The following is a 128,005-nucleotide window of genomic DNA, read 5'->3' as shown; positions in this document are numbered from 1 at the left end:
CACGCGGCTTTAAATCACAGATGCCTTGGAAGAGATAGTTACTGGCAACATGGACATTGATCGTGAAGCCTGACAGGGCAGCACCATATCCTCCGCAAACACCCTCCATCCGTTAAACCTTGGCTACACATTTACGCTGAAATCAGCCTCTGCAGAATTTTGTATCAAGCTTTGTTTTACAGTGGGAGCCACGCGTCTGCAAAGAAGTCTGAGGGAAACTTCCACAAGAGCTGAATCAATGCAAGTGAGAGAATCCTTTAGGGTTTTGTTTTCTACTGCAGCATCTGAGATTGACCCAGCTACTTTCAATCTGCATCATTTAACATAATGTGCCTGCGGGATGAAACCATCCATATTTTGCCTCCTTCTCCATCTCCCTCCACTCCCTCATATTTCACTACAAACAAACATTAACTAGCTTTTCATTTATTCTGTTTTACAAATACGTAAGTCTACATTCTGCATTCAAAGTATAATTAATACATTGAAAGCTTTTATCATTTGTTTTCCTTGCAGATGGCTATAAACTTGAAAAAGAACAGAGAGAAAGAGTTGGACGGTGCCTTCAAGTCAACGTTTTAAAACCAGCAAAGCAGTTCTCAGCTGAGTAAAAAGGCCAGTTCCTCTCTCGTGACGAATGGATTTTCATTCTTCAACACTGCTCTTATCTCCATCTCGAGGAATCGGAAACTACTCTTTGTAGCCCCTTATTGTGGCGCAATTTAAAACCTCCCCTCGCTACAGCCCTGTCGAAATCAGCTACATCACGGCCACACTTAGAAACTCCTCTTTCCACACTTGCCCCCAGAAATGACATTAATCACCTGAGGGAAAAACTTGACCCATGTCAAGAAGGAATGGGATTTGCAGAATCGATAGAAGGTCTATACATGGTGCAAAGAAATGCATGAGAAGTATAATGCATAGATCAGTATGTGCTATATCATTCAGTGATTACGCTTGTCATGTTTCTATCAGCATTCAATATGTACATTCAAATAAACTGGCAAAACCCCCCAAACAGTAAAGGTTGCACTGTATGCTTCCCTTGGCTCTTTTACAGTACAACATTTCAGTCCGATATATTGAGCGTGTATAACAGACTATTTCCTCTGCAGACTAACACTGATATTTAAGAGATATTCAGTGGTTTTGTTCTGGGTTGGGTTTGAGGTTAATGAAATGGGCGATGGGTGGTCCCCACACTTCCACATCAACTTAATTTTTTTTTTTTTTTTTTTTTTTTTTTTTTTTTTTGTCGACTCTGAGGTTCTCTCTTCATGCCATCATCATCACCAAAACCATCACCATCACCATCATTTACCTGTATTATCACCACAGGCTTGTAATTCCACAAGTATCCAAAAAAAATCATGCATAACAAGGTACACTGGCAATCCAATATTTTTTCTATGGCGATAAACCTCTGGGTTTGTTACACAGTATGAGAATAAAGAGCTCCCATGATTTGTTTCCTATCTCACAAGGTCCTCTACCCTCTACCTGGAGTTACTTGTCTCTGCCAGCCTGTTGTTCATGATACCGAGGGCACCAACCCCCCCAGAGAAACCATTATGGCGTGAGCTGCCACAGACTGTCCTGGGATATCCGTTGGCCGACTCAGACAGCTGCTTCTGCATGAGGGCCAGCGACACCTTGTTGGAGGCTGCCAGGTCTTTCATAGAGATCATCTCCCCCGATAGTCTGCGCCCCTCAGTGTCACTGTCACAAGGTCCATCAGAGTCGGGCGGCTTGCCAAGCCGACCCTTGCGACGCTTGGAGCCCGGGCGGATGGCATTGCGTCTGCCCAGGAAGGCGTTGGCCTTATTGCAGCGCTGGCAAAACAAGCAGCTCATTTTCTCCAGCATCCAGTTGAGCACCTGCTTGATGACAATAGAGATGACGTTAAAGAGCGAGTAGATGCAGCACACACCCATTAGCATGAAGAGGAAGTTGGCGACCCTGTAGAGGCTTTGGTATTCGTAAGCCGCGGTCTGGCTGCTGACGAAGTCCCCAAAGCCGATGGTGCTGAAGGTGACAAAGCAGAAGTAGAGCGAGTCCAAGTACGCCCAACCCTCCACGGGGGTGTACATGGCTGATGCACAGCAGGAGATAGTGATGGCTGACAGGCCGAGAATCAGCATCACATGGTACACAGACGGCTTCCAGCCTGGGAGGGAGTAGGCTGAGAAATCATGGCGGATGCCTGGTGGAAGGATACCACTGTTCCTGATTCGCCGCTCCCTCACAGCTTTCATCACCACGGCCAGCAGTGTGATGATGCGCTCCAGGAAAAGGTTAAAGAAGAGGATGGTGGCAGCACAGCCCAGAAGCCCATAAAAGATCAGGAACACCTTGCCTGCAACTGTCACAGGTGTTGTCATCCCAAAACCTGCAGAGACAGAGGAGGGATATCAGACAGTTAGTCCCTTAAGTGAGGCCAAAAACAGATTTTCACCTACAAGATGTCTTCAGTTTCCTTACAAGGAATTATCTCTGGTTTGAGACGAGGGAAGTGGTGCATGAAAGACAAAACAGCCTCAAATCCAAATGAGGGTTTTAAATGAGGCTTAAACCTTACTTGTAAACATTTGTGCCAGTAATGAAAAAATACATAAAAGCTGGGATTGAGTGGAGTGCATACAAGTCATATGCTGGATAATCATTTGTGTTGATGCTGATACAAGACTGTAAGCTTTCTCTGGAATATGAGTTAATGTAAAGTCATAGTAATGAGAGGATGATAAAAAGTGACTAAGGGATAATTAAAAAAAACAAATGTTTTGCATTGCAAATGAAGATGTGTGTGGTGAAGTGAAAGAGAATGAGGGGAGAATAGCAAAATGGGCCCAAAAGTGAAGCTGGTATTACAGTTATTAGAAGTATATTAGAAGTAGAACAAAATAAAAAACAATGTTTACCACCTGGAAGGACCTCTGTGTGGACCTTACATGATTCAAGAGAAGAGTAATATCAACAAGCTAACACTTCATATTTTACCGAATGTTATGAACATTCATTCAGGAACTTTAAATACTACTCTGACAAACAGTGAGTTAGATGATATTTGGATTGTGGAAAATCACATGATATTGCAAGTACAGCCTATGTCTATATACAGTATTTGCTGTCCTCCTATCTTCTGATTTCTTAGTCAATTACAATGAGTGTTCAAGCTGAGGAAGGGGATATGAGAGAGAGGAGAGGAGAGGAGAGGAGAGGATGTTTATGGATTCTGCTTCGTGTTGAAGGAGCACTTCTCAAGCTCGAGGAGTGTCACAGATGCGGCTCTGGCTTTACAGCTGCAGCCCATAATGTTACATTTGCCGTTGAGTGTCTCAGTCTGAGTGCATTATTCTTTCCTGTGAGGTCAAGTAATAATATAAATTCTTCCAGCACTCCACTACCATCAAAGAGGAGGTGTAGCTATAAATGAAAGTCTGTACCAAATTTCATGCCAATCCATCCAATAGTTGTTGAAGTATTTCAGACCAACCGACTGTCAGTGGTGGACTGTCAGATTGTGTAATATAAAGATTGTTGTTCTTTGTTGTCCCTTTCATAGTCTCTTCCATTTGCTGGGTCCACTTCCAGGTTGGGAAACTCTGGTTTGAATAATTGCTTGTATCAGCACAAAACGTCAATGTTTAATGTCATATGTAGAAAATACTTCATAGAGGCACCAAGTGCACACATAAGCATCTGCTAGTACGAGACTAGTCACACATCTCCACTACATTTACCGGTGTCTGATTTTTCATGTGCAAATTCTCTGCTCTTATTTGTATGCACACATTCAGCACTCATTCTTCTATCCCAGAGCCAATGTGAGCACACACACACACACTTAAACACACACACGGTGTCGTGCCCCTTATCCACAGAACAGCAGATGGTATATTTGTCAACAAATAAAATCGTGCTGAAAGATCAAGCAGTTCACTTCCAGGCCAAGGTTAATTGATTCTTCCATCATGGCTATCCTCCATTTCAGTCTGCTCGGAGCATTAGGGCAGCGCTTTTCCCCCCTTTTCCACCAGCCCGACTGTAACCATCCTTGTCAGGTAATAAATGACATCAATATCTAGCCAATATGTCCTTTATGATACCCAAAATGGCTTTTTTGACCTTATCTCTCGCACTGAAAACCACTCTCATGAAGGTTTGCTGTTGACACGCCGGGTCATTTAGATCAACACTGATTGATACAGATTGTTTTTTAGAGACAAGTGGAAATATAACCCCACATGTCCACACATGAACACACACCTTCTAGTCTCACACACACACACACACACACACACACACACACACACACACACACACACACACACACACACACACACACACACACACACACAAACACAGAGATAGACTCCTGCAGGTTTTATACATTACATCAGACAGCAGATTATCTGGTTTTGTCAAAGATGGTGACATACAGTAGTTCACGTGAGGCACCGTCGACCGTCGGCTTACTGGAAGGTGAGGGGCAGCGACTACCCAAATTAAGCCCTTCGGTGAAATCCTATTTTCCTGTTTCATAGTTAATTAATTAGCAACCCAAGCCTGTGTAACCCAACTGGATCATAGGGAAAACAGATTACATCTTCTCAGCATGCGCAGAGACAGTCTTCTGCACCGTCTCTCATTACCAAGTAAATTACCTAAGAGAGGGAAAGACACCAGGCATCGATTCAGTGTAGCATTTCAGAGCCATTACTCCAGACTACTGTGTCAAGACGCATTAGGGAAAACAGAAAAATAATATAAAGGACAGGAGAGCTGAAACCAAAGATGTAAACACTGTGTGACATCATTCACAAAGGCTTCTTCATTTATACGTTAAAACTCTTATTTAAAGGCTATGACTGAAGTCACCAGTCCAGACCAGTGATCCTGCTGCTGACCTCAGTGAACACCTCAGTCTTTCCACTGTGCCTGAGCCAGGACGACTCATTTAATTCAGCAGAACTTGATAAAGCAGGAAATCATATGTGTACTAATCCAATTCAATCAGAGCCCTGGGAGAGTATTTACCCATTAACATTAAATAAAGTATGCTCAACTCAAAATAGAAATTGATGTTATGCTCTAATAGCTAATGATGCTTACACAGGTAATTACACACTAGAGATCTAACCAGAAGGAGAGTGATGGAAATGGTGCCATTAGAATCCATTAATTACCATTTGACAGTTTTAAGGGAAGAAGATGCTCTAATGGTTATCAGACTGCGGGGAAATGAAATGCGGGAAAGACCTAAATAGTCTGTTAGATGACTGTGGTGATTTCACTGTTTAGGTCCGTTTTTATCACCAGTGGTCGAGTTTAAATCACAAGTGCTCAGGAGCAATCGGAGAGCTGACACAATTTAGACTGAGCAGCTCCCATTAAAGACCAATGGTAAGTTACAATGGCTCATTAAGTCGTGTACTAAAGTCGGGACTTAAATAGCACAAATTACCCAGAGCGTTGCTAATAGAATTATTGATGGACTTCATGAATGCTCTGCATTTCATTTGCTACACTTAGTAGACCTCTCGCCTCCAAACAGTAATCAATCATTACAGTTTTGCACCAAAGAGCCTCTCTGAGTGAAGGAGAACTGTACAAAATCTATAAAACTCAACAAGTATTTCATTATCTGGAGAGCCCATGGCACAAAGGAGCTCACAGTGGTCTATTAAATAATCTAAAGTGCACTGTTCAAACGCCCCTCAGCTCAGGGAGTGAAATTTGCCCTGGTAAGATGTTGAACTGTGTTATTCTACAGCAGGTCTTACTGTTCAAAAACATGACAAAGACTCCTCTTCAACGACCACATGTGTGTCTAAGTCACTGAATTGCAAGAGCTGAGTTTGAACTGTGAGAACTGAATGTGGATATACAGAGTTGAATTCTCAGTGAGGGTCACATACTGTTTCAGAACAAATTAATTCAATTTCAAATGGTTCATTTTTTTAAAAAATGCAATTATTTAAGTTCAGCAGTTCAAATGCAGGACAGTTATCCTCATGTTTCGGTCTGGAAAGTTAACAGAGAGACAACACATAGGGTCCATCCTCCAGTAAACAAGTAATCACAGTAATTCACTCATTATATTTTGAATTATCTTACAAATATAGTCAGTCTTTGAGTCTCGCCACATTAAAGGACAAGTTGTCAACTGAATTACAATAAGTTATCTGCGGAGCACCATTTTGCTCAGCGGATGTTATGATGATCCTTTGTGTATATTTTGGGATATTTTGTGTACAAAGTTAACGATCTGATTTTGGAGTGGTTTGATTAGTGCTTGATAGAAGGCAGGTGCAGCGAGTAGACGTTTTGCAGGTGCAGATCATTATGGGAAGGTATTATGCTGTACTGCTTTTTTTTCCAGTCCTATCCAGTTCTTCTACAACAATCTAGGAAAAACAACCTCTTGAGCATTGATCCACGTTGAAACGGGACATGCTGTCTCCATTGGCACAAAGTTGGAAGCACACTATTGTCTAAAATATAAAAAGCCATAAAAAAAGCCCCAAACCAGAAGAAGACATGTGGGAGATTGGAAGACCAAAGGTGGAAGTTTTTTTCTAGAATAGTGAAGGCAGATGATTCAGGTGTTACCATTAGTGATAGGGCTGTTTTAATCATCCAAATCGTCCATATTATATTCTATTTTTGACCCTCTCTGTTGTCTGAGTAAACCGTGCCAAACCAGCTCTCTTTTAGGGCATTAAGACTAATTTGATCATCAAAATGAGTCACAAACAGATTCCACAATGCAGTATGTTAACTCCTTTTTTTCTACTCGAGGTCTACAAACCTTAACACTGCAGGACATGATAAGAGCCATGGTTCCTGTATCTGAATTCAGAGAGGCAAACACAGACAGACTCACTTAAAGGGTGGGAGAGAAGGGGGCATTGGTGGATAAAGGGTAGGAATGGGGAAGGGGGGAAATGTGCAGTGGGTAAAGTATCTACTTAGTTGTAATTAACCCCTGTCGTCTTTTTCTTCCTCCTCTTCTTTGGTTTCTTCTTTTTTTTCCCTCTCATTCATTTACCTTCACTTCTCTGTGTCTCCTCCTCCACCTCCTGTTCTCCATCTTTTTCCTGCTTTTGAATCTTGTTCTCCTCCTGCTTGTTTTGAATCTTGTTTTTCTCCGGCTCCATTTGATTTCAGTTTTTCTTCATCTGCTTTTTTTAAATCTTGCTCTCCTCCAGCTCCTCCTCCTGTACTTTCCTCCTCCAGCTTTCCTGTCTCAGAGTCAGCTCCTGTTGCCTCCAGTGTGTCACATCTGTTCTTCCACCGCTCTTCACTGCTCTTTAGCTCCGTGTCTTTCTGAACAAGCAAAGCCAGACAATCTATGTAGGCTTTGAAGCGACCCTGCCTTTTCCTGGTGATCCCTCTGAGGATCTTTTTGTCTGAGCTCCTCTTGGAACTGGCCTTTCCATGTGCCTCCGTCCAATTTTCACCAGGTGGACTTGCTCCTTTAGAGTCTTATTTTCTTCTTTGAGAGACTTTATCTCTGTGACTGCAGAGTAGAGGGCATCTGAGGCCCTGAACAGTGGGCCTGCTGTTCTTCTGCTGCAATGCACAGATGTACTACTGTGGCCTGGAAAGGGCAGAACTAAACTGCTGTGGCATTACTGGATATGAGACAATTGTGATGCATTATACATATGCATTATATATATATATATATATATATATATATATTAGCACACAAACACACACACATTGTACAACACACATATATGACAATGTATTGAAGCTTTAGACATAAATAACAGGCAAAAGTAGGCTGGCCTAAAGAGGCACAGGGCTGAAAAAGAAAGTTTCTCCAGGTCAAGAAAAAATCTTCCCTGGGTTCTTTGTCTGAGACACTGAGAGAGAAGTTGTACTTTGCAGTTGAAGCTCAACTTTCAACTGTAGTGTAGTTTCAGAGTTGTAGAATTTTCTGATACAGTTAATGCTAAAGTTACTGCAGGTAAAATTGTAGATGTGGATATAGATTGTTGTGGTTTGTGCAACAGATGACAATTTATTTTCTCCTGGTCCGCATCACCCCCAGTCGGTATCTTGTATTACTACTTACACATCCTGGGCCCTAACTGTCAAAGACATTCAACAAATCTCCAAACAAAACCTCCAAAAGGTGTTAAGACTACCCAGGGGCCCTTGCTGTTGCCCATTTAACAACGCTGTAAAACTGGCCCATGATTGAACTGAAATGCTGACTCCTGGGAAGTGAAGGAAGAAATGTAAAAAATAAATCTGAGATCACCGATTTATAGTATCTCAGTCTCACTCAAATGACACACTCAGTACATATCGTATGTCACAATTCTTTATGAATCATATTTATTGGAAGATAAGATTTATGTTGAATTGAATTTATGTTGAATATGTGTGTTTAAAAAACAAGTACATATATCAAACATCAGAGAATCAGATTCTCAAGTATCAATATCGGTTGATATTGGTTGGGCTTTAATTGCATACATAACCTATACATAAGGTTGACTCAGTGTTTACTGTTACTGAATAGATATTCAAGCCAGTTTCAATCACTTTAAATTGATTTTCATAACAGCAATTTATACACATTTGCACACATAATGTTCGTTAATGGCCTGTAACCCTTCAACTACAAGATATGTTTTTATTGTTAGTTCTCGAATGTTCAATTGTCACTGTGCAGATGCAAAGAGTTTGATACTAAGGGACTATTTTCTGATTCAGGGGGAAACCTCCAATCTCAGTTTCATTTGAGCCATTTCTCAATGTGCACTCATGCACCTATTCGTAAGAGGATTTTTGTTGCTTTTTCAATCCCCAGAAGCTTTTGATAGTGTAAAGTATGATCTCCTTAGCTTCAAATTACTGAAATCTGGCATTGGTGGGGAATGTAATAAAGCTGTGAAAGCTCTCTATCGAGTCTCAGTCGCATGTACAAATTAATGACTAAAACAGGTTGGCTGAAATTAAGCAGCAGGTGTTGGGGTGAGAGTTTGTGAAAGTTGGAACTTTTCTTTATGCAGATGTAGAAATAAAGATAAAACTCAGATCATGTATTACAAAGAAAAGCGGATACCTAAGTCTGCATTTCATATTGATTCAGTTCTTTTGTCATGTGGTTTTCATGGTTTTAGATGTTCATCTTACTTACTTTCTGCTTTACTATCTGCTATTTGAAAAAAATGTAATAAAAAATGTTCAGAAGAAGAAATGCTTTTATGCCATCTTTGAGGAAGAGTTTGAAGTCTATTCTATTTGTGCTCAGTTCTGACATTCAGACTTTTGACTGTGGAAAACAGACAATTTCATTCAGTCCCAGAGAAGGACAAAAGGTGTATGGGCAGAAGTACTGTATGTGTCACTAGAAGCTGAATTTGAATCATTTGTGATTTTGAATTGCTCAACTTGAATAATTGCATTAAAGGAGCTAGCTGGTTATAAGACCGGAGCTAGCTGGTTAGCATGCTAACTTCAGTATAGGAAAGTGGTGATAGAAGTGATAGAAATAGAAGCAAAACAAGAGTTGTTTTCCACCGCTGGAGACAGCTCTTGGCAAGTAAATGAATGAAATTTGATGCTTCAATTCAGACTGGTAAAAATACAGATTATCAGACACCACATCACCAGAGGACACATCCGACAGACGACATGGCAGATAGGATACCTTGTTGAGTTGTCCGTTTAAAAGAAAGTAGTCTTTTTAATACTTGGTATGTGTAGTAGAGTTATTCTTGTTCACCCTGGAGTTTATGGTTTATTTGCTTGGGTCCTGCTTGACACATTTTACAAAACAAAATATCCTGAGAAAGGCATATTGATTCAGTTTACTGGAAAATAGCCTCACAAGGCCAACCATCAGAGAGCTGAGCACATTTCAGTCTCATGTGAGAGAAGTCTGCATTAAGTGTGAGCTGATAATTGAGAGAATACAAGGACAGTCAGAAATAATCTGCAAAAGCTAAAGAAGTACACAGTGCAGCAGAAATATACAATAGAGCCAGCCAGAGTGGGCAAATGCTCCTAATGGACATGAGAATAAAGACTAACGAAAAGCACTCACAGCCATGTTTATGTGTTTGGTGCAAGGACATGTACTGTACTGTATTCACTTGTCTCTCTAAGTAGCAATGAGTCTGAAGGTCACTGTGTATCCTCGAGGACAACATCCCCCCACACAGCTCCCTGCAGGCCTGAAAACGGACCCAAAGACTCATTATGTGACTGTTTTGAAAACCGAAAATCAAATCTCTGCCTCCTATTGCCTCCCCATGTCCCCAATTAATGAGCTTAAAAACAAGCTCCCAGTCAAACCAACTGAGTCCCACTGGTGGGAATAGTCGTAAATTGGCCTGATAAGAGCAGCAGCAGAAAACGCCACGCACGCCCGTCCCTCTGATGACTGTATTTCGGTGACGAACAGGAAATCATTAGTCACGGGGCGGCGTGGCGGGGGGCTGCAGAGAGGACAGAGGGCCGAGGAAGCAGCAACATGGCCAGACCCGAGACATCATCACCACGCCATCTGCTGAGGAGCTGCCAGGATAACTGGCAGACTGGGTAATAATAGGAACATTCACACAATGCTGAGAGGTCTACAAAAAGCAGATGAAAGAATAGATCACCTACTGTACATGCCAAGTCTAGTTAGAGATCTGTGCGCTGCATGCCCAAATTAAATAAAGGCTACAAAAATACTAATAAAACACACAAAGCCCACACATACTACAATATATTCTAAGGGGCCCTGAAGCAAAACAATGTGGCTTTGAATTTCAAACCCAGCTCACCCACACACACAGTAAAGGCGATACATTAATGTTCTGCATGTCAAAGCATTGATAATGAGTGTTTTGTGCTATACATGGCTGTGCAATAATTAGAAATAATGGACTGAGGGGATCATAATGAAATATTGTATATAGCTAAGAGTCATTAAAGCTGGTCGATACGGATATAAATTACAAGAGCAGCAGCTCAGATGGATACACACTGTTAGAAGTAACAAGGTAAAGCAAACCTGGTCAATCAGACACTTTCTGATTTTGTGATTCGTTTTGCACCTTCTTCACTGAATCGGGTGATTCGTGTTTTAAATTGTATCTCACTGGCAAAGAGAGCGAGGAGGATTGATGAGTCCACCGTTGCCCGTATTGATTTATTGTCAAAAAAATATGCTGCACAGACTTTGGATCTGCACCAACATTTATTCTTTCGTTTCTTCATTTTTTGATCTATTTTACATCTTCACAGAAAAAAATTTGATGTGAGTTATTATGTAGTCTGCATAGAAAGGAAGACAGGGCCTAAATAAGTAAAATTAAGATTAAAAGTCATGAGGCTTCAGCGGAACAGAGACTCTTTCATTCGACTGAGGAGTCATTCTCTCGACAGATTAACAGCTTCTCCCTGATGGATCTAAGAGCTATGTCCTTGTGTTTCCTATTATCTTTTACTGTATGCACAGTCAATGTTTGAATAAAGGCGTAGCTACATAAGGCCCTCTTGTATTATTCCCCAAAGTCAACACACCTGTTCAGGTGAAGCTGTTGAAACACTATCTCCCCCTCAGATCAGTGTGATAAGCCTCCATGTTCACCATAATAGATCATACAGATCATACAGGATCATGGTAAGGCTACATTACATGTACTATATGTCTGTGGCTTCTTCAGTTTTGGAGGCATCTAACATGAAAACAGTCAGATCAGATACTGGCCGGGAATGAATGCTTGAGGTTTGGCAGATTTTCGATTTAATAGTTTTTCATTACCACTAATGTGAAATCACAAGTCCTTGAAATTTAAGGCAGGGCTAAAGCCTGATTCCTGTCAGGGACTGCTAAGTTACTGACAACTGCAATAATGATCTTGGATCATAGACAGAGAAACCACAGCAAGGTGCCTCCGAGAAATGATGAGACAATGCTCTATTGCTCATAATTAAATGACGTTTTACTTTCTATTAACAGAGAGGGCCCGCTACGAGTCTGAGACTGTCTGACTCGAAGGCAAAGGCTGTCGGCCTGGAAGTAACGGAATAATATGTGAATGCTGGCATAAGGATGAAATATATGCCACGCATCCGGCTCTGTATGATCCTGGTGTTTTCCACGGATACCAGTGGATTCAGTGAGAAGCTCACATGGTTTTACTGAAAGAACATTATTCTCTAAGGATCAGGAGCGCTGTTTCCTCTAATTCAAACACATTACATGGAAATATTACAGGAGCGGCTCACACTACACGTATACAGTTACCTATTTTTAACCAGCTCTATTGTTTGGATTGCATGTAATTTCTCTCCCTAGTAGATGTACTGTAACTGTGTAACATGCAATATCCATGACTTCCAACAATATGCAGCCCATGATCTCAAGCTCCAGGGATGACACAGTGCTCTGTCAATTCTTTTATCTAGTAATCTAATCATCGTGATGAACCATCTCACTGATTCAAGGTCACACTCAAAATTCATGTGTGCCTCTTCTTTCATCAGTTCCACTGTTTTTGTGTTTGGGAGATTTTTTGAGTAATCTCAAATCTGACAACCAATCCATCTATTTTACATTTCATACTATTCCAGTGTGTTTGCATTTAGCCATTTGGAAGATGCACTATCGCAGCATGTCCTCCTGTCTCTCTCTCTCTCTCTCTCTCTCTGCTCTCATACAAGCAGCCCCTCCTTCACACAAAGAGACAGATGGACGGCTGACAAATCACGCTGTTTGCCAACTTGCTGTTATCTTATTAACATTGATAACTATTTATATACATGACCCCAAGATGCAGATAAATGTTCCGCCGGTGAAGAAGTGGATTGCAACGCAGGCTTTCTGTAACATGGCGACATTTTACCACCGCAAGTGTGTGTCTGCTTTTACTGCCCTGAAAGGGTGCCAACCGTCCAAAAGTTTCTACAGACGGACTTATGTGGAAAGTTTAAAATCTCACAGCTGCAAGTCAGCATTGATATCAGCACAAGTGCAAATTGGGTTGTCAGTGGAACTGATGATGGTCAAACTATTAACATCAGGACAAAATTTAAAAATGTTGATGGAAAGCAGGTCAGAGTACTGCGCAGTGCAAAGAGCACAAAGAGTTTATCCTGTCTTTGTCTTGCCAGTGCAAAGAGCAGAATCAGTGAAATGCTAATCAGTTTGAGGAGGAGGAGGAAGCCCAGCAAATCTGCTGTGTCCTCTAAAATGATCTTGGAATCACTCGGCCATGATGATTTGAGTCTGTGAGTTACTGTATGTGGGCGAGTGCACGCCTTAGCAAGTCAGGGTAGATTTATGACCCACTGTGACACTTGGAGCGCAGAGGTGTATATAGCTATCCTGTAGAGCAGCAGTGAACTAAGATGAAGCCTCTGCTTCTCTGTAAGTTTGCCTCACACACACAGGATGAATCATGATCACTTTGACGGCCCCTTCAGTTTTTTATCTAGTTTTATAATCAGGTTGAAATTTCATTTGTCTACTAATACTTTGGTTTATGGTCAAATACCTGCAAAACGAAATTCCCATCAGCCTCAGCTATTCTTTGCGTTTGTCAGTAATTAGCACATGTTCGCATAACATACTAAACTAAGATGGTGAACATGGACATTATTCCTGCTTAACATCGGCATGATAGCATTTTCACTGTTGGCACATTAGCATGATGACATTAGCATCTAGCTCAAAGCATCGCTGTTCCTATAGCCTCACAGAACTATAGTGTATATAATGTGGTTGTAGAGTTGACTGGAGAAAAAAGAGAAGTGTACTACAGTTATTATTGGTTATTTCCAATATTTGGAAATTTACTTCAATTGTAAATCACATTTTCGCATCACAAGCCGTTTCCAGGCGTTGTGGAGTCCCACTGCATGTGTGAAAAAAAGTTGTATGAAGCTGTTTGCGAGCGACACCTTTCACATAATGCATTGTAATTTTTTCCAATGTTATCATGAAAATATTGATTAGTGCAGCTTTAAGGCAGAAATTGCATTACACAACCAACTAGACACAAAGACACAGTCTTATGGATCTCCTGTGCAGCAGTGGAGCAGTTCAGCTCCATTAACTCATTGAGGATTGGGGACAGACTTGTTGTGGACTGCACACAATCTAAAGAGACCCCCACCACAACCACCATGCAGTTCATACCGTACATTTCCTCTGAGACTGGGACCAGACCAGCAGGAGATCTAAAGAGAAGAGAGGAGGAAAAGACAGCAGCAGACACTAGGTAGAGAATAGAGAGTCACACTGACCCGCCTCAGATGGTTTTGTAAAGTGATCTTCATCTCATTATAAAAATGTACCCCTTGTGCAATATGAGCAGCTTCTATTGTGTAACACAATTACACTGTTGTCCCACAGATACACACAGTATAAGGTGAACGGTAGATTACAAACGACTTAATGAATGAATCCAAATAAATTAGTGTGCTGTGGTAGTTATGAGCATAGGAGTAAAGTCGTTAGATTTGAGATTGATGCGAGACAGGAGTCAACAATGTGTGGGACAGTCTAGCAACAGTGCTGACGTGAGAGACAGAAGGCAAGAAGAAGTCTGAAACATCGCTGTGCACCAGTGAATCCGCTCTCACAGATTGCGAGACTTTCCCACCCACCTCCTGAAAGCACATTCATAACATACACAGTAGCAACAACACAGATGGTTTTGTCCCAGCGAGGCAGCAACGAGCAGTTAATCTAAATAAGAACACCACATCAAAACAAAAACACAGACTGCCTTCAGGAATCCACTTCAGTCTATTATGTGACATTTCACAATGCCTAAATGCCAAATGCACGCTCCGCCAGTCTGAGGTGACATTGTCTTGTAACCTCAGAGACACGTAAATTACAAGGCGCAGCACCATACAGTACAAAGAACAAATTTGGTTTGCGGTTCTCCGTCAGACACGGTGGCCCTGGTCAGACAGGCGTGTAATAGTCGCACAAACCTCACAAGTGGACATCAATGAGGCCCTGCAGCCAAATCAGCACCTTTTAAATTGGCACAAGAATACGAGGAGGATAACACTCACTAACCCACCGGGTAGAACTGTTTACCCACACTGCTGAGTACTAATCGTGGGAGTGGACATGGGTAATCTCAATTTTTCTAAATCTTTCCATCATGAAATAAACAAGCTTGTAGTCATCTTGAGTCAACACCATTATGGTTTCTTTATCACAACATACTTGTTTTAGGAACTGAATGTAATGTCACAATGCGTTTGTGTCCAGTTATTACTTTTTGATCACAGCAAAATCAACGCTTTTTATATATGATTACAAGATAATTCATTTGAAATACCTAAAATACAAAACCTGATAAATAATTACATGCATGTCACAGGAACAGGAATCTGTAGTCTCCCTGCTGAACACGTAACATCTGTTTCTCAGACACTATATGGTGTTCAGTCTCACTACATTGGGCAGGGTGCATCTTCACATAATGTTCCACAGGGTGATTTGCCTGATGTAGAGCTATAAGATTAAACCAAACTTTGCACATAAACCTGACATCCCAAACACAGCCAGACAAAAACAAATAGTCCAAGTCTGCAAAGTTGGATGAATTATGCATTTAGGCACCGGCTGGGCATTGAATTTAAAACCTTAATACGCAATATTTCAAAGTGACTCGCCCTCATTGTAAAAAAAAAAAACAAAAAAAAAACATGCAAATAGACAAAACACAAACAAATTCGGGAAAAATCTTCATCTATTTGACAACACGTGCTGTATAGACTTACAACCCAAACAAATACACAAACGCGCTTACAAATACTCACAGCAGAAGAGTTTCACGCCATGGTGCCTCACCTGGTAAAGCATGTGCCATGATGGCGTAGTCCTAACCACAGGGGCCTGGGTCCGAGTACAATCCATGGCCCTTTGATGCATATCATCCCCCCTCTCTCTCTCTCTCTCTCTCTCTCTCTTTCACTATCTGAATTAAGGCAAAAAATAACTAGTGATGAACTCGGCTTGTACGCACTTGCATACTTATTGCTCAGTGCTCTTAACATCAAAAGTCACAAGATACTGAACAACAAGTGCGTCCCAGCCAGGTTCATTGCTTTCTAATGTCCCCTGGAAACACTTCCATTGTGTTGTCAGCATTTGCAGCACGTGTTGACAAACTGATGAAGATGTTTTCTGAATTTGTTAAGTGTTTTGTCAATTTGCATATTTATTCTTAGGTTGCAGTGCAGTGAGCTCTCAGGGCCACCGTAGATGAAGGATCTGGTATTGTCTGCTCGCATTGATCTTGTAATTTACTGCCATCTTGGGGCCACAGTAGGCTATTGTCTCTGGAAGCTAGTTTGACTACTAGGTGCTGCGTCTATTGTTTTTTGTCATTTTCATGGGCGTGGTTGCGTTCCGTTGACAAAGGCTGGGGCTTCTCAAGCAGAGAGGGGAGAAGCATTTTGTTGGACGTTTGCACATGTGCATTGAAGATAAACCTGGGATCTTTGACAGGTGACTAGCTACAACTAGCCTCAGACAAGTGTGCTTGTCAAGCTGTGCATTATAAAATGACTACGTCTTTTCTTCCTTTGCATTAAGAGGTAGCAGTAGCAAGTAAACAAGCAACTTTTGGTCTCCACTAAATCCTGAGAAAAAAAAGTCAGGCTCTCTAGCTGCTAAATGCTCTGTGTTTGCCAGCTAGTCACTAACTTTGTTTGACTGTTGTTTGGTGCTGGGCAGGTAGTAGACAGGCTGAGAGTGAACAAAAACAGCAAAGTTGTGGGCTGTAAAACCACTCTGATGCAACGATACAAACACGCAACACCTCTTTTACAGTGTCAGCCTAAACTATATATAATTGCATAAGCTGATGTCATAAGACTAATGAGGCTACTTTGGTTTAAGGATCACATTTCAGTCAGTGGTCTGTGATGCCTGTCCTGGTGAGGGAAGAGCGCTCTGTCATGTTGCTGCAGCACAGTACAAGGGTTTAGCAGGATTTCATCTTCTCTTAACTCCACCCACCTCTGGCATTTCTCCTCATTTTGTACATTGTGGACTGCATTGAGGTTAAATCAGGCCTCATTAAAGAGAAGAACTGCATGCGTGTCTGTTTTCTGCTGTTTGTTAAACTGTCCTATTTGGCTGGTTTGCCTTTGTGACTTCTCTGAGTGGGTGGATATGAGTGTGATGGAGCTAGAAGCTGCAGTGGCTGCCAGGGGCAAGAAGAGACAGGACAGAGTCTATATCCCCAGCAATAAATAGCCCAGAACACAATCCAAACCTGCGGCAGATTATCATGTGGAAAACTGCCAAACAACTAACTGTCAACTTAGTACACTTGATTTTCAGACAAGTATCACCCTATTAGCACTTCAAAACTGACAAACTATTTCTCCAAATTGTCATTGTAGCAACTTACGAGATGTATAGGCCCACAAACAGTTACAGAGTGCTGTCCTAATTGGCAGTCATTAGCTATCAATCAGCCTTGAGGGTTATGAATAACTTTTGTTATTAATAGAAGTTCTGTTTACAGAGCAGACTCCATTCCCTCTTTAATGAGACTGCAGACAGTAAAGCTGTGTCTGAGTATGTAGGGCAGGACAACACAACCAAGTTGGATGCCGACAAAAACAAACTCTTCAAACCAGTGTGTCAACAAGATGAAACAAAGGGGAAAAAAAACAAGAGTCTACAGCCGTGCTAGCGGCTCTGAGAGGCTGTACTTCAGCACAGAAGTGTTTTGAAGTATATGCTAGCATCAACATGCTAACGTGCACAAAATAAAAAATATTATAGGAACTGGGAACTGGACTGAAAGAAGGCGCCCATTAACTTGCATGAAAACTGTTTGCAGAGCACAAAAGCCTCTGGGTTTGTTTCCATGCTACGCAGCCCACTGCTCCTGTGCATTAGTGTTTTCACATGTTCCCACACACCCACTACACTACACAAGAGGATAAGGTCACGCAAAGAAAGATAGCTTTTCTAGAACTATGAAACCAGACTGAAAACTAATAACTGACCTTGTCTGCAGCTCCAGGTGCTCTGTGAAAAGTTTCGCATAGGTCTCTTTTATAATGGTGGTCTATGGGGAAAATACTTTTTGAGCTGCAGGGTATTTTTTCATTGCAATACCATGAGTGGCCACTGGGGAAAACCGACATCAATTTATTGCTCTATTTGCTAATATATATATATATACATATATAAGCCCTCTAAGTACTCAGAAAAACTGGAAATTTCAAAATCTACAGTTTTATGACAACATCTGCCGAGTGACACCACGATGTGATACGGTCAGAAGTTCCTCAGAGCTGCGAGTGATCTTAATTTAATATTTTTTTCAGGAAAAAACTGTAATCAACTTGAGAACAAACATTACATAGCTGTATTGTTTGTATACGTGTTCATATTTAAGAAAAAGTTGCTATCCTATTCATTATGTTTCCCGCAATATTTCCTGAAATTGAGCATTGACACACCAAGCACAGCAGTAATGGCCAGTGAACCTGGCTGAAACACTGTGCCTCAAGTGGCCACAGCTTCACTTTCATTCTTCAAAGCGATATTGTGGAGGCACATCAAGGGGACCAAAGTGTCACTGCTGATTTGAAGCTTTTGCCACAGCAGAGTCAGAGGTGGGAAGTGTTTGGGAGGAGTGTGCTGAACGCGCAGGGGGATGCCGCTCTGATAAAGAGTTGTGTGGGGAGGCCCCCAAATCCCTTTTATATCACCAGCTCACAAGCATGCAGAAAAAGTAGCACAGAAGCCCAAGGGGTGGGGGGAGTGGAGATCAAAGCCAGATGGAAATCCAGACAGAAATACATGTGTGCAAATGAAAAAGACAAATACTGTAGAGAAAATCTCAACATCACCCTTTTTTCCCCGAAGCAGCTGAGTCAGTTTATATGATCTGCTTGCTGGGAGAAGACTGTGCTGCTGCATGACAAGCGAAGCACAAAGGATTTCAACCTACCACAGACATGTACACAAACACAGCTGCTGTTGCCCCCCCCCCCCCCTGTGTGAGCTGAGTGCATGGACTCTGTGAGAGCTCTGCGTTTGTGCACCTATATATGTGAGATCAGTAGAGCCAGTGAAGCTTTCCTGCAGGTCTGAAGTAAATAAAGTTCTGACAGGTTCTCTGCTCATGTGGATCCAATTCTCGCTGTGCAACCACACACACAGTCATTAGTTTTCCTTATCACTCCCCTTCCTACAGTTTTCAATTAATAGGAGGCGCCGGGGGTATCACAGTGTATATATGTGTCTTTGTGTGTTGAGGGCAAGGTCAGAGATAGACAGCTGCTGTCAGATCAAATTATTACCTGGAGTGTGTTCATTTGCTCGTTCATCCATTCACACTCACTCCCTCACTGTATACTGTGGGACCTCTCTAGCAATCGGGGAGGGGGGGGGGGGCATAGAGTGAGTTTCAGAGCCATCAGGCATGCAGTGCACCACACCACTGGCCCCCGGGATACCCTGCGAGGGACACTTGCTCTTTTCTGACCTATTGCATGGCAAATGTTAAACGAGGGGGAGCAGACGGGGCTTCTCATTGACATTCCTGTTGGTTTGAATGGAAATGTAGCAAAAAAGACTGCACCCATGGGTGCTGTCCTATAGCCAGGGATGAGTGTGCCATTCCAAATGGCAGGCCAGTCAGATGTCACCCCCATTGCCAAAGTCCCTCACAGCCAAAATGTAACACATGACTAGGAAAAAAACAAAAAAACAAAAATGTTAATCTGTTATTCTGTACATAAGCCAGAGGAAAGAAAGCAGCCTGAAGGGAAGGCAGCTCCAGTGCTTTAGACACCCAGACTGTCTGTAATGATATGATTATTTACCAAACAGAAGCCACATTAAAGTTAACCGTTCTCCAACATATTTGTCTTGAATGTGGCTTCATCAGGTCATGAGGTCCCACATTTAACCATTATTTAGACCCATTCCTCCTAAAATAAAAGACCTGTCTTAATGGTGTGAACTGGGCATTCTTGGAGTTTATTTTAATAAGGCTGTTTGTGGGCTTGGCTACATGGACTAATGCATGTTTTTCAAGTATATAGAGGACACCATGGCTGATACCAAATGGACGCAAAGGTCAGGAAAATCAGTGAATGCTGCATAGATCACCCACCTATAGTCGACACCACAGTTCCAACAAAATAAAAAGCCCCTGTAAAATCCCATCGTGGCCTCAGAGCATCAGCCCGGATCCCGGCGGCGATGGCAGCCTCGTACTCCCGCAGGAAGGAGTTGAGGTCTTGCAGGCTGATGTTGAAGGTCTCGCTGAAGTTGAGGAGCGTCCCGTTCCAGCGGCCGTGAGCCCGCAGCTCCGAGGGCCTCTCTATGGCCGAGAAGACCGCAGCGCCGCACAGCAGGTACAGTATGATGAGGACGGCGAGCAGCACGAAGCGGCCGTTGTCCTCGTTGAAGTGCAGGGAGCGGCAGCCTTGCAGTCGCTGGCCAGGCATCATCCAAATTTCAGCACCACTCGCGCGTCGGACAGCGACAAGCTCCACATCAGAGACGGCATTCACTCGTTTGCAGGTGTCCTCTGGAAGTCACTGTCCTGCTCTCTCACTGCACTTCTACAGGCAACATTTGCTCCAGTTAGCCCAACACGTTGTCTCATTGTAGTTGTGAAGTGATATTATCTGTGGCTGAAAGACAGGGGTAGGGGGGTTAAAAAAAGGCTCCACTTGTGGATGTAAGTCTGCAGGTCCGCAACAGAGTTCATGAGAAAAGCAGCCGGCGCATAGTTTCATGATGGATACATTTTCTCTTACAGTTGTGCCAATGCAGTTAGTGTGAAGTAGACTGCAGCTTAAATCCAAGCAGACGCGCTTCTTTGTGCAAATGCAAGCAGTGGTAGTAGGCTGGTAGTAGTATCCTCTGGGTGCCCTGCAGCAAAATGTTTCTGCACAAAAGACTACAGTTACAGATGCATGTGTCGCAGAAAAAGCCCGTTCCCGTGCTCACATAAAGTCATTTCTCCTCAGCCTTGCTTGTTCTAGGGAAGTGCGGAGCTGCAGCCTTCATGTAGATGTTGCATCCTCTCAGCGCATATGGTGAGAGGAGTCTGCGCTGTGAATCAGGACAGCAGAGCAAACAAGACGTTTAGGTTGTGCAGTTGGGTAAAAAAAAAGAAAAGAGAATCCCCGTGCGTCCTTACTTGAGGTAGTCCTCAGAAAACAGAGGGATTTACATTTTCACTTGAGTGCAGCCGTGTTACCTTGTGTCATGCGCACTGAGGGCACTCTACTCACTGGAAACCCCGTTACTCACTTTCTGCACCGTGGGCACTAATGTACAATCCAAAGGTACACTCCCGAGCTCAGCTGTTGGAAAGTTTCTGAAAGCTTCAACACGGGGTCAAGAACACAATAAATAAAAAATAATGCTGATCGAACATGAATAAATAGTCAGTGGCGGTGGAAGAAGTCTATTTAGATTAGATCCTGTTATAAAACAAAAAGCAACAGTGTAAAATATAGGAAGGAGTATATATCATTAGACGTAAAAGCCATTCACTTAAGTATTATCAGCAAATTCATAAATGTGCAGAATTGCTCCTGTTGGAATTATATTCTATTATTTTTATAATGGATTATCGTTACAGATATAAACGTGTAATAGCCTATGTAACATTGTGGCTCACAGGTGGAGCTAATTTCAATTATCTGATACTTATGAGCAATTTGAATAATCTAACCGATGCATCCTATTTCAGGCGATGATTATTTTAATTTCCATTGATTTTCGCGATGATTTTTCAGTTTAATCAATGAACCGGTTGATCTATTAGATGTAAAAAAAAAATCTAACTTAATGGAAAAGACCCATTGCAGCGACCTACAGTGTAAAACCTAAGGATATTCAGTTTGCAGTGATAAAAAACAAGGGGGGAGACACTGAACAGTGTACAATGTTTCTCTCTGAAATGTAGAGAAATAGAAGAATACAGTAGCAGAAAATTAAAAATATAACTCTCACGTTACTTTCCACCACTGGAAATTAGCAAGTAAACCAGAACACAATCTACTGAGCTGTCCTAAGCATTTTGTGTGTTTGCCTGTCGCACATGTGCTTTCCCCAGTAACATTAAGAAAATGGTTGAAGACAGTGAGACATGATCTCACCCTGCTGTCACTGTCTCACTTGATTTAAATTGATAACGACCCACTCTGCTCCTGCTTTTAAGACCCAGGAGAAGACTAATCGGTGAGATGGAGACTTTTGCAAAGCACTGATACTTTTTGGGGAATTCTGTGCCAACATTTAAATTAACAAAAAGATAACAGAGGCATTGTCACTTTATCCGGCAGATGAGGACTTCCTATTCACAATCTTCTGAATAATAGGACACAGATGACTGGACTTTTACAAGGCACACAACAAGGCTCAAATGACCGCTCAGGGAGGAAAAAGAGGAGCAATATCCTTTTGAGTTGGTGGATACACAGTGGGGATTCTAACAAAATCAATGAGAACCTGGAGCTGCTGATCCATAAAAATACCCATGAAACTATCGACTGATGCCTTAAAAAGACACGTTATCCAACTGAAGTGGAAGCTGTAATTCTGTGTCACAAAAACTGTCACTTTAGCGTCCAGACATGGTGTTTAGTTGATGTAAAATAAAGAATAGTTAGTTTAATAGTATTCCACAAATGCCCAAACAAGAGTGAGACTTTAGAAGAGAAGACACCAAAGCCCAAAACTGTGTCCACATTGCAGAGACAGGCAGTAGCCGTTTTTCTGAGGACAAGACAGTGGGCTTGCTTAAGGCTGCTGTATTGATTATGCTTTTTAATCTAGCTAATTGGCTTACAAATATCAAGGCAGACTGCAGAACAAGGGCAAACTCAGCACAGTTATCTCTGCTACACACTGACTGTCCTTGTCAATTTTAATGCTTCTTTAGCATCCATAAGCAGACTACACACTTAATAATAACACAATAACAAATGGTATGTAGTTGTGAACAAATATTAAGACATTTATCGGTGTATTTTTTAAAAGATTCATTCTAAAATAGCTGTAATCATATGCAGTAATGTGTTATTAGTTATTACACATCATGATTCACGATAGCCGAAAACTGCAGAGAAGTGTCCTGTGATGTTTTTGAGGCTAAAGTTTATTAAAGTGACCTTATGCTGTGTGCAGCCACTGTGGTCACAGGATAATGCAAAAGCATGGTGTAACAGTATAGCACAAGTAGAGGAGTCATAAACATGGTAAACTGACTCAATTTACAATAAAACTTATCTAAAATGTGTTAATATCTACTAGCATTAGCCCTCATAAGCCGATGGTCATACCAGACTAAATGAGTCTTTAGCTGTAAAACTCCTGAGTGTAAAGCAAGGTTGTGCTTTATTGAAACTGAAACATGACATTGAAATTTTATTAGTGAGATGAAGAATGGGTCATTGCTTATTTCAAAAGCCGCACAGTCTATCTTTAAAGGTGTTTAGAGCATTAAAAGAAAAATAAATTATACTTGCATGCCATAATTCCCTTTAGATGATAAGCTCAGATGCATCCGCCATTTTACAGTAGTGCGGGTTAAGTGTTAAAAGGCAAACACTCTCCAGCCATTGCTAAGCAGACACCTTAACTGGCCTATTACGGGAGATACAGAGGGCATGTGGGAGAGACAGAGGAGAGACAATCCTTCACAGTGCAGCTACGAGAGCTCCTGCAGTGAATAAAGATGAGGAGACAAGGGAGGACACACATCCTCTTACAGTGAGAAATGAAACGGGGAGGGAAGCAAGTGAGGGATTTCCTCTCACCCCGCTGTGGAAGAGCTTCTCCCAATGATTGAGAACATATGGTCAAATCAATCATTTTGTCATTCTCAAAGCACAACACACAGGGCCGTTTAATGGGTAAATGTCATCTGATGCATCCCGTACGTTCTAGCATGTAAGGTTGACGTGAGTGGTAAAGAGCACATACGACAGTTTTGAAAAGAGTGAGCACATATTGATTTAAATCTGGGATGACACGACCAATTTGCCTAACAGTCCTCCTGAGATTTGAGAAGAACCCTTCAGAAACCTAATTTGTCATGGGGCCCTGAGAGCAAATGACGTAGTGGAGCAGCACCTGCACACTGTGTCAAGGTTCAGTACATTTGTGTCCATAATTGTTTTATTTCGCACAAACAATTCAAATATAGAAAAAAATCCAAATGAAGTAAATAAAACAAGCCAAAAAGTGGAAATCCCATCGTCACCTAGTAGCTCAGCCCATAGTGCTGATCTCATTGCACAAGCTGAAATGCTGTTTACTGTATCTCTGCAGCTTTAAAATGACATCTTTGTCTGTCAATAGGAAATTTATTTTTATGCCAAAAAAATAATGTGTATAAGTAAAAGCAATATGCAGAATTTAAGCTGCATATAGCTGTTTGCCAGTCTCCCATTATGAATCAGAGGTTTTCTTTTTAAAGAAACCCCTGTTGTAATCTCTGACACAAGCACTGACACAAGCGCAAGTCAATCAGTACGTCTGTCGCACAACTTTAATCCAGTTCTTTTGTGCTTGTGTGATTTTGTGTGCGTGTGTCTGCATGCATTTGCTTAAAATGAAAACCATTTCCCCACACTTCCCGCCCAGAAGGATTTGCCATCAAGAATCCAATTAGATTTACAGTCCAACGACAATAGTTCTCCTAGAAAATCCTGCAAAGGTAAATTATTTGGGGGGGTGGAGGTAGGTTTAAGGTGGTTCATCATTCAGTTGTGGAACCTGCATTTCATTTTGCTAAAGAAACAAGTACATCCACCCTGCTACTTAGCTTCTCAGCTGTGGATTGAGCTGAACCCTTTCCAACAATATACTATTTTCCACTCCATAGGTTCCTTGTCGTCTTTTTGAAACTGTAAAGCTGTTTGGTTGTGATACCTCAGTGCAAGGATCTACAAGGCTGCTAGAAATGCTAGAAAAAACAGAATTGTGCTTACATTCTCCTTGAACATTTATCCTGTGGTAATGATTGTCTCACCTTTTCCAACCTTGTGTGCACATCCATCTACTGGCCCTTTCATCAATACCTGCATTATTCTTCAACCTACTTAAAGCCTTTATGCAACAGATACATTTTAGTCATTCTGAGAGTGAGATCGGCTTTTTGTAGGCTGTGTCCTCTAAATCGTAGCCTTTTGAGAGGATCCTCTCATGTAGAGCATATTTCTCTCGGCGAGACACTTGTGAGTCCAGCCCAGTCAAAACCTGGAGGTGGTCCACAGTAAGAGCTCTAGATGGGTTTAGTTAACTGCAGTTGTCGTGCATTATTATACCTTTCAGATCCACTCACCTTGCAGCCTGCAGCTGTCAAGGGCAGCCAGAGGAATGGAATTACAAACTAACATATCATAACTTTCCGACAAGCTAAATGGCACGAGGAGGAGGGAAGCAGACTTTTAAGCATCTCGGGGGTTTTTGAGCTAACATACTGCCAGTTCTTTTACAGTCATAATCTTTTTTATCAAACGGCACTTCAGACTGGAAAGATAATATGCACAAGGCATGCCTGACGGTGGATAAGCCTGCTTTGGATGCTTATCTTCCTAAAACATGCTCATGTTAGTGTCAGCTGCACTCTAGTGCTGCACTGTTGACTTTTTATATTCAACACATGTATCGTCATGTTTAACTTTGTGGTATGTGTTTATGAATTAAGTCAAACTAATTATAGCAAGTGAGTGACAGCCCCTTGTGACACTGTTTCCCTTTTCAGATTGTCTGTATTCCTTAAAGACCACGAAACACAATCGCAAAACTTACAACAACAGATAAAATGTAGCGAGGCTCTGTTAATTACTGGGAAAAAGCTGATTGGACAGCTTTACATCCCACAGGCTGCATCCCTGGTTGCTGTGAATCCCTTAAAGCAGCAAAAGTCATGGTCTAATAGTTTTGCTGTAAACCTAGAGCTCTGGGATAAATCCAGGAGTCACACTCCACATCTTTACTCTATGTTTATTTACCAACAAATGCCAATTCTCAACATGCCAGAAAGAAAAGAACTTAGTTTTGAATACAGCAGTAACACTTAAGACTGCTCTCATTTATCGCAAGATGCTTAAGCATGACCAACAGAAAAAAGTTATCAGTTGATCTCATAATATAGATTCCTGTTTAGGTTGTGCAGGTAGAGTTCCTCCTTACCAGAATCTTTTTTGGCCCACTGAGGCTTTGAACTGAACCGTTAAGGAAACCTGACTGGCTCCAAGATTCATTAATCATGGTGACAGCCGCCTAGGTTTTCCCTTCCTCCATAGGGTCTGTCTTTGTATTTAACCACATTCCCACAACTTTTTCAATTTAGATGTGCAGGGATGATAAGATTGGAGCAGCATACACACCAGATACATTGTGTCACATGCCTGCATGAAAAAATGAAATGAAAAAACACACATATACGAACACATACAGCCATGTTAGAGGTATATTATTGGTATTTAAGCAAAGGCTATCTGTGGATATACACTCATAGAATACCATGGGCATAATTTCCACTGGAGATGGGGGGATATTTCCACCTTGCTTTTCAAAAATCTATTATTGTTACCATCATTTTTATAATTTCAAGTTGATTTCTTACCAAAGTCACTCTAAACATTGTCCTCCTACTTTCCTCTCATAATCCAGACAAGAGAAGATCTGAGTTGATCAAAGACGCTAAAACTGATCAGTCAGAGAAAAGATAGTAGTGCTCTTTGTATTAAAGATGAAATTACAACACCAGTACCAGGTATCTCCAAAGGAAAGAAGAATGTCTTTAAGTGGGGTTAGTGCAATAACAATATAGATATTCTCAGCAGGAAGTCAAATACATTTCTAATGATGCTCCGTTAGGGTCGCCCCCTGTGACTTATTCTATTTGTGATTTTCATAGATGGAGTATGGGGTATGGGGACCTCAGTATTGCTTCTGTCTCAATGTGAAGGAGTTTCTAGGTGTTATTTATGAGCATAGACTGTATATAAAGATGGTCATAGCCTCCATAGTTTTCTGAAGAGCAGTTTGGGAGCTCAGAATGGGCTGCTCTGCCAGTGCCACCTTGGCAGTGCCTGACTCCGCCTAACTCCTGGCAAAACCAAAAATGGGCAAAGATGTGGGGCATGTGTGGAGCCAAGACTTTGATGCATGCTGCTGGTTTACAAACTGGCAAACATATGCTTCCATTAGATTCAGTAACACAGCTGAGGATCTGGGCAACTTGTACAAAGGCTAACCCAAGGCTAATTAATTTGCTGACTAATTATCTAGTTAACAAGCTAACTAGCCAGGTATGATGAGTGCAGACACAGAAAGCTGTGAATTTGTGCATATAAAATAACATATAAAATTAATAAATACTAGAATTTAACTCATCTCAAAAAACAGGGACACAGACTTCCAAATGTTCTGTTGACCACAAGGCAATCCATAATATTTGTCCAATATTTGAATGACAATCCTCCAAAAGGCACCAACATCACAAACATGGCCGAGAGGTCACTTTAGTGAGGCCAAGTAGACAGCTAGCGGCTAAACTGCGAGTGGCTAGCCAACTGGCACCCACCTGTCACTCACAGGGATAAGAATCGAGAAAATTATTCCATTGAGGTTCCAAACTGTCCGAATCATTGGAATAGTTTGCCCCCGAGCTTATCAATTACCTTTATCGATGCCTGCGTGTTTTTCAGACAGGCCTACACACTTACTAAGCCAGTTGCATAGGCCTTCACAAATTATGCAAGGTCCCTATATCCACTTTCTGTGAAAGAGGCTGTCAGTGTTCATAGAATAGAACTGATAAGCAGAATCGATGATGGCATTGGTATAAATAAAATCTTATTGAATATTACACTCAGAGCATCATGCCTTCAATTATGTATAAGTTTAGGCCTAGTAACATTTTAAAAAATGTCTTGAAGGGGGAAATTAGCTATAGGGACCAAAACTGGTTTTTGATCCAGGCTGTAAACATGTTTATTTCTGCTGTAAAGTTGGGTATCTTCACATAGTAGTCTATGGGGATTGACTCCCTTTTGGAGCCAGCCTCACCTATAATGGTCATGGATATTGGGTATTAAAAGAATAAGTAAATACACCAGAATTTCTTCACAGGGTGGCTGAGCTCACTTTTAGAGACAGACTTGAGGAGCTCAAACATCCAGACTGAGACCACTGCTCCTTCACATCTAAAGGAGCCAGTTAAGGTGCTTCGGGTATCTGATCAGGAAGCCTCCTAGGAGCCTTCGTCTGGAGGTTTTCCGAGCAGGGCTAACTGATAGGAGACCTCAGGGGAGACCCAGAATATGCTGGGAGATTATATATCTCATTTGGCTTGCAAACGTCTGTGCATCCCCCAGGAGGAGGGGGAAAATGTGACTGGGGAGATGGATGTCTGGCCTACCTTGCTTAGTCTACTGCCACCATGACCTGGCCCAAGATAAATGGCAGAAGATGGATGGATGGATGGATGGATGGATGGATTTACATAACATACTTCTTTGTGTTCCCCCTACCTCTGAAACAAAACGTAATTGGGATTTACTCCTCCAGCAGGGTTTTAAATCTTTAGAATAAAGGCAGAGGAGGTAAAAGAGGTAAACAGGCAATCTATATGCCTTAGTTGCAGTCACTGTCCTGACAACCTAATAATAATAATAAAGACAATTAAAGCTGCCTTAATCCCTAAAAATTGTTGAATTAAAAAACCATGCTTACATGCCAAATAAAAGCAGCTAGGAAGAGTAAATTAATTCCTCCCCTTTGTCCTAATCTGTGTGTTTTAAAAAAAATAAATAAACATGTTATCACATACTGGAAGCTCAGCAGGTGTTGAGAGGTGTTAATGGATTTATACAGCATGTTCTGTTGTTGCAGAGCAGAGACTAAGAGGAGGAAAACCCCTGTTGCAGTATATTAAAAGTGATTTGATAAGGTGTGTTGCCTTCTTAGCAAGCATCTTAGTCAGCAGATTGTGAAAGCTTGGTACAGCCCCACAATGCTGTTTATATATTTTAAAAAATGGTTGCGAAACCTCTCTTTCAGACAGTGGGATGATTTTATTAAAGTGTGTGTTGATGTATTTCTTATACAGATGCTATGGATTCAGCCTCCTACAGGTCATGGCCTAGTGATGTGTGAATACCTCACACCCACATATATCAAAATAAATGTTTCTTCCTCAGTTATATACCAGTGAGACATGAAATAAACTCCAGGATTATATTGCTATAGTATAAAGTAATGGCATGCACCTATTCACTGAACATACAAATCCAACTCTGCAATGCAGCATTGAGATAATGTTGTGTTCATAGTAATGAGATGTTTAGGAAACTTTAGTTATATGATTATTTATGAAGTGGTCCCATATGATTGGAAGAAATTGCCTGCACTCTTCAGATGGAAAGTAATTAATTCATTACATGTGCAAAAAGTGACAATGTGAGTAAATGTGACAAAAAATGAGCATTTTCAGTTAAGACATGGTTGTCAGCATAACTTCTAAATTAGAAGAGCCTTTTCTAGGGCTAGATGTGATACTTCTATTAGAAAGGCTTGGATTCAAGAGCACAAACCCTTTCACAATTGTTTTTTTTTTTACCCTTATTTATAAAGCCTTGCTTTATAATGCCCTTGATTGAAGTGTTTATCCCACTGTTCGTTTATAGAACATAACACATTTATTTATTTTAAATCAAACAGACTTTCCGCCAGTCTTTTTTCATTTCAGATGTACTGTATCATGAAAATTGACCTGACAGAGGTGAGGAGATGTGAAGATGGTTTTCCACCATTACTGTACATTTTTCCTTCCAAAATCTATATGTATGTACATATAAATGATATTGTCAGACATGGGCTAGGGCTTCAAAACAGTATTGGCACCACTTTAGATAACCTAAAAACATAAATGGACTATAGCCTGTTTTCAATCATTATTAGTGACTGTGTCTTCCTTGGCACTCATCCAGCGTGTAATTCACTTTATGAGCCTGTACTCGTAGAGCTAAACCATTTGCTTTTCTACAGCCAGGTGAGCGAAAAGGTTATCATGATGACACAGACACTAGAATACGACCTGAAATGCACAGATGTCATCTGATGTAACACAGAACAAATGGGAAATTTATGTTTGCTCCGAGGCAGAAGGTTGAGATTATGGCACAGCTGACTGATGCCGCATTCGCCCCTTTAGGACATGATCAGATTACTGCTCTTTTCTTCTGTAATGGCTTCTCTGTCTCAGCCCCACCTCCTGGAGCTCCACGGGGGAGGAACCACAGTTATCAGCAGGGCTGCTTTTATCCACTGCCACAAAGCAACGTTTTATTACCACTGGCATGGTGATGAGGGGGCAAGTAGATAACCCAAAAGAAACTTCCCCTGTCTGTGTCTTGTGAGGCCAGACTTGCAACTGCCCACTCAGCTTGGCTTTATCAGTCCCTATTCAAGGCTGCACTATGACAATAATGGCCACAATAAGGATGCTGGAGATTTTTATTTTAATAGGCAAGAGTGATGTTTGTCAAATCACACTGTCATCAATAGATGAGCCTCTATCTGTGGTGGCAGATGCTTTGTAGTGTTCCAGAAACATGGAAGTGTGTCTAATTAGACACATATTCATGTCAGTGTAGAGGCTAATTGGAATTCACTTGATGGGATTCATGGAGATAAGTGACACGTTTCAGCTCGCCAGTTAGTACACAACACTGCTTCTTCCTGTTTGATATTCATGCACAACTTATTATGTCTGCATAATAAAGTTGTAAAATAATGATCTCTCTCTCCACAATGCCCAGTCCCCGATCAGATCATTCTGACCAGATACCGAAATTAAAGTCTCTAAAATATTTTAATTGTTTGGATTTTTTTTTTCTTTCAGATTTTTTAATTCACTGAATATTGCAATTATGTTTTGCATGGTGCAGTATAATACTAGGCCCACAGCAAACAGCATTAAGCAGCTACAGAAATACAACAGAGTAGCAACTGGTTTATCTGTTTATAGTGCAGCCAAACAATCTGTGTTGTTTTAATGGAAGTTAAAGAAGTTATAAACATTTTTCTGTTTTTGCAGACATATTTTTGATGAACGATTGTAATCCGTGCTAACCAGCATGACAAAGATAGATACAATGCGTTTCCTGTGTTTGTTTCACTGTAAAAGCCTTCACCATTTGAATATTTTTAATGTGAAACAGCAGCAGCGGGAAATGGTTTGTGAATGGGACTGATGCCGTAGATAGTTGAATAGTACCACTTGATTACACACAGGCATTGTTAAACCATGAACCATGTTGAATACTTGGCCAAAAAGTATTTTTTTCACTCAGGAGATACTGTTAGGCTGCTTAAAATGTGGGCTATGCAATATTGTTTAGTCGCATACTTTTCAGTACTTTCAGCCTTTCATGGCAAATAAGAAGATGTAAGCACTAATGAGCTTTGTAGAAGAGATAGGACTGTAGAGAATATGCTGGTTCATGCAACATCTGAATGTGCCAGTGGCTCTGAAAACAGAGGAGGATGGGAATCCAACTGCTAATAATAATACTGGGACCAACCCTCTGTAAAGGTTATCCTTGTTATATAAAACATGTTCATTCAGGTGTACCCTCCTCCCCTAAAGATGCTGAGTCTTAACAGCTGCAGGCTTTGTAATGAACGCTATCATTCTCACCAGACAAACGCAAATACACCCAGTCCCCTGCTGGGATCACACAGAAACCTAAACAATTACCAGTACACGTGTTCAGTTTTCCTTTTTGTTATTTGTAGAAGTGTCATATTGATATGGAAGCAAAACAAACTTCTGACAATGGAGTCAATACCTCCAAAGAGCAAGATTGATCTTCATCTTCTTCCCACAGCAATTATATGAAAAAAAAAAAGTTATGATATACTGACTGATGATACAAAAGGAAGAAACTGAAAAAAGCAATTTTCCCCTCAGGAGGAACGTGTAGTTCTGTTAACTTCCCCGGCTGTGGAGAAAGCCTTGTAATGACTTCAGGCTGCAATTTAACTGCTTAACATTTGATGTTTGGGACCAGTATTCATGACGACGAGAGACTCTGGCTAGTTATACAGTTGCCTGTTTTCTATGCTGTATTGTTTCTTTGACATCATGAGAAAATGTGAGAAAAACAGATGGAGACATACAGAGATCCCCTCTAAGCATGTTTATCACATCATTGCATTTCTTCAAGATTTAGTAACTTGCGCCGGCAGAAAATCAGATGGCGGAGTCAAGACATAGGTAAAGACATAAATAGATCTGTATACGCAAATTAATTAAAGCACCGATCTTTCATCTTCTCTCATTCAAAGTAGTGATCCTGAGAAGTAACTTGCAGCTCATAAAACGCCAATACCCATCACAATTAAAGCAGACATTCATTTAACTTAATTAAATTTGTTCCCACAGATGGCATTTTAGTCTTTCTGTGATGACTTTTTCACAGGCTTTCATATTTGAACAACATAATCTGTCATTTGTCAGTGGATTCCTAACTCATATGGTCAATGGCTTGTATGGCCATTTTTGGATTTGCTGTCCTTATGGTTAATGTTTGCTTCAGTTTAGGCAACTAAATACTTGGGTATGTTTGGGGAAAAATCCTACTCATGGTTTATGTGTCATGACGTCAGCCAGTCCTCCAGAACATCTATTTTACCATCCTGACTCCCTGCCTCTTTAGACACAGCCGCCTGTTCTGACTATATGCCTCGTCCACGCTTTGTTTTACTGAGCCATCACAGCTAGTTCAGGTTTACTACAACTTGAATCTTATTTTTTTAGATTTACCCACCATTCCCATTTATCACAGGCCTACTTTATTCACCAATGTGATTGCTGAGATCTGGAATTACATTGCCATCCAAGGAAATCCAGCAGTTCAGAATGGTTGTGAACAAGCCATCAGGTTTCATCAGTCCACCGTGATCTGCAAAAATCAGGCAGCATTAGTGTGTTGATCATCTAACATTGTCAACAGTGCAACAGAGAGAGGAGAAAAAGAAGTTTTAATTTCAATGAGATTTCTAGCTGACTGAACAGACTGAAGAGTGCAGTTTTGACCCTGCATGCGATCCACTTCCAGCACTCTGGTATAGGCCTTTTTCACTGAAGACATCTTGACATGTCACAATAGTATAAATAACTAATTAACGCCATCTGAATTTCATTTAGTTGCTTCTGTTTCAGGGTCCTGCGTTGCTCATTCTGGCTCTCACTGTGATGACACTTAAATAGAACAGAGACAACAGTCTTATGCTACGTTTTACATTTAACTTTAAGAGGCTGCAAGGTAGTTTGTGAATACAGTAAAAAATGTAGACAGACTTACAGAATGTAGTTTAAACATGTTACCAAGATATGCATGTATGCAAGATGTCTACCTTGACTATTCCAGATATGAATACTTACAAGGTGTAGTTTCTTTACATCTGAAAAATATCTGCAAAGAATTAAGTACAGGGCTCCAAAACTGAGCAGCTACTCAGACAGGTGGGTGGCAGTTCAAAGAAGCTGGCAAGTTAGCCATCTCTCTTTTAAGTCTTTGTATTGCCGCTGCATCTGTCTGTTTAGCTCCCTCATATACAACAAATGTTACTGCAGTTTATTTAGGCTACAATTAATTATCATGCACTTTCCCAGATATGACCCGTCCAACAAGACAGGCAAAGATGCACATGCTTTCTTTCTGTTTCTCATGTGACAGAAAACCTTGTGGCGCACGTGTTGCAATGCAGGGGTAGCTCCATCTGGTGGATTCATCCTACATTAAATCAAATCAAAATACACCCCAGAGATCACAGTTCCACAGAATTCGCAAATGACAACCCCCGAGTCCACTGTCTGGTCGCAGATGAAGGACCTTTGGCTGATGGCCTGCTTTGAGTTTTGTCCAATATGCCATCTCTAACACTTAAACCTAACTATATGCATGTCTATATGTGCGCGTAAATATATTTGTGGATAATGAATGTAAACGTGCACACGTATATGTGTATTTTTGGTTAATCACATTCAGGTGCAGGTCATGAAAGAAACAAGTTTCCTCCTGAGAAAACAGAAAAGAAACACTATTTAAATGCAGAACAGTTTACAGTACACAAAAAACACACAAAAGGTGCATTTCAGCCACTCTTCAAAATCTATGAATGACCTTTTGATTTTTTTTTTTGGGGGTGGGGCTTTTTATTGCTGACGTTGGCATTTGACCTCAGCACACCTTCATCACTGCAAAGCTACGTGAAAAGGTTTTCAAATCATCGTGTATCTGTGTTTTGCACATGAGGTGAGGGGTGATGGCTGTGCTCTTAGCTGTGCAATGCTTATTCCCCTGCCAGTGACTACGACGTGCCCAGGAACTGCATTTTTAACAGGCTCTTCAAGCTGGCACAGCCTCACCATGACAGGAGGCATGGCCACAAAACAACCAGATGATGACACCGTGGGAGATGGGAAAGGGGCAAGACTTGGTCAGTATACCAGGCCTTAGTCATCAATCAGTGTCCAAAACAGTGACCTCAGCACAAGACTGCCACATTTCTGAGGGGAATATGAAGTAATATTAAAGCAACTTTAATGTAAAATCAAATAAATAAGAATGAGAGGCTACCTCAGAAGACCGTTACTCAAGCAGAAAGAGAAGGTTTAGCAGGAATCTGGTCCAAACTGTGGGGAGGTTTTTGGAGAGGAAGGAGGTGAGAAAGAACCTTGACAAGCAACATCAATATTTAATCAGTTTTACCCTTTCTCTCAGATAGCAGCAGTCATTGCTGGAGGACAAGACCAAGCTGTGTAACATTAGCTTGGTCTTCCTTCTGTCCACCTGCAGACATGCTTTTAATTGGGCGTCAGTGAACTCCACAAGGGATTTGTAGCTTTCTTCCTATTGATCTGGCCTCTGAGGCCCACTGTGTTGTTAGCAGTGAATTTGAAGTGTGCATCGTTCTCCTGGAGCTCACAGGTACTGGGGTTCAGCCTTACTCCCCATGAACACGTAAGTTCATGAGTGGAAACAGAAATGTAGATTTCAGTTTAGAATTGACAGATGTATCGCCACAGGAGAATTTAAAAAATAATAATTTAATTACATGAATTACAATCCCAAAAAACGAGTCATAAATTTAAAAAAGGAGGGAAAAGAATTCCATGTTATACAGTATCCAGTCAATAGCACACCACAGTTAGCACAGTATCTCCTCTCCTAGGCCTTTTTCACAGCTGACATTTTCACTTTTCATAGTAGGAAAAACACAGATGCTACTGAAGACATTAACAATGGCTCTGTTTCGCTACAGGGTCCCAGTAAGTTATGACAGTGTGACAGTGAGCCAGCACGCTCAATACCAGCCCCCTGAAACTGAAGCAGCTGAATGGAGCTCCGTCATCACTAATTTGATCAATTAGCCTACACCTGTGCTTTTCCCCACAGCGGCAAGTGAAAACGTCTTCAGTGAAAAAGGCCTAAAACACCTGTCAATCAACTGATAAATGCCCCTTAAGAAACTTGATGATAGAGATGCTGTTTCCACATAAATGTTTTTATCCTCTCATGAAAGAATAACAAATATATGCAATGCTAGTATTACAATAGTTTACACTTAGTTGCCAGTTTTTAGGTACACCTATCTGAAACTAATGTTTGTTTAAACTGTTCAGCATCATGGTCACTTTGACGGCTGCTGTTTGTGGTACTGGTGGGGTCTCTGTACACAGCATGGACTGAAATGATGAACATCATATGATACGATCCAAAGCTCCAGAACAGCTTGTAAATGGAGCTTGTGGTGGGAATGTATTCCCAGTTGCTGTTTCAAAAGGCCAAGAATGACAACTGGGCAAACTCAGTCTGTTGATGAAGATCATGCCATATAACTGAACAATTGAAAACGCGTTTCCAACACTTACTTAGGGATATTTGCATAGATCACTTTATTTACCACTTGCTTATATCCACTGTTTTAATGCATTGCCATTTCAGCAGTGCAGTTGTATTTGGGGTGTCCCATATTTAAACAATGTATGAAACAGTTTTCCATGAGTTACTTTAGAACTACATGTTCTGTAATGAAACTAAGTTGCTGTTTAGTAGTAATCCAAAACAAAACTGCTATACCAAACATGCAGCGGTTTACTTTTTCAATTCCCCTGTTTACTACATATCCTCTCTGCTGTATGCCTCAGGGTGAGGCATAAACCGCAGCATTGTATAGGGTAGCGCCATCCCTCTGCCGTTAACCACCCACCATTCCTCCTCACTGTTCCAGGCACCCATTCCAAGTTTCCTGCTGAGTTGTAAGCACTAGAGCCAAGATGGAGAAAAAATGCAAATCACATATTCATTCCAGTCTTTGTTTTATTGGCTTTGGGGCCCAAAATGGCATGTCTTATGTTCTGTCTCTACCAGACAGCAAAGTCTGACTCAGAAATGTTTATTTCAGATATTTGCACATGGCCAGATCCCAGAGGAGGGAAAATACCACGCATTTAAACCATGACTCACACCCACAGTGTGATCCTTTCTATCAACTTCTCTGTTTTATAGTTTTCATTACATTACCCAAGGACCTCATGACTCATATGAGGAGCAAAAATACAGACTTTATATTTTTAGATATGCATCGATAAAAGAATAATATTAAACATCAGGGTGCAGGGGATCACCAGATTAACAATAAATAAGAACACTTTGATCTTTTTGTGATGTGTTAAACTGACCTTGTTTCTAGTGTGAACACAAATTCTCACCCACAACATTTTTAAGTTACTGTGTCCTCAGTATGAGTTCATGAACAAATGTTCCAAGCTTCACAAAGATGATATGTGTTTAGCTCATATGATGGGTTGTTCATCCTCTCTGCATAAAAATATGTTCCTATATGTTTCACTCACACACTAAAGAGATGGGTGAACCCTGCTACTTTGTATTTATATGTTTCATATCCTGAAATCAAAGGGCGCTTATGGGAGATCTAGCACATTTCAAATAATCCTACTAGATTCACTATTTTTAAGGATACTAAATAAAGAGAGAGTAATTGATCCTCTTTTAGCAGGGAAAGAAAAGTTGATAATACATACAGTTTGAAACATTTTTAAGTCTTCTTGTGCTTTGAGCTGGGCTGCAGCAAAATCACAGTAAAACCGTGCTCAGGCAGTGCCCTCTTCTGTCCAAGCAATGCCATTGTATTATTCTGTAGTGCCCTTTTCTTTTTTATGCGTGCAAACAATTTTTTTCTTACATAGTTAAGTCAAAAAATAGGCAAACTGGGCAGGTGAAATAAACAAGTTTGTTTAGTTTCTATGTTCATATTTGGTGCATGTGTTTTTTAAAGTTTTCTATGCATGATGAATAATGTAAATCTTCACTAGAACAGTGTTCCCCAAACTGGGGGTCAATACAAAGACAAATCTGAAGAAGATGATGAAAGAGAGAGAAAACAAATATATGAAACTTATAAAATTCTTTAAATGAAAGGTGAGAGGGAAACTCTCACTCTTTGGTTGAAATTTTAGCACTTGATATCCACGGTAAGGCCATAACACCACTATATAGTGAAAACAAATAAGTGTTACAATCAAGAAACAAAAACATTATTTTCAGTAATATTTAGCGTCTGAGAAATGTGAATGTGAAATAGAATTTGTTGTAGTACCCCATCTTATTAAAGTTTGCATAAAAAGTAATGCACAAATAAAACTAGAGCACCATCATGTAAACTTCATAAACCTTGCTGTGAACTACCAATAGACCACAGTTATAAAACATATGTAACTACAGTAATACCAGCAGGACCTGTAGTAGCAGTTTGGGAGCGCTTTACTTCATCCACGGGCGGCGCTCTAGCTAATTTAGTCCGGACTGTGTCCTTTAACTCTGACGTTTCAGTTTTCCTCCACGTTGGCCGCACATGCGCAGAAAGCCCGGTCACCTGCTGGAGATCAGAAGCGAACAAGGAAGTCTCCCACTGAGGACTGGATGACAGGCTGAACTAAAACAAAATACATCTCCGCCGGATTGTAGTCATCTGCTCGTCAGCCCCTAACTACGTCGGCGTGACAAGATGTTTAAAAAACTGAAACAGAAGATAAACGAGGAGCAGTCACCGCAGAGGAATGCGCAGTCACCACAGCAGGCCCAGGTTGGTTGTTGTGTTGCTGGGAGCTAACAGGCTAAGCTAACATCTGTTTACACTGCTCAGGCAGCTAGCTGGGAAAGAGAGCTGTCGTTTTGCTGTCGTTACAGTTCATGCTTCCAAAAACATTGTCTAGTAATATCTCATTGACATAAGTTAATAAGATGTCAACTTTTCTTAACTCGTTTCGTCAGTTGGCCTTTGTACTCTCTTGTAAACGTTAGCACAACGCTAAGTCAATTAGCTGCCTAACTCAGCTGTCAGCAGCTAGTAAGGTGCGTTCAGGAACACTTGTAACTGGTAAATCTCGTTGTCCCGGGTACAAAAAACAACAACAGTCAGCCAACCGTGGCTTCATAGCAGCCAAAACACTCAGAAAGCTTATACTTAATTGACCTTAGACGATATGGGCGTGTCTGTTTTATGTTTCTTACATGGGCTGCATGTGGATGTCAGCTGTCAGCTTTATTTGACACATACAAGTACTGCCAGTGCCAAACACCTGCCATCGTAGTATGCGATAGAAAAAGGGTAGAGAAACCATTGCACAGATTTCAATTCGAAATGAAAGTAAATATCCAAAGGAAACACTGCCATAAAACTGTTTCATCTCGGGCTTAACGACAGTTTGCAGTGTACTGCTTGTGTTTATCGTATGCCTGCTGGTCAGGTTCAATCGGCCCTTACTTGTCGTGGAAGTTAATTAGTCTTTCATATGGTTTCTTAATTATTTAACTGTTGTCCTTTTAACCGAGCACAGATAATTTGGACCCTTCAAATCCAAAATTCACATCTCAGCGCTGTTTGCCAAACCTCCTTTGAAGCAAACAGCAGTGTTATATTGATCCAAGACTTGAATTCTCAAAGTCTTGTTTGAATAAGAAAGAAGAGAATAGTTATGATTGTGTTTAATCTTGGGGGAGGAATTATGTATTTTTAAAACAAATATATGTTGCTTTATTTACTTTTAACAGATGGGCCTTGGTGACCGGCGCAGCAGCCAAACCCAGTTTCATCACGATGGCTCACCCTCTCCCAGTGACAGAGAGGTGAGCATGGTGTCAGCCTGTGTTAATATATTTATATAATATATGTGTAATATCTTTAAACTCAAGCTGCAGCCTGCACAGATGTCATGTCCTCTCCCCTGCTTCTGTTCTAATTTTCAGCACAGAGTAATGTCTCTGTCAGTCCTCAAAAATCTGTCATGTGTTTTGTTACGCTTCAAGTTCTCTCAATAACAAACCAGTGCATTTTGGTTGCTGTGCCAAGTGAAAGTAAATCCATGACCAAGTAGCACACTCAGTTTTCAAAAAGTGTAGGCTATTGATAATTTTCACTACTAAGCCTCTACTCTCTGCCCCCTATTGGTCACAGTTTGTTAATGAAAGGCATGCACATTATTCCCTGCACTCATTACCCAGGCATATTTATTGCATCGTAGCTGTTCCATTACTTCAGGTGACAAATCTCTCACCACAGGGTCCTTATAATTTCATGAGAACACATGGACTGGAATAACTGTGTAATAATTGATGTTGTAGATCAATCAGCACTGTGATCTCATAATATACAGATATGGTGTCTCAAGTTTTCCCTTCATTTAACTGCATGTATTTTCACATGGGACAATGAAGTCTAAATTTAGATTAAATTCAGGGCCTTTTTTTTTTATCTTCAAGATCATTTGGGCACTTATTTTTATTTAATCTTATACAAACATAAACAAAGTATCAGTACATTAAATCCAAATATCATAATTTAATGACAGCAAGTTACATTTCACAGTTGTGCTGAATCTGCTCACCTAAAGGAGATTCTCATTTGGAGGCACTGGGAAGGACATTTTAATGGTGGCGCACAGACTATATTTCAGCATGTGTATGAATAATTTATGTATCCTCCTCTCAGTGTTTTCTTTCTCGGGTGAGTTGTTGCAATATTTTCCCCCAGTGGATATGGGCAAGTCTATGCAAGACTTCTTTGATTCATTAGACAGAGGTAGGTTGGCCGTGAGGTTTGACCATGACCAATATGGATGATGCAACGTATGGTTAATACATCTATTTTAGAGCTTAAATATAGATGTTTACAGTCTTGGCTGTTTGATCTTTAGATCACAAAATGGGCTTAATTACTTATTCATGACGTTTTCTACACTGCAGCACTGGAATAGTGACAGTGCCTCTACTTATTCAGGTTGCTCTACTTTCTCCTTTTGTCCTTTGGAAGCAAAGATGGGTTGTAACTTGGGCTCATGTGCCCTCATTTAGAAGCTTCTTACCATCGCAGCATCTTTTTTCACTTCACGAATCTTTAACACTTTGACACACTCTGAAAGTGTTTAATTGATCATTAAGGCAGATTTAGCCTGTTTTTGATAGCATCATAACTTAAGACGACATACAGAGATGTCAAACTGTTATTCATGACATTAATGTTGATTGAGTGTTTCACTTTCCCGCTTTTCTTATTTTTCTTCCTATTTCATGTAGTCTCTCTCCCTCTGTCTCTCTCTCTACTCTCTCTCTTTTTCTCCATCCATATCAGTCTCTCTCGTCTGGCTAGACACTCCCTTCAGCGCTATTTCACTCTCATGGTGTTGTTTTTCTCATTGCTCTCTGTGTTCCTCTCCTTTCCCCACCTCTCGTCCCGTTACTGCACTGACGGGGTCAGATGCTGGCTGGGATGATAGCAGAGCCCGCTTTTCTCTCTGAGTATACTATCTTTGCTCTGGACCATTCAAAACGACCCAAAACGGCCCAGGTAGCCAGTGTGGTGAGTTTGTCCTCACGTCCTGTCTCCTCCTCCTCTTCCTCCTCCTCCTCCTCCTCTTGCCCTGTTCCTTCCTCCCATCTCCGCGCCTTTGGGGAATCGGTAGAGGACTGTGGCCCAAGTAGGGACAGCTTGTTCCCTGCTCTCTGTCTCCTGTTTCCTTTGGATTTAGCAACAAGAAGGCATCTCATATCTAGGCTAACACTGCATCTCATGGGGTTCACACTGTGGGATAGAAGCTTGTGTGCTTTCTGCCATATGTTGGTTTATTGCCCTACTTTTCAGTTATTATGATCTGTCACAGAATTGAATATTGCCTCCTTGTCTTTAGGTGTCCTTAGTTGCTTGCCTTATAGACCCCCAACACCTTGTTATGTTGCCCGATGGCCTTTATCCCTTCTCCCCTCAAGTCTGTTTATTTGGAGAGTTAATGTTTTCATTATACAAGTTATGGGCAGGCTGTTTAAGCAGTTGAAAAGTTAAATTGCCTGTAACTCTTCCAAGTAAACAAACAGACCATCGCACCTTTGTAGATCTCCTTGTGGAGCTTAAAAACTGGACGATGTGTGTTCACATGTGGAGGCAGCAAGAAGACTGGAGGAAAATAACATTTGATACAACTTAATATTCATCATTTTTGATATAAACAACAGAGTTTTTGCAGAAATTAAGCATTTGGTACACACCATTGCAGGGATATCAAACAGCCATATACCAATAATTTATTAATGCATACATTCATTTTGCCAACATTTTTTATGTCTGTTTAACGTCTAAGATATATTTAATGTATCATGCAGGTTGGCCTAAATTTTTTTCTTAGTTTGTATAACCTTTGTTGGGCTTATTACATTATTGCTTCACAGTTTGGAGGGTTTGAATGTGTTGTAGCTACAGATTGTGATCAACCATAAACATCTTAAATCTATCACAGTGTCTTCAACATGTTCCATCTACAGCTCGTCAAAATGTTATCAGCATGTCGTTACATAATGTTCATTGCTGAATCCCATGATAGTAATTGATTGTTGATTGTTGATTTTATTTGTTATTTTTTATTTTATTTTATTTTTTATTTTTTTTCAATGTTTTATTTTGGAGGTCCCACCTTGAGAATCTTTTGAGAGTCATTGTCATTCGACCCAAAACTTCATTCTCTCTAAATTCTATGCAACTGGTACTTTATCCAGGTAGTAGAATTGGCTAGCATTGTGAGTCACAGTATTTTGGTTTGAAAACTTCTCTATATTTCGTTTATCATTTGTCCCTGTGAAAATGTGGATGGGGAGTGTTTAAGAATGCAGTACAGAAATAGAGGTACTCAATTCCTGGTTTCCTTGAGGCCTTCCTGAACTAGATCCCCATGAGTCATTGTCCAACCTTAAACAGTGACAAGCATCTAAGTGGGGTAACATACTGGATAAAGTAGTGAAAGAAGTCCATGAAATAAATGCTTAAGCGAGTATATGAGTCCTCATACAGGTGTGAGAGAACAAAACAGAACCCATTCCTAAAAACATTGATTCATAGTGTTTCTGGTGGTGAAAAGCACATATGGTGCCTTTGGTATAAAGTTTGAATGAAGATTTTTCTTAATAACTCATCAATATTTGTACTTCTAGACATTAACACTGAACAGTACAATTAGTGTTTACTTAATGACCAGTTAGCTCTGTGGTCCCCAACACACACACACACACACACACACACACACACACACACACACACACACACACACACACATTTACACATTCATGGAATCAAACAACTGCCCTGTCTACTGAGTATAATGACATAAATTTACTTATTTGGTGTTAAACCTCCACAGGCCTGGAAAAGTAACTAGAATACATTGCAAGCCGTACTTCAGTCTGAGGCCTTTTCACAGAGGCCTGGGTTCAAATCTGACCTGGGCCCTTAAAAAAAAAAAAAAAGAAAAAAAAAGGCAGAAATGCCTAAAAAAGAGCCAGCAGTGACTACGGGTCCAAGAAACAGGAAATAAATGTTGAATGTTTTGCACAGTAACTCAGAGGAAGGAGTAGCTCGGAGCTGGACAAGGGAGGAGAAAATTTGCTTACTCGGATTCTGCTTCTAACAAGTCAACTAAACCAACTAAGCTGCTAAATGTTCACTCACTTCAGTTATGTCTTTGTGCTCTTGTAATACAGCTGCACACGGCCCTGCCAAGCATCTTTAATTCAAATGCCGGCTCTCCGACTTGACTTTAACTGTCTGTCTGATCTATCCTCATGGCTGTTCTGTAGATTCTAGTTTTAACCCTTTTTTTGTTTAATGTACAGTAGAGATGCCTTCTTTTTATGTATATAACCCCTCTGTTTTTTCCAAGTTGCATGAGGGTACCCATTGCCCCTGCATTGCTCCCAGCAATACTAATATTGCTCCCTCCAGAGTAATCAGGGAGAGCCACGCTGGGTGTGGATGACTAACTGGCCCAGGACAGAATCACAGGCGCAGCTTTCCTTTCTCTCATAATGTCCTTTTATCTGCAGAGTTCCTCTAAAGGACCAGGCAGGTCTCCTAGAGGTAGCATCAATGGCGATGGAAGTGCTTCTCCCCATGTATGTTATTATTATCCTTTTTTTTTTTTTCCTACGTCAATGTTAAAATGCTCTTGACCATTCTTTGATTAGTTTATTTTTTTGTCTTGAACATCCTAACAGAGGGAAGAGCCACAGTCATTTGCCCAGAAACTGCAGCTAAAAGTTCCCTCAATGGAGTCTTTGATTCGTGGCGGTGCCAGTCGGGCAGAAAGCCTGTTCCGCTCTCCCTCTAAAGAGAACCTGGTCCGAAGCTCGTCGCGTGACTCCCTGACACCTTTGGGAGAAAACGATTCCCCGGGCGCCCCCACATATGATCCCCCTTCAGATATTGAGAGTGAGGCCGAGGAGCCACCAGGAAGCTCAGAGTCCCTTTCCAAAGAGCAGCTGTTGCACCGACTGTTTCGAGTAGAGAGGAGTCTGGGGAAATACAGAGGGAAGTACTCAGAGGTGAGAAACACACAGGTCCCAAAGAGATTACAATGTTTAGTTTATTAACATGTTAATAGCACACAGCCATGCATATAACTACAGTTGCTTTGATGTCTTCTCACTCATGATTTTTTCTTTTTCTCTCTCCCTCTCTGTTTCTTCTTCTTTTACGTACCTCCACTTCCTCATCATGCAGCTGGTTACTGCGTACCGAACAGTACAACGAGATAAAGACAAAACACAGGTAATTTTGCTTGTATTTCATATTTATATTTATCTCATTAATCTTTTTCTGAACAAATGTAGAATTCTGAACTGATTACGTGTTTGTTTCTGCTCTCCCCTTAGGTCATCCTCAGTCAGAGTCAAGACAAAGCTCTCCGCAGGATAGGGGAGCTCCGGGAGGTACAGCTACATGTTATGAATGTTGTTGTCTCTCTAGGTCAGTATCGATCAAAGCTTTATGTCTGAGTGAACATTTTGAATGGTCTCTAGGAGCTTCAAATGGACCAGCAGGCCAAGAAACACCTACAGGATGAGTTTGATGCTGCGCTGGAGGAGAAAGACCAGATGATCACTGTCCTCCAAACACAGGTATGTGCATCAGTATGTGAATGATAGACTGTCACTGTAGCCTTTTAGGGTTTACAAGTTACCTAAGTATCACTTCATGTTGCACAGAAATTCTGTCTTTTGCTATATGCTCCTTGAAAAATGTTAAAAGTTTGACTTTAAAACTATACAATGATCACAAATTTTAATTTTATCAATTTAAGTATAAAACCAACACGATGATACCTCTGCTCTGCCTCAAAACATAGTCAGGAAAAAAGGTGGTACTGTTGAGGTTAAAAAGAGCAAAAAATAATCACTCATGTTAATCTTTTGAGTAAATTTGTCTCTGACCTTGCAATACTGTACAAATAAAAAAACATTAACGATGAAAAAAAGCCGTGCAATAAATACTAAAAGTTAAATATACAAAGTTAAGCTGGTTTTTCCTGGCAGGTTGCTCTGTTGAAGAAACGAGTCAAGGGGGTCTCTGATGGTGCTCCGCCACCTGAAGGTGAGGTCCCTAAGTCTGAAGATGCTGAGGAGTCTTCTTCTGCCACACAAAGTCCTTCTAAAGAGGGAGGAGTAGAGCCTGAGGTCACTGAGGGTAAGAACACTTTTTATATATCTTTAGTTAGGAGGAAACTCAACGTGAAGCTAACTGTGTGTGAAATGAATATGACATTTCTAGGGAACTAATGTCACTTTTTAACTAGTGTAATTTATTTTCTGGGCAGGAGAGGGCAACAGTGACCCAACCAAACTTATGGAGGCTCTGCAGAAGCGAGTGAAGAGGCAGGAAAACCTTCTGCAGAAGTGCAAGGAAGTAATGCGCACACACAAGGAGCGGAGCGCCCAGTTGGGAAGTGAGAACGAAACTCTGCAGGAGCAGCTGCAGGAGAGACTGCAGGAGCTGGAGAAGATGAAGGTAGCCAACCTGTATTAACGACAATGATGGTGAAGTGTTGACCACATTCATACTGTAATATTAGGCCATTTTCAGTCAAATTGACCCATAAATTTTAGAAATTATCTGATTATACACTGTGTCACTTTGTCAATAAAGTATCTTTAAAAAGACAAAGTGGCTAGATATTTCAAAGCAATTTCCTGGCCACAGTGTCTCACTAAAAATTGATGTTGCGGTTAACTGTAATTACGAAGAGGTTTCAAGTGAAGCTGCGCTGAGATGCTGCGAATGAATGAAGCAGTTTGTTTATGTGGTGCTGCAAAATGTCTGCCAGAGTCTTTATGGTCCACTGATAATGTGACTCCATTATCTCAGTGTCACAGTAGATTGCTGTGGTTCTCAGTGTCCTAACATCCAAATTCTCTGGCTACATCCCAGGAGAAGGGTTCATGTCATGTCAGTGTGACATGACTGAACCATTGTTTTCATTGATTTCAAAACATTTTGCTTCAGCGGTATGATCGGCTTGTTTAGCTTGTCCATAGCTGCTCTGATGTTCTGCAGCGTCTGATAACAAATGTTTGTTGTCACAAAGACACTGTGATAACAGCCAGCTTGTCTGTGGCTGTATGTTGATTGACTTGCTTTCATTTGATGCCATCATTTTATGTTGAATCTGCACTTTGTTTGGGAGGGGGCCTTTTCCTGTGTCGGGAAAAGCAGAGGTTAACGGGCGTTTAGCCCTCTTAAGCAGCGTGAAGGCATCCTGGAACTGCTGGGCTTTGCTCATCCCCTGCCTCAGACAAATATCCTATAAAACAGACCATGTGTCTGTGATTCCTGACCTTCAGCTCAAGGATTTTTGAATTTTTTTATTTACTTCCTGGTTGAAAGACTATTGTGTCCTGTCTTGGATTTTTGTATATTCACAGTAAAATTTTACATTTCTCTGATTAATTCTATGTTTAACGCATAACTTAAACAACTGAGACAGCATTTCCTGTTTAGTAACCACTGGTTAAACTGTGGTGGCACAGAGACATAGCAACTACATGCCACTGCTGCGAAACTGGGCTGTAATTTGGGTCAACTTGTTGGTTTAGCAGGGCTTGTGTACACGTTTGGTCGTTGGCTTGTGGGTGAGGCATCCTGGGTGGTGCAGAAAACATCTAATTTTGAAGTTATCTGACCAAAGCATATACAGAATATGAGTCTGAAAATCAGAGATGGCCCAGTGTAAAATTGCGTATTTGTCAGATGGAAATATGTGACAGTCTCATCTTTAATTCTGTCAAATGTTTTGTTTACAGGAACTGCACACAACAGAAAAGACAAAGTTGATCACTCAGCTGCGTGATGCCAAGAACCACATTGAACAGGTGGAGCAGGACAAGGTGGGTGGGGAGGTTTTTAGCCTTTGGTCCCGTCTTGATTGAAGGTCTTGCAGATTCAGTTTTATTAGAAAACTAGAAAAATGTTTTTTTCTCTCTGCCACTGAGTAAAGAAAGGAGAGCAGCTCATGATATCTCTGTGAGGAACATTAAAACATTTTAAATCAAAGACAATTACAGACACAGGGCTTGAATTAGGGTGTAAAATACAGAGATGGTACTTATCAAATCAACATTAATTTCAGTGTGCAGGTATTTGCACAGATTGTAAAGTTTAATGGTTGATTTTCTTTTACGGCTGTTTATGACTGGTTGCTGGCTTGCAGGGAATGGTCATTGCTGAGACAAAGCGCCAGATGCATGAGACACTGGAAATGAAAGAAGAGGAGATTGCACAGCTACGCTCCAGGCTCCAGCAGGCTACTGCCCAGAAAGAAGAGTTACAGGAACAGAAAGAAAAGGCTGAGAAATCAGGTGAGTGGGATCCACTTCTGTTAGTGTCCAGGAAAAATGTCCCTTCAGGATGTACTAATAATATTTTTGTTTATTTTTTTTGTTTCTCCCCTAAAGCATTTGAAGAACTTGAACGGGCACTGGGTGTAGCTCAGAGGGCGGAGGAGGCCAGAAAGCAGCTGCAGGTTCAGCTGGAGGAGCATGTGAAAGAAGTTGAAAGGGCCAGTGAGGAGGAGAGGAAGAGTCTGCAGCAGGAACTGACACGAGTCAAACAGGAGGTGGTCACTATAATGAAGGTCATTCTGCAGAATACTCATGTGTTTTCATTTTGTGTTTGATTTTTATTGACTTTTGATGCACTTTATTGACATTTACAATGTATGTGATGTTGTAAATTGTCTTTGAGTACACAAAAAAGCACTTTATAAATCAGATTTTTTTTAATTATTATTATTAATTATATTAGAGATCATCGGAGGAAACGGTGGCTGGTTTGGAAAAACTCCACAGTGAAGCTCTGGCTGCTAAAGAAGCAGAGATAAGTGCCAGAATCAACAAAGCTGTGGTAGGTGCCAAATGTTTCCATTCATTTAATTTTGCAGCATAAACAAGTAAATCAGATGAAAAACAATCAATTTAAAGCTTTGATTTGACATGCTTGTGTTGCTTAGGAGGAGTGCAAGGAGGAGTTTGCCCAGTTAGCCAAAGACCGAGAACAGCAGGCCTCTCTGGCTCTGGAGGATGCAGAGTTACAGAAGACAGCTCTGAGGACAGAAGCTGAAAACAAGGTTAAAGAGATACAGCTGGAGTTGGAATCTGCAAGGACTGTAAGTTTTTTTTTTAATTTTTTTTTTTAGTATTGCCTTTTTTTTTTTTTTTTTTTTTCTTTTTTTTTTCTTAGTTACTTGGACGATATTGGACTAGGGCTGACTGAAAGCCTTGTGGTTCAAATCTTTGTTCACTTCCATATTATTTAATGATCAAAAATAACATTTATATTATCTCATTTTGTGTGTTTATTTGGCAACCTTTAAGCCTCTACAGAAAAGTGTATACACAAATACACACACACATGTCCACAGATGGGAAGGTGACAGTGGATTTATTCATTGTCAAAGCACACTCACTGTACACACTCGGGCATATTTGACTGCAAAACACAAAAAAATTGGTTAAATTGCAAAGTAAAATTTTAGAAAATCAATAGATTGGAAAATTGTATTATACTATAGTGTGTTGTGTTTTTTGTTTGTCTGTCCACACACATTCATGCCTTTGAATCTTTGAATATTTGGTGATAAATCTACTGTTTCTGCATAGTCCCATTGTTTTTAAAATATCTTAATTATCAAACAACTGTTTTTAGCTGAATTCTGACTAATGAATTGCACTGTAGTGACTTTATAATATTATATAAAAAACCTATATGTATGTGATTGCAGAGAATATTAGAACTGGAGAGCTCTCAGGAGAAGATCTCACAAGATGGATCAAGTCAGTCCCATGAACTTTCCAGTCAGTTGGATGAGCTGAAGGATAAACACAAAGAGCAAATCTCTGCATTAGAAGAAAAGCACCAGGAGCAGCTGGAAAAGCACAAGGACACTCTTACCCAGCAGCATAATGCTGCTGTTGAGGAGCTCAAGGAAAAACACAGAGCTGAAATGGAGACCCTTCTAAAGGACAAAGAGCTGCAGTTCCAAGTACATGTTGAAGACATGAACCGGAAAACATTAGAGAAACTGGACACAAAGCAGGCAGAACTAGAGGGTCTGTCCTCTGAGCTCTCTGAGGCTTTGACAAGTAAACAGCTTCTACAGGAGAAGTTGGTGGCAGCTGAAGATGCTCAAAGTTTAGCTCAAAAGGATCATGAGAAGAGGTTTCAGGATCAGGTGGTAAAGCACAATGAAGAGCTCGCAAACATCAAACAGGAGCATGAGCAGTCACTTGGAGGGATAGAGAAAACTCTGAAGGAGGAACTTAATGCATCAAAGATTGTTCTGAGGGAAAAGGAAAAGGAAATTAAAGAACATATTCTTAGAGAAAAAGCACTACAAGAGGAATCGCACTCCACCACACAAGAGCTAAATGTCAAGGTTAAGGAAGTGGAGGAGCTGCAGCAGAGTTTATCACAGTCCCAGTTGGAAAGTGGGAGCCTAAAGGATTCTAATGCACAGTTAAGTAAGATCTCAGAGGATCTTGATCAATGTAGGACGGATTTGGCAGACTTGGAGCGTCAGCTGGAAGTTGCAAAGAATGACTGTCAACAAAAAGAGGAGTCGCTTAAAGAACTACAGCAGCAGTTACAACAGACCAAAAAGGAGCTCTCGGAGCAGGAGAAGTCATTTACTGCAGAACTGAACACTAAGCATGAAGAACAGACACGTCTCAAGAAACAGCTTGATGATGAAAAAGCTGCCCATGAGAAGAAGATGAAAAACACTACAACTGAGTTGGAAAATAGGCTGAAATCACAGGAGACGAAAATGGAAAAGTTCAAGCAGAAGGCCAAAGAAATGCAGGAGAATTTTAAGAAAAAGCTTCAGCAGAATGAAGAGACCATGAAGAAGGAACTTGCAAAGAAGGAGACACAGCTTCAGCAGAAGGAGCAACAGGTTCAAGAGAAAATTCTTGAGATGGCCCAAAAAAGCTCCCAAGGCCTCAGCAGTGCAATGTCAGAGCTGCAGGCCAACCATAAGGAAGAAGTGAAGAAGCTTCATGACACCCATAGGCATGAGATCGAGGAGCTGGAGCGTCGTTGGCAGGAGAAGTGTGGACAGCAGGAAGAGGAAACAATGGAAAAACACTCAGTCATACTACAGGAGAAGGCACAGGAACTGGAGGAATTATCACAACAACTCGGCAGAAGCAGAGAGGAGAACGAACAAGTAATGTGTGAAATAAAGAATTTAAAGGAGGACCTGGCAATTCGAGAAACCACTGTGCAGAAGCTGCAGGAAGAGCTTAACGAAGCAGCGGTCAAGCTGGAAAGTTTGTCTCAGGGTGAAGCACTGCTGAAAGATCAAATGGAGTCAGTGGAGAGGAACCTTAACCAGGCTATGAATGAGAGAAACGCCCTCCAAGACAAGCTGAGCACAACAGAGGAGGAGAGCAGAGAGAGGTTAAAGACTTTGTCAGATAAGTTGGAGGAAAGAGAGAAGCAGCTTGAAACACTGGAGGGTTCCAGATGTAAGGAAAGCGAGGACTTGCAGAGTAAATTTGAGGAAACTGCCATTCAGCTACAAGCCAAGGAAGCGGAGTTACAGCAGCAATTAATTATGATCAGCAACCAAATGGAGCATTACTGTAAGGAGGTTCAGTCTAAAGTGGAGCGTGGATCTAATGAACTCCATCAGAGAGTTGAATGTAGGGTGACAGAGCTGAACGATAGACTGCTCTGTAGTCAGAGAAAGGTAGGGCATCTCAAAAACGTTATCCTTACTAAAGTAGATAGAATTTGCACTTTAGAGGAGACTCTCCGCCAGCAGACTGAGGAGAATAAGAATCTATGCATTTCATTAGAACAGGCGACTGCTCAGGTAAATGCTCACATGGAGCATATCAAAGCCTTAACACATGAGAAGGAGAATCATTCTCAGTCTATCAGTGAAAAAGTTCAAAAAATCGAGGAGCTGAGTGAAGCAAACCTAATCATATCAGATAGTGTGAAAACAAACGAGATGCATATCAGTGACTTGAAAAATCAGCTAGCAAGTAGCATAAAAGAGAAGGAGGAAGCCATAAATCAGCTGAACCAGCAGTATAAGGAGGAGAGACAACAGGCCGCTCTTCAAACAAACGAGACCATTGAGAGATTAGAGCAGGGGAGGACGTCTGCATTAGAGCAGGCAGATGCGCTCAGGCACAGTCTGTCTGAGTTTGAGAACAAGTTCACCCAGAGTGACAACACTATTACATCTCTGCAGTCCAGGCTCGAAGAGCTGGAGCGCGAGATCTCTGAAAAGAACGAAGCTCTGCAGAGGCTGACAGCGAGTATTGACAATCAGTCCATCAGCAAGTCTGAGATGGACCAGGTGTTGAGTGAGAAGGACCAGAAAGTCAGCAGACTTACCTCGGAGCTGGAGGGCTGCATCAGCCGACTCAGTGAGCTCCAGGAGCAGTTAGCCTTAAAGACGAAAGAGTGCGAGCAACTCACAGCCGACCTCAAACAGCAGCACAGCATCAGGGAGAGTGAAAAGAGAGAGTTGGTAGAGCAGCTGCAGCAGAGCCAGATGCAGTGCACTCAGAGCGGTAACTTAGAGCAGGAGATGGTAGGAAAACTACGCTCCCTCCAGGAAGACAACCAGAAGTGTAAACTGGAGCTTGAAAGTCAAAGGGAAGAATTTGAGAGGATGAAAGATGAGATTATCAAGAGCAAGGAGGAGAGTCTGAAGGAAACTGAAGAGAGGTTATCTGCTGAGAGCGGGCGGAGAGTATCAGAGCTGAAGAAGAAAGCTGAGCAGAAAATCGGTCAGATTAAAAAACAGCTGACCACACAGCTTGAGGAAAAAGAGCAGGTCATCAAGGGTCTTCAGACTAGCTTGGAGGAACTCAAGACTAGTGAAACATCTGGCAAACATCACACAGAAACTTTAGAAGAGAGAACGAAAACACTGGAGGAAGCTCTTGTCAAGCTTAAAGAGGAGCAGGAGAGACAACTCGAACAAATTCTGAGTAATGAGAAGCTTGAGAAAGAAAAGTCTTTAGAAGAATTGAAGAACATGTATGAAGAGAAGCTGTCCTTACTTCAGACAGATACAGCACAACAAGGAGAGCTCAAAGAAACCGAATCGGCACTACATGAATTCGAGGCGAAGCTAAAAGAAGCAGAAGAGCAGAATGGAAACCTTCTTGCTGAAATAAGTCGTCTGAAAGAAGAGATATCTGAGAAGGAAGCCCAGCTTGAGCAACACCAGGCAACTATCAAGCAGGTCCAAAACCAATCGGAACTTGAGGCTGAGGTGAAGGTGGAATGTAGCAGTGTGCAGCAAACCAGGAGTGTGATGGAAAATGAAATGGAAAACCACTCTCCGATGCAGGAAGTAGACGGCGATTCTCCGGACTCTCTCAAGAACAAACTGAGTCAGGTGATGAATGAGAAAGAGAAAATCCACAAGGACTTCACCAGGTTACAGAAAGACATCCGATTACTGAGGAAGGAGCACGAACAAGACCTAGAATACATGAAGAAAGAGTTGTTAGAGGAGAATGAGAAAAAGCTGAAGTGAGTTCCTGACGTCAAGTTAATAATAATTTATAATAACACATTTAAATGAATACTAACCTACATTTGTAGACAACAGGTTGCAATGAATTTGTTCTCTTTAAATGTTCGAACATGTGCTTTTCCTAATTTAATACATTTCCTTCACTTTCTGTTGTAACAGAGCCGAGTTGGAAGATGTGGAAATGAAGCACAATTCTACCATGAAGCAGCTCATGAGGGAGTTCAACACACAAATGGCCTTGAAAGAGAGGGAGCTCGACACAGCAGTGAAGGAAACCATTGGTGAGGCTGAAGAAGGTCATTCTCCATTAATCAAATTAAAATCACAAGATTTACTGCTGTGCTGTAAAGCACGAGAGTTGAGTGATTAAAATCATTCTCTTTTGTTGTGGTCAAGTTATTTTAGTACATTACAGTCTACTTATATTTGCATCCTAATAACTGCCTTAAATGGAAAATCAATGTGAATATGATTTTACTTTCATGTACAAAAATATGGTGGAATAACTACATGGAAACATTTTGCATTTAATCTTGACACTGGGTGGAACCAAATTAAAGAATCATTGCACTTGGAAACAGTGCATCTGAACTGCCATGTTTCCTTGTTTCCTCCATGGTTAAATCATGATACATTCCAGACGGGATGTGAGTGAACGGTTTGGAATATGAACTTAGTTTTATGTGCTAACTCTGGCTTCTTTCCCTTTCCTCGACGCAGCGAAGGCCCAGAGTGTTGAAGCGGAGCTCATCAGTAGCCATCGTGAAGAGGCCAGTGAGCTGAAGAAGGCGATTGCCCTGAAGGAGGATGATTTGCACAAAACTGTTCAGAAATATGAACAAGTAATACAGGTATTGTAAAGAAAAAAGAAACTGAAATAAAAAAAGACATTTTATAGGTTTACTCTGGAAAGGAGATTAACCCCACCCACCATTTGGAAGCTATCACTGCACTAGTTGGCAGCTTAGTTAGTCTTAGTTTAAAGTAGCGGTTCCCAGCAGTCTTTGTCAGACATGCCTCACAGACCTGTCGGATGAACTCAAGTACCCTTCCTGGACACCACATGTCCACAGAGCAAGTCATGCTCCAGATGTTTTTATATTAACTGATTTAAAACTGATCAGACATAAAGTATTTAAATATTATAAAAGTGGACATAATAGTGGACGTTATGATACATCTTCTCATACAATTGAACTGTTACTGTTTGCATTTTTACCACCTCGAGTGACAGAAGGTGGATGTTTCAATCATGTATCCATCACTGATAGCAATTGCAACTGTTTATGTATTACTCTTGGCGATCTCTTCTATTTCAACTGTTTATTTTTTTCAGTCATTCGTCCTTTACTAACCAACATTACTTTTACATTACAATTGTTTATCTTTCTTTTACTCCTTCAATATCTCTGCTCGCTTGCTAACTAGTTTTCACACACTGTTAATCACAACATTATTCAGGTGTTATAGCTTACATAACACGTGGATGTATTTTTTTCATGAAATCATAAATTCATAAGTACTACCTCACGGTCTTTACACATATCCTCCGGCGAGCCTCCACCCTTTGGGAATCACTGGTCTAAAAAAAAAAAACTTGACTTAATCATCAATGGATGCCTGTTTGAAATTCAAATTGCCTCATTTACTGTCTCCAAACATAATTAAGAATGGGAGGTCTGAAATAAGGCAGTGACTTGACCAACATAGTTGAGTTGTGATGCTGAGATGACACATAGGAAATGACTCAATCATTGTTATTACTGTATTCTTTTTTTTTTTCAGAGTCGAGAGGAGGAGATGGGAGACAGAGTGTGGCAGGTTCAGAAGGAACTGGAGGAGTTGCAAGCAAGGAGCCATGGCACTTCTGAGGTACAAACCTGTCTGACCTACTGTACATATTCACCAGGTCATCACACATCTGTGATTGGTGTTTCAACTGGTCGATGTACTGGGGACATTTTACCGTTTACGCAGGTGTAGAAATTCATACCTGCGGCTATTAAAGCCCATTATATACGAGACTGGAGATTTAGATTAAATTTATATAGTGATTCTGTTGAAGTCATAAGTCACTTCACAGAGGCTGCATGAAATAACAATGCCTGTATGAACTCACCTTTTTTCAGTTCCCTTCTGGGACAGGCTGGAGTCTGATGGAAGCATTACTAGTTTTGAATGACGGCTTAATCCGGATACATTATTGTGTCAGTGCCACAAGGCCCTTTCAGTTACCTTATTATTTGAAAGTTCACATCCAGGTTAACAGACTTAGCAGTTCTCAGTTGTCTTTTCCTTTGTCTTGTTTCGTAATTGAAGGATTTTGTCTAAGAGCTTGGGGACAATTTGCTTACATACTTTGCTCTGATCAGTGTCTCGCTCCAGTCGTGTGGCTTCCCTCCAAAGCTCACCGGATGCTGTGAAGCTCGTTTGATTCACTCAGGAATGTTCTGCTCGGAAAACAGAGATTGTGAGGCAGCAGCCAGCCTCAATCCCTGTTCTCAATTATCATCATACGAGGTGATTCTAGGCCTTAGATTTATGCTACACCAATACTCACATGCAAGATGTGCTTACTGGAAGGGGGCCATATAGAACAAATGTACTCCTGAGAGATGTTTTACCCAGGTGTTGAGGTGCCATGAGACCCCTGCGCTGATTCTTCTACCTTTACACGCATGTCCAGATGCACACAAACACAAAGAATTATGCTGCGCTCTGCTGCATTTTTCCCTGGTGAGGTAATAACTTTATGGGTGGATTGTATGGGTTTATGCTCTGGGAGGCCTTTCCTTACTACGGGCCTCACAAGCAATTCTTCATTTAGACAGTGGGTCAGTGTGTCTCACAATAGAGACTGCACTCTTTTCACAAGTTCAAATACAGACTGTCTGTGCAGAACAAACGGGTTATGAAGTGTCATTTACCATAAACCGGCTTCCTCCACCTGTATGTGGCTCCCAAACAGCTCACAGGTACATACGTAATATAGTGGGCACTGTAGCTTTTCGAAAATTACTGAAACAGGACAAAATTGCCTGCTTGGTGGGAGCTATTTTCAGCAGTGGATTAATGCACAACACTGGTTAGAGCACCAAATGAGTAAGTGAAACTGATCCAAAATAAACTACAGTGCCCACGTTTAAGGTAATGAGGGAGTGTGTCAGTGTGTGTCTCACTGATGTGTTGTAATAGTGGCGCAGAGGAATAAGATACATCAGGCTTTTGTAGGTATGATTAATTTATTGTTGGTTTTTCATGGTATTTGTTGACTAAAAGAAAAACAGTACACTTGTCCTTTTAAATGTAAACTGAAGTTTATTCAATTGTAATTATGCAATAACTGACTGAATGGTTATATGATTATGTACACTGTTACCACACATATCTTATTCATTCTATTCTAACATACATTATCTTCCCTTTTATCTTATTCATTCTGGCACAGATGAGCACAGAAGAACTACAGGTATGTTTCCTGGCTCCACTTTCACTGTTTCATGAGTCATATCATTGTAGCCTACTGTAAAACAGCTGTTTGATCAAGAAAACATGCATCGTTGATCGCACATAATATCTGTGTATTACATGTTCCTCCTCCCAGTTCTCATTCACATTAATGCTCTGTCCTCCACCCTCAGGCTCAGCTCGCTGAGAAGACAACATTGCTGAGCGAGGCTCGCCTGAAGGAGCAGGGCTTTGTTGAGAGAGTGAGTGTCGGGACCACGTGTGTGTGTTCTTTGCTGGGGACAAGTGAACAGCAAATCCCATGCAGTGTATTCCCAGGATTCTGTGGCCCCCAGCAAGAGCAGCCATTGCTCTCCTGCTGCATCAACTTAATTACACAGCACATCTGTTTACATTTGGTTTAACCCTATAAACAATCAGAGCAACGCCTCCCACAGTTTTTCTCACACACATCGTCACTCTCACAAACATGCCCAAAAGATGACCAACAAACTGCTTATGTCCAACCCAACAATTAAGCTAATACATAGAATTAACCCACTGGGGTCAGATAAGAGTTTTTATTATTAATTGGTGCATGCTTGTGTGTGTTTCTCCACGGTAGATTCACTCGCTTGAGGACAAGATGAAATGCTTCCACCGAAACACTGTTGTAACTCATCTCGGGAGCACATTCAAAGGTAACTTTAACACCATGAATCACTTAGTTCTGCTTTTCGAACCAATTTTCTTTGAGATCAGCACAACAAAGATGCCATACATAATGCTTGAACTGAGCACAGTGTCATGGGAAGGTGTAACATAAACTACATATACCTACAGTAAAACATAGGTTACCTGGCTTTTTTTTTTTTATTGTAACATGGATTTTATACACATAACATGTAATTACATATATTGCGTTAATATATGACTTTTATAGTTATTGCTCTTTAAAATAATCTGCCAGCACACACATCACTTTGTGGATCAAGGCTGGGACGAGAGATGCAGACCTGAATAGTATGTGATGACATGTGAGTGTGTGTGGTCTGGTTTAACTATGCTATTGAGGACATTTTGGCCAACTAAGTGTGATTTTAGGCTTACTGGTTAAGATTAAAGCCGGGGTTATAATTAGGGTTTGGTTAACGTTAGAGTAAGGGTTAGGGTTAGACATATAACCACTGTGGTTAAAGTCAGGGGAGGCCTCTCAATGCAGTATACCATAAGTATATCATAAACCTGTGTGTGTGTGTGTGTGTGTGTGTGTGTGTGTGTGTGTGTGTGTGTGTCCTCTTAGACCTTCCTGGTGTAATAAAGAGAATCTGCTGTCAGAAGGGGGTGGGGGGGTGGAGGGTGGAGGAGGGCGGTGAAGAAGCCATCCTTGGATTTAATGGGTTTTGCAGATCGTGGTCTTAATGTTTCCCACACAAGACCCTGCAGCACACAGACTTCTCAAATCCTCCATATCCAGAACACATACTATATCCCAGCTAATGCCTGCTCTATACTGAATTTCCTTTGGACTGCTGTACCTATCAGTGAAAGTGTCTTCCACTCATCTGTTGAGCCTACTTAACCCACCCAGAGCTGCAGGTTTCAGGTAGAGGGCTGATCACAAGGCCGTTGATAACTGGTTTTAGGTCTGTTGCGCTGTGATTTCTGGTATGGTAGCCTCAGCCGGGGCAACATGAGGTCAGGAGGACAAAGGCTAGGGGATTTATTGGTGACACATTACTTCATGGCAGAGATCAAAGAGTTGTTTGCACTTCTCTATCACCTTTTCCTCTCCTCCAATCACGTGGTCGCATACAGGCACATTTGATGTTGTCTGAATGATTATTCCAGATAAGCAGAGAGCGAGTGGGTGTTGTTCCATATTGAAGACCTACTGGGGATCTTTCAGTTGTAGACACAGAAGCCTAAGTGTTACCAGCCTGTCAAAGTTGTAACACAGATTTTCCCATTCATAGTTTTCAGAGGGATAATGGTATTATAGCTTCGGGCGGAGAATTAAAACCTTTTTTCCTAGACACTTGTGGTATTAAAGTGCTCATGCTGAGCCTCGCTGTTCTTTCCTGTGCTTGTAGTTGTTGCTTAATTTGAACCTATACCTGTGCAGAAAGATGTGCTGTATTTGGTTGCTAACACAAACATGATGCTCTGAGTTGCACAGCTGGAGAATTTTACAGTGAACTATATGCTAGTCTCACTTTATTTTTTTTATCTTGTAGCAAGTTTTTTTAATTTGTTTATGTATATGTGTATATATAATATCTCAATCCGTCATGATACATTAACATTTTTACAAGCGAGACATGGTCGGAATAGTAGCTTGGAGTATTTCACACATGCTCCCTAGTCCCCCTAATTTATTGACTACTTAAAACGGTTACATTCGTAATGAAATATTATTTGAATATGACAGTTGATTATTATAATTAAATGGTTATTGTTGCTTGTTTTTTTTTTTGTTTGTTTTTTTTTATTTTTACAGATCCTGGATTCAACAGCACTGATGCACTGTCAGAACCCACTGAGATGGAGTACCTGAGGAAGGTGTTGTTTGAATACATGATGGGACGGGAAACAAAAGTATGCTTTTCTTTTTTTCTTTTTTTTATGTTGTTATACATAAAAAATGATTATTTGATTTTTCAGTTATTTTCTAATATTTCAGAATGCCAGACATTGGATCTGTCTCCATCTTGATTAATGTTTGATGGCCACTAAAGCCACAAGGAACAACCACTGAAAATACTATAATAAGTTTGGGACTTCATCATTTAATTCCTGACAAAATGTGATTATGTTGTATTTTATAAACATATAATGTTGTCAGGAAATGAAACTCACATTGAAATGATAACTGACGATATCAGAGATTCAGTCCATCCCATTGTTTTAGAGGTGAGCATGAGACCGTTTGGGGAGTCATGTAAAAGTCATGTTGTGTCCAGTCTTCTTGGGTAAAATTAACAGTGCTCTCCCTAATTAACAGTGCTGATGACATGGTCCTAAAGTCAGCGGGATTTTCCCAGCTCCTCAGCAAACAGTTAGTCTTTATGACAACATGGCAGACCTCCCCAGTTTGGAGGATGTCCCCCAGGCTGCCTGCTAGTACATGCATCTTGCATGACGCAGATTTGCCATTCAAAGACATGCTGGCCTTGTTTAGTGTTAGTTGAGCGGTTAGGTTTCCTACACAGCAGCTCTGTTTCTGATTATCCTCTGTGTTTATGGGGAAATGCATGCACCCTGGCAGATAGGCCTGGAGTTGATTATGCAGATAATGTTTTTTTTCCCCTCTCTCTCTTTTTTTTTTGGTCTTGTAGGGCTTTAATTGTCTCAGAACAAGTTTGATATGATTGGATCATAGTGTCAAAGGGTAAAGGTGATTTTGAAATGATAAATGAAGATGAAGAAATATTTGACACTGAACACCAAAATAAGAAAAATAAAACAAATGTTAAGAATGAAGTTCAGATTGCTGATTGTTATTCTGTTACTTTTTTATTTATTTTTTGCTCCTCATCTGCAGACAATGGCAAAAGTGATTACCTCCATGCTCAAGTTTCCTCCAGACCAAGCGCAAAAGGTCTTGGACAAAGAGGATTCAAAACCGATTGTAAGCATCTGTTTACCTGCTGAGGAAACTTTGATGAGCTCATTCACTGAACTCACCTCTGCCCTCTGCCAGTTAAAAACATATGAGTACAATTCTTCAGTGACAAGCGCCTGACTAATTGAATTAATGTCATATCTGTCCCTGCACAGCCTTGGTTACGATGAGTGTCTGAATGACTCGGGTACTTTTGGATGAAAATGTGCTGCTGCTGCTGCTGAAGGGGAAGACTGCCATGGATTTGAACGAGCCCTTCTCTCTGCATTTCTTGTCTTTGTTCTTGTGTGCGTGTGTGTGTAAGAGTGAGGGGGTGTTTGTATGTGTGTATGAGCACGCACTGGGGCGTGAGTTTGTGGTGTGTGTGTGTGTGTGTGTGTGTGTCGTGCAGTATGTGTGAATATATGTAAAGGTATGAGGGAATTCTGAGAGAATATGCCAGAAACACAAATCTTCCATAAATCCAGTTTTACTTTGAAATTAAGTTTATTAATTTATATATTTTAGATGAAGATAAATGGTTTTCATTTTATGTTAGAATGTGTTCATACAGATTGGCTTGTGCAATAAATGATATCACTATCATGTGTTGATGCTGACGGTCAGTTGATTTATAGGTTTCTGTGTTGTGCTGTTGTCTGAATCACTTCCTCTGTAAAACTGTAAACGACCCTTTAACTGTGCACTTGCACCACATTAAGATACTGGCCTCTGGACCTTGTTTGTTTAACACAGCTTTTCTATGCTTTATATTTTATCACTGACACTGGCATAGAAACCCCAAAACACAAAACTGTAAATTGTACGATGATAATTCAAACTGTACTATAGGGCACTATATGAATTGCTATACATTTTCAGACTAACAAATTAAATCTTATTTACAGAACACCTTTTGTCACTCCTTTATCCTTATTATCTTACAGTGTCTTAAATGTTAAATCCAATCACTTATCTCCTTACCTGTTTTCACATTGTTTAGTCTGTCCAACAGAGGGTAAAGTTTGATAACATCCTGTTGAAATAGAGACATGTGGAATGCAGACATCACAACAAATATAGGTTTTTAAGATCCTCTTGGTCGTGGGTTACCCTAACCTTAAGCAAGGGGAAGCCACCACCAGCAGGTAACCTTTCTTTGACCTTTACTCCTTTTCTCCACCACAAAAATGCAATTTTCTATGTAATGAATTGAACCACAGGTGCCCACATTTCATGAGAATTACAACAAACTATTGGTCAAATATGTTTGCACACACGGGGAATTTGGCTTGTGATGTCTCATAGAAAACTGGAATATTGTACATTATACATTTCTCTATACAGAGGCAGTTTATGTGCATATTGAAGGAATATGTACAGTGTATATATAGCATAGTGTGCTTGGATTCGTATAGCAATGAAAAATTATGCACATGCTATTGAATAATGAACAATGTGTGGTACCACGCTGAGGGGTCATGACCCCCACAAGATAAAACTGAGCAATTGTCAGATGTTTAAGAAAAGAGAAAAGCAGAAAAAACATGTTTCTGCTTATTTCTTCAGACTCCCCTTTAATCTTTGCCTTTTTTTTTTTTTTTTTTAAATCTTGATGATTTAAGACTCTAAAAAGTTTTCAGATTAAACTGATTAAAATCAGTCTCTAGTGAACAAGATTGTTGCAAGCAGACATTGTTTTGTTTTACAGAGAGACACAAACATGTTGGGAACCACTGCTGTGATATGTAATATAGTGGGATGATTTGTCCCGAGACAACGTATCAGAAAGGTCTCTTGAGTTTTCGTTTTAAAACTTTTACAGCGAAAGCTGTCTCGCTATAAAAACTGTTCTCATATCACTGTCTCGAGCTGCTGTGTGAAACGGAACTATCCCTGGGGCCTGTTAACGCTAAGAATAGTATTTAGTATAAATCAACACTGCTCAATAAACTAACGCTTTTTTTTAATGAAGATGTTAAACTGCTCATTGTGACTGTAAAACGTTAGGTGGCAGCAGCGCGCCCTCATTTTTTCAGTTTTGGTGAGATGAGCCCCTAAAGCCCTCGGCTGAAATGTGATGCTTTTGCGCCTCAAAACCATTCGCTTCTCTCCGTGACCGCGTTACCAGTGTCAGCGTCCCACAGTGAAAACACACGATTCCGGTTTCACCTTTCACATTAAAACCCTCACTGCGCCTTCACGCGTTGTAACAGCGGCTCAACCCAACAACGGTGCTCTTATTTTGAGGGAGGCCTCTCTTTACTTCCGGTTCTTTTGTGCCTGACTCGGGTTCGCTTGACACAGCTGACAGCATTTATCTCCAGGACAGGGAGCCTGCGAACTGCAACTTTCTCAGATTGACAGAGAATGGAGAGAAGCTGACGCACCGTTATTTACCGGACCGTTAACTTTCCACCTCCAGCCTTTCCTCATGCCATCACAGCCTACATGTGGTGCTAGTCCAGGAGAAAATACCTGCTAGATAGTTTTGTAACACTTTGGCCACTGACTGTGCTGACAAATCCTCCTTATTGTTTTTTTTTCCCCCTTCTTCTTCTTTTTGGACACTTTAACGCGTTATTACGCATGATGCGCAAAGGGATGGCTCCTCTTCGGAGACAAAAAACGGGAGTACAAAACGTTTTTTATGTTTTTCTCTCCATTTCAGTGGCTTATTCTTACAATATAGACTTAGAACATCCTTTGGTGTTCCGCGGACCAAATTCTAGTTTTTTTGGCTATTCTGTGCTGGAGCATTATCATGACAACACACGCTGGTGAGTCCCATCTTGTACTCTTCCTGGAAATGATGTTGGTTTCTATAAGTGATGCAGTGAATTTGTACTTTTAAACAAATGTGTAAGTGTCTCCTGAGCTTGGGCTGTTTCCACACCCAATAAATCTAAAACAAAAATGGGTGATATTCCATGAAAAGCCATTTCTGTTTGTACTGTAACTTTGCCTGCAGGCAGGAGATTTTCCGTTTTTTATTCAGTGGCTACAGTGACACAGATGAAAGATACAATTAAGTGTTTGGCGGGTGAACCCCCACCCCCCACCCCACTACTGTGTCCCATCCTCTCTCCTCTTCTCATTCCTGCAGGGTAATAGTAGGGGCACCGAGGGCAAACTCTACCTACAGTAGCTCTGTGCACTCTCCCGGAGCTGTATATAAGTGTCGAGTTCACAGCAACCCAGAGCGCCGCTGCACAGAGATGGACCTGGGCAGAGGTCAGTCCCCACAGCTTGCAGCATCACTGCACCAGCATTTAATGACATATACACCAACTGTACATCTGTCAGGGCCACACATGCACACACTCACAACTTGAACAAGTCAGAAATGAACACCTATCACACAGAGAAGTGGTGCTACAGTCCACACACGTATGCTGGGCTTTCCTGCAGCTTCTCTTGTCCACTCTCTGCGCTACTTCCCCCAAGCATCTGTTTTGTTTTATCAGAATAATGCAGCTTTATGCTACTCTTAACAGTGCGACAGTTGTTCCTTTTGTTCTGAACCTGCTACACGGAGACATGTAAAACACAAGAGGGGTCTCTGTGCAGAGGTCCATAAATATTTTGATAAATATGATTTATGCTTCTGCTAATATTTTCCAAGCATGTGAGCCAAAAAGTTCAGTGTGGCTGGGGTGCAAGGCATGGCTTCATTATTAACCCTGTGCTCTGTCAATGTGTCACCAAAACACACACTCACAAAAAAAAAACAAAAAAACAGCAATGATCACAGTCAACCCTAACCCTGACTGCTTGGTGCCCAGTGACTCACGAGCCAGAGGAGCTGAACCCTTAAGAAACTAACCACACACTGAGACAGAGACACACTCACAGCTACATGTTATTGTACTGAATCAGCTGTCTTCAGGGAGGAAGAGAATAAAAGTTCCACTTTGTGCCAATAGTTGGTTATAGCTAATATATTGGTATTGGCATATATATTTCAAGCAAAAATCCCAAACATTTAAAGGTTCTAGCATCTGTAACATGACAATCTGCAACTTCTCCTTGTCTTAACTTGATTGTAAATTGAACATGTTTGGTTTTGGACTGTTGGTGGGACACAACATGACATCTGATGACCTTTCATTAGGCCCAAGGTAATTGTGATGGATGTTGTTTTCTGATGTTTTATTGGCGTGAAAATTAATTGATTGATAATTGAATAATTGATTGAGAAAATAATTGGCAGACTGCTCAATTAAAGACACTCGTTAGTGAGGGATCCTAATATAAATTTAATGAAAAATGTAAAAAAAAAAAAGAATATCAGCCCGTTATCAGACTTGTTTAACTCTCAAATATCAGTAGTGATATCTACTTTAAAAATCCAGTGTCACTGAGCTATAATGGATTTTTGTCTTTGAGTAACTGTCAACTGTGCAAACACCACTTTGCACATTCAGCAGAAATAAATAATAAAAACCAGAACTCAGAACGACTCACAAGTAACAAGTTTACTTGCTCCAAGACATCCTCTGTCCTGATGACTCAACGTCTGCAAACTGCTCTCATTGTCTTTCAGGAAACAAGCTGAGAGAGTCGTGTGGGAAGACGTGCCAGGGCGACAGGGATGATGAGTGGATGGGGGTCAGCCTGGCCCGCCAGGACAGAGCCGACGGCAAAATATTGGTGAGTTCAGGGACACGACGCCGCAGCCACTTCAGCAAATTGTTTAATGCAAACCATCTACAGTGTGCTCCTAAAAACAGACCCGATTATACCAACATCATTGTTACAAATGTCTTACCATGAACCGCGCTGTTAAACCACAGCTGGTCCCAACTTTTACAACCCTCCCTTTCCTTCTATCCTGTGTCACATGCTTGCAAGCTTGCAAGTAAAAAAAAAAAAAAAAACTGAACTTAAGTCATGATTTTGAACAATCTTCTTTTTTTTTTTTCAAATCTGGACTCACAACTAAAGTCAGAAAAATTTGGAAACTGCTGTGTGGTTACATAACACTGTGAAACATTTACCTCGTGTTTGGAGCTGGAAGAGTCAGTGGAACAGGGTTTGTCAAAAGTAGATTGTTATTTGTAAAAAATAAAAAAAAATAAAATAAAAAAAAAAGGAGAGCAGGATTTAGAGAAATTAGAAGACTAACTAGTGGTGCTAATCCCCAAGGTGCTTGGCTGGGTGTTTGCACAGAGATCACAGGGCAGCTGGCAGAGTTTGTTTAGGCTTCAGCCCCTCTGCGGTGGTCCCGTCTGAGGGCAGTCTTTCATTAAATGCTAACCCCGCTGTCCTGTGGTGGGTAGTGAGGCAACGAGACTGGTGGAACTGGGCAACTCTTGAAACATTCATGACAGGTGTGAATGTGCTTGAATACCTGTTGCTGATTGACCTCCACCTCTGGGAGTCAGAGAAAATCTAAAGAATTCCTCCCTCTGAAGATGTCCAGATAACTGTTTGTCTTTGGTCCATTGTTTTCACCTCAGTGGAATTTACTGGCGCGATTTTCAAACCATTTACACTTGGCTTTACTCGTCGGTCAGTCCGTCAAAAGTTGAAACCTTCTTGGAGTTGTCAGTGTTTGGGGTTTGAGGCGTAGAGCTGTTTAACAACAAGCTTTTAGCTGCAGTCCTGGGAGGGTTATGATAAAAGAAAGGTGGTGACTTTCCACAGCCACGTGTTACTGTGCCTTTTTTTTTTTCTTTTTTCTTTTTTTTTTTTTTTTATCTCATCTGAATGGACTCACGTTTCTGTGCAACAGGAGAGAAACGGCTGCTTGGCAGATGTGTGCAGTGGTGATTTCATCTGCACTTTCAGTGAAGGCCTTGTTTGTGACCAGTGAGCTCTTTATCATGACAACAGCCCTGCACTCCCACCATAAAGCCTCCTTTACTGCCTCGACAGAACTTGTCAGCTGCTGCGAGCGCTCCGTTTGCTATATGTGTATGTCAGCTGATTGATCTTTTTCTTTTTTTTTCTTTTTTTTTTTTTTCAAAAATCTGCTTCTGCTTAAGAGTTCATGCTGGTATTGCTACTACTGTTGGCCAGGCCGTCCTTTGTTTCTCAACACACAATCTTGCTTCCAGACAGTCATCTGACGCTCTGTGTGCGCCCACAATGTGCCGAACTCTTGTATTCATTTAGATTGGCTCTGTGTGTGTGTTTGTGTGTGTGTGTGTGTGTGTGTGTGTGTGTGCACGTGTGGGAGGGAGACGGGGGGGGGGTTAAACAGTGCAGGGGGAAATGAAGTGAACTATGTCTGCACAGAGGCGTCCAGAACTGTCCCCAGAGCCACAGGAGCCCCACCACCATCCCCACAGGGTACTAAATTATTACCACATTTACACGTACAGTATATATGTGGCCCGATTTGTGCAGAGTTTGAAATCTAGTCTATATCATCCTGTGTCCTTTTGTTTTATTTTGAAAAATACACCAACAAAATATTGTTTTTAGAATTATTCACTGTCAGTTTAAGAAATGTACTCTCTGTTTCAGCAGCGGCACATTAAAGTCAGAATTTGTTCTCGTTCCAATCTTTTTATCCACTTTTTTTTTTTTTTTTTGCTGTCTGAACTCTTGGCCTCTCCAGTTGCCTGTAGAGCCTGGAGGAGGTGTTTTGAAATGAAAACTATTAAAACACAAAATGTTAATGGGAAGATTTTCTTGCTGCAAGTTAAATGCTGCCTGGGAAACACAGATCTCAGGCTGCAGCTGAGATATTCACACCACAGTCTGTGGCTGTTATGGTCAGGGTTATGGATGGGCTTTAATCTCCCCCCTCCTCATTGATGCTCATTTGACAGCCACAGAGACGCACTGACTCCAGCCCAGTGAGGAAGGGGCTCAAACAATCAGCATGGTCGTGGACCCCCCCCCCCTTGCAGCCTGAAATGTTTGTGTTTATGAAATGAGCGTGTGTCTGAATTGGCTTGTCGCTCCTGCTTTCCTCTTCGCAGGCTTGCGCTCACCGCTGGAAAAACGTCTACTATGATTCAGAGCATATCCTCCCGCATGGATACTGCTCCATCATCCCTCCAACGCTTCAGGGCAGGACCAAGCCGCTCATCCCTTGTTATGAAGGTACAGTACAAATTAAATCAGGATTTTCCTTCATTTCAACAAATATTAACAGAAATGGACGCTCGAGAAGAGACGTCTTGTTGCTTTATTCCCATGGCTCCCAACCCTTTTAAGTTTTGCGAGGAGTTAAAGTCAATTCTTTTCCCGCATTGTTTCATTTTTTGGATTATTAAAGGCAGACTGAAGATTTATTTGGAAAAAAAAGAAAAAGAAAAAATGAACATCCTTTTGTGTAAGTAAAATATGTTTTGCCACGCCAGCGCCACAGTAGATGCAGATATTCAGGGTCCTAATTTTGATGATGCCCTGACTTTTCCTCCAGCGCCACTGTGAGGTTGACATTAGTGGTTTTGAGAAGAATGTCTCGACAACTAGTGGATGAATTTCTATATATATTGGGTCCTTTATTCATGTCCTCCTCAGGATGAACTCTAATCACTTTGGTGATGCCTTAACTTTTCATCATGAGTTCAAACCTGTCATTTACCCAGTTCTTTGGTGTGTGACTTTCAGTGTCATCCAGCCTCAGCTGTGCTTTGGGTTTAGTGCAAATTAGGAAATGTTAATATGAAAACATGGCCAGGTCTTGTTTATTTCTTGTCCCTATAATCATCTTGTGACCCCGCAGATTTACCTTGGCAGCCCATGAGAGGTCCAGATCCCCAGTTTGGGAACCACTGGTTTAGTCTGTTTTACATCTTCTCTGGTTACATTTTATCATGGCACGTGATCTCTGTAGCCAGCACCATCAGTGTGAAGCCTCACATCTGCTTCTAGCTTCTGATTGGTGTTTTGGCTCTGAGGAAAAGTACCACGAGAGCCTTGAAGTGTGATCTCTGATCCTCAGTCCAACACCAGTTCTCCACGCCAAGCGCCAGCTCCTACCACTGAAGGACACACAGTTTGTTTAAGCCAAATAAATGAACATGTGTCCAGTGGAGGTGTATATCCCTGTACGCCGTTTTGCAAAAGAAAAACATTATCACAAAGGTGCTATTACGGCAGCTTTGTTAGAGCACAGATTTTAGCTCCATTTTCCAGAAATCAGATGTTTCTAAGAAAAGATTTACTTGCAGAGTTGAGAAATACGATTTTGTTTTGATTGTAGTAAATCAAATCCATTTGTTCTCTAGGTTGTTTTCCTTTGTGCGCAGGCTACAACACTAAAAATCAAGTTTCATTTGAAATAATAATGTTCTGTGTAACATTTTGAGCTGACTAATGCAAATGTGTTCCTCATATGTTTTGATTTTGTGACTCAGAGCTATTTATCAAAGGCTGTTTTACACCTTAATTGTGCTCCCAGGTCAGGATTTCACTTCCTTCCGTAACTCTCGTTGCCAACAGTCGTGGAGAAGCCAGGCAGACTTTGCATGGGACGTTATTTACAGTGCATTTTGTGCAGATCCAAGCTCAATATTTTTGTAACCTGAGAGCACCCCCTCCTCTTCCAAAGTAAGAGGTCTTCTCAGTCTGCTTTCTGCCCCCTTTCCTCTTGGATGGGACTGGGACTTTGACTAGCTCCATATGGAATGCAGGAAAAACTCCAGTAAATGCTGGCCCAAGCACACAGTGAAATAATTTGTGGTTTGTTTTCTCTTACAGACTATAAGCAGAAGTATGGGGAAGAGCACGGCTCGTGCCAAGCCGGGATAGCGGGAGTTTTTACGGAGGTCAGTAACATTGCCCGTTCATCCTCTTAATCCTTGTAATACTCTCTTTCTGGTGCTTGTTGTCATCCGAACTCTGTTGTCTGGACACATCAGTGGAGCTTCATCCATCACTTCACTTTTTGGTAAATGGAGCAGTTGGATCCCATCTAAAAATAATAATAATTAGCTTTTTTTTTTTTTTTTTTTGTGTGAAAAAAAAAAAAAAAAATTGCTTTTTTTTTTTTTTTTGTGTGAAAAAAAAAAAAAAAAATTGCTTTTTTTTTTTTTTTTGTGTGAAAAAAAAAAAAAAAAATTGCTTTTTTTTTTTTTTTTGCTTTTTCACATCACATATAAATAGAAAGTATCAGTAGTTCTCATAGTCTCTTTTCTTACCCGGGGATTAACTTTCTCAGTTGAAAGTATGATAACCATGAACACTACCACATGCCTGATGTTACAAAGAACCTTTTTTTTTTTTCCTCATCCTTTGTTGACTTTCTCTCTCTGGTATTCTGTGGATAGTTAGCAGAGACCTTATACATGGAGCTGACGGTTGTTTAACAAGTCAAATGATGTGGAAAATCTGATTTCTACTGTCAGATATACATGTTGGTCAGCGCTCTGCAGACTAAGCGCTGATAACTGTTAGCTTATGTTTCCATAGGCAGATAAAGCGTTGTAAGGAAAGGCTGCGAGCGGCCTCGCTTGACCTCCGCTGTGGCTCCGCGAGATAAAGTGCTTGAGAAAATATGAGCTTCCTTCTCTCCACGGCGTAGATTCACTTCTGTTTTTGTATTCACATGTGGCATCGTCCTTTATCGTAGAAACACCTTCCACTGGTCCAGAGAGCAGTCTAGAGAGGTGAAGCTGCTGCAGTGAGCAGAAGTGGTGAGAGCAAGGTCAAATAGATTTAACTTCTACAAGCATTTTTGTGAAAATATAGTTTGACAGGAAAAAATGTGCGTGTGAGGGAGAAATTGAAATTTAAAAAATGTACATTTGATCAGTTTAGACGTATTGTTAGTAATATAATTCTTTCCTGATGCTGCCTGTGAGCAGCATGTTCTGCAAAGGCCCTTTTCAGGTCTCAGATTACGGTTACGCTTAATTTGGGACATACAGTAAAGTACAGTAGACAGTAAGTGTGTCCTCGGAGCACGGCTGTGTCCTGAGGGTGGAAACATTCTCATTGGTGAAAAGACTGATGGACATTTCATGTAGTGCTAGTGCATTTATTTTATTTTACATATGCTGAATGATATTATTATGTTAGCTTTCAAAGTAACCTGGTGCTCATCTGAAGCAACCCTGCCTGAGCCGCAAACAACTAATCGGATAGTCAATCAGCAGAAAATGAATCTCAGCTTTTTTAAACAGTGATTAATTGTACAAATAATGTTTAAGCAGAAACTCCAGCCATTCTTCGCAGTCATTTCTTCACTATTTTCTTACATTGAATAGACAAAAGATTAATAGAGAAACAAATCATCAGATTAATGGTAATACTTTATTTTACTTTATGTCCCTCTATTTAGCATTTATTGGCAGTATAGAAGCATTTAATAAATGGTTTATATATATATAGTGTATAAACACACTATAATGTGTTTGTAAGCAGATATAAGGACATTCTAAGTGTTTATAATGTACAGTATTTGTCAATAGCTATAACTTTTATGAAGACATATTATAATATGTCAGCTGTGTTTTACTATATTGTTATTATCTGTTTAATACAGCAGCCTCCGCTTACAGGTGTCCACAGGGGGAGTCATAGTTGTTTACAAACACATTAATAAACACTACATTATAATCTGTTATAGAGCATTTATTAAATGCTTGTATGGTAAGTGTCATTAGATTAAGTGATAATGAAAATAACTGCTTGTTGCAGACCTAGACTCTACATTTACTTACTTGCATTAACAAAGACTCTTTTAAAACAGATTTTCCAGTCACAGATACTTAGATGGGATCATTTCACATGATCTGCTTGCGTTTACATTTACGACAGATTCTTTGATGTGTGTGTTTCAACACAGTGTCAAAGAACCTTTGAAAATCTTGTTCATGGCTGTTCTGAACACTCATGCGTAGAGCAGAGTGTGACTGTCATGTTTTAGGGATTAGTTTATTACATGAACACCAATGAAAAATCACAATATTTAAGCTGGAAGTTTCTGCGTAGGTGAGGAATGTCATCGAATTTGACAATGGAGGCTGTAAATAAAAGACTTTTGGCTTCAGGAAAGAAAAGATTCTGATAATACTGGATCCCACAATGAACCTCCTGTTGTAAACCCAAAGAGAAATCATCAAACAGGCCGCGAACGTCACTGTTGATCTGTTAAAGCGTTTGAACCACCCACCCTTTAAGGAATGTGAGGAATCTAAAGAAAAGCTGTCCAACTGTTAAACCTTATCCTTGCCTGAACCATGGTCCACACGCCTGGTGTGGTGGTGCCCAGATGTTTGACACCACAGCGCAGGGAATGTATACTGCTGAGTAAGGCCATCACTGTGTTGTTCAGGTTTGTTTGTATGAAGCATGGGTTCCCGGCGGTGACCACACATGCTCCGGTGCGGCTGAATCATCGGGTGATGAGGAAGAGCACGACATCTTTTCTTCTAGTCAAAACAAAACGTCTTAATTGTTGTTCTCTGGTGGCCGGGGAGCATCACAACAAAAAAAAAAAGCTGTTAACAACTAATTTTGCAGCTATCAATGTTGCTAAGGCTCTGAATTCCTCATCACATCAAAGCTTCAGCTGGCATGCCATCTGGATATGTGGTTAACATCAGATAGCACAAACCAGTCTGTGGCCATTGGTTAACCAGACGTTCACCCAGCAGCGCCTTTCTTTCTTTTTTCTTTTTTTTTTTTTTTTCTCCTTCCTCTTTTCAGCAGGCGACTGCACCGCAGATCAAAGGTGGATCACAGTCAGAGTTATCTGAATGAATGTGGGGTGGGGGTTGTCGTTTTCAGGAGCTGGTGGTCATGGGTGCGCCGGGGTCATACTACTGGACTGGGACGATCAAGGTGTACAACCTGACCTCGGACTCCTTCTACAGCCCGAACAAAGAGGACGTGGACTCCCACAGATACAGCTACCTTGGTAAGAGTCTGTTCATGAGGATATTTGTGATAAACGTCGAATGTATCAGTAAAAAGGAGCTGTGGCTGATTACTGTCTGTGTCTCCAGGCTATGCTGTGACCGCGGGACACTTCTCCTCTCCTAATGTAATAGACATAGCTGCAGGGGCACCTCAGCACAGCGGCAGTGGAAAAGTAGGGCCTTCCTCTCCTCCTCTTTTGTCCTATCTCCCGCTGTTGAACTGAAGTCCTCTTGTGTTGTTTGCTGCACTGATTTTTTTTTTCGTGTTTTCTCCTGCACAGATTTACATTTTCAAAATCGACGGCGTGTCATTGGTGAAGAGTTTTCATGCCTCAGGGAAAATGGTATGAGCTCAGATGTGGTCTCTGACAGTTTTTAATCATCATGCAGCGCATATATTTGCATCGAGGTTATTCCTAAACTGATCTCTTAATCAGTACAGTATTTTTTTCAACCTAATCTGCCTCAGGGATCATGTAGTCAACTCTTAAGATGCAGACACGCTACTCTAATTGCTTTGTTGTCAGAACTGCTCTGTTTACTTTTGCTTTAAAGTGTTTAGACTGTAACAGCGATATAAAGAAGGAACACACTTGCCAAAAACCAAAGCCAGGGTGGTAGCTAATGCTTTTCATGCAGAGTAAATAAAAGGAAGTCAGGGTAGCTTTAAGGCATAAGTTGTGTAAATATTCCTTTAATATTGGTATAGCTATAAAAGGGGAAATGAATCCAGTCAGAGCGTATGTCAAATGTATGAACTGAAGAAGAAAGTGTCTGTGATCTGACCCATTGCTCTGTGGCTCGGCTTGGTTCCAGATGGGCTCTTACTTTGGCTCCTCATTGTGTGCAGTTGATCTGAACCAGGATGGCCTGTCGGACCTGCTGGTGGGGGCACCCATGCACAGCCAGCTCCGGGATGAGGGCCAGGTGTCTGTGTACCTCAGCAAGGGCAATGTGAGTGGGATCTGTGGGTCAGCGGGAACATGATACCATAACTCACACTTAGTATTTACCACACTCTCTCTTAGTTTGATCTGCACAGATGTACATTTCTGTCTTGTTATTATTGTCTGTGGCGTCGATTTTTAGCTTTGCTCATGTTTCATTAGTTCCTGAACATTATCATGTTACTAAAATTGAAACAGTGGAGCATTGTGAGCTTATTTAACTGACCAAGAACAGAGCTTCAGCTTGTATATTTTTATATTTATGAGTAATTGCAAAGAAACTTGACTGTCTGTTTGGTTGTTAAGTTGTTTGAATAAAAGCCAACTAACAACTCCCGTGGCCAAGTCATATTATCTGAGAAAAGCTGCAATAATTTCACTGGAGCTGTAAACTGTAGGACATTTCATTTCCTAGCTCTGTATATAAACTGTTCTCTTGCCTGCTTCTGTCTGTAGGGGGTGATGGAGGAGGGCGGAGTTTTGACTGGTGACAACGCTTTCAATGCTCACTTTGGCGAATCCATTGCTGCAATCGGAGACATAGATGACGATGGTTATCAAGGTCAGTACAAAGTGACATCTGACTTTATAAACATGTTTTCATACCATATGTTGCTGGAATGGTCTCCACTCAACGTCCACTTACTTGCTTTAAACAATTTCATGGTCCACAGCAGCAGATGAAGTATGCTCGCTTGTGGTGGAACTGTAGATGCTGCTTTTTTCTGAGCACATTTAAGTCCTCTTGTGCATGTTTTTATACGTTTTATTGCACCGTTGTGTTTTTTATTGTACATAAATTATGCTTGATATTATTTAAGTATTTCATATGTTACAATGTTTAAACAGAGAAAGTACAATCCTGGCTAGTGTTTGCACCTTCTGCATTTTCCCCTTAAGAAGATGGAGAAATTGAGATACTTAAAACAGTGATTCCCAACCTGTGGGTCGGGGCTCTTTCATTGGGTCCTATCATAAATTTTAGGGGTCACGAGATGATTGATGGGATTTTTTTTTTTTCACTTTTTGAATAGTTTTACTTTCACTTCTCAAAGGAACTGCTGACTTCTGACAGATATCTGAAACCTGTATAAAGGAGTAACAAGTAGATGGGGTCAAAAGCCAAAAAGGGAAACCACTGACTCAAAGGACCAAGGACAAAGGATTAACATCCGAGAGTGTACAACATATTCATTTTGTCTGTCTCAGATACCAGCGTGTCCTTGAATGCACCAAAAAGGAGAAATTTCAAAACAGGCCCTTCATGCAAAACAGTATATCTGGGCATGTAAACTGTTTCTTGCCACTGGTGAGAGGTCAGAAGAAAGCTGGGGGCTGTGTTTTATATGTAGAAGTCTTGTAATGGCCCTCCAGTGGTCTATGATTCCATAATTCAGCCAATGCCAACCACTTTGCAACAGTTTTCAGTGCTATGTGCCGTAGTCATGCAACAAAGCCATTTCCTCTGTCATCTGGTGGGTAATAAAGTTATGCAGTTTATATTCCTAACTTCAGCCCACAAGCAAACGTTGGCTGGTTGAGTTGCTCAGTAGGTGCAACAAAAACCCCGTCATTTTCACAGACATTTTGTTTCGATTACCCCGCGGCGAGCGGTGGGGATGTGTAGAAGATATTTCCCTCTCTCGCCCTTCTGTGCACAGATTCATCCAGACGCAAACCAAATTATCCTCACACAGAGACATACATTTACGCTGTCTGTTCCCCTGCCGGCTCCGCTTGGCGTCTGTCTCATACTCGAGGCTGGGAGCTGCTGCCTGGTTTCATCTCTGTGTGAGATACGCCTCAAGGCTTGCAGCCTGGCACAGTGTGTGTGTGTGTGTGTGTGTGTGTGTCTGTGTGTGTGTGTGTGTGCGCAGAGAGAAAAGATGGCAGCTGGGAAGTATAACTCATCCTGTAACTCGTCTCTCTGGGAGTGTCGAAAGAGCCAGACTTGCTCGCTGACTGACAATGTTATTTACAACGTAGCAGCTACCATTTCATTTGAAAGAACTACTGTAGAAATCATAATATACATTTGGTTTCACTAAAAACAAAAGAGTGGTATAATTTAACTTCTACATAATGAGTTAATCATATTTACAACAAAAAAAAAAAAAGTGCCATTTCTGCTTTGGTATGCAGCACCACATGGCACAGAAGTGTTTTGGTTTATAAAAAGAAAGTTTATATATGGACTTTGTGTGGAAATGGCATAAGGAGAGGTTGTTTCAGTGCGCTCGCCAGCACTTTATAGTCTTGTTTCCACTTTCTCAGAGGTCGCACAAGTTTTTATGGCCACTAACAACACTTAATTGTCTATTAAGAGTCTTACTGTAACGGCTTGTTTCCCTTGCACTGGCCCAGCTGAAAGTAAACAGAGGGTTAATGAAAGCTTTTGTACACATTCACAAACACACACACACAGTCATGTATGTGCTCATTCATTCCTATTCCAGCTTTTACACAGAAACACTTTTTGTCCTCCATTTGTCTCTTCAGATGTAGCCATAGGGGCTCCTAAAGAGGATGACTATGGAGGAGCTGTTTATATCTACCATGGGGATGCTACAGGGATCATCAGCAAATACTCCATGGTAAGACATCTCCTAGTGTCAGACAACATGCCAACACCATATAGTTTTTTTGTTTTTTAACGGTAAGCAAAGGAATATCGTATTTTTCCAGTGTTCCAGTGGAACGCTGCACACTTGCCTGTGTACACATTAAACAAACAAGAATTTAGAGGTGTATGTTTGAGCTCTGGAGTTAGCTGAGCTAGCTGTTTCCCCCTGTTTACAGTCTTAATGCCAAGCTAAGCTACCAAATGTGGTACTTACTACAAGTCTGTAAAAGCAAAGATTATTCATCTATGAAAAACAAACACGGAGCAAAAACATATTACACAATGTGCTCTTTTCCATGTTGGCTCACATGTTATTTGAAGGCTGGTATCATCTGTTACAGAAACTGTCTGGGCGCAGTGTAAACCCTGGCCTGCAGATGTTTGGCCAGTCAATCTCTGGCAACGTGGACATGGATGGCAATGGTTACACAGGTAGGCCTATGGGAAAATGAACTAAAATCAAATCAAATGGAAAAGGCTGAGATTATGAAATGTTTGGTTTCACACCCTCGTGGATTTAGGCTCTCGCTCTCTTGCAATAGCAGAGTTTCAGACTCGTGATAGAGGCATCTTGTTTACTGCATTCCACAGCTGACATTCAGACTTAGCCAGCATGACAGTTCGAGACCTCTGTGCATTGTTTGCAGGTGTACAGAGTGCTGTCAGCAGATGTTGCATTAATATTATATCTTCCTTGTGGTTTTTTTTTTTTTTTAAATGCTTATTTTTTTGTTGCAGATGTCACTATTGGAGCTTTCATGACAGATAGTGTGGTGCTGCTGAGGTGAGTGACTGGATCAATCTCTCTGACACAGCAGCGTTTTCTTTTTTATTTCTGAGTTGTTTTAATGTCTGATCTCTCCCCCACACGTGTCGGTTGATGTGGCTGTAGGTCCCGGCCTGTCATCACGGTGGATATCTCCATCTTCCTGCCCGTCTCCATCAACATCTCTGTGCCACAGTGCCACGAGGGCCACCACAACCTAAACTGCTTCAACGTCACGGTCTGCATGCGCTTCCGGGGAAGACAGGTGCCTGGACAGATAGGTGAGGACAAATCCTGGCAAGAGAAACCTCTCAGTCCTTTATTAAAGAGTCTCTAAACTCCATGTGAAACAAAAACGTATCTCCACAATACACAAGATTAAGCTAGCTAAGTAGAGAAGAGCAACAATTTTAACTATCTGTCAGCGACCAGTGCCAGTGGCCAAGCAGTGGGTGAGCAAGTGAGTTTCGTGAGTCCTGTTAAAAGTGAATCTCAAAAATCAGAAATCTCAGCAAGCATTTTACTCAAACGCTTGCAGATATATTACATATTATCAGGAAGTGAAATTCATACTCCATGAACTTTAAGTGGTCTTTTTAGTGAGGAAAATTTGTAAACATGATCATGCTGAGCAATTCTCCCCATGCTTGGAGACAGCCAGTGCGGTCAGCCTTTGGCCCGCGGCTGACTGTCAGTGCTTGCGGCCGATGGTTTACCCTTCAGCCATTGCTAACTGGCTCTTAGGTGCGGTGCCTCTTGAGGGCTGAGGTGCAGCCCTGTTTCAGTGTTTGGGTGGGGTCATTCATGCCCCCCCCCCACCCCCCCAGGGGAGCAGGAGCCCTGTAGTTACATAATGACTACATCCTGAGCCGCAGGAATAAAGCTTCTCTGTTTAGTCGTCTGGCGAGCACCATGGAAAGTGCAGCACCATGTGTTTGGTGACTCCTGTAATGAAACCTTCCTTTGCCTCCTCTGGAGTGAGCTCATGGCGTTCCCTCTGTTGGACGGAAGAAACAGTAGGCTTTGGTCCGACTGGGGTGTGTTTGCCACCCCTCCCACTGTTTTACCAGTATGACACCCTCTTGAAGCAATTACTACAGACTGAGGCTGATTCATTCAGAGGAATGGATTTTAAATGGCCAGAGGCCCATATATGGTTTTCTCGGAAACATTGGTAATGTTTGACTTCATGCTTATGATTTCTCAATTCAATAGATTGGAAGTGTCTCAATGTCACTAAAGCCAGGGGTGGGACCAGCAGGAATGTTGTTATTGAGATGTTTTCTTTCACAGCAATACTGGTTCTGCCCCACCAGCTGGAAAATTAATTTCCTTTTTTAAATAAATAATCCTTGTCTGCTCACCTTAAGATACAGAAAATTCTGCACAAAAAGCCTATTTTTACATGTAAGTTCGGTCCAGCATGAGCTAACATTAATAAATCAGCTTATACTTCATAGCTCTTCTTCACGTTTTTGCTGATGAAAGAAATATTTGATCTAAATTCTCTTTGTCCAGTCTCTAGATGAAACTGAAACTAGTGATTATACAAATCTAAAAGTCTAATCTAAATCTACTGTTTTTATGATGCAACATAGAACAAAGGCCACTTGTTGAGTTAAAGTAATATCAGATGATTTTCCCAAGAACTTTCAAACATGTTCCCATCTTCCCTCTTACTCACATCAAACTGTCTGTAGTAAGAGATCATTTATTTATGTTTTGATGGAACCAAACCCTGCATGTACTCAAAGTGTTTCCCAAGATTATCTTTAGTGGATGAACCACCTCTGTCGGTGGATGTCATGTGTGACAGTGTTTCTGTCTCTTCTCAGAGCTGCTGTACAACCTGACAGCTGATGTGGATAAGCGACAGAAGAGCCAGCCTTCCCGAGTTTACTTCATTCAGGGCGGATCTCAGATCAGCCAGATGAGCCATCAGCTCAGCCTGGACGTCAACAGGGAGGAGTGCCAGCGCTACACTGCCTACGTTAAGGTAAGTTTGGATCTTCTGGCCCTACTGCTGGTGCTTTAAGTCTTGTGCTGCTCATGTCCTCAGTTGCTCTCTCAGTTGCTTTCCCATGACCCTGAGTACTCTCACCCTGCAGTGCTGATTTGTGATATGTCTTATTTGCTTATATGGCCTGTTTTCCTTCTTCATTTATTTATGTAGTTTTTGGTTGGAGCATCAGAGTCTGTACGTTTCCATCTAAAAATGTTTAGACAGATCAAAGCAAGAGAAAAATGAAAATGTCAAGATAAAGGAAGCCCCGTCACACATATCACAGCGATGTGAGAGCTCTGGCTGCTGTAGCTGGAGGCTATGGATCAGCAGGCATCTGCTGGGAAGCTATTTGTGTCGCCCAGCTGGGTCAGGTTAAAGGTAACAGTAAGGCGCTTGATGGTTCGTGAAGCCATGCTGCTCAAGTGTGCGTGTGCAGAAAGTGACAGAAACAGGAAACAGAGTCTCCTTTGTCATTGCATAGTAACTCTATTGTGTTCCTCTGTGATTTAGTAGTGTAGCCAGGGAGAGGGTCCTTATCCTGAGGGCACCATCCGTGTTTCACCTCCTCTAATACAGAGGCCCACTGCAGGCCTGTAAATTTCACTGGCGTTCTCAACGGTGCTCTCCAGGCACTTTCTTCATGGGAGGCTGAGCTGCTGACTAAGAGGGGGGGGGGGCTGTCATTACCATGCCTGCCTCTCTTCCTTCAACCAGTCACACTATAATGAGTGTATGTCACACAGAATGGTTGTGGCAGTAAGCTATTTTATTTATCACAACACACACATCACAGCCACCAATGGGTATTCAGTTAATTCTGGTGTTTGTTTATCCAGGCTCTTCATTAAGACCGGATAGTGTTGTGCAAGAACATTTCAAATTTAATTTTCACTTCTCTTTTTCTAAGTTTCAACACACCGAACATTAACAGGAGAGTTTGTCATCTAAAGCAGTGTTTCCGCCCTAAGGTAAAGTTGACATTTCAACATGTAACCAAACACCCTCAGTTTTGTGGGTGGGCGAGTGAATTATCAGGCATCTCTCTGTCTGTGAGATAAACACGCTTATGCTTTAAGTGCCATCCATCAGGCCAGATGTTAAACTCAGGGATGAGCCGTATTTTACAGCTCTGTTGGTTAGTGGAGGCCCTAATGATGGTGGATAATTAGACTTGTTGTTAAAGGAATAGGTCAGTTTTTGGGAAATAGAGAGTTAGATAAGGAGATCAATACCCCTTTCACGTCCGTCTGTTCATTATTAAGCTGGAGCCAGTAGATGGTTATCTTACTTAGCATGAAGACTTGAAACAGGGGCAATAGCTAGCCTGGCCCTGTCCAAAGGTAAAAAAGTTTTAGAAGGGGCTATGTGCTGTAACTTCTGCAAACTGTCTTAATTTTTTGAGTGAATGAGATATAATGTGTTAATTAGCGACCTTTAAAGTTTCCAGCAGGTGTACTTTTTTACCTTTGTACAAAGACAGGTTAGTTGTTTCCCCATGTTTCCAGTCTTCATGCTAAGATGCTAAACTGTCAACTGGCTGGAACAAATATGAAGAATCGATTTTGTCATCTAACGCTATGCGAGAAAGCAAATAAGAGTATCTACCAAAATGATGCGCTATTTCTATAAGTGTCTTTTGGGGTGACTTCACACGGATAACATTACATCGTCGCTCTGTAGAGCAGAGTATTTGGATTGGCTTGACTGAGGTGTGAAGTGCGGCGTCGTTGACACTGCAGCTGTGTGGATTATTATTGTTTCACTATATGTATCCACAAATTCCACCTGCTCAGCAGCAAAAGGCAAGAGTGAGCTTCCCAGAGCTGCTGAAAAGCCACACAGGATGGTGAAGGTGTGGTGCCCAAATTACAACCTTACCAGACTGTTTACGGGCTGAACGACTTGTATATGTATGAAGAGTAAAAGGGACAAAGATTACGACCTATAACTGTCTCATCATACAGTACGTGTTTGTCCTAAACTTGAGCGAGGAGTTGAGGAATCACCATAATCAGAGGTGATCTGTCTCCGCTCTAAGAGAGAGTCTAGTCTGCTTGACCGATCGCATCGTTTATCTTCCTCATATGTCTGCCCGCATGAGCCAGTCCTCCCGTTCCCCAGAAGAGGAATGCTAATGGAAACCAGCTGGTTGCCCGACTACATCCTCAAGGGTGTTTGGGGGGGGGGGGGATTACCCCACCCCACCCCACCTTTCTCTCAGCTATAACATACAGTGAAAACACAGGGCTGGGGATATAGCATCACAGCAGGGTGCTGGGCTGCTGTTGTGTCAACTGGAGCTGCGTGCTGGCGCTGCTGATGGAAAACCCTCACGTCAGGGTTGATTGCTCAAGCCCTGATGCGTGAGGGCCGGTGGAAGCAGGCCATGAGCTATTCTGAGCCACTCTCACGTTTGTAAAAACTGTGACCATCTGTCGACCCCGTTTGTTGACTTAAATTAAGAATTAAACAACTTTTAAAGGACCTCAGTTAACAGCAAGGTTTAATAACGCACTGTTAAAGTTGAATTTGCCCTGCGTAATGTACATGAAGCAACAGGACTGCTGGACTTTCCCCATCTGAAATCAAGTTTAAAAAAAAAAAAAAAGAAGCTGGACCGGCCACTCAGTAAATCATGTAGTGCTGAGAACACAAGTTCATAACAGGAGTTATTCAGAGAGCACAGAGTACAGAAGCTAATAGTTCAATCCTAACATTTTTTTTCTGTAATTCTCTCTGAAATTATGCAACACTTTCATGTTGATCATTTTAAACATGTTTTCATTGGCATCGACTGACAGCATACCAGCCCTCCAGATGGACTTTGTTTGGTTATTTTTAGCTAAATAAACACTGTGCAGGCTTTTCCTTCAGTTGTACCTCACATTAAGGAGGGAAGGCAGTTCCTAGCAGTGATGACTGATGAATGATCGGGGCTCAGATCAGACCAGAGGTGCAGTGCGTGAGATGGAAATGAGTCATTTAACTAGAGAACCACTAACTTTAAGCGGAAATTCTTCAGTTGTATGTGTTGTGTTAAGTCATTTTGCCCTGTCGGCATGTGGAGTAGTCTCTCTTCTTATTGTGCAAGCCAGAGCACTTGTAGTGAAATAGTTTGAAGGTTTGGAGTGTTATTCATGTGCAAATAGACATGGCCTCAGTAATTACATTTTATTACAGCGGCAGCACCGACAGAAATCTGGAACAGTGCAAATTCTTATAAGACAATATAACTGACTTTTTACATGCAGACATTTTTTTTTTTTTACTGTGCGCTACCCTACTGGTATCTTCTGTATGTGCGTATGATAATGGATATTTATACCATCCGTAGAGCATGGTATATATGTATACACGCCATCCACAGAGCCACAATGCTAACATTAATAAAAAACAAAACAAAACAAATGAAGTGACACCGGTATTCAGATCATGTTCTGTGCTTTGTTTATCTATGTATGCCTGCCATATGTTGAGTGGAGTGCATCAGTGTCCGTAAATTTAAAGTGCAACAGGTGTAATGTCAACATTACATTGAGATATATGTCTAACTTTAAACTATAAAGCATTCATTATTCACGGTGTCACATGCTATGTGGTTGTAGGCTGGCCTTTACTGCTCACTATGCCATGATTTATTGCTTGTCGTCGTAAACATGTTTTGAGTATTGCTTTGGTAGATGTTCTGCGCTTCTTCCTTGATCACAACTGGTGGCATGTTTACATCTTTGGCGAGTCATCCATCGTCATATGCGTGGTTGGACTCCAGCAGTCCCGTCACACGGCGCACGTGAGCCTTGAAATCATGCCAATAGCCACTTCCATTTGTGGTCATGAGTGGTATTGTGCAGCGCTGTAGGTTCAGCACAGTCTCTGAGGAGGAGCTAAAATAGGCAGCGAGAGCCCTGCCTGTAACAGTTGTCTGTTTAATTTAGCTCGTAAAGTATCCTGCTCACTTTCCTCTGGCCTATATTCCACTGAGTATGTGGCCTATATCTTATGCCCCCCTAACATTTGCTTGGCACCACTGGAGTATTTAAAGCTCCATCAAATTTCATTCTAAAGACTGGCTGCTGTTATTTGGGCATCTGCAGTATAAACATCTAACTGCCAAGGTTAAATGCACTGAGGCCATCTCCAGTCTCCAGTTGCTTATTACTGAATGGAAAAACCAGATTATACAAGCATGTTAATGCATGAGATTTTCAGACCGGGTAGATGGACTGATGATGCACTATGAGGTTAAAGAAGGAGCCAGGAACTCGTCTGTGTGTCTGTTTGTTTGTTAGCGTCACATCTCATTTGTACCAATCTGTCTTTGACATGTTGTATTTTGTTAGAAAACAAAGCCTGAAAGCCAAATGATAAACCAACAAACTGCAGCTTTACAAGTTAGAGAATAAATCTCTTAGTGGGGGTTTGTATTCTGATGCATTATCAGGTTCACTTCCAACATAAAACACGCTGCCTGTATCCACAAATGGCTGATTTCTGAAATTAGGCACAAGCAGAACGGTAAAGTCCCAACAGCCAATAGTAGAACTGAAATGATCAGTCAGTTTATACATAAGTTGTTAATCTACAACAATGATAAGTTATTAATTAAAGCTTCCAGCTAATTATTGATAACTAGTATTTTACAAATTAGATTTTTTTATTTGATGAACTTGGGCACTACCACTGATACGTGAACATGAACAAAAATGGGTTATTTTGCCTACAAAGAAAAGAGTGATGTAATCGTTGTGTGACACCTGCAACACAGACTGCTGCGGTAACTCAACTGATTAATCAAGAAAATAATCATTTATATTGTTGACAGTGAAAATTATTGTTATTTGCAGCTTTAGTCAGTTTAATTTGATTGACCAGAAAAGGCTTCAGAGGTTCATTATTGACACTGACCCAAGTCTAAAACTGTTTTTACAGACACTTTGCTGGTTACTTTACCTTGTTGTATCTGTGGCAGACAGTGAGATGAGGCTCAAAGAATGTAACTTGTCATCCCAGAAGATCTGGACAATCAAAGTGAAGTAAAAGAAAGACGCTGTGATGCACTTTTCTGTGATTGACGGCTTACTTGACAGTGTTTGAACTGCCATATGCAGTTAAGTCCACTAATCTGTTCCTCAAAGTAAGCCAAAACAAATGTGAAAAATCATTTGCACTCACTGTTTGACCCAAGTCTGCTCTCCGCAGACAAACAGGAAACTCTGGGGAGTAAAGCAAAGCAGGAGATCCTGTCGCTGCATCCCTAAGAGTCTCCAGCTAAACAAAGTCCCAGAGCCTCAACACTGTCTGGCACGTGGAAACACCAGAGCTGGGCCACCGCCACACTGCCTGCTTTGTTTGCCTCTTTTACAGTTCAGTAGAAACGTGCAATTCCCCTGATGCCGTTGCCCCGGTTTCATTTACCTCAGGCCAAGAGATCTGATACAATGAAAGCGTATAGCAGGAAGGTAATCAAACCCAGCTGTTTCTATTACACATGGCAGCAAGTCAAGCACCTATTTATAAAGAATATCATGAAAAAAAAAAATACTACAGCAGTGCGCTGCAATAATATATCAAGTGGGAAATGTCATAGACACTGTCGCATAAAATAAGTTGAGCTGAATCCTTTTTCCGTGAGAATTAGTGATGATAACATTTACTGGATTCTGAAAAAAAGCTATTCAGGTTAATTTTAGCTCAGGGTAATATTTTGGTCAGGATTTCCCTACATGGTCATGCCAGAGTGAACATTAGACACTTCTTCTCCAGGCTTGTTTTGGGAGTGCACGACTTACAGACTTTTGTTACAGTAAAACAAGTTACATTTCCCATGTACTTCTTCTCATGCGTGTGTATTTAAGATATAAGTGAGCTATTATTTTTGGTATGGCTGCTCATTAGTCCTACCCTGTGTTGTTGCCATAGTGAATCCATCGTTGTTACTCATATCAAGACGGACCAGATTTGATGATTTGTTGATTTTGGCAGCTAGGCATGCTGGGTAGAATGTTTCCGCAGTCTTTTGGCCGCGTTTCTGCCACACAGTGCCATTGCGAGGCAGCGTAATGGGTGGCCAAGTCTGACCACAATGAAAGAGTTTCTCTTGCCATGTTTCCCGCTTCCATTGCAGAGGAAACGTGCATGCATGCGAGTGTTCAGTGTGAACTCGCGCTTGCGTGCACAGTCAGAACGTCATGATGCGATGGTGCCTGTGCTTCACCAACCAGGATACAACAAAAGGCTACTTCATCACTTTGCATCTTCTTGACACTTCCTTAACTTCCTGGCGGTGACGCCGTCATCATTTCCCATTACTTGACCCATTTGTTAATATTAGTGTATATTCCTGATGCGGTGGCGTCAGCATCAAAATTCTGCTTCCTGTATAAATGGGCAAGATCTGCCACAAAGGAAGCGGAACAAATGTATACAGCAGACATTTGTTTATGTGCGGCAGTGACTCTAACCTGCCCTCATTTGACTAATTTGTGCTGCAAGTTTTGTCTAAAGCGTCTCCAACAATAACAGTCATGTAAAAGTGCTCCAGGGTTTGTGCACAGTGACGAAATCAGCTGCAGGAAGCATCTGGAGACCTCCTCTCTCACCAGGATGGAATAGACTCAAGCTCACAAACACACTGAACTCCATTAAAAAAAAAAAAGATCTGCTCCTCCTTGCTGGCATCTCATCTATCAGCTGGTGGGTTTCTCATGAGAGTGAAATGCAAATTTTCAATAAAAGCTTGTAATGACAAGACATGACATGAAAAATCAGCAGCCATGAACTGTTGTAAATGAATCCTTATTATTTCACTGTTCTTCTTTAATTAACTGAGTAAGAGTAAAGATAACAAGCATCCTGTTTATGTAGAAGGAGTATGTATCAGGATGTTGAGCGAAGTTAATCTCTCAAACACAGGAAGTCTTCAGATGCTTGCGGTTTTTTCTAAATGGCAACAAAATTCAGTAATGTAATTCTGATGCCTTTAGTTAAATAACTTTAGGAATAAAACACCGTCTGTGTCTGAAATCTCTCCGTATTTGCTGCCTAGGACACTATCTTCACCCCCTGCCATTATATTTGAGTGTCTGAAATCAGTGTGATATTTCTTATTATTTGTAGTAGCACTATTAGTTACCTTCCCATTATTGCCTTAAACATAAAACTGATTTAAACAGTGACTAAGTCCACCTTGTTCATGTTTGATTCTCAAACCACTGAGCTGCTTCCTTAAAAGGACCTCATCTGGATTCTTCCTTTTTTTTTTTTTTTAGCAAAAGGTTTGTTTTGCTTCTTAGGAAAGCCTTGCATGTGTCCTTGTGGTGACTCCACACTCATCAGTCAGGTTACAATAGAGATCAGCGAGGGGTTAAAGGCAGATAGACATGATGATGACGGGAGCCCTGGGTCAAGAATTTGGAAAATGAAGAGGCTGTAATACAGGACCGTTTAGACTAATTTACTGCTCCTGAATTTCTAGGGCTCAACTTTACAGCTTTAGGGTCATTTCAAGAGTGTAGACCGTTGTAATTCTCTCAAATGAGATGCAGTAATAAGACTGAAAATAGCACAGAAGCAAATAATGTGTTGAGAGTATCACAATGAGGGAGAAGAGTGGAGAGGAACTGAGATATGAGAGAAGACGTCCGTGTATTTATAGGTGGCTGGCTGGATTTTTTTTTTTTTTTTAGACCCAGATATTACACTGATATAGTTATAGTTAGAGTTGGCGTTAAATCAAGTTGTTGTTGATAGACTGTAGTAAAAATAACACGCTGATGAATTTGGTATGTTTGAGCAGTAAACCTACTCCATCTGCCAATTTCCACCGGGGAAATGAGGCACCTTTCTCTCCTCCTTTATAAATCCCAGCTGTGGTTTTAACTGTCCAAGGGTCAAATGTTGAATGCCTTCTTCATGATGCATGTGAGACCATAAAAGTTTCCTGCAATTTGTGTTTACGTGAACATTGTTTTAAAAAGCAATAAATTCAATACACTTGGATCCTCCGAGGCGTAAGAGACGTATATATCTCCTTATCTGCACCCATGGGATCTTTATGGAACGGAGAGTCGTTTTACTGAAAGTCTCAAGCAGAGAGGGGTGTGTGTGTGTGTGTGTGTTTGTTTGTTTGTGTGGTCCAGATTGTGAACATTGGTGTGTGAGACAAGGATTTTGAATAACAGTCAGTGTGTACTTCTGCAAATAAATGTTTTACGTGCGTGATGCGTTGAGAGCAACATGGTATTTATTGGTATTTATTCACGACGCGGCCTCATGCATGACAGTACAGATGGTATACGTTTCCTGTCAGTTACGTGATGGTGCTCCTCTGTTTTCGCCAGGAGGAAATATGTGTTTGCTCATGGGAGACATTTCAACACACTGCCGTATCTAGCAACACTCAGTCTTGCTAAAGGTTAGGATTTGGTTGAGTTATGTTTTCACAGAAACAGCAGCCTAAAAATTGTACAAAGAATTCTTTTAGTTTACAGAGGTCTCACTTTGAAAATATACAGCAGCATTTCTTTGTGTTGTTTCTCTTGTATCCTATTTTTCTTCACAGCAGTGAAGGTACAGGAGAGGCATTCAAGGGAATCAGTGTTTGATGTTTGTCGTAAATATCAAACTGGACACAAATCAGGGAAAAAGTGAAAAAAAAAATGAGACAGTAATGATTTAAACATGGAGGGAGGGGAAGAATGGGGAATGGGGGAGATTTAGAAATGAATAACAAAATATTCTTCTACGTTCAAACGTTATGACTCCATGACCATGTGACAGACTCACACTTTCACTGTACCAACAATTCTGATGTTAAAATACACCCCTGTCCTCATTTTTCCATCCGGTCCAAATGCCACAATGACGAGTGAAGGGGTTTTGATTTATTTGTGCAAAAATTCATTGTAGGTAAGACCAGTCCACTGTTTACTGAAAGCATGATTTACTCCTAATTACCGTGAGTGTACAGCCTGGTAAATCCACACATTTGTTTTCATTTCTAACCAAATTATCTTAATAAGCAGAACCATCCCTGGCTTAGCTCTCAGTAATAAGAACATATTTGCCTTTGGTTCTAGGCACAGTGTTCAGCGAGCTCTGGGCTCTCTGCTGTGCGCACGTCTGAAATGCTCTGTCAGTTCAGTTTATTTTCTGGGCAACAGTTTGTTTTTATGCACAACAGGTTGTGGAGTGTGTGAAGTGTGTGATTTATCAGGTTGGTGTGTGAAGCTGGACAGACATCTGAGGATCACAGCGTCTATTACTAACATCAGACAGACTGAACCATTTTTCCAGTGGTCGGAGTAAACATGGCTACATGTTGAATGAACCATTTTCAAAGGCATACTGCATTTATTTGGTATGACTGGTAATATGGCATTTTCACATTAGTCAGAATTATTTGGTTTTGGACAGGATGAAGGGATTAAAGTATTTGTCGACTTGTATCATTTTTTCCAGACTTGCTATTAAGAACATTATTACTTAAATAGATTCATGTCCTTTTTTTCAGACAAGACATCTTGCTTAATAATCTATATTTCCATATCATAACACAATATCAAATGACAGGGTGGAAACAATGTGACAAAGTGAAAGGGGTCGCTTATAGTGATGAACCTACAGAGACTGATTACCTCATTTACCGCTCATTGTTTAGCAGTTCACCTAAACAACTTTACTGGTCTGGTTCAAACACACTGTATCTTGTCAGCACCAATCAGCAGTTAACAGACAAAGTTAGCGACCAGGTGGTGAGCACAGTGGAGCATTCAGCAGCTAGAGAGCCTGATATTTCCCTCAGGACTTGGTGAAGACTAAAACCAGAGCTAAAAGAAGAGTGAATATTAGACTTGAATTCATGAGTTGGACACAGCTGTTTCACAACTTGTTTCTGCTGCTACCAAGTGGCCAAAAAAATCAGTTATTGCAGATTTATAGCTACACTGATTGATTTTTGAATTGATTTGAAAGGAGTCACTAGTGATAAACCCACAGAGAATTATAAAGCTTTTTTGCAGTTTTGTTTAGCACCTTTGAGCTCACTGTTTTGATTTTACGGCCTGCAACTTTACAGTTTTGTTGTTGCCATTTCCACCCTCAGAGGGCAGCTCTTTTCAGTCACAAAGCTCTGATAAATCCACCGTGTTGTGCCACATGTGAAGGACCAAATAGCAGACAGACAGTGTGAACACAATGGAATTACTAGATATTCCCCTCAGGAGTTGTTAGCCCTTAGCAATCAGCTGTCAGAGTTGGTGGAGACCAAAATAGAGCTAGTAGGAGAGTTAGTGAACCATAGGTGGCCAGAAACATGATTCCAAATGAATGCTAATGTTGCTTGGTGTCTATTGGATGTGTAGATATGACATGTAACTATTGAATATGATAAATATGAATATGTAACTATTCACTAACAGGTTTGCAAACTCAGCTTTATAAGGTGATCAGAGTTGGGTTAATAGCTTGTTCTGCTGCCTCTAAATGTAAAAAAGAATGATACTGAAATAACACCAGCTAATCCTATATGACAAAAACATATGTAAATTGACAAAAAAAATACAAGATCTATTTAACTAAAACTTACAAGAGGCAGAAAAACACTCATTTGAAATGACAGGCCAAAGAGCGCACAATAATGGATGCAGGAACTGAAGGGAAGGTGCATTTAAAGTCACAAAACAACAGGAGGAAATGGAAAACAGGACAAAATGACCAGATTTAGATTCTGCACTGCACACGTCCTCACTCAGGAGTCCTTGACATTGTCTTTGAAGGAAGGTATTCATGTGTTATTACTGATTGTATGCCCTGGCAACAGCAGTGAAGTGAGGAGCTGCACCTTTGGGGGTTTTAGCAGAACGTAAAGGGTGTGTTGTTGGAAATGAATGAAGTTCACAGCAGATAAATCAAGTAAGATGTGATCAAACCAAAAAGAATTTTGTTAAATATGAAGATGGACCATGTGATTTATTAATAGATCTCTGATCTTCTGTTTTATGAATAGCAGTTTTTTTTATTTTTATTTTAAGAAGCTATGGTGACAAAGCAGATACAGACTCTGATCATTCTGCCACAACACGTGTTGTGAAAGATTTAGGAGCATTAGGACAGAGTGAAGCAGTTCACTGCTGACTTCTCCAGAAAGGTTTCTAAGCAAAACAACTGGATGACACTCTTTCCTGCTCCTACATAGTTTGTTATTTCTAGGCTTCCCAACATCTGCTAACCTATTGTGAGATGAGCAGCTGCTAAAGTTTGACCTGTAGTCGATCTGGCGGAGGGTTACACACTTAACATTTCAGTAATAGACTCTTTTTCAAGCTGAGATAAACTGCTTGAGTGCATGTCTGCCGTTTGCTGCAGACATTACTGTAAATTCTTCCAATTTCAAGTTGTCTCCCTTTGTCTCAGTATACACACATAACCCTAACCTTTGACAGGCTGAATCCATTCATCACTTAACTAAAAAGCTTTTAAGATTCCCTGGAGTTTAGCCCTTGAATGAAATGCCCTCAACCTGCAAGTCGTCCAAACAGCCATTGTCCTAAAAAGGAGAGCTGTGTGCGCGTTTCGCTCACGAGTTAATAAAGACTTCCCACGGCCGGGCTTAGGCTATATGCTTTTGAGGGAACGGTTTGGCTGAGAGAGAGGCTCTTGCGCATTTCAGCCAAGCATGAGGCATTTAAACTGAGGATCAGAGCCTCTTGCAGCCTGACGTCACCCTCCCCGCACCCACCACGGCGGAGCTGCTCTGTGAGCATGAAGAGGGCAACTTGGTGCGTTGCCATCCTGTTGATCAGATTAGCATGTTAGAATCAGAGCTTGCAGCACTAAAGTGCAGCTCAAGTACAGCTCAGCTACAGTTCAGGTTGAAATCTATAAACTATGTTCAACTAAGTCAGGTTCATTCATACAGCTGCAGTTTCTATGTTGCTTAAACATGCAAGCATCAATTGTAGGAAAAAAGTCATACAGGCAGCTTAGAGGGAAATCAAGGGGAAAGAATGGTTGGTAAGGGGGTGAGTTATTCTCTGCTGCACTAAATGAATGTGTCCTGAGTGTGAACATAAATATGGAGATAATGTATTGGCAGAAACCTTGTTCCGCAAACAGAGGGTGTTGTGAAAGTGTAGGTGAAGGTTTGATTCCCAGTTGTTTTCTTTCAAAACAAGCAGAGTGGCAAGCTGTCCTCTTTCCTGTGAGTTAGCTATATGAATATGCATACTGGGAGGAAGAGTGTGTATCAAGTGTGTCATAAAAGATCCCCACTGCCGTGACATGCAGATTTTGGTCCTATATAGTTGAGAATTTACAGTTTCCAAAGTATGGTGGGAACTGCTGGAAAACAGCTGCTTCCCACTGAGTTTGCTGGCATCTCTACAGTATGACTGGAACCATTAATAAGTCATTTTGTCCATGGGATGATGAGAGGGTTCAGACTGTTTTTAGGTGATCCATCTAATCTACCTTTTTTATTGGCAGTATTTCCCACTCTCGGGACAATGTAAAAAAAAAAAGAAAACCCTTCAATCAAAAATCCTTCAAAAATCACACTATGTGTAAAATTTTACTTTTCCGTGTGTCAGATAGAAATAAATGGCCCTAACCTGATGAATGGGGCTGAAAGAATCATGTACACTGCACTAATGACATCAACATTGTAAACCCTGCCCACAAAGCTCTGATTGGTCAATTGTTTCTCAGCAGTTTCTCAAAAACAATTGCAGTGCTTTTACTGTGTTTTACTTTGTGAAAAAACAGTTGAAGTGTTTATCTGTGACATGCTAAACCACAGTGTGACTGAGCACAAGTAGAAAAGTCGGTCAAAAGTCATTAAGTCGGCAAACTGGCTCATTAGCTTACTTTAGCCAGCATCAGCTACTGGCCAAGGCTGTTGCAGCAAAACCCCCTGACTATATTAAACTGAGTGAGCGTGTGTTTTATTGCTTATGAGTTCAGCTTTTTGTAACAGTACGTCAGAGGAAGAATGTTTTTTTTTTTTTTTTTTTTCAAATGCCATACGCTATTGAAACCTCCTGTTTCATATCTCCACTTTCATTGTAATGTTCTTTAAATAAAATAAATCCCAGACTTGCTGTATCTGATCTGAGATCAGATAGAGCGGCCTTTATGTTTGCATGAGGATTTACACAGTGGAGGCCTTTAAGTCGAGAACGACCTGTCACAAGTTTTCTCTTGTAAACTTGCCGTCATGTAAGGAACAGTTGTTGGGTTTCTTTCCATAAAATTATAGGTAGCAGGCAGTTAACACGAGCCGGTGTCCTTCTCAGCTGGAGCTCAGGAACTCCTCTGTTCCATAAATACAGGAATTAAAAGCAGGGTCAGGAGGGAGTAAATGACCGGACCAGGGGCGTGGATTTGGGTGGGGCAATTGGCAGCATTGATCAAGGGATAATAAAAGCTTAGGCCAAGTGTTACTGAACAGCCTCTGGCAATTCTAATCTAAGCTTTCTGTGAGTCTTGGGAGCTCTCCAGTTAGTTAACAGTCTGTAGGCCTGTGCTTCTAGAAGAAAGTCATCCTGTATCTGCACAATAATAGATCCCTTCATGCACAATAATAGATCCCTCCACAGCACACTACTGTAATGGAAAGATTATGCCTATTTACTTGCACATAAAAGTCTCTCTTAAAGCATGAGATTGTGCAAAAACACAGCATTTCATTTCGAGTCATTATGTCCCCCATTTCTCCTGTGGCTTGTGAAAATGTGAGATAAGCGGTGGGAGTTTGGGGCTGGAGACCCAAGCAGTGAACTCCCAGGGGGTCAGTTCACTCAGAGGCCAGAGGACAGGGGCCATTTCAAGCATTCTGCGTTAATGGCTACTGAGGCCGAGGGCTTTGCCAGTGCCTTACATTGTATACACCACCACTCGTCCAGCACTGACTACCACACTGTGTCATGTTACCTCCCAGCTGAGCCGGCCTACTCTTAGAACAACACCGTCTCTGTACGTCCAATGAGGCATGAATTGTACTCCAGGGATGGATGTGAGGTCAAAGTCTTTTTGTCATCTGCATTACCCTGCCTTATTTGAGCAGGGCTTCTGTGGTGTAGTGGATAGTGCCGGAACCAAAATCCGTATAAATGAAAGAATTACAACCCTTAAAAACTCACTTAGGTACAGTGTGACAAAGATTGGCTTGCTTTAAGTAGTGCAGGTAGTTACTGACTGACATGTTTTCTCCTCTTATCATAGATGCGTGAGCTCACTGCTAAGAGTGCTCAGTATTACAAAGCCGTACAAACCTTTATACTCTCCTCGATACCAGATCTGGTACGCACATGCTGCCGTCAACACTTCCTGTACATGGCGAGCTGCAGCCCGTACACAGGGGAATGCTGCTAGCGTAGCATAAATGCTTTTTCCCTGGCTCCAGTTTTCAAATATGATTTTTTGTTTGTTTGTTCTGGGTCTTATGTGATAGTAAATTAAATACCTTTGGGTTTTGAACTGATGGTTGCACAAAACAATTTGAAGATGTCAGCTTGGGTTCTGGAAAGTTTTATAAATGAACAAATGAGTTGATAAAGCAAGAAAATAAATAAAATGCTATTTCCAGCCCTATTTTCAACCGCCAACTGTACAGCCAACCAGATAATGACAGAAAATCGCTACAAATTCTTTGATATTATCAGCAAAGCCATGTTTTTATCTGTGTCCAGCACCATTTCCCAAGTGAGCCCCAAATCTTCTGTTTTTGTCTGTTCACGTCCTGCACTAACGGTTGCTCTTTCCTGCTGTAACTCTCTCACTGCTGATGAGTTGGGTGGGTTCTGCACTGCTGTTGCCTAATGTGTCCAAAGCCCAGACCGGCCCTGCCCGAGGAAAGAGGATGGGTGGGTGGACACTGGAAAAAGGTCTGATAATGGACAAAAGAGAGAAAGTGCAAAAGAACGAGTGGCCTAAGTGACCACCGGAAAACACAGGAGAGCCCTTTGTGTTTATATTGTGGGTTCGGCTCCGTGTTGGTAGACATCAGCTTGGCAAAGGGGCGCAGGTTGCCTATGCGTGTGTTTTTGCTGCAGTTTTTAGACATTAAGACGAGAGTCAGACCCACCAAGCCTTCAAAGAGCTGAGCGTGGCTGTAATGGACAGAAGAGATGAAAAAGCAACATCAGTATCTGCTTTTCCCATGTATGTCTTTCAGCGCTGTCATCTAATGAAGATATGGGATTTGATCGCATTTAGCTCTGTTTTCATTCTGTCTGCATTGTTTCCAAACCCGGTGCCAAATTAAACACTTCTTTTGTGGTCTCAGATGGAGCCGCCAGAAACGAAAAGATAGCTCTCAGAGGCAGAGCCAGCAGGTTTTAAAGAAAGAGGTCTTCATGTTCACTTTGCTGAAAACATTTAGTGGTGGCCCTGTTATTACTACTTTCAGCAAAATGACAGAAAAGAAATATATTGATCAGAGATTAAGGTGATTTTGTGGTTTACCGGTCTACTTACATCTGCATGCAACCATGGGGATCTTTTGCTCAGTGATTACAGTGATAACATTATATCCACACTGTATAAAGTTCTGATAATCTGCAGTGTGATCAGTCTTTGCTCCAGACGACAATTAGAGAAAGATGTTAAATTACCATAATCATCCAGTTCTTGCTTTGAGGTTAAAATTAGTTTTAACAGATTTGTGTCTATGGTCGGGCAAAATTCTTTGCAATAGCCTTGTTGTTTATTGTCTCTATAGAAAGATGTGAAGGACGTGTTCACGGCCATCACGTTCGAGGTGGCCTACAGCCTGGGGAAGCACGTGCTGACGGGACACCAGGAGCGAGACCTGCCCGCGCTCACTCCGGTGCTACGATGGAGGAAAGGAAACAAGATCGCAGTGAGGAATGAGGTAAAAATAAGGATTAATATGATATCAAATGGAGCTGCTGAAGGTCTCAGGGCGTCTCGTTTTCATCACTGGAAAAAAAAGACGGTCTAAAAAAAAAAAAGTGCGTAGAGTGAAAAGATCATGATTATTCTCCAGTTGAAGCCGCTTTCGATCTCATTTTTTATTTATCGTATCATCCTGCACTTTTATAGATGGTGCAGTTTCATGCAAGTTGCAACAGTGTTTGTTTTATGTCAATCTTGCTCTCGTGTCAAGAGGAACACAATTATTCTCTAGCAGTTCTGATTCTGATACAGTTCATTTCCTTATTTTTCCTGATTTGACTGAGGTGAAATTCTTCTCACACCTGACATAAGGACCACAGAAGGAATGAAGGAAATAGCTCAAATTGAAGTTATAATGATTTGGTGTTAGTTACCAGCTTATTATTGTCTGTGTTAGCTTTTCTTGAGTGGAGTCCAAAAAGACTGATTCATTTATTTTCTTTGCAACCACCTCTAACCTGCCCCACATGTGTTTCTCCACTGTCTGCACTTCTTGAAAAAGTGAGGGATTTGCATCTTTCAGCACCTACAGAATCCATTTATCTGAAACTCATTGAACTTCAACGCTCGACTTAAGTTTCCTTTCATGATTTAGCCTCAAACCAAAGCTCATCCTCTGACTAATTACAATAGAGATCAGACAGAGTAAAGACTTCAGGCTCTCCTGGATAAAAAAAAAAAAAATCTCCTGGATAGCTCCAACAGCAACACAACACTGCCCCCTAGTCTGAATATGAAGTCAGTGTGTTCAGTGCATGGACAGCATGAGGTCATATGAATTGTGTACTTTACTGTTTCCTCTTCAGACTTGGTTTGAGAAGAACTGCCTGTCAGACGACTGCGCTGCAGACCTGAGGCTTCACGGGAAGCTGTTGCTCTCTGGGTAAAAACTTGCGACTTCACAGTTTAGATTCCTTCCCCGTCTTTGCCTTTTCCTCCTGTACTGAGGAAGCAAGCTGACGTCATAGGCCATGTGGGTGTGGGTAGTGGAACCATGACGCATGCTTGGAGGATATCCATATGTTTTTCCATAGTTAGGGAGTTCCCTCTCTTTTTATTGTGTGTCATCTGCTCTCTGTGCATTTAGTGACAGTTTAGGTCTGTCATGGTAACCAATTGTCATTTTTCTTTGTATATTCTTTGTTCTTCTGCAGAAACAATCATATACTCTATTTTAAGGGCTCTCCTCTCTGTTTACTTATTTTACAGTAAAAATTTCGAAATAAAACAAACTTACTTCCCTTGTTAATATAAATCTTCGCTCACTGTTCCTCCCTGTAACATCCCACAGTTGTTATAAAAAGTTTATTTATTTTCTTTAATACATTGTTCACTTTATGTTCCCATCAGGGTGCATAGCAAGCCACATTTGGCCCTCGGGGGAGTGAAGAACGTCTCCTTGAACCTGACCATCTCTAACGCCGGAGACGACGCCTACGACACCAACATCTACTTCAACTTCTCCAGAGAAGTTTTCTACATCAATTTTTGGCAGAAGGTTCGTTGTGGCTCCTGGAGAATCTGTTGTTTATTTACTCAGGTGTTCATGTTTATTTCTAAAATCTGGTGGGGGATCTGAGGTTGAAATGATACACATAGCCATATTTTACACACACATATCAGCTGAATATCATCAGTTTTCCACTGAGATGTACATTTTCTCAGAGACGGTTTATTTAAAAAGACTGATGATGTGTCAGGAGCTCAGTCTAAACAGTGAAGCGTACAAAAAGACAGACCTGCGTGAACTTAAAGCTTCGACTGAGCCATAAATGCAGCCCTGTAGATGAAAGGATGAAGAGCCCCAGAAGCAGCAGCAGCAGCAACAGCAGCAGCAGCAGCAGCAACAGCTGTCCCGTCTCACAGGGCAGCTCCTCTGGCTGACCTGTCATATGCATCTTTGACTCATTCAAGACAGACGCACCATGTCAACAACATATGAGCTGTTTTCATGAGAACAAATCACATACTTCATACTGCCTCACACTTGATTTATGCACCATTCAAATCTCATTATTCAGTGTCAAAAGACTCCCATAGGGCCGTGCTGAACGGGGTAAATGCAGCTTTGCAAAAGAACAATGACTGAGGTTAATGGAGGTATTGATCAGACCTGCCCCTCCCGCTTTTTGACCTGTAACAGAAAACTATTTCAGCATCCTGTTAAAGAAATATCTACCCACTGCCATCCCACATTAAACCTGAGAGATTTTCCTTGCGACCCCACAGTATGTGGATGGATTTCACAGCAGCCACCTCTGCCTCCGCTCACGTCTGTTCGCTCACTTGTCGCAAAGAGCACGGCAGGTCCGCTCACAGCTGAGAGAGACGCCACGTCAGACGGAGCGCTCTGACACGAGCCTCCATGGGTTCAGGAGCTTTGCCGATGCTAGACAGGAACAGCATCCATCAGGAGGGCTTTTCCCCCTCAAGACGGACCTCATGTTTATCCACCAGCTGGGTTTTTTAACCCTGTGATGGATAGGACCGTCTCTATAAAGCACCAAAGCCGTGGCATGATTTAAAACCCCCCAACAAAGCAGAAATTGAATTTAAATGGAATACATGCTGCAGGCAACTATTAGAAAAACAGTGTTTCAGTTTCAGTTTCATAGCTAATCTAATGAACCGGGCTGACATTAAGTATCAGGTTCCCGGCAGCAACAGGGTCTCATATTGTTTGGGAACCTGATAAGTCAGGATGGCCTGCTGCACAAAAGGGAACAGGAAGTGAAGAGTATGAAGAGATGACAAAGAGGCCACCGAGCAGGTTTACTGCCGAATGCCCTTTGAGACATTTGTAATTACTGCAGGAGAAGTCTGAGGTGAGAAAGTTTCTCTCAATCCTCTCCTACGGCTTTGTCTCCAGTGAGCAAAGCGCGGATGTGTACTCCCCTCATATTTAAGAGTGGGGTGTGTTATCTGTGTTGTTCTTGCAACACAAGCTGTCAGAGAGCCGTCGAGGTGAATTGGTTTCAGGAGCGCTGCCTCCCCTCCCGCGGGACACAGAGACTGCTGCGCCGGCTTCTGTGTTTTCTTTTTTTATCTCTCAAATGTTTATAGTAGTCTGTGTTTTTTTTTTTTAAGGGCAGAGGTGTAGCAGATGTTTGCACATCACATTTCTGGCAATTACAATATTAAAACACTGCTCACATGTTAATGTGGCAGTTGTGCTGGGTGATATCGAAAAATCAATCTCGTGATATTTGTTGGTGTTGTACATGTCACTATGTAACATGTATGCAAATTTATATTTTAAACAATCACATTTATGTTCATTGCAATGCACTTAAATCTGAAACTTCAGTATTATATTATAGTTGTTTTTATTGAAATGGGCTCATTATCTCAACTCAACCACTCTGAAAGGGGCCTTCTTCCGTAATGAGTACTTTTACTTTTAATACATTTCGCTTGTAACACTTCTGTTTACTGAAGTTACATTTTAAACGCCGGACTTGTAAACGAACATCTCACCATGATCCTGTGATCATGGTGAGATATTACCGCTTTCACTTGAGTGAAGGATCTGAATATTTCTTCCACCGCTGACTTCTGGTGATTTAAACGTTGGAAGAAATGAGCATCGTGGTGAAAAGCCCAGAAATTAGGAACGCAACAGAGAAATGTGTGAAGCTGTGAATTTCAGCGGACCTTTCAAGAGAATATATGAACCCCTGGTTTTCTTGGCTGTGAAGCGCAGCTTTGCACATGCCACGAAAGCCAAAGGTAGCTCGTCATATAGAGAGTACGAAGGAGGCGATGACAGTGGTTTGGAAAAGGTAGACCAAAGTAAGGCCAAATGTACAAATACCAGTGCATCTTACAAATTGGATGGAGGTGTAAAGATACATGCAGAACATGCAGAACCGCGGGCCTCCTGTGTAACGTCATCCTCACTGTCATACAGCTCCAGTAGAGGCTTCAGCTGACACTAAAGCAGGGTAAACAATCACGGTGATATTTAATGGTCCTGCCACTTGTGAAAATCTCAGCATGTATTTGTTCGTGACAGGGAAAGAACAGAGAAAGTAAGCAAAGAGGAAGAAAGTGAAGAAGTGCTTAACAAACAGACTCTGTCGTTTGGAGGCCCGGCACACCATATGTCTGAGTGCTCTGCTCTCTCTCAAGGGCTGCCAGGTGGGTGATGGGTAAACAGGCTGACTTCCCCAATCCTGCCCAGCCCCATGGGACAGGCGGTGTTTGCACAGCAGCATGGAGGAATACAGGAAATAGAGGAAATTCCATCATTGCCAGTTGTTCTGGGGTCTCCCCCCCCCTCCTCCACCCCTCTCACCCCCACAGAGCCGGCTCTAGTCTCCATGTAAAAGGCAACAGTGCTTATTTAAGCTGACTTAATGAAGATTGAGGGCACAGCCACACCCCAGACTGACACTGGGAATCTGCTGAATAAGGGGAATGGGAGTGTGGATGATATGTGGATGGTTATGTACCTTTAAATATGTCAGCAGAGACACAACCTTCACACCTCTTTTCTTTATCACATTTGGAAACATGTCATAAACACAGGCTCGAACCGGGCAGCAGAACAAGCATGCAGATATTTTGTATGACTTACTTTAAGCCCCCTGCTAAATCTTCCAGAAGCACCAGTCTCCTTTTTTTTCTTTTTTCTATTTTTTTTTTTTGTCATAACCGTGAAGTATCTCTGCCGTCTTTCATGCTCCCAGCACACGAGCTCGGCTGACAGACTCTCACTGAACTCCGGCTAAAAGAATTCTTACTCCTCATAGGGTCAAGGCCCGAGTGTTTACACAGCGCAGCCGGTGAAGCTCCATATTGTTTAGACAAGCTTCCAAACACACAGCCTGGAGGCTGTCCAAGTACCCACCCGCTAAGATATGTGTGTGTGTGTGTGCCATCACCACTTTGTACATTCTTCATTTAACCTAATTTGGAACTTAAATAAGAAACGAGAACCTATTCTTTTACATATATTGTCTTTTTCTAACAATGAACTTTGCACATACTGTAAATGTTGGCAGGTGTGTGTCTGTGTTTGTGTTTTTAAAGCTGCAGAAGACTTTTTATCATGCATATGTAGAAAATTACATTATCGATGATATTTTCATTAATGTTACCATTCAGCCATTGCAGATGCTTTTTGCCTGTGAACTTATCTAAACTGATTGTTCCCTGTCACAGTCTGCGTCTCCTTGACTCTGTCTTCCTCTTTGTGTCTTCTGTCTCCATGAGTGTCACCCACTCTGTCTCCAGTCTGTCTGTCTTTATCACTCCCTCTCACTCCCGTGTCTATCTGTCTTTTTGCAGGAAGAGAAGGGTATTTCCTGTGAGCTTGTTGATTTGGACTTCCTCAAATGCAGCGTGGGATTTCCCTTCATGAGAGCACAGACTAAGGTAGCGCCGAGCAACTTGGAACTAAATTCACTATGTCAAAACTTCTGAGTAAAGCGCAGTGTGTGGATGTGCAGAATGTGTGTTTTGGCATTTTTGCATGGAAAAAAAAAATGCAGCATCTCACAGCAAACATACTGTGTCACATGGAGTACAGTCAGTGACATTCTGGTTTGCTCTGTCTTTTTCTCTTCAGTATCATTTTGCAGTGATCTTTGACACAAGTCAGCTCTCTGGGGTGAATGACACATTGCAGTTCTTAGTTCAAGCAAAAAGGTAAGTATTAAGGGTCACATTTCAGTTCATACCTAACAATATTTTAATGAGGGTTTCCTATGAATTAAAATGCATATTTATACTCATAAATGTGTCTACCTTTATGCCCCATAGAGTAAATATGGTTTTCATTGGTGTTTGTAGAATTTAATCCTGTGCTCAAAATTTAAAATGTCTGAATAGCTGCATTGTTACTTGTTTGTTGTAGCGCCAATCCTGAGCACAAACTCTCCGACAACAGTTTGGACCTGTCCATCCCTCTGGTCCATGAGACTGACACAACCATTACTGGGTAAGAACAACAGCGTTCCAGTGGAGACTTGAACTTATTGCCCATCTGCTGGCTCTTGGGAATAGAGGGAGTGCTTTTGTCAGTATGGAGCACATCAAGTTGAAAAGCCTTATCTCTGAACGCTTTATCATAGCCCTGCTTCACAGAGAAGGGAGAGAGATGTAAAACAGCCCAAATCTGCCAGAGCTCTGACATCTGATAAGACTTGCTGTGTGTGCGCTGTCTTTAATGTGGAGGGAGGCCTCAGAGCAAAGCTCAACTCTTCTGACTCATATCTCAACTCCTAAAGAAAACTCCAACTAATAACGTGACTGAAGCCAGAGATTTTTATGACAGTTTTTAATAATACTTCTATGTGCATTTAAGCCTATTTTTTTGTTAATGCATCATCTGGTATCTCTCTCCTGAACACCGTTGTCTGTAGGGTGGTGACACCGAGCTCCTTCGTGTATGGAAACTCCATCGATGCCTCGCGATTCGTCCAGCTGGAAGACATGGAGTGCAACTTTCAGCCTCTCAATCTCACTTTCCAGGTACTACTATCACAGAGCATATAGGATTTTCAGTATTTTTTTACGTTTCCTCATCTATATTCACTTCTCTTTTCCTTTCACTGTCTCTGTGTGATGTGGTTCCAGGCCATAAACAAGGGGCCCAGCAGGCTGCCTGGCTCCACTGTGGACATCAGGATACCCAACCGGCTGGCTGGCAACGGAGCTGACATGTTCCACATCATTGAAACACAGGTGGATGCCAACAGTAGTCTATCTTCATTATTTATCTAGCCCAAATCCTTATTTATTAGTTTATTCACCTGCAGGCAGCCACATTTTTATTTCATTTATCCAGTCCATGCCTGTTGGTCTTGCTTCCCTTTATGGCACAGTTGCCTGTATCCACCTCAGAGGACACTTTTATGTACAGAAAGCTGCTAAACGGGTGGGCTTTTTTGTCATGTCTTTGGCAATTTGCTTAGTGTGAGGCGCCAGTGGGCCAGTGAAAATCGAAGCGAAAGTGTTGACGTTGCTACTGAAGCTAGCAGACCATTTTGTTTCACAACATTTTGCATTTAGATAAAGAAACACAATACTCCCGCTGGGTTTAAATGTTTTCTTAACCCTTGCATTGCTCCCTTTCATATAGGTAGATCATGGGGGAGCTCAAGCTGTTAATTGTATTTTCTGTGAATGGGCAGACGGGGTTGACTGTATCCCACCCTCCTAGATCCCATCTGGAACCACTTTCAGGGGATCAGACAGCTTGCACGAAATGGGAATGGGACACCTGCAGAACCGGCTACTGCCCCGTACCATCCCCATCATAAACACTGTTAACACTGCGTCTGCCCTGTGGCAAACCGGACAGTCGCACACTTATACCTTATAGCAGATATTCTTACATTTAATACAGACCTCCATTTGTCCAGACATGATATACAAGCTCCTGTCTGTTGCTCCATATGTTCTAGTTCTTCCGCACAAAACCCTCAATCGTCATTATTTACTGTGACAATTCTGTTCTTGTGGGGAATTCACCAGGTTAAAGTCAGTGGAGCCTATGAATCTTCACACCAACAATGGCAGCAGTAACATAGGACATGAGAAAGCGCAGCAATTAAAGCTCAGACATGCTGGGTGGTAGCAGAGTAGGCAGTGTGGAAGGCCAGAGGAGATTCCACCTCCAAGCTTTAGGTGGGACAGAGAAGAGGGGAAAGGGGAAGTGCTCCCCGGGGGACTGAGCAGTAAAGCAGACACCTCTAAATCACTCCATATGGGGAATCTGTCTGGGAGGGGTACCAGCTTCTCGTTGGGGAGAACTTCCTGTGAGCCCTGGAGACCTATAACAATAGTGGGATTGGGCCAGTTTAGTTGACAAAAGTGCTTGTGTCCACATTTTTGCTGTCAAACTCAAATAGCCCTGGTTTCCTACATCTTCATGCCACACATCCTATATTAACTCAACTCTGCTATACTTCATCAGATAGGATTTTACCTAAAATCTAAGTCAACACAACTCTACTTTCCTCTACCACTGATATGTTTCAGGTGGCCGATGGTCGAGGCAACTGCACCCCTCACAGGAACCCAACACCGTGCACCATCCCCCAGGACAAAGAGAGCATCTTCCACTCCATATTTGCCTTCTTCACCAAATCAGGACGCAAAGTCTTGGTAAATATGCAGCCCTCACATTACACTTTGACATTTCAGAGGTCACTGACAGTCACCCCCTGTGAGGATTCTTCTTCTTTTTCTTTTTCTTTTTTTGTACGAAGTGCAACATCTGTTCATCACACATCCTTCTCTCTCCCACACACTTTCCTCCCCACCCTCCCTTTCCTCTTCTCTTTTTTTTTTTTTTTAAAGGACTGTGACCGGCCTGGAAGAGCGTGTATGACAATTTCCTGCAGTCTGGGTCCACAGTTAAAAGAAGAAGCAGTGAGCATAGATATAAAACTTCTGCTCAACACTGAAATTCTTAAAAGGGTAAGAAAAGGGTCAAAAGCTTGATAAATTCATTTACAGGTTCTTGTGATTCTAAGAGCAACAGTAATCCCCCCTTTTAACCCACAGGATAGCTCCTCAGTGATCCAGTTTGTGACGAGGGGCAGTGTGCAAGTCAATGACAAGGCGATGGAGGTGCCAAAAGGCCTGCCAGAGGACATTTCTGTGAGTATATCAACAGTTAATGCACCATCTACCTACACTGACACCACTAATACAATTCATAGAACCCAAAATACATGTATTGTATCTATAGAGTATCATAGGTGAGATTATTATGCGTAATCCACTTAAAGCTGCTCTAATCAATATTTTTATATTAACCATGGGTCAGATGTCTGTGTGTAATGAGAGAATTGTCACCACACGCTGCAGTTCACCTCAGCTGTTATTAAAGTTTTAGCACCTTTCAGCTCATTGATGTAGTGTTTATTGTTTTCAGTCCCTTGCAACACTTTCAGTGACAGCAGAGCTATTTTCAACAAAAGAAAAAAAAAACAAAGTTAGCAATTAGTTGGTGAACATAGCAGAGCATTTAATAGCTGAAGAGCCCTGTGTTTTTCTCAGGAGTTGGTGGAGACTAAAACAGAAACTAAAAGGAGAGTGAATATTTGTCATGTCCCCAGAAAGATAACTCCAAATTAATGTTAATGCTGCTCCCTATCCACTGTATGTATACAGTAAATATACAACTATGTCCTAACATGTTTACTATATCAAGTTTATAAGGTGACAATATGTAAACATTACTCTCCTCTAATGATGTCTGGCTGGACTTCAGCCCAATGCAATGGAGATGAAAGGAATTTTGATTGTGCTGCTCAGAACATTATAAACACTTAAATTTCAGCAGCAAAGTCTTCAGATCAGTAACAGCAACTGTTACTCTGAATAATCCTGTGTTCATAGTGACTATTTCTTCAATAGAAAACGGTTCCAGTAAAACTGTTTATAGTGCGATATTTTAAAACATGACCAAACAAAACTTCAATTAAACCCACTAGAGGTAAGTTAGAAAATATGTTTTTTGGGTGCATTGAACTTGGATGTTTTCACTCAGTCTAAATCAATCAACTAGCGAGACTTGCTCAAAGGCACTGTGGCAGGGTATTGAGGCTTAGGGCTTAGATTCTGGTTGAAGGACGGAATCTGGATCATTCATAAAGGGTGTGAGTCCAGGGAACAGCTGGGAACTGTAGGTATACTGCATGGCACTTTATATTGGCTGTTTTTTGGGGTCCTCAGCTGTGCTCAAGGGCGGACCCTCCCCCCACTGTTGTTTGCTGAGTGATTGAATGGCCCGGCAGATCAGATGTGATGATTATATTGAGCACCCAGTGTGCTTGCAGTGGGATCTCTCAAGTGATTGGGGTGCCGTAGTCCCGCTGACCCTGAGTTCCAAACGTGCTCAGAAAATTCAGACCAGCTATGAATATGTCCATACCATGCCAGTCTTTCAACTCCTAGTGAGTGTGCTCATTCCAGTGACTATTACCCCACTGGGTTTTAGTAAACACAGTTACCTCTTCCCTCAGGATCACTGCTGGCTAGAGTACACACTGCAAAGTATAATTTGTGGTCCCTGGTTGTATTGCTCGCAGCAAGCCTCCTGGTTGTCAGCAGAATGCCACACTCGCTTTTTATCACCCGTGACATGTCAACAAATCCATATGTTTTTTTTGCTGTAAGTATCCAAGTTACACACTTAGCATCACAGAGCCGAGTTGAACGAACTTAACATTCAACCACACGTTCCCAGAATTAACCGATTGCACAAGTTATATTGGGAAAGTCAGAGAGCAACGTCCAGTCGAGCTTTCATCTTTTTTGTTCACGCAAGCACTTTGGCATGCATAACAACAGTTAGATTCCAGAGCTTGGAGTAGGGGGGAGGTGTTAATGTGGCGAGCTATTCAACAGAGAGATTAATCTTCACTTGTCCACTTGGTTTTGTCTTGCCTCACAGTTGGCGTCTCATGCCACATTTGTGTTCAAATCCCATTCAGCACTGAACATCAGAGCAGTGACATTCCTCAGTCTGTTCTGAGATTGTGCCACCATTGTTTGCAGTAACAAATTAAACAGAATTGTGTGACAATTGGAAGAATACACATTATTTGCCTTTGTTTAAGATCATTAGTAAATGAACTCATCTCTTTCATGGTCGTAGCGAATGTGTTGTTTTCCATTTAAGGCCTGAATGCTGACATTAAAGCAGGCTTAGCTGTGGCGCAGAGTAATGCAATTAACCTCTGCTAATTCAGTGCAAATCAATTTAAGTGATGAAGGTAATTGTTTTGGAAACGACTGATATACAGAAATATCAAATAGCTTCAAAGGGACATTTTCACAGTACAAAGCCAAAGTGGTTATTTTATTGTCACAAAAATAAAAGTAATGATACTTGAAAGTGATTTGAAATAATTATGTTTACTTAATTACATTAAATACAGCATTTATCACTGGATACTACTTCCCTCCATGTAGTAAAGCGTTACACTGTGCACTGGGTGAAGTGAACGGAGTTTGCTGCCAGTGACAGATGATCCAGCAGGTCAGCATTCACTCATGTCATGGGAAACAGGCTAAGGACCTTTTTTTTTCATTGTGGAAAAAGGCTATCTTTTAAAGAGTAGCCAAGCCTCCCAGAATGAACGTGATAAGACTCAGAATCAGCCTCATTCTGGGCCAAGGAATCATTTTATCATTCTCCAAATTGAAAAAGGGAGTGGACGATATGTTATTCCAAATTACACTGATCAAATGAATACTTGTTTGGCATTGACATTGCATTTTGGTCATTGTTACTGATTAGCTCTATGAATCTATATTAATGCCAGTGAAAAAAAAAACTGAAAAGAGAACGTCTTGTTAGACAGTTGGAGTTAATGATGAAGCCTACAAGTCTAGAGCCAGGCTAGCAGCTCTGAGAGGCTGTACTTACGGACCGTGGTGCTGTGAGCTAAATGCTAACATTCTCATACTTACAAGCTTGCAAAGACAACGCTAACATACTGATGTCTAGTTGGTATAGTAATGGTATAAAGTTCACCTTATTAGGTTAGTATGTTAGCGTGGTAATACTGTATCTGCTGATTAGCACTGAACACAATCTACAGAGATGACAGATGCTGATGAGGATGGCATTAGCTTTATAGATACTTGTTGACAAATTCTACTGTAGATATCTCAGTCTGGACCAAAGTGGTGGACAGTCTGACGAACAGATTGACATTGCTGTTAGCAGAGCCATGCTGCTAGCCTGGTAAAAAATGATCACTTATTATATGAATAAAAACATGCTTTACTGCACAACAAGTTGTTTACAGTTTGTGCTGTGAATAGTTGTTGATATTGCCTGTTTGTTGCATGTGGAGCAAAGGTCACCGCCCAGTGTGATCTGGGTCAGCTAAAGAGCGAGGCTTGAAACCTGACACTGTACACTATAAACTGATATTGAATCTACAGATTTTGACTGTTTTGTGTTGTCTTGTGTGTGTGACTGATTGATTGAATGTGTTCTATATAAAATAATAATTGCATTAGTGTCCAGTTTCCATGCTGTCTGACTGTATTTTCGCTTTACGTGTTGCTCCTCTTGAATCAAGTCATGAGCTGTGACTCCAGCTAAAACAGACTGAAACAAGATGGGTTTTGGCTGTTGTTGTTGCACTTACATTGCATCATTAGAAGCACATGACTTAATGTGCTTAATCATCATGTGTCCCTGCTTGTGTGTGTGTGTGTGTGTGTGTGTGTGTGTGTGTGTGTTGTATTTGAGTGTGACTCACTAACTGACTGAAGTGTTGTTGTGTTCCAGCTGGTGTTCGAGGCTCTCCACAGTCAGGAGCCCAGGGGTTACGTAGTGGGCTGGATCATCGCCATCAGTCTGCTGGTGGGAATCCTCATCTTTTTGCTGTTAGCTGTGCTACTCTGGAAGGTAAAGCAGCACATGAACACGGATTTTCCAGACAGAAAACATAAAACAGCTTGTTTTTCCAGTAAGATTTTGCTAATAAATGAGAGGCACTTGTCACAAACTTGTGTGTCACAGCCAGAAGCTCTGTGTGTAACTCTGATTAGACGTCCACACAGTATTCAGCTGTACAGAGACAGCTGGAGGTAGGGGAAGCCGTGGGGGTGAGAGCTTGCTTTGGTCCTTTAACAACTATGAAAATGACAAATTACAGACAAAAATTCACACCATACCGCTCACATGAAAGAAGAAGCTAAAGGGGAAATGGCAATTACACTGATGTCCAGAGGCCCTGTTAGCACAAAACTCCTTTTCTTTTTCACTGCTTCATTTTCCACTGGGAATACCACAACTAAACCTTGGAATGTTGGTCCTGGGATACATTCCTCCCCCCCGATCCCCAGGTCCTCAGATCTTGCCAAAATAAACCCCACTTACAAGAGCAGCACATGTCCTGTATTGCTCTTTTCAGGAAATGCCTGAGGAGAGTACAGGTCTGTATCAATAAACTTTAGTAGCAAAATGCAGATAAATGAATGGAGTCGTAGTGAGGGAGGCAGCATCGCAGTGTGGCTTTGTTTACATACACACCAAGAATCTACTGCCTTCTCCCTCCCTTCATATCTCCTTTATATTGCACTTTGTAAATGAATGTTATAGGTCAGTTAAATGTAAACGAGAATACAATATTACATTCCTAGAGAAACAACACATTTCTGCAGGGGAAGTGCTTGATTTGCTTCCATCCATGCTGGTGGTTTTGCATGGTTTTTAGCCTATTGACTTTAAACTGCGTATGCTTTACATTACTGCTGTGCATTTTTCAAAGAATAGCATGCCATGATGTTCTAAATTGATTTCCTATCTCCAACATGTCCATAGATTTCCACTTTCATCACCATGGGTGAAATCAATCAATCAACTATGTTATTATTCTAATAATGCAGCTGAAAGAATGAACTGTTTTTAATAAACTCTCTCTGGTGGATCGTTCACTGACACTCCTGACAGTTAGTTGCTGAATAATACACCATTTACAAGCTGAAGTCCAACATAACATGCATCCATGCATAACATTAGTAAACCTTTTGATAAGGATCCCATAAATCTGGTAATTAGAGAATTATGTCTAAGCACTAATTGCCAAAATAGACATTTTGGGAAATATGCTTATTTGTTTCCTCTCCAAGGATAAGATGAGAAAATGAATCCTGCTCTCATTTCTGTACCAGTATGCCTCTGATGAGATGATATGGGATAATATGACTTTAGGTGATAGTTTTGAATTTCTAAAAAGCAATGACCACCTCAAGAGAGAAAAACCTTCCCTAAAAAGTTATGATATGGTTTGGAAAATGGTCATCGCTAATGTAAAGTGTGTGTGATTTGTAGTTAATGGGCTAAAACATGAAAGATTTTCACTGCTGCAGTCGCATCTGAGCACAGATACACCTTACTAACGCAAATCTTTGCTTTTCTCATTCTTTAACAGATGGGTTTCTTCCGTCGGCGCTACAGAGAGATCATCGAGGCAGAAAAGAACAGGAAGGACAGTGATGAAAGCTGGGACTGGATGGAAAAGAATCACTGAGACTTAGAGTTGGGGGGGGGGTCCCAGAGGAGCCAATGCGATTAGGGATTGGGTCAGGAAGGATCCAATAGCACGGGGTCTTGCAGCCCTGCCGCCCCAGTGGCACCAGGCCCTTCAGTCTTCCATATGTGGAAGAGAAGAATATTCTCCATATTTTTTGGAGACTTGATATTTTTTTGTGGGTGGGGGGTCCAGGAAACAGGTTTCTGAGGTGACAATGTGGCTTGCCAGAGGACACTTGCTGTGGAATTCAGCTAATCTGAAAGGAGGTAACTCCCAGCCAGCGGAGCGTGGCTGTTGATGGAGACCCACATCTGTGTGGAGATGTGGAGACGGCATGAATACTGGTGGACAACAAAACCCTCAGGGCTGTGTTACATAGCAAATTTATTTTTATACATACACTTTAAGCCATATTGTATAAAACTGGGCTTCGAGAAGAGTTGGGGGTTTTGAAGGCCATTATAAACATACTGTATCTACAGTATGTTTTCCTAAAAGCACTGATGTTTGATAAGAATGAATGCCTTGGCTCCAATAGCTTTACTTTTTATGCCAAAGATTTGTCCTGTATAGTATATTATTGGAGTCATTTGTATATTCAGTTCTTCCTGGGAGTGAAAGATTGTATCTTTTCTGTACTATTTCCGGCTTATGGATATCTGTTATACAAATCTGACTTACCCTCCCTCCCGCAGATAATCAGCCAGAGATATTTCTTCGTTTTACACCCACACACACAGTGATTAAAACGTTGTGTCCTGATGTCATCCGCCAGTGTTGTTAGAGTTGTCTCAAAAGCTCTCTCTGAGGTCATTGGGACCGAGTTCAGGATGCAGTAATCGGCAGCACTGAGTTCTCTATTAACACTTTAGTTGCCATGTTTCCTTTATTATCCACGCCTGAAATACAGAGGATGGGTTGTAAATTAAGACGTAAATGCCGCCATTCACATTACAAGCTTTGCGACTTTGCATAAGCATTCCACTTGTTCTGGTCATGCTTTTAACCAAGTTGTTTTTAGGTGTTAAAGTGGATGTAACGTACATGATTTCGACTGATTTACATTTTGATCTTTACGCTCGGCGGTGCTCTGAATGAACAAATGCTCCGAGAGTGCAATATGCAGTAGAGCAAATTATCTGAAGCTGAATCGCTCAGGTATGCAGCTGGCTTTTTACATGGACCCCCAAAGGTTTCCAGGTTTAAATGAGGGTATCTTAGTTGATACTGGAGGAAATGATTCACTATATGTCATGACATAAGACCTGATCATGATTTATTTCCAAAAGCTTTCCAGACTTCACCTAAGCAGACCGTTTAATTCTACCATTATATTATTAGGAATTGGGTTTTAGCATGAAATACGAGATACATTACTCTCCACGGCCAGATGAAAGTCTGTGATGGGAGTCCACCTACAGTCATTTACAGGGGCCCATGGCATGACTAATGCCCTAAAAATAGGTGGGAATGTGCTGCACTCAATCACTATACATAAACGAGCTCTTTGGGGCTCATGGGAAAAGCTCATTTTAAGTCAACATGGAGGAATGTAAGGGCCCCGAAAACCTGCCACCACTAAAGTCCACGGCTCATCAGTGCTCAAATTTTTACCCCACGTGTTCTTTCAAATCTTTTAAAAGCTGGGCTAGAGTGTGAATATATTAAATTATATATTAAATGTTCCCAAAGAAGAAAGAATATCAACTATTTTACACATTTGAACAGCTTTATCGCAAAATAACATGAACAAAAGGTGTAAATTAATACTATTAAAACAGATATCAGTAAGTTCAGATGACACCCTGCAGTCTCAGGACTTGTGGGTAACTTTGCAGTAGACCGAAGTCAGATTGACACGTGCAATGCCAAAGAACAAAAACTTTATATGAAGACTTCAGTGCTAAGTCACTTTATGGCTCACTATGATTAATTAGCTCTCTATTGTGTTGTATGAATCTTTTTCTGATCTGATACACTTTATTTTTACCATTTAATTCCACTGGCATGATGGCATATACTGTACACATTCACGTCTTCCCTCTGCATCTGTTAAACCGATGCTATACCTGTATGCAGAGAAACCGACACTTGACATTTTTGGTAAATTTTAACTGTGATGGTTATATTTTGTTTGTATGTTTGTTTGTTGTCAACGTTTAATCTCACCGTTCTTTGGGGTTTTGTTCTGAGTATACTACTGTCACTGAATATCATTTCCATTATAGTGTGCTGTATGTTTGATGTTTAAAGTTGTGTTTGAGCTATATATTTATCTGTTGATAAATTTTAGAGTGAAATTTCCTGGCTCTGTGCGCTGTTTTTGTAAAGAGTGCCGTGTGGTCGTGGGTTGGTTTGCGTATGTTTTGATGGTGTGTGCTGCTCTCTGCTGGTTGCCATGCTGTAAATGTACAGATAAAAACTCAAGATCTGGGACACAACTTTACATATTCAAAGGAGCTGGAAAACTCTTTAGGATGTATTTGCAGTAATACTTGCTCAAATGTCAAGTTTTTTTCTGCTAAATTAGCATTATAACTACAAGGATCTAACAGAAAAATAATCAGCAACCATTTTGATGATCTTTTTTTTTATTTTTCAGGCAAAAATACCAAACACTCTCAGGTTCCAGCTTCTCAGATATGGGGATTTGTCACTGTCATATGATTGTAAATGAAATACCTGTTGGTTTTGCATATCTGACATTTTTTTGAGGGTGGATCCAGCAAAAGTGGGCCACTTTTTGGCAAATGTGCCAGAGCACTATAACACATATTAACTCACACCAGTCATGTTTTTCTGAAATGGTACAACACCCATACTTCTGAACATCCATGTAAAATTTTAAAGGGAATTGATTACTGTTACTATTGAATGGAGCTGATTACTAGACTCTCAAACCCAGTAAGACCGCTTTTTTCCTAATCAGGCTTTTAAGGTTTAGTTGGGCAGCCAGACTGTTAAAGTGGGGCACTGATCTACTTTGCTTTTTACAGTAAAGACACTTTATTAACTGTTTTAGATCATTCTGTGTTTCCTATAACTACTACAAGTAACTACTACTAACAGTGTAATTTGAAATAACATCTTAATTAACTATTCTCAAATCAGCTAGTTAAACCTTGGTGTGATGGTGCTCAAAATATGATTCCAAGAGAAATACTGAACAGTGATCAGAGACAACACAGCTTTAGGAAAATACAATGTCTCTAATAACTGACAAATTTATATTTACTTAAAGCTCTTATGGCTTATAAGGCCCAGTTCATTTGACAGTCCACTTTCCCTGAACACATGCCAGTCTCCTATATGAAGTTCAACTTGGCCTAACTAAATTCACACAGACAGAATTGACTGTTCAATGACAAGTAGAGTTGTGGTGAGATTGATGTTGTGGCTTTAATGTCCCACTTTTGCTGAACCCACTTGCCTAAAGCAGTAATCAGTTAGTCAAAATAAAAATTAATAGTTTAAATGATAATGACAATAATCTTTTGTTGCAGCACATAGTAAAATCTGCTCCCAGGAGCTGAGCTACTGCAGGTTTGCATACACGACAGTATGTCAGGGAAAAAAGAAAGCTACTCACTCTTTAAACCTGATGAGGTTATGTTTCCTTGGTCAGGTGACACCAGTTGCTATGAAACACTGTCATCAAGCATGAGCTCCTCTGTAGAGTCCAATTAATTATTAATACAACTACCACTTTGAATACAACAGGAACACTACAACAAATGGAGATGCTCATTTTCTTTTGACCAGAGAGAATCACGCTGCTAACTATGTGCTCTTTATTTGATCACGGGTTGATTAGGACTGTGGCGGTGGAGCAGGTGGTCGCACCAATTGCCAGTCATTTGTGCCATTTGGTGCTGCTGTGTGACAGTGCAGAGGAACCTGAGCAGTTCAGCCACCTGGAGGAAGCAGCTCAGGCTGTGGCTAGAGCTACTGAGAACATGGCAGCAGTGGCCTCCAGGTATGTACAGTGTGGCGTAACGAATAGAAATTTAATGTTCAAGACTGCAGGTCCAACAATCTGCAAAAATTCTCATTTCAACATGTAACCTCATTTAATTTATGTAAGAGACGGACATGTGTAATATATTATCAGACAAACACCAGGCTCTTTACTTCCAGGCATATAAATGAGACAGAGGATAAGGTTTTGCACATGGAGATGTCATCACTGTTGGAGTCCGTCACTGTGTCTGGACAGCATGTGCTGCTGGCAGCCCAGAAACTCAGCATCCAGCCCAGTTTGGCTGAGCACAGAGAGGAACTCATCGCCGCTACACAAAACGTCTTCCTGAGATTAGTCAAAGTAAAGTATGACTTTTCTTCTCCTGGTTGAAAAGGTGTCTGCAAATGTGTTACCAAACATCTGATATGTTCTAAAAATATTACCATTTTTACACTAAACTAAACAGAGATAGGTAGAAAGTAAAGGCTGCGTTGTCCAACACCAGACATCTACTGATTAAAGACACAGACAGGTTCTAATAGATTCATCTTCCACAGCTGCATCGGCTTTACTTTCTCCAAGGTTTCCTTAAATGGACATAATACACTGTTGCAAATAACAGTTTAAGTTATCCTTTGTTAATTTGTGAGGATGGTGAAGTTTTTCTTAATGTCAGCTACTGACTGATATCTTATCTATGGTGTCATGTCTGTGCACAGACCTTCTGTAATTTATGAAAGTGGATTACATTACCTATTCACTGTAAACTTTAAAAAACGACAGAGGTCTACTTTGTTACCAACACTGTTTTATAACTTTATCCGGTCTTTCTTCTCTTTGGCTATGATAAATGCTATCTAGATCTGATTCAGCACACCAGAGTATCATATTTGTGCAATTTAAATTTCAACATTTTTTGCAAACAATAGCTTTCGCAGTCAGAACATGCTGACACATAAAAGTTGTGTTTCCCACCATTGTCCAAGGCTTCGGAAGAGATTGCAAAATGATGAGGGGACTTCTGTCTTTACCCATAATTGCTTTTGTCATAATATTATGCACTCATACTCCAAAACAACTAAGTCTTTTTATATCTACAGTGCCTGTGCTTCACAATGTAGAATTTTTCACTGTGTCAGTATTAGCTTTATGTCCATACAGACCTAGTTTTAATTTTGATTTATGTTTATATTCATATTTAATTTAGATTTTACATGTAGTCATTAAAGTTGATCAGTGACATGTTATGTTACTGTACAGAATACAGTCAACATGTGTGAAATATGAACAAAACTGAGAGTCAACCATACTAGTGACTCAATGACTCAGTCGTGGCAATACTTTAAGCTAAAGGCTCAAATCTGCAGGCTAGCTGGCTGATGTTTAGCAGGTATAATGTTTACCATGTTTTCCATCTTAGTTTGCTTGAGCAGAGGCTGATGGGAACATCATTAGTATTATAGTATAGTATCATAATTTCCGCCTGATCTTGTCACTATCAGAATTATAATTTGGGGGCATGAATATCTAAACCAAATTTCATGTCAATCCATACAACACTGTTGTCAGGACATTTCAATGTAAGAAAAAAATGTCAAACTCATGGTGGTGCTAGAGGACACTTCAGGGGGTCTCCAACATCAGAAGGCTTCATCCTCTGAGGACCTAGAATGCGTATACAATAGTTGTTGAGATATTTCAGGACTAAAGTGGTTGACTGATTGACTGACACAGCTAGCAGAATAATAAGTGAAGTAAAAAGCAGTAACATAGTGATCTTAACTGTTTCTCTGCTCTCAGGTTCTGTTAGTGGGCGATGATGCTACCGTCAGGAGAGTTGTAGCTGCTGCTGATCGAGTATTGGAGTGCCTCTCGGAGCTTGGCTCCTCCTCAGACATCAAGTCTCTGCTCCGATCATTCCAGGTGTTTTCTGAGGCTCTGTGTCTCCTCAACAGTCTGACAGTGGAGAGGGCAAACTCCTTACAGGATCCCACACAAACAAAACAGCTTCTTGATTCATTGGAGACCCTGAGGAGATGCATCTCTATGTTGCACACGGCCATGTGCACAACCATCAAACACCCTACTAACGAGCAGGCACAGGCATCGAAGAGATACATCCTGGACAAGGTGCAGAGCACAGTGAGTGACATTATTATAACCCTGAATAGCGAATGCCACGGAGGCTCACTGGGTCCTTTCGGGTATTACACAGAGAGGAGGGCCAGTCTGCTGCAAATACTTACTAGTTCCTCCACCTCCTCAGTCCGAAACAGTGGCTTTGACAGCATGGTAAGAGATCTTGTGTTTCACTGTATGGTTGTGGCAAACTCTTCTCGTCCAGAGTTTCAGCAAAGAGTGGTGGGTCATTGTCGTCACATCCTGCAGTTCTGGTCTGACATAAAGAGGATTTTAAAGTCCTCAGAGGATCTTGATGAGGAAAGCCATGAGAACACCTTTACTTTATTGATGCAACAAATACAAATGCTTGACAAAGCTTTGATGAATACCATTGTCTATCAAGTCTTGGACACATTTCTTACAGCATCTTCTACATTTGAGGAACTTTTAAGTGTGACGAGACAGATCCTGGTAGCAGATTCCTCTACAAAAATGGATCTGAATTTTATTCAGCCACTAGTTGAGGATTTCATATCTTCCACTGATAGAATAACACAAGTGGCAAATTTTATCTCAGCTGTGGCAGTTGATGCAAAGAGTTTGGAGAACGTGGAGAACTCACGAGCATGCCTTACAAGACTCAGAGCTCGGATCGCGCCTCTTTCACTGGAGCTGGTGGATAATTCAATGCAAACCGTTCAAAAGCTTCACGAGGTTTGTCAGAAATGGGAGGAGGAGACTAGCCAGCTTCAGGATGCTCTCAGTGATGTGATAGATGTGAGGGAGTTCACCAGTATTGCTATTAATGAGATGGTCAGTGACCGGCACGGATGTGACACAGCGTACAGAGAGCAGAGCTACAGACTGTTTAATGAACATGCAACAAACCTCATTTGTCACATGAAGCTGGTGAGTCAGTCAGTGAGGAGGCACTTGGACAGAAGTGATAACCCAATCTACAGGAATGGCCTCCTGGTACTGCTGAAACAGGTTCAGTCATCTCAGACCAAAGTGGGCGAGTCAGTCAGAGACATGCTTTCAGGTTCCTGTTTAAATGTGGAGGTATATTCCACCTTTTCAAACAATGTTTCCACAGTCATTCAGCATTTTAAAGTGCTAAGAGAGGGACTGGACGGCCAACAGCATCCACATCTGCTGAGCCCACTGCGAGAGGGGGCACGTCAGCCTGAAATCTCACAGTTATGTTTACCAGTGGAAGACACCTGTGAGCTGAACACGGATCATATGATGAGAGGCTCTGCTTCTCCTGTCTTGGAGCTTATAGAGAGGCATTCCCATGCTGAACATGAGGAAGAGCGCTCAGATGAGGAAACCATAGAAGCAGAGCTGGCTCATAAATATGACAGTGATGATTTAAAGATCCCAGCTGTCTCCGATGCGCCCAAACTCATCCAAAAGCCTCTTGAATTCGACCTTTTACCCCTCTTGTATGAAGTTGTGACTGTGACTAAAGAGAAAGATGTGACGGCTCTCAACCAGGCCTGCACTGGTGTTCTTGAGCTATCAAACTGTTTTGCTCAAGCTACAAAGGAGGCATTGGCCATCGTTGATGCAGTTGACTGTCAAAAGTTGGAAGGTTTTAGAGCAGAGCTGGTGTCACTGACTCCACTGCTCGTTCAGACAGCTCAAGAGATGGCGATGAGCTCGGCAATGAGCACAGAGAGCATCTACAAACACAGCACACAGTTTTCTGACCTTATTAACAACATCAGAAAGGTTTTACTGCCAGTAGCTGGAACCTGGTATCATGCTGTTTACACTGCGCTGCAAGGAAATCTGCCAACAATGGCAGCCACTGTTACGCAGCAACTCAATGAAGTGATGAGTTTATGTGCTGACACGGTCCAGCTCTTGACATCGTCTGACTTAACATCACGAAGTGACGGTCAAGAAACCTTCAGCGGTTTACACAACAAACTGAACAAAGCCCAGAACAACACGAGGTATCTGGTTGAGTTCTCAACCTCACTGGAAGAACAGGTGGATCAACTAGAGGCACTCTCTATCCTATGGGGTCTCTCCATTCAAATTTTGCTGAATTCTCTTGATAAGATTTTGGGAACATCAGCTGCAATGAACCAGTTGAGACCTCAGAAACAGCTGTCAGTGTTGTCTGAGAACTCGCTTCGAATCCAAGAGGCAGCAAGGATCACCAGTCTAAATTGTAGGAGTGCTTACAAATCCAAACAGCTAACAGGATACCAGGATGAACTAAAAACACTGACTGAAGCTTACCTTAAAGCTGCAGAAGAGCTTGACATAATGCCAAGTGTGATGCAACTTGCAAAATCAGAATTCTTTCAGAGACATCTTTTGATTAAAATTCGAATGCTCTCTGGTCATCTAAGCAAAGCAAATAAGGATTATGACACTGCACTTCAAAATATTGTCAACATTGCTTATTTTGCAGCTGAACACTTAAGGGAAAACAACACAGAAGATGAAGAGCAAAAATTTGAAAACGCAGCACAAACACTTTTTGAAAATGTAAAATCTGCAACCAAAAGAGTGGAGGAATGTTTAAACTATGTCCATGACCCACGCGCCCGCTCTAATCTGAGGTCTATCAACGACCACTTGTCTTTTCAGATTTCAGATGTCATCAGCAGGGCGAGGCTCATGGTAGAGACTCATTACATTTGTGACACGCTCAGTCTGGATGTACAGATACAGTGCTGGTCAGCCAAAGCTCACTATGTGGTGGAGGAGATCAGAAGGCAAGATGGGATTCACCAAGAGGCTAAAGAGCACATTAGAGCCGGTCTACAGGGACTAACACCTGAGGGTATCAAAGAAGTGTTGGCTGCAATCCCATCTAAAGTCAAAGTCAAAGTTGAATTTCCCTCTGACACAGCAATGACATCCTGGCAGAAAGACAATACAGAGAGTGTATATGCTCCAGAAACAAGTATGAACATGGCAACTGTGGCCAAGTATGGAACTGCAAACATGGAAAAAGATGTAGGTATCTCATGACTGACAAGATTTTACAGATCAGTGTTTCCTTTATGTCACAATAAATCAAGTTCTTATTTTTCTCTACAGGATGGTGCCGGTTCTGGTGCATACCAAGCTTCTTCACTGACCTACACCTCCATTTTTCTAAAACAAGAAAGTGACAGCTGGGATCCCAAGGACAACAGAATTGTGCAAGTGACCAGGAAGATGGCTGACAAAATATTCTACATGACTCAGTACTTGAAGAAGAAAGGCCCAATACCAGTAAGGACCACCAGAGGTCACTTTTTTATGTCTCTGTGCTGGCGACAGGCAGGGCCAGAGGCATTATGTTTTCCTTCCATCCCATTCTCATGAATACAATAGCTCAGTAATGCCCGGAAGAAATTTCTTCAAATTTGGTATAAACATTCAATTGGACTCAAGGATGAACTGATTAGATTTTGGTGCTCAAAGGTCAAGGTCACAGCGACCTCACAGTACATGGATTTTGCCTTGTGAACACAATATCTCAGGAACTCCTCAAGGAATCCCTTCACATTTGGCACAAAATGTCCACTTGGACTCAAGGATGACCTGATTATATTTTGGTGGTTAAAGGTCAAAGGTGAAGGTCACTGTGACTGCACAATTCACATTTATAGCCATAACTCAAGAATTCACTAAGCAATTATGAGGAAAATTTCAGACAAATGGTTGATATTTGATATGATTCTGAATAAACAGGGATATAACCTGAAACTAATCTGAGTGATGGGGGCATACAACCGCAAAGCAATAATTCTAGTTTACCTTTGTCTGGATATTTGCAGATGCAAATAATCCACAATCCTTTCTCTTTTCAGAATAAAGAGGCATTTGTCACTGCAGCCAAAGACGTGATCTCAAACTGCCAGTCAGTGACTCAGTTTATCAGAGTCATTGCCAACCACTGCTTGGATAAACAGTGTATGGTTGAACTGTCCCTCATTGTTGAGCAGATTCTCACCATCACCAACCAGCTCAGCATCATCTCCAGGTCAGAAGAGCTTGGGCACAAATCATATGCTGAAAACTAAGCTAGAAAAAAAAGTAATAATAAAGAAAGGTAATGAGACCGTATTTTATTGTTTACTTAGTGTTAATGCTGTAACACCTGGGTGCAAATCATCTGATGAGATCCTTGTGAAGAACGCACAGAATCTACTCCAGACAGTCCTGCGTGGGGTCCATGCTGCGGAGACAGCCTGCATCACAGTAAATTTAACACCACAAACATACAGCAACAAACCTGTAAAGCAATGAGGTGTTCTCCGTGATACAGCTCGAACTCTTTGTTGTGTGAATTCTCTCCTGAGCTGTTAAAACCATAAAGATATGTTCTTATTCCAGGGTTTGAAGCAGCCTGAGCCAAACTCAGATGGAGCAGAGGCTACAGCTCTGTGTTTCCAGTGGAAGAGGAACCTGGAGATCCATCGAGCCCAGCAGTCCTCTAACCCAGAGACGGATGAGCTGGGTTTGAGGAAGACCTCATCTCACCCTGTAGCACCCAGTCTTGCCCCGTCAGTTACTGTACAAGATGGCTACAAGTGACACATGAAGTATCTCGAGAAGTACATCACCTTAAGACTGATGGGATTGTTTTTGCTTTCCATGTGACATACTAATAAAGATATGATCACTTCCACACATTGTCATGTTCAAAGATACTTCAGCTGTGTTTGTATTGGAGCTGATATTTGTTATAATGTTGGACATGCACACTAAAATGACACATTTCAACTTGAAGTTTGATTCTGAAGTAAAACTGATGATGTTTTATCTCTTTATTTCAGATATTCATAATAAAATCACTGAAATGTGACGGGCATATGTGTTGTTAAAATGTCATACAGTATTATTAGAACCATAACCACCATACTGACGGGAAAAAAATAAAGCATTATTCATTAAAACACTCAAAAACACACTGTACACGTGATACAAAATAGGCATTTACAATGAGAATTATGAAAACGATAAAAAAAAAAGTAAATAGCTTAGTTTCGGTCAAACGACAAGCTCAACGTAACAGACACAGAACTTTTAGTTAAAACAACTGCCAAGCGATATGCCACCTTAGGTCTACAACATTCACCCTTTGTAGCACACATTACCCCATATGAGTTCATCTACAGTCAACTCCAATAAAATTCTACAGAGAAAATAGGCATAATGGTCATATTTGTAACACATATACACATAACTACAATGTCAACAAGATAGTATCCTCTTTGTATAATACACTGTTTTTCTTTCTCTCTTGACTTCTTACTCTGATTATCTGTTTTGAAAAATAGTGAGGGACATTTTAGGAGCTACTTACAAGCTTGTCAGCGGTGAGTGTTTTGAGGGATGACAATGATAAAACAATTAACGATCCATTACTTCAAGGTTAGCAAGTCAGAAAAACCCACAACGGTAGAATCCTCAAAGCATTTAGGCCATTTAAAATGACAACAGTCCAATAATGAACAAAAGCTGAAACTAAAGAGCTGCAATGTTGCAAAACTACAGAACATGTATTCTCAGCTAAGCAGGGAACGGTCTCATATTGCACAAAAAAAATTTGCAAGCTAGTTTAATTGTAGAGTTTAATTTAAAAACTGTAAAAAGGGAGTTGCAATCAGTCATTGTTACATGCCACGAGGGCCTGCAGGGAATCTTACCTGATCATGTTAGAGCTCAACAAATCACAAGCTCATATCAGGGTGTGTGCGGTAAAAAATGTAAATGTTCAATAAAATATCGGTTAACTTATGGTGAAAAAATCCCTTATCATAAAAGTGAGCATAAACTTAAAATACCTCTTGATATAAAAGTGTCTTGAAATAAATATGTAAATACAAAAATTCTCAAGGGAATTCTTACAATTGTGGTTTGATCGATTACTCAGCATTATCTCTCTGTATGTAGAGTGAATGAGTGAATCTATTCTACAGAGTGTAATGCCTGAAATGAACCCAGAGTTTAGCAAACAACATGTGGGTCAGTCCTTAGTGAAAACTATACAAGTTAACATATTCCTTTTTTTTCTGATTGTTTCGAAGATCCATGAAAATTACAGAATGATAAAAAGACCTTGACATACACACTTACAAAACACACATTTCAGCATTAATATGATTATGTTAAAAGGGACTATACACTGTGTCTGCGCACATCCAGCATCCTCTCTATACTCAGTCAAATGTGTGGTGCACTCAGTAACGTGATTTTATACAGGATCATTTATATACAGAAATAAATAGATTCATGTAAAGCTAAATAAAGATTAATACACACGTCTCCTCGATATACAAATCTTATGCAACTTTTCCACATTTCCACACTGAAGTTTTTACTGACAGAAAGGGGAAGCTGTGGGATCAAAGGTCTTGAACACATCTTTAAGCGTCCTGTCTTCTGCCTCCTCTTCTGGATCCCCCTGTTTCGGCTCCTCCTTTGGGGCCTCCTCCTTCTTCTGCTCCTCCTCCTGCTCCTGCTCCTGCTCCTTCTTTACCTCTGCCTCTTCTTGTGCTCCTGTAGAGCCCTGTCCTGTTAGTTTGGCCTGCCTGGGGTCAGTGTACTGGGGTCGGATCAGCCCGGCCAGCGCCTGGATGGGGAGATTATGAACAGCAGGGGGTTTGACAGGTGAGGCGGGAGGCACTGTGGGGGAACTGGAAGGTGGAGGCTGATCTGAGGCAACGTCTGTGCTTTTGGCCTCTTCAAAAGAGCCACTTCGTTGAGTTGGCGAGAGTGATGGTGGTGGAGTGTTGTCTCTCTTTGCAGGGTGTTTCAGAATACCCGCCTTTTTAGGAGGCTCTACTTGCTCCTTCTGAGCCTGCTCTGTTTGAGCACGAGGATCGTATAGACTGATGCCCCCAAGGATTGTAGTGGGACTCTCCAGCCCTCCACCAGAGGATGCCAGACGAGGGGCATACGGCGGCAGCCTCTCAGGCTCTGGCTTGGCTCGAGCAGCGTGAGGAGAGGAGCTGGAACTGGCCTTCTGTAGCCTGGGGTCCACAACTCCGCCTCCAGAGGAGGGCTCTTTCTGAACCAGCAGCTTGGAGTCCAGGCTTCCTGTACGCTTGAGTCTGGGGTCCAGAGCCTTTTGCTGGCGTGGGTCTACTGGTCTCTCAGTGGAGGTCCGAGACTCTAGAGATCCAGAGGGCAATCGAATACGTTCCTTCAAACGTGCAGCCAACAGTCTGGGGTCAGATGGCGGAGGGCTGGAGACAGGGGGATGTTCGGGCAGGCTTGTTCGGTTCATCTGAGCATCGGCGATTAAGGGTGGAAGAGGAAGGTTGATGGAGTGTTCCTGTTTGGGCACCAGGGAAGGGATCAGGTCCTCGGGGGCCCACACCACTGTTTGAGCGAAGGCAGGCCTCTGGAGCAGAATGTCAACACGGATGTGGCTAAACTGCTTTAACTGACATCGAGGGTCCCGCAGCACCACGCCAGGACTGGCATCTAGAGGGATGAGAACAGCTCTGTCCCTGAGCTCCCTCTCTCCTTCATCATCCTCCTCTCCTGTGGGAGGCTTCTGAGGAACAGAGTGGCCCTGCTGGCGATAGGAACTTGTCTCCATCGGTCTCATCTTCCTGGGGTCTCTGGAGAGCCGTGGATCTGCAGCTCCATCCGACTCCTTTTTCACATCAGGGGGCCGTTGTCGGGGGTCCGTCTTCACACGTGGGTCACTGGGCGGGGCCCTCTCCTTCACAAGCCGAGGGTCACCCAGTGCTGGGGCCACTGGGGCGGCCTGGGGGGGCTTGGACTGAGACTGCTGCATCTCATTCTGCTTTTTCAGAGATTTAAGGATGGAGGCAACACAGCTCCCATCCTCCTCATCGCTCGAGTACCAGTTTGTAGTTTCATCTGCAAAAAAAAAAATCATATTTTAGATATATATATTTGGATCATTTTTCTGGGTAATACAAGTCTGTTTCTGAGGGGATTTTGGATTATACTGGGTTTTTATTTTATCTGAATTCAGCAAACCTGCTTTTTGCGCTTGGGCACTTACCTCTGTTTGCGTTGTTATCATCCTGAGCCTCTGCTCTCTGTGGCTCATTACTCTGTGTCTGTGTCAGGTGTAAAAAGATGGCTTTCTGTACTGCTGGTGGTAAAGACTGCAACTGTGACTCTGCACCCATCTGCTGCTGGAGGTTCTGTATGAAGGCCACACTAGGGTCCACTATACAGAAAAAAATAACAAAATAAAATTTTGCAATTTCAGTAATGGTTAAAAGGTAATTAACATATTGGATAACTATTCAATATCACACTGACCTCCTTGTTGGCCCATGGTCTGGTTTCGCAGGAAGCTGCCAAAGAACTCTACCTGGTTCTGACCCAGTGACGGAAAAGGGAAGAGACTTTGCAGCATCTGTAGATCTGGTATAGGAGGGAATGGAGGTCTCTGCATATTCATCTGAGGGTTGATATTAGGTAGGTTTCCATGGAAAGGTGGGGGTTGACCAGAGGGGACTGGTGGCTGCATTGGAAATCCTTGTGGTGGGTGCTGTCCTGGGGGGCTCTGCGGCATGGATGATCCCGTGGGGTGACCCATGGGACCAGGTGATCCAGGAGGAGGAATGGGAGGAGCAGAGGGGCCTGAAGGCACCATACCTCCACTCTGTGTGTCCTCTGAGGTGCCACTAAACTGATTTGTGCCTTCACCTTGATTCTGGGAGAAGTTGGACCCACTGAAAAATAAAGTACACAGTTAAGTTGAGGATAGGCTTCAAGCACTCTTTGGTGTTTGATTGCAGATTGTTTTAGTTACCTCAGACCAATTTTTTGAGCCAAGTCCACGGTAGGCTGAACCTTGATTTCAAACAGGGAGGGGATCTTCTTCCCCGCTTGGCCATCTGTAGGACTGCTCTGACCAGGAGTGGGCAGCAACCCCACCCCAGGAGGAGGCTTTGGAAGTGGGGCAATACCTTGCTTTCTGAGATCCTCCAGCTCCAATTCGTCCTCGCGGGCATTCTCTTCTTCGGTGTTAATAATCTGAAAAATGAGTCAAAAAGCAGAAATAAAGCAAATGTTCCATTAGAGCTCAGAGTCTCTTGGTAAGGAGGTGTTAAAAAAAAATCGAAATCACTTTTTCCTGTTTTCTGACCTTATCAAGCAACTCTTTGGTCACATCAGTCAGAGCCTCATGGGAGAATTTGCAGTTGTCCCCCTGATAACATTTGGCTCCCGTATGAAAGAACTTGCACGGATATTCATGTGCAATCACAGGTTAAGGAACAGGACTAATTAAAAGGTATAATGACAGTGCCGTTCATTATGCAATGCAATTACACAAATGTAATTAAAAACACTTGTTGTCATTAGTGAAGGATATTGTGCATGTAAATGCAATTGTCTCCTTTACTGCAGTATCCTTGGAGGTAAAATTTACAGAGCTCCTTTTTCTTATCTGGCACGACGAGCTCGTGTTCAAACTTGCACTGTTCCCCCTGGAGGAAGACAAAATCATTTTAGCTTGCAGTTTGGAAAGTCATTTGTGTGTTTTCCACATATTTTCCATTGTTAAAACAAGCCACAGAACATTAGGGCCACTGTACCTTGATGCATCGGCCCTCCAGGAAATACTTGCAGATGTATCTACCATTGTGTTCGACTGTGTGCTGATTGATAAACTCCTTGCTCATAATTGGACGTTTCTTCTGAAAACCAGTATTTTTTCCCTCCTGTGACACAAAGTAAACAAAAGATGTGGTCTTAGTTTTGTTCTTGGTTCATTGTGGATACTAATAAATATCCTCAATCAAAAGCTATCAGTTTTTCACATTTGACTGTAACATTGTGATGCAGACACCAACAATATACATAGTGCTTTAGCATGATTCTCCATGACTAAAAGGACTATATAAGTACAGTCCATTTACCATAATTAGTAATATAATACTAATACATCTGGCTGAATTTTCAGACGCATATTTACCAGTGCCATGTCTTCCATTCCCTGATCTCCTCCTCGCCCTCGTCCTCGTCCCCCCCACATTTTGCCCTTCATCTTCTTGTTCTTGTTAAGCATCCCGCGCCCTCTGCCTGGTCCACTCCCTCTGCCTCTTCCCCTCTGCCCGACTGAAAACCATATTTTGGAGAAAGTGATCAATCTCTAAAGCTTATCAGATGAATGACTTTATGTACAGTGTGTAATACAAAATGTTTAAACTTGAAAATGCCTTCGTACACTGTTGTTGTTTCATCCCCCTCATGCCTCCTCTCTTCATCTGGTCTTTAGGATGACGTCCCTTGCCCTGACCTGGGGATGTTGAATCTTTTGCCTGCTGATACTCGGACATGTCATCGTCATAATCATCCTCCTCTTCATCATAGTCATACTTGTCATCGCTGTAGTCGCTGTATTTGTCAAAATCGCTGCTCTTGTGTGGCGGGGACTTCTGTGAGTTGCCGTGGCCTCCCTTTGAATCCCGTCCATGCTGGCAGGTCAACGGTCAAAGAGAAAAATGTTGCACAATAATGTTTACATGAATATTAAGTGACAGCAAGCCAGTGGAGCGGAACTCACCTGAGAGGGCTGGCCATCAGGTTCGCGGCTAGATCCCTGGCTCTTCCTGTTCTTGGGCCTTTCTGGTCGGTCGTAGTCAGAGTCGTAACTGTCAGAGCTGGAGCTGCTGGAGGGGGAGTGGTGCTGAGGACAGGGCACAACATTGCAGTGAATTTTCAATTAGTCTAAGTAGTTCACATTCATGCCTTGAGTGCAGTAGCACTAAGAGATATTATGTTGGAATGACAAGTATAAAGGCATCTTACTTTTTGTCTGTCACGTCTCCTCCTTTTAGACCTCCTCTTCTCTCTGGTCTTTTTGTATCTTTTTCTGGAGTGCCTGTGAGTCTTTTCTTCTTTCTCTTTAGCTTTCTCTTTTTCTTTCTCCTTGTCCTTCTCTTTTTCTTTTTCTTCATTCACCTCTGTAGCCTCTTTGTTTTCCTCTTCAATCCCAATCCCTTCATCATCTATTTCTCCATCTTCTAGTTCGCCATCCTCTCTAAAAAGAGGAAAACAGTCAGTACAATGAGTAAAACTGTAAGGGATTATATACTGTATTTTGTCAGCCTGAGCAAGTGATAATATGTTTTTCACATCATGAGCAAATCATGTGATGAGCCTGCTGTAATAATTAAATAAGAAATAAAAATGAAATTATACTAAAACTGTCGTAATGTCTTTTCCCTTCGATTGGAACAAAGTACCAAATATCATGCCAGACAGTTTCCATTACGCCCTAAGCCTTTCCTGTACTAAAAACATCATATAAATAATTCAAGGCTATGTCTTCATTTCCAGTGTGCAGTTATCTTATATATAACCAAATTACATTCAACTTTTCAACAACAAAGGTTGGATAAAATCTATGAAAGCCTCTAATTCTAGAAGCAAGGTTATTCATTTACATTATATAATGACAACCTGGAGTCAGAGACATGTGACGCATCATTTAGGCAAGCTTCTTTCCAAGTCAAAAATCTTTGTGACAAAGGACAACCATTACTGTAAAGTAAACTATTCTTACTTAAACAGCAAAATGAGATACATTTAGATGGAATTTCAACAGAGAGCATCTGGCTGAAAGGCCTCAGCACACCTGTCGTAACAATTACTAACATTTTACAGCCAGGAACTTTCAGCCAGGAAGTATCCGATGCTGGACACTAGATTACAGCGATGTTGATGTTTAAAGATACTGACATCTATCATTTTTATGATCGATACATAAGCATAATTCTGGAACATTTCTTTCTATTCGTTTGCTGCAGAAACCAGGGCCCCCGTGTGTCTGCGGAGACTTCCTATTTCAGACAGGGATGGTAAGTGTAAATTTAGTTGGTTACAACAATAAAGCTTAGCAGTGACAGTCAATGCAACCTTTTATAGCACCTGGTCCAAATTTAAAGTGACTATGATTGAAATATTTAAAAAAGAAATTATCACATAATGTGTTATAGTAGATGGCCAATACAGAGCAAGTATTTCATGTAAAAGTACATCCTAAAAAGTGGGTTTAAAATACCATTTCCTATCAAATTATGACAATTGTACACATCACCATCTCAGTGTTGATATTGTTCTTGTTACATGTAATATCAGCTGCTTTAAAAATACAGTGCAGGTAGGAACGTGAAACAAAATCAACAGAAAATGGGAAAATATGTCCACCCACTGATCTAGGGTTGTTTTCACAGACACTCGCTACCTCTTCCTATGACACCAGTGCAGCTCAGCTATCAACCTAAAACCCTCGACAGCCAAAGCTACCATAATGCTGTACCTAACCTTCACTTTTAGTCCTGTTAATGCAGCAAAGGCCTCAAGGTCCACGATAAAAAATTTGCCCACTTAAATATTCAGAATATGAGTGAGTAAAAATGGCCTGAAACTACCCTTACCTATTTTCATTTTTACCTGTAATCATACCTACCTCAAGACTGATAACAAATGTAGGCAAATACTAGGCATAACCATTCAGTATTTATAGAAACATGAGTTTTCCAGTGATTCCATAGAATAATAAAGTAACACCACAAGTGCAATAAAACCACAATCCCCTTACTCAGCACTACAGTAGTACCGAAAGTTCCTATTGGAGTTCAACATGACTTTTCTTGCCCAGTTTAAGAACTTAAATCAGAGGTCTAAATCTGTAAGAGGTAACAGGTGCAATCAAGCTTTTCACCAAACTAAACACTAACACCAGCTGATTCTTCTTCTTTGGTTGAAATCAGTGAAATCATCTGGTGTAACCCTTTGTTCACATGATCTGACAGTCCTGTTAAGTTTACAAAGCAATCACAAGGACGCAGGCATGGCCTAAAACCAGCAGTAGCACATAATCTCAACCCTGAGTGAACCCTTCTCCGTAGTATTGCCTTTAGCCCAGTAGGGGGACTACAGTACGAGGATGGGCGTGGCATTTACATCATAGTCATTTGCATAGTCTCCTGCAGATGGCAACAATGAAGCCATGAACCCATCCCAGTGCCACAACAACACATACGATGAGGTCTGCGATCTTGCATGGAAATGATCATGAATGAGTCTTGTCGACACGGAGATGGGATATCTAGGCTATTTTGGACAGCGTTATTCAACTGCACCAAAGAGGCATGCAAAGATTTTTGAGGGGGGAAACCGTGGAAATGGCTCTATACCCTGCAATTAATGGTTAAAAGAAGAAAACAGTAACACAAGCATGTAGACCCACAGCACTGAAACGCACAGATGAGCGTATTAACAATTGCACAAGAATGTTACTCGACCTTTCATCCCCTGCAAGCTCAGAGTCTGTCATGTTTTTGTCAAGAACAGGGGCTGGGGGACTGGAAACAAGGCTCACAGAAGCCATTGGAAAACGGATCTGCCTCCCTTCTCTCCGGTACAAGAGTGAATTAACACAGTCACTCAAGGAGACGTTGGGTTGTGAGAGATGCTGGAAGATTTCAGACTGGAAAAAACTCACGGTGTTACATGTCTCGACAGAGACAGTAAACAGACACTCTCCTCTTTCATATCAATGACGTTTTAACTCTGTGAGCACAGCTTGATACCCCGCTTTGCTAATGTCCCGTCGGTTGACAGCTGCCATGGTGAAATAGAGGAGACGGAGGGAGAAACAGACAGAAATGTAACCATGCTCGTTGATTTCAGCATCTTCATAGGTTTTCTCAACAGGGACATCATCTCAAAATGGCTTCTGAGTTCTGCAACACATTCCTCTATTATGTATTCCTCCACGTATATATAGTCTTGTCCGGATCTATCTAACTTGCATACAACAAACCCTCTTCAGCAATTGGTCAAACGTCGCTCGGGTAAAGAGAGCTGCGATTCTTATTGGTTCAGAGCAGTGCCAGTTAAGTTCAACATCTGCAACAATGAAGTGTATACGACGTTTAGTTTTGTCCTTTGTCCGCTGTTTTAATTCATGGCTGAGATTATTACGCAGTTATAATGACCCGAGTTTATGCCATTTTTTAAAAGGCAAAACAGCTACGGCTAAATGTCTTTTTTTAGTAGCGATGTATTTCTTTCCTTGTATTGTTACGCTCGCGGGCTCACGTACGCGCACGCACAACGTGCACGACCGTTGGACGCGCTCGTGCAGTCCAGTGAGGTACCACCAGGTGTCGCTCTGACTATACACGTCAGACCCTAACAGACTCATCCATACTTTGTTTGTGTAACGGTAAGTAGCATAATGCACTTCCAGCAGTGTGTAATGTGTTCAGAGAATAACAACAGGCTCAAGACGAATGCAGTTCCTAGTCTGCAAAACAATGTAGACTG

General features: G+C 41.4%; 4 protein-coding genes across 4 annotated transcripts; 2 read left to right on the top strand and 2 right to left on the bottom strand.

The window, feature by feature from the left end:
* Positions 1-1,476: 1,476 nt before the first annotated feature.
* On the bottom strand, positions 1,477-20,478 carry kcnk12 (potassium two pore domain channel subfamily K member 12). The gene is made up of 2 exons (XM_022743935.1): positions 20,139-20,478; positions 1,477-2,392 (listed from the first exon to the last, which is right to left on the bottom strand). The coding sequence occupies exons 1-2, from the start codon at positions 20,476-20,478 to the stop codon at positions 1,500-1,502; spliced, it is 1,233 nt and encodes a 410-aa protein (XP_022599656.1). The 3' UTR covers positions 1,477-1,499.
* A 17,626-nt stretch (positions 20,479-38,104) lies between these two features.
* golga4 (golgin A4) lies at positions 38,105-60,430 on the top strand. Its single transcript, XM_022743747.1, has 25 exons — positions 38,105-38,182; positions 39,151-39,225; positions 40,853-40,954; positions 43,462-43,530; positions 43,633-43,959; positions 44,138-44,185; positions 44,290-44,346; positions 44,437-44,535; positions 44,950-45,100; positions 45,231-45,421; positions 46,714-46,797; positions 47,121-47,268; positions 47,365-47,525; positions 47,714-47,812; positions 47,919-48,074; positions 48,690-52,471; positions 52,635-52,756; positions 53,196-53,326; positions 54,261-54,347; positions 55,924-55,944; positions 56,117-56,185; positions 56,548-56,623; positions 58,423-58,520; positions 59,467-59,553; positions 59,703-60,430. Exons 1-25 carry the CDS (start codon positions 38,105-38,107, stop codon positions 59,715-59,717), a joined length of 6,333 nt encoding a protein of 2,110 aa, XP_022599468.1. The 3' UTR covers positions 59,718-60,430.
* A 1,433-nt stretch (positions 60,431-61,863) lies between these two features.
* Positions 61,864-109,928, top strand: itga9 (integrin subunit alpha 9). The gene is made up of 28 exons (XM_022743712.1): positions 61,864-62,306; positions 62,633-62,760; positions 64,073-64,179; positions 66,462-66,585; positions 68,191-68,258; positions 71,224-71,353; positions 71,442-71,527; positions 71,636-71,698; positions 72,171-72,308; positions 72,758-72,863; positions 74,801-74,895; positions 75,266-75,356; positions 75,663-75,708; positions 75,817-75,971; positions 77,526-77,686; positions 93,414-93,566; positions 94,417-94,493; positions 94,961-95,108; positions 98,903-98,989; positions 99,183-99,262; positions 99,471-99,554; positions 99,979-100,087; positions 100,193-100,300; positions 101,600-101,725; positions 101,921-102,040; positions 102,128-102,223; positions 105,879-105,998; positions 107,527-109,928. Exons 1-28 carry the CDS (start codon positions 62,116-62,118, stop codon positions 107,623-107,625), a joined length of 3,096 nt encoding a protein of 1,031 aa, XP_022599433.1. The 5' UTR covers positions 61,864-62,115; the 3' UTR covers positions 107,626-109,928.
* An 8,563-nt stretch (positions 109,929-118,491) lies between these two features.
* On the bottom strand, positions 118,492-127,337 carry zc3h6 (zinc finger CCCH-type containing 6). Its single transcript, XM_022743757.1, has 12 exons — positions 126,979-127,337; positions 124,478-124,709; positions 124,233-124,355; positions 123,894-124,143; positions 123,642-123,784; positions 123,262-123,387; positions 123,039-123,153; positions 122,811-122,920; positions 122,475-122,698; positions 121,979-122,394; positions 121,713-121,883; positions 118,492-121,564 (listed from the first exon to the last, which is right to left on the bottom strand). The coding sequence occupies exons 1-12, from the start codon at positions 127,062-127,064 to the stop codon at positions 120,048-120,050; spliced, it is 3,513 nt and encodes a 1,170-aa protein (XP_022599478.1). The 5' UTR covers positions 127,065-127,337; the 3' UTR covers positions 118,492-120,047.
* Positions 127,338-128,005: the final 668 nt, after the last annotated feature.

The sequence above is a fragment of the Seriola dumerili genome, unplaced genomic scaffold, assembly GCF_002260705.1.
Source record: "Seriola dumerili isolate Sdu_G_001 unplaced genomic scaffold, Sdu_1.0 BDQW01000073.1, whole genome shotgun sequence".
Taxonomy (NCBI): domain Eukaryota; kingdom Metazoa; phylum Chordata; class Actinopteri; order Carangiformes; family Carangidae; genus Seriola; species Seriola dumerili.
The sequence above is the reverse complement of the archived record's forward strand: the minus strand, read 5'-3'. Positions and strand labels throughout refer to the sequence as shown.

Excerpts from the sequence above, each read along its gene's own strand:
- zc3h6 (XM_022743757.1), bottom strand. The coding sequence starts at position 127,064 with ATGGCTTCTGTGAGCCTTGTTTCCAGTCCCCCAGCCCCTGTTCTTGAC. Across the intron at positions 121,884-121,978 it reads GACCATGGGCCAACAAGGAG|TGGACCCTAGTGTGGCCTTC; the intron begins GTCAGTGTGATA and ends TTTTCTGTATAG. Across the intron at positions 121,565-121,712 it reads TGATAACAACGCAAACAGAG|ATGAAACTACAAACTGGTAC; the intron begins GTAAGTGCCCAA and ends TTTTTTTTGCAG.
- itga9 (XM_022743712.1), top strand. The coding sequence starts at position 62,116 with ATGATGCGCAAAGGGATGGCTCCTCTTCGGAGACAAAAAACGGGAGTA. Across the intron at positions 72,864-74,800 it reads AGATGACGATGGTTATCAAG|ATGTAGCCATAGGGGCTCCT; the intron begins GTCAGTACAAAG and ends TTGTCTCTTCAG. Across the intron at positions 77,687-93,413 it reads GCTACACTGCCTACGTTAAG|AAAGATGTGAAGGACGTGTT; the intron begins GTAAGTTTGGAT and ends TTGTCTCTATAG.
- golga4 (XM_022743747.1), top strand. The coding sequence starts at position 38,105 with ATGTTTAAAAAACTGAAACAGAAGATAAACGAGGAGCAGTCACCGCAG. Across the intron at positions 47,269-47,364 it reads AGAAAAGGCTGAGAAATCAG|CATTTGAAGAACTTGAACGG; the intron begins GTGAGTGGGATC and ends TCTCCCCTAAAG. Across the intron at positions 58,521-59,466 it reads TGATGGGACGGGAAACAAAA|ACAATGGCAAAAGTGATTAC; the intron begins GTATGCTTTTCT and ends CCTCATCTGCAG.
- kcnk12 (XM_022743935.1), bottom strand. The coding sequence starts at position 20,478 with ATGATGCCTGGCCAGCGACTGCAAGGCTGCCGCTCCCTGCACTTCAAC. Across the intron at positions 2,393-20,138 it reads AACTGTGGTGTCGACTATAG|GTTTTGGGATGACAACACCT; the intron begins GTGGGTGATCTA and ends CTGTCTCTGCAG.